The following is a 121896-nucleotide window of genomic DNA, read 5'->3' as shown; positions in this document are numbered from 1 at the left end:
CTATATATTTAATTATATTCACTTACATATAAAATATATGTGCACACACACATATATTTTATATATATTTGTGGGTTTATATCTATAGATATATATCTACACACATACTATATGTGCATATAGATTTATAAATAAATTTATTTCTAGACTTTTAAAAAAAAATATATATACACGTGTGTACAAATATAGCCTAATGTATGTATATAAAATGTGTGTATATATATGTGTGTGTATATATATGTGTGTGTGTATGTATATACATAAAATATATATGTGTGTCTATACATAAAAATATAAAGTATAAAAACAGCACCTGGAGCCTCCAAGGAATTTTATCAGGGGCTTTAAATAACAGGGAGGGCAAGGGCAACCTCACAGTGTTTAATGCTTGGGAGGAAAATTCCAGACCCTGGAGAAGGTCCCAGCATTCCCAAGGCTGCATCCACAGGTACTCCCTACCCTTTGCCAAGGGCTCTTGGTGGCACTGGAAGGTGGCAGGACAGCATTCCATGACAGCAGCAGCAGGAATTCACCGGGAAGCAGGATAACAACCACCGGGAACAGGCCGGAGGCAGGAGCAGCTTTTCCACAGCAAAGACCTTCCACCACTCGGAAGTATTGTGGAATCAACAACCAGGAATTTTTATTGTTACCTTGGAACCCTCTCCTCAGGAAAATTACACCTTCCACTATCCCAGACTGCTCCAACCTGTCCTCGGACACCTCCAGGGATGTGGCAGCCACAGCTTCTCTGGAGAACCTAAACCTGACCCGAAAGCTTTTCCCTCAGAGGACACAAACCCCGGACAAAAAACAAGAATTCCAAGGTAATTCCACATTCAATGTTTATTTCTTTGTCATACAAATAGAAACGTGTGCCCCAAATCTCGCCTGAAAGTTCTACCTGGATTGTTTTTTAAAAAACCCCACAGAACATTCGTTCATCCTGACGGTTAAAAAGCTGCGTGGGAAAGGAACAGAGGGTTCAGGAGCCTTGCCCCAACAAGTGACATTTTCCTGCCGGAGCTTCTGCCACTTCTCCCAAAGTTCTCCAGCCACAACGTCCCCGTACAATCACTCGCTCACCAGCAAAGAGGCTGATGAGAGGAGAAATTCATTTTTTTGTAAAAATCAGTTTTAAGAAGAGATTTTTTTTTCCCACTGGAAGGAGTAAAAACCATGAAAAATCCTCGAGTCCAATTCAGGGAGGCACAGACTCCAACGCTTCTTGGAAAAGCCAGGTTCAAGGAAGACTCTCTTTGGCGGCAGACGGCTCCGTTAGGAAGATACAGCATCTGGAATCCAAGAGTGCAGCTGGACAGACTTTGAGTCAAAAAAAAGGTGCGTGTTGAGCATCGAAACAACAGAACAAAACCCAAGTCCAAAGCAGTTTGAAATGTTGGGACACACACAAACACAAATTCCCTACCCAGTTCCTAGGGATCCATGCATGATGTCTGGATAGGAGCGACGGAGCTACGGAGAAAGAAACGATGATTGCGGTTATTTTCGGTCGGCGTGGAAGTGGCTTTTTGTCCATAGGTTATTCAATACTTACTGGAGCAGCGTCAGTGAAGAGCTTGATAATGGAATTCAGCCCCTCAGAGCTGAATTTCCACCTGCATTTCCTAACAGAGCATCCCTCACGTTTGTAGCTGTAAATTTTTATTTAAAACACAACTTTTAAACCAACATCTTCAGCATGAGCTGAAAGGCATAAAACGCACAGTGAGGTACGAGAGCAACACACCGCTCTGGAGGTGGACACTCCACTTTTAACCCAACTACCACAGAATTCCCAATTTTTCTTTTCCCACCTCACTGCGAGGAGTTTGAAACCCAATTGTGCGAATCGTGTCAGACACGAAACGTTTGACAGGAATTACCTGGGGGATTCTTCTCGTGTCATTTAGAAAACCAAGAGCTAACGAAGGGATTCATTTAATCAAAAACAGAAAAGGACCAAAATCTCAAACATCAGATTCAACTACAGGACAACGATGTGGCTTTTCCCGCCCCCCGCCCTCCACCATCTCCACCCGAGAACTGAGGCCGCAGACAGAATCCAGAGGAACCCAAAACCAAAGGAATGGAGAAAAACAACTTCATGGACATGAGTGTATTCTGCTGTCTGGTGTCGTCCCGGGATAGCACCACCACAAAAAGTTGGACACGGCCTAGTGGAACTGGACAAACTCCTCCAGAGTTCTGGGGATCTGGTTTTGGTAGCTGATGTTGTAGATCCGCACGGCGCGGGCAGCCAGGCACTTGAGACTCAGCTTCATTTGAGTTTTAAGGAGGATTTCGGACACCCCGGTGGTACTTTTATCCAGAGGGGTTTTCTTCTGCTTGTTGGTCATGTCCGTGTGGGCGCCGGCCTCCACCAGGCTGATGATGATGGAGTGCAACGTCAAGAAGTCGCTGATGGGCCGGTGGTACTGCACGATGATGTGCAGAGGGCTGTTCCCCTCGTTGTCCACGGCGTTGACGTCGGCACCGCAGTCCAGCAGGAGCTTGGTGACCAGGGCGTTGGGGAAGCTGCACACGTCGTTGGTGTGGAAGTCGTCCACGGGCGTGCCCGAGTTGACGGCGTGGTGCAGCAGGCTGGAGCCGTCGCGCGTGCGCGGGTCCAGGTGGATCAGGTTGTAGATCTGCTTGTTGATGCGGGACTGGTCGTCCTCGCTGCACTGCGTCTTGGTGGAGATGCACACCAGGTAGAGGAAGGTGAAGATGTTGCACTCGTAGTTGTCCATGGCCGTGTGGATGTCGGCGTCCGGCGTGGTTTTGATGCGCGCCATGCCCTGCTCGATCTCCAGCACGCTGCAGCGCAGGACGCTCTCGATGTCCTTGGCTTTCACGGGCTCGTTCAGGTGGATCATCTGGGAGAAGACCTGAGCGAACCTCAGCAGGTCCTTGTGGGTGTTCCTGTTGCCCTTCTGCCGCAGGTGCAGGGCGTGGAGCCAGAGCTTGATGCACTGCTCGAACTCCATGTTGTCCGCGTAGACCGCGCCCCGGTAAATGATGGGGTGGGAGACGTCGATATTGTCCGAGCCCAGGATTCTCTCCCGCACTATGAGGCCTTCCATGTGAAGGGCATCTCTGTCCTGCCTAATGGACTCTAATTCCTGAGGGGTCCTGCATTCCGACCTGTTTCCGTACGCCTCGATCTGCGGCAGCACCTCCTTCTCGATGACGTTCTCGCTGTCGCGGTACCTCTCCAGCATGGCTAAATATAAATAGTGGTAAGTCTTCAAAATGTCGTAGTTCTCCCTGTCGTTGGCAAAGGAGGCCCCCAGCAGCTCCAGAGCTTCGATCCTGCTCCTCCTGTCGCAGTCGGCGTGGGCCAGCAGCAGCTCCACCACGTCGGCCTTGCAGCTCTCGGCGGCCACCTTGAGCGGCGTCATGCCGTGGCCGTTGACCATCATGGCCGCCTTCCACTTGACCAGCTCCCTGACGATCTCCAGGTGGCCGGCCTCGGCGGCGAAGTGCAGGGCGGTGGCCCCGCAGTGGGCCTTGGCGTTGGGGTCGGCGTGCTGCTCCAGGAGGTAGCGCACCACGTCCGTGTGGCCCTTGTAGGCCGCGATCATCAGGCAGGTGTTGTCGTACTTGTTGGCGATGCTGATGTTGGCGTTGTTCTCCACCAGGTACTTGACGATGTCCAGCCGGCCATCGAAGCAGGCCGCCCGCAGCGGCGTCGAGTTGGTCACCGTGGTGTGGTTGACGTTGGCGCCGTGGCTCACCAGCAGCTTGACCACCTCGAAGTGGCCGGCGCCGGCCGCGCACCACAGCGCGGTGGCGCCGTCGATGACGAAGCTGCGGACGAGAGGACAGGGGATTAGGCTGACGCTCTTCCAAAAGCATCCCACACCCAGCCATCGACGGGGATTTCACAGCCAGCCCATCCCTGGGTTCCAAGGAACTCACCGGGATCACCACGGCCAAGGGAGCACGTGGAGCCTTGGAAGTTGGAGCTTCAAAGCGGCCAAAGGGGTTTGGCCGCCTTGGAGATCCCACTTACAAACTCCAGCCTCAGTTTAGAGAGGTCTGGCAAGAAGAGTTCTAAAATTATCCCTCCAGCGCCACCAAGTAACATAATAAAGACTGAGAAAAACCTTAAAATGGATATTATGACACAAAAAAAAAATCAGATTTAGACACTAGCAACAGCCCTGGCTCCAAAATTTCTGATCACTTCCCCTGCCCCCTCTCCCTGAGCTGCAGTTCCCCAGTGCTTCCCTATTTGAGATCCTGTGCCCTGAAGCAGCCCGGCAGCCTGGTGACACAAATGGAACCTCAGGAAGAAAATAAAACCCAAAAAAGCAGAAGTTCTGAGCTGGGCTGCTCCACAGATCTGTGTCACATGAATAACGGGGAAATGAGGGGACAGGTCCTTCTTTTTAAGCTGTTTTCATTCCCTCAAACCCAGCACACAAAATAAAGGATTTGCCTTTCCCATTCCCTGGCTTTTGAAGGATTTAAATGAAGAAACAGGCAGGATTCACACACCCTCAAGGCACATCCCAAACACACAGGAAGGACAAATACTTCCAAACAGCCACTTTTCCCAAAGTTAAAATATGGCAAGATCAGCTGAAATTTCCTTTTCACAGCGATTTTTAATTATTATAAAGCCCTCGCAGCTCCACAGCAACTGTTTGTAAATCCAACACCTCCAGAGGCTCTTCAAGATCTCAGAGAGAACTCCCAGTGAGAAGTTCCAGATTCTGTAAATAACTCCACGAAAATATTTATGTATTGAAGCAGGAGGAGAGTCGGGAAGGGGGATTTTTTATGAACCCTGTTGGCATTTTGAGGTTCCAAGTGGAAAGCCCAAGGGAGAGGAGCTGCAGAGCCACCTTATCTGAGGAACAACAATCCCTGGGGATCACATGGGCTCTGCTCCTCTCTCTGCATCCATTGTGCCTCCCACAACTCCTCCTTCAATCCGTGCCAGGCACAGCCTCTGGAAAACATCCCCACCCCAGCCAGGCAAAAATCCAGCATCTGCTGTCTGTCAGGAGGTCCTTCCTCCAGGAATTCTCATCCTGGGAATTCTCAACCTGATTCTGACTGGGGAAAAAGAACCAAAAAACAAAAACCACAAAAAAACCCAACCAACCAACCAACCAAAAAACCCCAAACAAACAAAAAAAACCCCCAAAAAACCAACAACAACAACACAAAAAAAAAAACCACACACACCAAAAAAAAACCCCAAACAGAGCTGGACGGGAAAAGGAAGGAATAAAAATCAAAACTACACAGGGAAGTGGTTCTGCATGTGAAAACTGATCAGTGTGAGAACCCTTCCTGATGGCACTGTCACCTGCAGCAGCAAAATTGTCCCAAAAAGGCCACTCTGGCCCAGCAGAAACTCTCTGGGCTGTGAATATTATCCTGGCCACAGCTTCACGTGGGGAATTCCTAAATGGAAAAATCATTTATGGCTCATAAAGCATCAGGTGGGATCTCCAACCAGACAGGCATTTTTACCAGAAAATCACCAAATTGTGACCTCACTGTGGCCTCCAACACCCATGTGATGTTTAGGTGGGGATGTCATGAATTCATTTCTAAAAACAGCAGCAGGGCAGGCCCTGGGCACTGCTGACCTGTCAGGCTGCCCTCTGAGCCTGGGGAAATCAGAGAACAGATCCTCCTGGGAGCCCCACAGAGGGCAGGGAAGGGATCACAGATCACTGCACAGCCTTGGAAGGGACCCACAAGGGCCAGAATGGGATTGGAAGGGGCCTACCAGGGCCACCAGGTCACGGAATCTGATGGTGGAAGGGCCACACAAGGGCCATCAAAGCCCAGAATGCCGAGCTGGAAAGGGCCAACCAGGGCCACAAGGTCACACAATGTCCTGAGCTGGAAGGGAGACACAAGCACCACCAAGTCACAGAATAATGCAAGCTGGGACACACAAGGACCACCAAGTCACAAAACTGAGTTGGAAAGAACCCACAAGGACATCAACAGAATCCTGAGCTGAAGAGACCCACAAGCACCAACAAGTGACAGAATCCTGAGCTGGAAGAGCTCCCCAGACATTCAGTGACAGAATCCTGAGCTGGAAGGGCCCACAAGAATCACCAAGTTATGGAATGGTCTGAGTTGGGACCACAAGGACCACTAAGTCACAGAAGAGCCCAGGTTGAAAAGAATCCACAAGGGCCATCAAGTCACAAAACACAGAACTGGAAGGCCCCCCGCAAAGACCACCAGGTCATGGAACAGCCTGAGCTGGAAGGGCCCCACAAGGACATGGAGTGACACTGAGCTGGAAGGGCTCACAAGGACCACCAAGTCACAGAAGAGCCCAAGCTGAAAAGAGCCCTCAAGGGCCATCAAGTCACAAAACACAGAACTGGAAGGGCCCCACAGGGACCAGGTCCAGGAACAGCCTGAGCTGGAAGGGCTCCACATGTACCACCAAATCACAAAATAGCCCGAGTTGAAAAATACCCACAAGGGCCACCAAGTGACAGAATACTTTGCTGGAAGAGATCCACAAGCACCACCAAGTCACGGAATAATCTGAGCTGGGACCACAAGGACCAGCACGTCACAGAAGAGCCGGGGCTGAACAGAACCCAGCACGGAACCCACGAGGCCCATCGGCTCACGGAACACCCTGCGCTGGAGAAGGCTCCCAAGCCCCGCCAAGCCCCGGGACAGCGGGAGCCGCCCGAGGCCCGCAGGCCCTCCCAGCCCCGCTCTCCCCGCAGCCCAGGCCGCGCCCGGGGCCGGCCGCGCCGGGCCTCACGTACCCGTCGAAGCGGACGGTGCCGGTCTGCTGCGTGTGGACGCGGTAATGCTCGAGCAGCAGCCGCACCACCTTGGCGTGCCCGTTGCGGGCGGCGATGATGAGCGGCGTGGAGCGCTGCCCGCCGTGCTGGCTCACGTAGCCCAGCAGGTACTTGATGTCGCTCTCGGAGCGGTTCAGCAGCAGCGCGGCCAAGGTGAGCACGCGGCCCTCGCTGGCCGCCTTGTACACGTACCCCGCCAGCCCCTCCATGGCCGCCTCCGCCTCCGCGCGGCCCCGCCGCCCGCAACGGCCCCGCTCCGGCCGGCCCGGCTCTGCCCCGGCCCGCTCCGTCCTGGCGCGGCGCCCCGCGGGGCGCACATGCGGCCGCCCCGGGGCCCGCCGCCCCCCGCGCCGCCCCCGGCCCCTGCCCGTGCCCCGGCCCCGGCGGGAGCGCAGCCGCCGCCCGGCAGGCAAGGCGCGGCCCCCCCGCCCGGAGCGCGGGCCCGGCCGGCACCGCCGCGCTCCGCCCCGGAACCGCTCGGCAGCGCCCGCCCGCCGCGGCGGGGCCGGCCGGCAGCGGCCGCCCGGGCAGGCCGTTCCGGGGCCCGGCCGGGAAGGCGCTCCCGGCGCGCAGGCCGAGGCGGCGGTGCCCGAGGGGCTGCCTGGAACTGAGCCGGGCAGAGGCAAAGGATAAAATAGGCGTTTATTAAAGGCCTTCAGAGGATACACCTCGGAAAGGACAAGGGCCTGGCCGTGGCTACACCCGAGATGGACTCCAGGTCACAGATTTGCACACTTTTATAAGTTTTGATCCGTTTCCATTTTGGGGGTAATTGTCCAATTCCAGCTCCAGGTGATGCAGTCCCATCCTCCCAGGTTGCTCTCCTCAATTCGCTGCTGTTTGCACTTTTTGGGCCTGGAGCTGCAGCGGTGTCCTTGGTTCTGGGGCTGGAAAAGGATTGTTCTGTGTGACTGAGCTGTGAGAACTGCTAACGCTCTGTACGAAGTTCAGTTATACACCAATGCGATACAGAATCTGGGAAATAGATAAAGCTCAAACTTAGGGCATCAGTGGCACCACCAGGGCACGGCTGAGTGTCCCCAAAACACAATAAATAACACAGACAACTGCTTGTGTCCACAGCTCAGCTTTTCATCCTCATTTCCACTGCACCACCACTGAGGCTGGAAAACACCTCACCGAGGTCACCGAGTCCCAGCTGTGCCCGGTCCCCACCATGTCACCAGCACCACGGCCAGGAATTCCTTGGACTCCTGCAGGGATGGGGACTCCAAACCCCCCTGGGCAGCCCCTGACCACCCTTTCCATGGGGAAATTCTTCCTGATGTCCATCCTAAACCTCAACTCTGGTGCAGTTTAAGAAAATGCCTTGAAATCCTGTCCCTGTTGCCTGGGAGCTGAGCCTGACCCTCCTGTCAGGGAGTGTGGGGAGCAAGATTGGGTTGGGTTGGCCTGGGTTGGACTGGATTGGGTTGGGTTGGGTTGGACTGGGTTGGACTGGATTGGGTTGGATTAGTTGGACTGGGTTGGTTGGACTGGATTGGATTGGGTTGGGTTGGTTGGACTGGCTTGGGTTGGACTGGTTTGAGTTGGGTTGGGTTAGTTGGACGGGGTTGGGTTGGGCTGGAATTTTTTCATTTGGGCTGGGCTGGGCCAGGTTCAGCTGGACTGGGTTTGGCTGAGCTGGGTTTAGTTGGGCTGGGCTGGTTGAGTTGGGTTAGACTGTACTGACCTCAGTTGGGTCCAGCTGAGCTGGGTTGGGCTGGGTTTGGCTCACTTTGGGGTTTTTAAGCCAGACCCAGCAGCTCCCATCACCTCAGCCATGCCCCCAGCACACACAGCACCCTCACCCGTGGTTTTGGGGACACCATCACTGGCCTTGTCACACGCCTGTCACCTCACCCCCCTGCTGGGCCACCTCCCTGGCTGCTGGTGACACCAGCAGTAAGGGGACACCACCCCGGGCCCATCTGCTGCCCCATTGTCCTGTGGGGGATCCGGTCTCAGCCCCGTAAATTTTTAACTTGGAGTCCTGACACCGGAGCCAGGGCTCTTTGTGGGATGTGCATTATTCATGGAGCAGCAGCCGGAGCCCGGAGAGCCCGGGGGACACGAGGGGACACGAGGGGACACGAGCCAGGCCGTGGCCAGCCCTGTTTAGAGCCACGTAGCCGTGTCAGGCACAGGGTGATAAGCAGGGTCCTGGTAAGATTAAGTGGCTCCCTTATCTCAGTGATCTCCTCCACTTTTCAGGGATATTTCCCAGGTGCCTGTCCCTGTCCTGCAGGGATGACGTGGGGAGGGTCCCCTGCTCCTCCAGAGGGACCAAGATCTCCCTTCTGCTGCCTCTGGGAGCCCCCTCAGCTTTGGTAGGACCAGAATTCCAGGCCGGAATTCCTCACTGGAATATACAGCAGCTCCCAGGGATTGTCCTGTTCCCATCCTGTGTCACATCGTGCACACCCAAGGGAACGGGGACACAGAGTGACACACGGAGCTCCCATCCCAGGGATGATGGAGCCTCTGTGCCCAGACCAAGCCCTCCAGGAGGGGTTTGGTGCCTCAAACGTTCATCCCTGCGAGGGTGGGGAGGCCCTGCCTGTGGCTGCCACAGCCCTAGAAGCGTCCAAGGCCAGGTTGGACAGGGCTGGGAGCAACCTGGGATAATCCTGGCAGGATGCACCTCCTGGTTTAGACCCAAAACTCCAAACCCCAGAGAGTGCAAACTCAGCCCCGAGGGCTGCGAATCCCTCCCTGCCTGGGCGTGACCCCATCTCGATGGATTTATCCAGCCAAAACCGAGAGCAGGCAGGGAACAGAGCGGGGCAACCCCTGCGAACGACCCAGGGAGATGGAAACTCGGGAAAAGCCAGACCCACGGAGAGCTCCAGCTCCTCATTCCCAATGAACCTGGGGCTCGGAGCGATGGATTGGCCCGCAATGCCCGGAGCGTTCCCTGCCAGCCTCTCTGATCCCACTCTGGAGCATTCCGGTGCGCCCATCGCAGCCCGGACCTGCCGGCAAGGAGCCAGGCTGGGCAAGGAGCCGGGCCGGGGAAGGAGCGGGGCCGGGCCGGGCCGGGGAAGGAGCGGGGCCGGGCCGGGGAAGGAGGGCGGCCGGGCCGGGGAAGGAGCCGGGCCGGGCCGGGGAAGGAGCGGGGCCGGGCCGGGGAAGGAGGGCGGCCGGGCCGGGGAAGGAGCGGGGCCGGGCCGGGGAAGGAGGGCGGCCGGGCCGGGGAAGGAGCGAGGAAGGAGCGGGGCCGGGGAAGGAGCGGAGCGCGGCCGGCGCTGCCCCCGCCCCGGCGGGCGGGCCCGGGGCCGCCCCCGCGCAGCCGCCGCTGCTCCGCGGGCCGGGCCGGCAGCGGGATCGGCACCGGCAGCGCCGCAGGAGCGGCAGCGGCTCCGGGAGCGGCGCCGGGAGCCCCGGGCCGGGCGGATGCAGGGCTCGGCGCGGCGCCGGCCGTTCCCGGCCGCGGCCCCGGGCTCGCCCCCGCCCGCCGGGCCGCTCTACCCGGGCAGGTGAGCGCGGCCGGGGCTCGGCGGGGTCGGGAACGGGAAAATCCATCCCGGGTTCACTGGGGATCCTCACCGCATCCCACCCCCCTGGCTCAGTCCGCCCCGAGCCCCCCGGGACAGCCCGGCCTCTTCCCGGGTACCACCCCCGGGTGCTGCGGGGTCTGGGGCATTATTAGGGTCGGGATATCCCGGGGGTCGGGATCCGGGACATCCCGAGGGTCGGGGTCCCGGGTATCCCCAGGGTCGGGGTCCGGAATATCCCCAGGGTCGGGGTCCCGGGTATCCCCAGGGTCGGGGTCCGGGATATCCCCAGGGTCGGGGTCTCCCAAGGTTGCCCCACTCGGCTTTGTCCGGGGCATCCCAGCGTACCTGGGTTATCCCGGCCGATCCAGGGTTTGGCAGACTCTTCCAGGGAGCTGCAGCATTCCCAGTTCATCCAGGGTAGCCCATCCTCACCCTCCAGCTCTCGGGGTTCGTGGAACCGTCCCAGAGTGGTTTGGGGTGGAAGGGACCTTAAAGATCCTGTCGGTCCATGGGCAGGGATACTTCCATGGACTTTGGACCACGGGCAGCACAAGCTCGGGGCTGCTCCAGCTGATCCCGCGCTGGTCTCGGCAGCAGGAGAGGCATTGATCCGCTTTTCCTGCCGGGAGGTGAAGGTCCAGAGGTGCTGGGGGGGCATCTCACGGGAAGGCTCCGTCGGGGTCGGATCCTCGGCAGAGGGTGCTGGGAGCAGGAGCTGCAGGTGACGCTGCATCCCGAGCATCCCGGTGCTGGAATTCCACCGGGCAGCGCCGCATTTTCAGCCCTCGGCTCAACTCCCGGGAGTTGGGATTTTGCTTCATCATGCAAAAGTTAAAAATAGTTGCACTTAATTCAGCACTTTTCACCTTGCTGAAGAGACCAGGAGGAGCCTCCCCACAGGGACGGGTCAGGGACGGCGACAGCTTGGTGCTCTCCTGTCCTGCCTGCTCCTCAGCTTTGTTATCCCGTGGCTCCCAGAGCCAGGGAGGCACAGCTTTGGCGTGGGCTGGCAGCTCTGCCTGCTCCCAGAGCTGCTCCAGGGCTCCGTGTCCCTCTGTCCCCTCCAGGCACGGGGCGGTGAAGGCCGAGGACACCTTCAAGACGTCCCCGTTCCACCTGGACCTGTGGTTCTACTTCACCCTGCAGAACTGGGTGCTGGATTTCGGGCGCCCCATCGCCATGGTGAGTGAGGGGGCACGGCCAGGGGGTCCCCAGGGCTGTCCCCTGCCCCAGGGGGTTGTCCTGGAGGAGCTGGGACCACTGCCCTGCTCTGGTGGCACTGGGGCCAAGCCAGCTCCAGTGTCTGGAGGGCCATTCCCTGTTCTCTGTTTCACACCTGGGAGGTTCCTCCTGCTCTTCCCCATTCCTTGCCTGTATCCCAGAGCTTGGGGCTGCAGTTTCCAGGAGTGGCCACTCCATTTCAATGGAATTTTTTCGAGCTGGAAGCTGGCAGAAGGGTCAGGAAGATCCAGGAATCCCAGATGCCTTCCTTGACCACGCAGCTTGCCAGCAGCGGGCAGGGCTGGGAGTGGGAACTTCCAGAGGGTGATTTTTGGGAAGTTTGCTCCAAGATGAGCCGCCCAGCTTGGACCCTGCCAACCCCCTGAAGCCCAGCTGAGCATTCCCAAGCAATCCCAACGTTTTCCCTCTCCCATGATCGCTGATGTGCTGCTCTTCCCTCTCTCCTCAGATCATCCTCCCTCTGGAATGGTTCCCTCTGAACAAACCCAGTGCTGGAGATTATTTCCACATGGCTTACAACGTTATCACCCCCTTCCTGCTGCTGAAGGTAAGCCTGGCAATGTCCAGGGGTTCCCCATTCCCAATTCTGTAAAGTTTCAGAGGTTTTGAGGGTGTTGGTTATTCCCAAATTCCTGCCAGTAAGGAGGAGTTAAGAGGATTTGTGATGCCACCTGCATTTCCTGCATGTCCAGAGCAAATCCCCCTGGAATTCTGACTCCAGGAGGAGTCAGAGCTGAAGGTAAACCTGGGAATGTTCAGGGGTTTTCCATTCCAGGCTTTGCAAAGGCTCAGAGGATTTTAGGGTGTTGGTTATTCCCAAATTCCTTCCAGCAAGGAAGAGTTTCCCACTCCAGGAGGGATTTGTGGTGCCCCCTTTTAAAGGGCACCTCAATTTCCTGCATATCCAAAGCAAATCACTTCCCCCTGGAGTTCTGGCTCTGGGAGGGGTCAGAGCCCTTTTCCCAAATGATGTTTTTAGGACAACATCCACCCTTGGCTTAGGAGGCAGCTGGAAGCAGAGTGGATTTTCTGGATTGTTCAGAGCTTAATTACACTTGATCTTTGACAGTGGAATTGTGTCTGGAGCTGGAATTTATCTGGCTCCAGCTGCCAACCTCTGGATTCCATAAAGCATTCATGAGGTGAAATCCTGTCAGATCATTAAGAATCTTTTCCCATTAAACACTTCAGGAGAAAGCAATTATAAATCTATTTTAACCTTCATTAGCTGGGAATTGAATTATGGCCTGGGGTGGAAATGATTCCCACTCGGTATTCCGGGAGGATTTCAAGGCTGGGGGCAAAAAGGGAATATCCAGGATGTGGGAGCTGCCCCTTCCCAGGTGATTTCTGCAGGGCTCACCCACAGGAGGACGTGTCCCACCCTCCTGTCCCCTCCAGGACCTTGTGCTCTCCTTGGTCTCCTGTGACGTCCGTGCCGCAGCTTCAGGGGAAGGGAAAGTTAAGCCTCCAAATTAAACCCAAATAAGGTCAAAATTAAACACAAATAAGGAGCTTTTCCCTGCTTGGGGAGGGCTGCAAAGCTGATTTAGGGAGGGGGGGTGGCCCTGGCTGATCCCAGAGCTGACCCAGCCAAAGCTGGAAAACTCCTGGAGCTGGGATCTGCCTCGGGAGCTCTTCCCTGCTGAGTGTGGAGCTGCCTCCCAAACCCCTGCTCCTGTTCCGAGGCTTGAGCCAGCCTCAGGTGCTCGAGATGGGGCAGGGAGAGAGCCCAGCCCTGAAAGTGGTGCCAAAAAATTGCCCCGAGGGGTTTTGTGGCACTCAGCTCCTCCTGGCTGTGGGGTCAGACTTTGGGGGGGATCCTGTTCCATGGGGAAGAAAGGGAACAGAATCCCAGAATGTTCACCTGGGGGATGCTGAAGTGTCCAGACGGGGTGGGAAGCGTGAGGAGCTCTGTGCTGGAGGCTCTGCTGCCACTGGAGGGCACATCCAGCCTCCCAATGCTCTGCAGAGGAGGGAGAACCACGGCCTTCTCATGAGGAAACCCTCGTTAACAGCAAACCAAACCAACTCTTGGGGGTGAAAGCAGCAGAAACCCCTTCAGAGGTTTTCCTCTCCACATTGCCCTAAACCAGGACAGGTTGTTACAGCTTTTAGAATTAGGGATTTGCTGAGTTTATACCTTCAGACCTAAGGCCAGTGTTTAAAACCAGGCCTGTAACACATGATTTGGAGCATCAAATGCTGGCAAAATGACAATATTTGCCTTGGAATATTTAGCTTGGGTTCATTTAAAATTACACAATGCCATTTCTAATTCCTGTCCCAATAAACCAAGGCTATCTGCTGCTGCTATGACATGAAACTCTTGGGATCTGTTTTAGTAGCAGCTTTCAGTGAAAGGCAGAGTGCCTGAAATTCGATTTTGGTGAGATGCAGGTGCCTTACCTGCAGAAAGCAATCCAGCACAGCCTACCTCTATCAGCTCCTGGTGCTGAAAACACAAAACCTGTGCCTTTGACCCCAGTATGAGTTCACTCAGGAGTTGGACTTGATGATTTTTGGGTCCTTTCCAACTCAGGATGTTCTGGGATTTTTGGTGATGAATTTCTGAGCGCTCTGACAAAGCCCCCCCAAACCCAGCGAGGGCAGGAGCTGCCACATCCCTGCTGCTGCTCCTCCTCCTCCTCACATCCTCCCTGTGCCTGCAGCTCATCGAGAGGTCCCCCAAGACCCTGCCCAGGTCCATGGTCTACGTCAGCATCATCACCTTCGTGATGGGCGCCAGCATCCACCTGGTGGGAGACTCGGTGAACCACCGGCTGATCTTCAGCGGGTACCAGCACCACCTGTCCGTCAGGGAGAACCCCATCATCAGGAACCTCAAACCTGAGACCCTGGTGAGGGCTGAGCAGGGTTTGTAAATGGTAAAGGGACCTCAAACCCCAGACCCTGGTGAGGGACTGAGCTGTGATCTGAAATCTGAATTTATAAATGGCAAAGGAACCACAAACCTGGCTCAGCTGGGCTCTGAGTTCATCAATGGTAAAGGAACCTCAAACCCCAGACCCTGGTGAGGGACTGAGCTGGGTTTGTAAATCCTGAATTTGTAAATGGTAAAGGAACCTCAAAGCTGAGATGCTGGTGATGCCTCAGCTGGGATCTGAAATGTGAATTTGTAAATGGTACAGGAACCTCAAAGCTGGCTCAGCTGGGCTCTGAGTTCATAAATGGTAAAGGAACTTCAAACCCCAGACCCTGGTGAGGGCTGAGCTGGGCTCTGAAATCTGAATTTATAAATGGTAAAGGAACCTCGAGCCTGAGACCCTGGTAAGGGGCCAAGCTGGGTTCAAGCATTTCGAAAATCTGAATTTATAAATTATAAAAGAGCCTCAAACCTGAGACCTTGGTTAGGAGCTGAGCTGGGCTCAGGCATTTCTAAAATCTGAATTTCTGAATGAGCTGGGTAGGGGGCTGAGCTGGGCTCAGGCACTTCTGAAACCTGAATTTCTGAATGATGGAGCTGTTTGGGATGGGCTGGTTTGCTGACTGGGATTCTCTCCCCTGTGTCCTGTCACAGATCGATTCCTTCGAGCTGCTCTACTACTACGATGAATATTTGGGGCACTCCATGTGGTGAGTGATTCCCAGCAGGTCCAGAGATTATGGGATGGCACAGGGACAAGGGCAGAGCTTAAAGTGGAAAAGAAAAACCCCGAGCCAGGGCTGGCTGGGGATAATGTTCTGCTGGCCAGGGCTGGATTAGGATTAGGATCGAGATTAGGGTGGATCTGGCAATCGCTGGGAAATCCCCTCTGCTGAGGGATATTTTAGGATTGGAGGGCCAGAGGAACAGCTTGTCCTTCCAGGGGTGCACAGAGGGTTCCTGCTGGTTCCTCCTCCAGCACCCCCAGATGTGCCCCAAGCATCCCAAATACCCCAAACACTCCAAATATCCCAAACACCCCAAACATCCCAAGAGGAAGGCCTGGCTGGGCCTGGATCCACTCCAGGTGATCCTGGGGAAATCTCTCCTGCCTGATTTGGGGTTCCTGGAGTGCTGGGAAGGAGCAAACCCCGTTCTTTGGAGCCCTTTAAAGGGAAGAACCTGCCCAGTCCTCCTGTGCCCTGGGGAGGCAGCAGGAATCCCTGAGCAGGGAATCCCACAGAAGCAGGAATCCCACAGCTGCTCCTTCCCCAGGCTCAGCACAGGAGCAGCTCTGGGTGTGGGGTGGATCTGGGGGAGTTCCAGTCCCTTCCAGGCCCATCCCAGCTCTGGGCACTGTTGGTTTTTCCAGGTACATCCCGTTTTTCCTGATCCTGTTCATTTACTTCACCGGCTGCTTCACGCCCGCGGCGGAGCAGAGCCGGATGCCGCTGGCTGCCCTGCTCCTGGTGGGGCCCAGCAGCCTCTACTACTGGTGAGTGCCTTGGGGTGGGAGGGAATTCCACAGGAATATTCCAGGAATACCCAGGAATACTCCAGGAAGAGCTGCTCCATTCCCCAGGGTGCCCCAGGGCAGCTGTTGCACTGCGGGGCTGGGAATGCTCCCCCTGTGATCCCAGGATCAAAACTGATCCCAGGAAATCTCGGAATGCTCTCCTTGCAATCCCGGGATCAAAACTGATCCCAAAAGGGCTGGGAACGCTCTCTCTGCATTCCAGGATCAAAACTGCTCCCAGAAGAGCTGGGAATGCTCTCCCTGTGATCCCAGGATCAAAACTGATCCCCAAAAAGCTGGGAATGCTCTCCCTGCATTCCAAGATCACCACTGATCCCAGAAGAGCTGGGAGTGCTCCCCCTGTGATCCCAGGATCAAAACTGCTCCCAGAGGAGCTGGGAATGCTCTCCTTGTGATCCCAGGATCAAAACTGATCCCAGAAAAGCTGGGATCGCTCTCCCTGTGATCCCAGGATCCCCACTGCTCCCAGAAGATCTGGGATTGCTCCCCCAGCTCCCCAGGAATTCTCCCCACAGGTACCTGGTGACGGAGGGCCAGATCTTCATCCTCTACATCTTCACCTTCTTCGCCATGATGGCCCTGGTGATGCACCAGAGGCGCAAGGGGCTGGTGCTGGACAGCAACGGGCTCTTCCTCTTCCTCTCCTTCATCATCACCCTGCTCCTGATCGCAGCCTGGGTGGGCTGGCTCTGGAATGACAAAATCCTCCGGAAGAAGTACCCCGGGGTGATTTACATCCCTGAGCCCTGGGCCTTCTACACCCTGCACATGAACAACCTGCACGCGGCCAAGGGCAGTTTCTAAGCTTTTGATATTCTTGAGGGGGGGGGGGAAAGAAGAAATCTAGTTTTTCTAATGTAGATTCATGTGTTTGGAATAAATTCCTGAGTGGTGGTGGCTGTGTGGTGATTACGGCTGGTCAGGGAGGGGATTAATTAAAATTAATTAACTCGCTCTCACTGCTGAGCACAGGGGCAGGAGAGGCCAATTCCCCACAAACAGCCCCAAAATCCCCTGGGCAGGGGTGAACTTACAGGGATCTGTGCATCAGCACCTTCTGCTCTCACAGATGGCAAATTCCCCACAAAACAACCCAAAATCCATCAGGCAGGGGGTGAATTCCAAGATCTCTGCCCCAGCACCTTCAACAACTCAAAATCCATCAGGAAGGGGGAAAATTCCAGGGGTCTCTCCACCAGCACTGCCAGCTCTCACAGATGGCAGATTCCCCACAAACAGCCCCAAAATCCATTGGGCAGGGGGGAATTCCCAGGATCTGTGCATCAGCACCTTCAGCTCTCACCCAGGGGGTGAGAATTCCTCAGAGTTCCCCAAAACCAGCCCCAGAATCCAACAAGAACTCCAAGGATCTCTGCCCCAGCACCTCCTGCTCTCACTCAGGGGGTGAGAATTCCTCAGAATTCCCCAAAACCAGCCCAAATGGGGAGCCAGGGCTGGGCAGCTCTGGGGATGCAGCTCCAGCAGTGGGAGGAGGAAATCTGCTGGTGAAATTCGGGATAAAACCAGACCCCTTCCCTACAAATCTTCCTGCAGATCCAGAAATCCCCCTCACCCTTCTCCAGAGCCCTCAGCCCTTCCTTTTATTTATTTATTTTTTTTTAAAATTTTTGGATTTTTGAGTTTTCTGCGATTTTTTTTTATTTTGGAATTCTTTGGATTTTTAAAATTTATTTTGGAATTTTCTGGATTTTTTTTTTATATTTTGGAATTTTTTTTTAAAACTTTTGGATTTCATTTTTTTTTTAATTTTGGACTTTTTGGATTTATGACTCTTTTTAAATTTTGGCATATTTTTACTTTGGAATTTTTAAATTTTTTGCATTTTCCTCCTCCTCCTCTCCCAGCAGCCCAGCTCAATGCCAGGCGCGCTTCTTTGGGATGATCAAACCCGTGGTTTTGGGGACCCAGAGAGCCGCAAAGCCCCGTCCCGAGGCTGGGAACTCGCTTTTCCCGGCAGGAGCAGGAGCAGGAGCAGGAGCAGGAGCAGGAGCAGGAGGCAGCAGCTCAGCTGCCGTAGCCATGGCAGCGGGTATTTATTACACCTCCGCCCGCCCCGCCGGACTTCGGCCCCGAATAAAGCACAAAAGTGGCAGCAGCCGCCTCCGCTCCCGCCGGGACCCCAAACCCCAGGGACTGTCCCCAAAACCATGGTGAGTGACGCTGCGGCTCGGCCGGGCCCCTCTGCGCCCCCAGATCTCATTTTAAAGCTGCTCTTTGGTTGTTATTTTTGTTTTTGTTTTCTCTCTCTTTGCTCCAGGCAAAGTTTCTGTCCCAGGATCAAATTAACGGTAGGTGCGGGTTCGCCCCGCGTCGGGCGTCAATCAGCGAGATTAAATTGACATTTATATAAAAATGGAGGTTTCGCCCCAAAGTGTCTCAGGCTGGGCTCGCTGTCCCTCAGTCCCGGCTGCCCCGGATCTGCTGCCCGGAAAAACAGGGAAATCCTCCCAGTTCCAGGGGAATTCTGCAGGGCGAGAGCAACGGAGCGGCAGAGGGGAGCAGCCGCTGCCGAGCCCAGGAAGGCAGCCCGGGAATTCCGGGGGCTCAGTCCCGACCTGGGGGATCCGGGGCCGTGGGAGAGGAGGAGGAGGAGGAAGGAGGAGGAGGAAGGAGGAAGGAGGCGGCGCAGGGGATCCAAATTCCCACTGGGAAAGGGGAGCCGCGCCCGGAGCTGGGATTGCTCCGGGAACGGCCGAAGGAGGCTGAAATAAGGATATTAACAAGGGTATTAATGAGAGTATTAATTAGAGTATTAATAGGAGTATTATTGCAAATCTGATCAGCTCCGCCGAGGGATTGGCGAGCGGAGGAGGCGGCCGGGCCAGGGGAGGCCACGGCGCCCACGGGCACCCCGGGGCATCCTTGGGGGTCCCCCAGAGCATCCTCGGGGCACCCCCGGGGCATCCCCAGCAGCGAGGGCTGGGGACAGAGGGGACAAGGACGGGGATGGCACCAACCCCGGCTGGGTTTCTGCAGCGGGAGGGAGCGGGGAGAGCTCCCGGCCGGATCTGGGTCAGCTGCGAGCCGGCGGTGCCGCGGGAGAGCGGGGCGGGAGAGGGGCAGAACTGGGCGGCCTCCACCTCCAAAATATTCCACCAGCAACATCCTCCAGCATCCCCCCTCTCCATCATCCCCCCTCTCCAGCATCTCCCCTCTCCAGCATCCTCTCCTCTCCAGCATCCTCTCCTCTCCCTTCTTCAGTTTCCTTCTTCTTTCTTTTCCTTCCTCTTTTTTCCTTCTCATCCTCCCCCGTCCCTCTCCCACCCCCACCGAGGCAAGAAAAGCACTTTTACCCAAACCCCTCCGGTTTCTCCGCCCTTTTCCCCTCCCAGCCGCGCTTCCCCAGCCTGGAGGGCCCCAATTAGCACTCGGGGTTTTAATTGCCCTTCATTCCCCCGGTGCCACCCCCGTGCCCATCGCCCTGCTGGAAAGGCGGCGCTGCCGGGGCCGACACCGGATCCCGGCTGGAATCCTGCCCGGCCCGGCGCGGGGCTCAATGGGATCCTGCCGGCTGACCCAGCTTTGGTTCTTAATTAGAGTTCAAGGAATGTTTTTCCCTGTACGACAAGAAACAAAAAGGGAAGATCAAAGCCTCGGACCTGCTGGCAGTGATGAGGTGCCTGGGAGCCAGCCCCACGCCGGGAGAGGTGCAGAGACACCTGCAGCTGCACAGGATTGGTGAGCTCCTGCACAGCCACCAAAACCGGGATCAACCGTGGGAAAATCCCGTTTTTCTGGAGCTGGGATGTTCCAGGAGGGAGCAACCACCCAGAGCAGTCTCCAGAAGCTGCTGGGATGTGTTAAATCCAGCCCACGGGTTAAAACAGTGCCATTAAAATCCCTAAAAAAGCAGGAGACAAATATTTAATGTGGACTTGGAGGGTGGGAGGCTGTCCAGGCCGACCAGCAGAGGTGGAAGAGCACAGAAAGAGGTTCAGCTGAAGATCTGTGGGAAAAACAAAGCACAAACCCCAAGGAATTGTGAAATCAGGTTGGGGGGGGATTAAAAATTCAGGATCAGAGTTCAGAGCACAAATTGAACAGAGTTATAAATGGGATTTTAGGAGAAAAAACCCATTTGTGACGTGCCCTAATCCAGCTCAGGAGAGGGAACCGGGGGAGGACCAGGGGGCATTTAGCCCTGGATGCAGCCCCCAGCCAGAGCCATTCCCAAGGGATCTGCCCTTCCTCCCCAGACAGGAACGCAGAGCTGGACTTCTCCACCTTCCTGAACATCATGTACAGGCAGATGAAGCAGGAGGAGCCCGAGGAGGAGATCCTGAGGGCCCTGGCCATGATTGACCGGCAGAAGAGAGGAGTGATCGCCGTGCCCGAGCTGCGCGCCAAGCTCACCCGCCTGGGCGAGAAGCTCTCCGAGGAGGAAGGTGCCTGCAACTCCCACTGCCACCAAACTTCCCTTTCCTTTTCCTTTCCTTGAAATTTCCTTTCCTTTCCTTGAAATTTCATTTCCTTTCCTTGAAATTTCCTTTCCTTTCCTTGAAATTTCCTTTCCTTTCCCTCTCTTTCTTTTCTCTTTTCTCTTTTTTCCCCCCTCTCTTTTCCTTCTCCTCCTCTGCAGCTGCCTCTGGGATAAGGAAGGGTTGTGCCAGCAGGAGACACCAAGGTGAAAACCCCAAACTCCTCCAGTTTATCAGAAATTTGGCTCCAAGGGGCACAATAAACCTAAAAGCCCACCTGGACTAAATTTTGGGGGTTTTTTTTACCCCCTGTGGAACACAAAAAGATGGATATTCCTGCTCCAGAGAATTTCACATGGCATTAAAATCCAGGTGCTGACTGGTGCCAGTTTGAAACTCCCACCTGATCCCAGAAGTGACTGCCAACAAAAATCCCCCAAACCCCAAATCCTGCAGTGCTGCTTTCCTCTGAACACCCCAACACCCCCAAACATCCCATCCCAACGATATCCTCCCATTTTTCAGTGGATGACCTGCTAAAAGAAGCCAAAGTTGGGCCGAATGGAACCATCAAATATGAGGAATTTGTGCGCCTCATTTGCCTTCCCTCGGTCGACTACTGAAACCCAGAGTGGGATTTGCTGACAGCAGCACCTGGGGGGGTTTTATTTCTATTTTTCCCACTTTCTAGTCAGACTCAGGAACCAGCAGTTGCCTTTTGAAACCTGATTCTGCCTTCATTTACTGCTGACACTTCCATAGGTTCCCCCCTGATTCCTGGAAAAACAAGAAATAATATTATTATATATATATGTTATTATAGCAATAATAACTGTTATTGAAATAAACTGAGTGTGACAACACGTGTCAAGGTTTAAAAAAATGATTTTAAAAAGCATTTAAATGTTGGGATTGTGGCAGAGGGAACTCATGGTCGAGGTCTCCTGGTTCTCCAAGAAGTCAACACAGCCCAGCAGGTGTTTGGTGTCTCCACAAAGGAAAACCAGGGAAAAAAGGAAAAACAGGGCCAGGAAAATTCCCCTTTTCCATACCAAGAAAAAACTGCCCAGGAAAATTGCCTTTTTCCACACCAGGAAAAACCTCCCCAAGAAAATTCCCCTTTCCTACATCAGGAAAAAACTCCCCCTCTGATCCCCATTTTCCAGGTTGATGAAACCCCCTCTGATCCTCGTTTTTGTCCCACCTGGATCTCAGAGCCTCCAGCAGGTCCTCAGAGGGCTGTCTGGAATTTTGGGCAGCTCTCCCTGGATTCAGCTGTGAGGTTTCACAGGGATGGTGGCACAGACAGTGACCCGGAAAACTCCCAGATTCCCATAAATCTGCTCTGGCTCCTGCTCCAGGAGCCTCTTCCTCTCCCTCCACCCTTTTTTTTTAAATCCTGAATCTCCTCTTTGCTCCATCAGTGAAATAATCAGGAATTTCATCCTGGCAGCCACAGCAGATCCAAAGGGTTGGGAAGGAATTCCCAGAGCAGCTGTGGCTGCCCTGGATGCCTGGCAGCGTCCAAGGCCAGGCTGGACACTGGGTTTGGAGCAGCCTGGGACAGGGGGAGGTGTCCCTGGCCATGGAATGAGATGGGATTTAAGGTCCTTTCCATCCCAGATCATCCCAGGATTCCGTGGCTCACCCATCCCTCTGGAGCAGCTGGAATGCTCCAAGGCACCACCCAGGAACGTCACACAAAGCTGGGGAGAAATTGGGAAAAACCCCCAAAATCCGAGCAAATCCCAACAATTCCCAACTTCCCACATCCATAGCAGTGTCCCTGTGAGGGCACAGGAGGGATTATCCCCATGGAATATCAAACATGTCAAGCACAGAGAAGGAAATGGGAATTGCTGAGCTCTGCACCAGGCATGGAAGCAGATCCAGGGACTTCAGTCCTGCAGGGAAGGAAAACATCCTGATCCCAGCTCTGATCCCTGTGCTCCCCCAGCAGTCCCAGACTGGGATCCCCACCTTCCAGGCTCTCTGAGCAGCTTCTTTCCAGGAAAGATGAGCTTTGTTCCATGGAAAATGAACTTTGCTCCATGGAAAAGCGGCACGGCCACACCCTTCAACCCTTAATTAGCTCTTCCTACTCCAGAGGTAGGAAATGCTCCAGAAAAACCCGAAAATCGGAGTTACAGAGAGCTCAGCACTGCAGGAAAACCAGGAGCAGCTGGAAAGAGCCAAAGGTGGGATTTCCCTGCTCTGCTCCCAGCCTGTTCATCCCAAAGTTTGGATAAAGCTGGGAATGCCCACGCCGGGGTTTGCTCCTGGATCCCAGAGCTCTCCTGGATCCTGGAGGGGTTTGGTTTGTGCAGCTGATGGGACAAGGAATTTCTTGAGAGTTTGTTCCCAAATTCCAAGGGATCCCATCCATCCCTGGCCTCATCCCTCCCCATTCCTGCAGACACAGCAGCTCCCAATCCATCCCTTGGGATTGCTCCAGGCTAGGAAAACATTCCCGAAGAAAAGCTGCCAGGGAGGAGCCGCCCTTCACACCCACTCCCGGGACAAAGCAGCGCTGTCACAGCACCAAATCATCCCCAAAATCCCATCCCAGCCCCAAAAACCAGCCAGGAAATCCCTCTGCTCCCACTTTTCCCCCTCAGGAAACACAAAATAACCGGATGGTTTTTATTACGTCCAAGGATTTCTACAGGAACAGGGAACATTCAGCGGGTAAACCAGGGTTTAGTTGGGTATTTTTCCTTTTTTTCCAATGCATATAATAAATATTTTCACTCAGTACTTTTATACAAACTGACATTGGGCTACTGTACATTTGTAAATCCATGGATTGGTTTGGCATGCCCTAAGGACAACGAAGAGAAAAGGTTTAAGGCAATGGATGAGAGCTTTCCACTCATGGAATTCACGGTCATTTTCATATTGTCCTTATTTACACTTTTCCCCTTTTGTTAATTCACCGACAGCAGCACTTGTGGGGACCACCAGTGATTTTCCCTTGTTAGAAATCTAAGTTCTCTTTAAAAAAATAAAACAAAATCAACTCACACTGCTAAAACAATTTGTTTTTCCCATTAAAATGTCCTTCAAACCCTGAAATGTTCAACTGCCACAAAGAATGAATTTTCACCACGTTCTCCTCACACTCCTGGGCCCTGCAGCTCCTGGAGAACCCAAGGAACTCTGGGGCCACCCCAGCGGTGCAATCCTCCAGGGAGAGGAGGGAATTGCTGCTCCATCCCTCTGGAGGGGCAGGAGCAGTTCTGGGATGGCTCCGGGGGATTCCAGCTCCTAAAGGAGGGAACAGGGGCTCCACGGCAGCTGCTCCTGCAGCAGGGACACGTGTGCACATCCCAAACGTGTGTGTGACACGTGTGACACGCGTGTGTACACCCCAAATGTGTGTGTGTGCATGTCTGACACGTATGCACATCCCAAATGTGTGTGAATGTCCCATAAACACCTGTGTGCACATCCCAAATGTGTGTGTGTGTGTGTGTGTGACACACGTGTGCACACCCCAGACACGTGTGTGCATGTTCCCCACACAGACATGCCTGTCCCACAGGTCTGGGCACACCCCAGGCACACCTGTGCATGTCCCACAGATGGCTGCACATCCCAGACATGTGTGCACATCCCAGAGAGTGTCACATCCCAACCCCGTGCACATCCCACACACACACACGTGCCCATCCCAGACACGGGTGTGCACATCCCCAGGTGTGTCTGCACATCCCCAGACAGATGTGCACATCCCCAGGTGTGTCTGCACATCCCCAGACAGATGTGCACATCCCAGGCACACCTGCACCCCCCAGGTGTGCACACCCCACACCACGTGCCACGCCCCGAGGACAATCCCACCTGCAATTCCAGGGATCACAGCAGGAGCACAGCCCAGGCCACCACTGCAGGGCTGGACATCACACACCTGGAGTCTGGGCATTTGGGGATTTGGGGATTTAAGAGTCTGGGCATTTGGGAATTTGGGGATTTGGGAATTTGGGAGTGACAGGGAATGGGGAGAAGCAGACTGAGACCTGAACCACAAGGCTCACCTGTGCTTGCAGGCACAGAGGAATTCCAGCCTCGGGAATGCTGGAGCGTGGAACAGGAATGATCCCAGCCCACGGATCCTGCAGGGCCCCTGTCCCTCCTGGCAGGGCACAGGTGACAAATGCCAGCCCTGAGCCTGGAGCCTTCCCCCACTGGGATCACAGGAATGGGAACACCGAGCCAGCTGCCATTCCCAAAGTGCCAAATCCCAGGATACCACCACCACCACATCCCATTTCCCGAGGGATTAACAGGGAGCTCTCCTCCCAGTGGGATCACAGGGAATGGGGAATGCTGCTGCCCCTCCCAATGGGCCAGATCCCAGGACACCATCACATCCCATTTTCCATGGGATTGACAGGGTTCTGGAGCTGGAGCCTTCCCCCAGTGGGGTCACAGGGATGGGAACACCAAGCCGAGCTGCCAAATCCCAGGATACCAACACTGCCAGGTCCTTTTCCCATGGCATTAACGGGGTTTGGATCCTGCTGCTCTTGGGGTCACCCTTCACAGACTCCACAGAAAGGAGGGAAAAGCAGCCATCAGCAATCCCAAATTCCTGCTGGAAGTTCCAGGAGCTGGGACATGCAGGCTCCAGGCAAACCACAGCACTCACACCCCCGATTCCAGGAAAATCCTCCAGCTTATCCATGAAAAATCTTCTCCTAAACTGGGTAAGCGATATTCCTAGCAGAAGCTGAATCACTTCAAAATCAGACTGTTTCAAAAATAAGTCTTTCCCATTTTCTATCCTTTTATTTCTTTTTTTTTCTTTTTTTAACTGACATTTAATAAATTATAAAATCGGTGTATGGTGAAATAGAATATATCAGCCAGATATGTATGAAATACACATGCATGGGAAAAACTATTGAACTCACCTGGAACTCACACACACGGATCTATAAATACATATATACACACACATATACATATAAACACCAACAGTTTCCTTTTTCCAAAATTCAAGTCAACTATTTAGTGGCAGAGGGATGCTGTAAAAACACTAAAAACAATTTTTGATGCCACATCATGTGAACCTTTCAAATAACCATACGACTGATCAGACAGCAATACCTAATGCTACTTGGATTAAAGATTTTTTTTTCCTTTTTTTTCTTGTTTTTTTTTTTAAATTTTTTCCTTTTTTTTTCCTTTTTTTTAATCAATGCAAGATTTATATTTATTTTTTTTTTTGACGACTTCATAGGCAAAAGGTGGCCCTTGTCAATGCTTGAAGCAACTATTTGCAATCGACAGTTTTTTTGGACATGAAAAAATTCAGACAAGAATCTGCTAATTTTAGTATTCCTTAACTCTCTTTTTCCTGATAAACTCAATACCTGCACTTTCAACCAGTTATAAAAATATTTTTCACACCAGAGGAAATATTTACTCTCTCTGACATGGACTTTGGGACACAAGAGAATCACTTCCTTCCCTCCCCCTTTCTCTGACTTTAAAGAATCTCCTGAAAAAAATCTGCATTCCAGCTATTTACACATTCCACTCCTTAAGAAGAACGGATCAGCCCAAATGACCCAAAAAAACAAAAAAAAATTTTTTTTTCCTATGTCATGCACAACTTAAAAACAACGAGAAAAGAAACCAGGAATTAAATACGGCTGAAAAAAATCCTGGGAATCCAAAGCACTCTGAGAGAAAAGTGAATTTTGGAAGCCACTACCCCTAAAAGAGCAGGATGGGGAGGAACAGCCTGGCTTTTCCTGGTGGGTTTGGGGTTCAGGCTGACTCTGAGCAGGAAGATCCGGGGGAGCACTGAGCTCTGAGCAGGCAGGGCGAGCTGGGCACAGCCTCACCTGCAGCAGCTGCTGCACCTGGGCAGGCCTGGCTGCGGGGGTTAGGCTGGGTCTAAACACGAGCAGCTCCACCAGGTGACACTGACACAGGCCAGGGAAGAGCTGAAGTTCCTGAGCAGGACTGAAGTTCTGAGGAACAAAACCCTCCAGCCCAAGTGAGGCTTTGCTCTGGGGCTCCACTCCACAAAGATGGAACATCTCGTCCCAATCAAATCCATTTCTCAAAGAACTCCTCAACAAGCCATTCCTCACCTGGGATTTGATGTTGATTTGGGGCTCTACTCCACAAAAATGGAACACCTTGCCCCCCAGGTCACTGCTCAGCTGGGATTTGATGGGGTCAGGCCTTCAGGAGTAACTGAATCCCAAAAATGTGGAATATTCTGAGTTGGAAGGGACCCAAGAGGATCACAGTCTTTGCACAGGGCATCTCAAAATCCCACCCTGTGCATCCCTGGGAGCTTTGCCCAGCATTCCTGGAGCTCTGGCAGCCTTGGGAATGTCAGCATTCCCTGGGGAGCCTGGGCAGTGCCCCACAGCCTCTGGAGGGGGAATTTTCCCTGAAATCCAACCTAAACCTCCCAGTCAGCTTCGTGTAATTCCCTGGATGAATCTGCACCATTCCTGACTAAAGCATGGAATTCAAAAGGAGAATTTGCCTGGGTAGAGGGACACTGGGAACCAGAAATGCCAAAAAAATCCCAAAAACACAACCCCACTCCTGAAAGGCTCTGGGCTGCAGACAGAGCAGGGTGTGCTCTGCTGCCAGAATTATAAAATCTGCACTAAATATGGGATGGGGGAATTAGATTCCACCAGCCAAGGGAAATTCTCCAAGAGGAGGAAAAACCCCTCTCCCCAAGCTTGAACTTTAGAAGCTCAGCTCCTCTCCTGTTTCTTTAACAGTGGAGAAAATAATGCCATTGGTGTTCAAACTATAGGGGGGAAAAAAGAAAAGGAAAGAAACTCACATGACAAATGCACAGGTGTAAAATCTTCAGCATCCATAAAAATGAACTGAAGCTCCTTGTTTTTCTTAATTTTTTTTTTCTCTTTTGTCTTTTTTTTTCTTATTTTTACCAGCGAGGCCATCTTAGGTTTATATACAAAAGTAAAACTGAAAATAGACTTTTTTTTTTTTTTGTTCTCTGTACACATAAATTTTTTTTCCCCTTTTTTAAAAAAAGGAAAAAAAAAACCACCTTGTCTTAACTTTTTTTTTTTTTTTTCCCCGAACAGAAAGGAAAACCGAGCACGAAGATTTCCTCTGTCCCCAACCCCCCAAAACCCACCCCCCCAAAAAAAAAAAAAAAAAAAATAGAAATAAATCAGTCCAAGGAGATAATATCTGGTATGATACCAAAGATTGAGGCCGTGTCCGTGCTGCTCCTGCTGGCCACGGGGTGCCCGTGGTTGTCCCGCAGGCTGTTGGAGGAGACCAGGCTGCTGTTGCTGCCGCTGCTGCTGCCGTTGGTGGCTGGCAGGGAGCTGCTGCCCCCGGCATTCAGCTGATCCAGGAACATCTGGGACGAGGTGTAGGGGAAAAAGCGGGAGTGTAACAGTTCCTGATCGTCCGAGGCAGACACGGCGGCGGCGGCGGCGGCGAGGAGGGAGGTGTTGTAATGCTGGGGGAGAGAAAAGGGTTAAAATTCAGGTGTTGTAGCAGGAAATAAAGGGGTTCAAATTCAGGTTTTGCAGCAGGAAATATAGGGGCTCAAATCCAGGTTTTGCAGTAGGAAATAATGGGGTTCAAATTCAGGTTCTGTAGCAGGAAATATAGGGGGTTTTGTCAAGGAGAGGTTTTGGCAGTTCTGGGTTTCACAGCAGCTCGGGCAGTGGGACATGAAATGGATTTTTAGCTCTGTGGTCCCCCAGTTTTGAAGCTGAAAAGGATTTGGGGATGTTGGGGTTACAAACCCCACAGAGCAGCAGGGAGGGAATGGGATCAGAGAGCCCAAACCAGGAATAAAGGCTGGCAGGAATGGGATGAGAGAGCCCAAACCAGGAATAAAGGCTGGCAGGAATGGGATCAGAAGCCCAAACCAGGACTAAGGGTGAGCAGCAGCATTTTGGGGGTAGAAGCAGCAGGTTATGTGTCAGATTTGCACTCAAAGCAGCAGAAAAAAGGGGATTTCTGTCAAGGTGAGGTTTTGACAGGTTCTGGGTTTCACAGCAGCTCGGGCAGTGGGACATGAAATGGATTTTTAACTCTGTGGTCCCCCAGTTTTGAAGCCAAAAGGAACTGGGGATGCTGGGGTTACAAACAGCAGGGAGGGAATGGGATCAGAGAGCCCAAACCAGGAAAAGGGCAAGCAGCAGCACTTTTGGGGCTTTCTTTTTTTCTGTTTAGCTGTTCAAAAAATTCCTTGGGGGTGAAATTCCCCCAAATGCATCTTGCCAGCCCCAGAAGTGAGGGTGAGCCCAGCTGAGAGGTGGAGCTGTGCTGATCCCTGCTGGCAGCAAGGCACAATCCTGGGAAATGCATTCAGGGCCAGCTTGGTCCCATGGGCTGTCCCAGGTTCTCCTCTCTGCTGCAGCCCCGAAGGGCAGGAGCTGAGCAGCCAAAATCCCATTTAAACACAACCTCCCTGAGGGGGAACTCTGCTCTCAGTGCTCCTTCCCACCATGACTGAACATCCAGGCTGTCCCAGCCTTGTTCCCAAAGATTTCTCCACAAGCAGAGCAGCATTCCTTGGATCAGAATCATTCTCAGATCCTGGATATTTTCAGCCAGGTTTCCTGACCCAAATTCCCAGTGCAGGCTCTGCTCTCCACGAGGATATCAAAGCATCCCTCAGCTTTCAGGGCAATTTTAGTGCAATTTCCCTCCTTGGGAGGACAGAAAAGGCAGGGATACATCCCAGCTCCCTTATTTTGGAGGAAAAGGCATCAAGCTGCACCTTCATTCCACAATGAAGTGGCTGCTGAGTTTAAAATTTTAAAACTGCCCAAATGTTTATTTTTGCCGTGCCTCATCTCACACCTGTGTTCAGATAATGCTGCTGCTGCTTCCCACACAGCAAATCCTGCTTGGAAAAGTGTTTGCCACAGGATTTGGTTCTCCCTGACTTACCTGATTGTCACCTGACAGGAAAGGGAAGAAATCTAAACCTGTCAAGAGACAAAAAACAAAATTCAGCTTCTCAAAACAGCCCCTGTCCATTTCTTCACCACTTATTTTGAAATAAACCAGCCAAGCACTGATGACACTCCAAATTCTCTTTGCTACCAGAGATATTAACCTCATTATTTTTATTTTATAATTCAATGTGTGCCTGGAGAGCTGTGCAGGTGCAGCCAGAACTCACCTTGCAGGTCATAAGGCATGGGTGTCATATGGAATGGATGCCTGTAGTCCTGGATGAGTGATGTGTTGATGTAGCTGGTGTCCACAGCAGGAAGGCTTGGGGTTCTTGACACAGGAGAAGCTTGGTGGGGTAAATTCAAAATGCTGGAAGGGGGAAAAAAAAGCTTGTTAAAAGCATAAAACACACTCTTGGTTTATTGCTGACCCACCAGGGGATGCTTGCTGGCTTATTTTCAAACTGCACTTCAATTCCAAACACATCCTGAGCTTCCTGGAGGATGTGCAGCCATTGCAAAGCTGCATCACACAGTATTCCATCAGGAACATCCCTTCAGCCCAGCACAGCTGGAATTTAGGAAAGGAAAGGTCAGGCCCAAACAGCAGAAACTGGGAATGCTGCTGGGGTCTCTGGAAATGTGTTACAGGTGTTTCCAACAAGGACAAGACAATCCTGAAGGAATATGGAAGCCAGAACCCCAGAGGGGCTGGAGTGGTCACTGAGTGATTCCCCCTGTGGAGCAGGAACACTTCCCACAGGATCCCTGGCTTCCATCCCAGAATATTTATGCAAACCAGGAGCTACTTCCAGCCTGGCTGCTCAGGTGTGCCCAGGTGCCTGTGGCACTCCCTATTCCCACAGCCCTGCTCCTCCCTGGCTGCTGCTTCCACATTTCCCAATGGAAGAAAAACATTCCCAGATTTGCATTATCCACACTTTTGTGCCTTTTGCATCATTTTACACTCATTTTTTCAAATACAACTGAAATATTTTGTGTTGCACACTCAAAGCTGTGATTCCATTTGCATCAATTCACAAACAGCTGAAATATTTTATTATGTTGCACACTCAAAACTGGGATTCCCCTTGCACATTCCACAAACACAACTGAAACATTTCATGGTGCTCCACATTCAAAGCTGTGATTTCCCTATGCACAATTTCACAAACACAACCACAACACTTTATTGTGGTCCACATTCAAAGCTGTGATCCCCTTTGCACCAACTCACAAACACAACAGAAATATTTCATTCTGTTCCACACTTCAATCTTTGATTCCTCTTTGCAACATTTTGAAAACACAGCTGAAGTATTTCTGTTGCACACTTCAATCTTTGATTCCTCTTTGCAACATTTTGAAGACACAGCTGAAGTATTTCTGTTGCACACTTCAATCTTTGATTCCTCTTTGCCCCATTTCAAACACAGCTGAAGTATTTATGTTGCACACTTCAATCTTTGATTCCTCTTTGCAACATTTCAAAAACACAACTGAAATATTTGTGTTGCACACTTCAATCTTTGATTCCCTGTGCACCATTTCACAAACACAACTGTAATATTTGTGCTGCACACTTCAATCTTTGATTCCCTGAGCACCATTTCACAAACACAACTGTAATATTTGTGCTGCACACTTTCATCTTTGATTCCCTGTGCACCAATTCACAAACACTGAAATATTTCCTTGTGTTCCACACTCAAAGCTGTGATTCCAACCTCAGGCCTCGTGCTGGGAGCAAACCCAGAGCTACCAAATGAGGCTCTAACCCAGTCCCAGAAGCTTCTAGAGCCGAGTTATTCTGGGATGTCTGCATCCCCCTGCAGTGCTGTGTGCTCACCCCTTGCTGTTCATGGGTGATGCTGGGGATATGGAGGGACAGCTCCTCTTGGCTGAAGGCTCCTCCTCCTCCTCGTCTGAGGAGCTGTCGATGGTCAGGTCGATCACTTCCACCTTCTTGTTTTTGTTGGATTGCTGGTGAGAGGACACCTGGTGTTCCAAGGAGGAGCTGATGCATCCTGCACAGAACCAACAGCCAGTTACAACCACAGCTCGTTAAACAGCTCAAAATGCAAATAAAAAATCATCACAGAATGTTGGGAACTTTAAACACTGTCAGCCCTGGGCAGGTGTGACCCAATTAACCGAACATAAATGATTAAAGTATAAATACATGTTTAAAAATGAACATTTTGGGAGCTGAAGGGGATCCCAGAGTGCCCTTCCCAGCCCAGCCATGGCTCACCATCCACTCCATTGTAGGATGCTGTCACCTCCTGCACCTCCTTCTTGGACCTCATGGGAGCCCAGGACCCATCCTCCTTGAACTGGATTTCATCACAATCTGTACAGAACTTCAGGATTTCCATGAACAACCTGTCCATAAAAATATTTCATATCAGTTCTAAAAAAGAGCTTTTTTTCCTTTATTAGTCAGTGTAAGTCTGAATTTGTGGCAATGCTTTTACTGTTCTGCTCTTCTCTCAGTGCCTCCTTGGTAAAAAGGAACCACTGACAAAATTCAAGTATAACCTAAAATAAAAATCTGCAAAAATTATTTAAAAGCACTGAGAATGGAATCCTGCAGAACTCATGACAAAGAACTCTCCACTTCCCAAAACAAAGGAATTCTGTGAACTAGAGCTGATAAAAAAATCCTGACAAAACTTAACTGAGGAAACCTCTCTCAAATCTGAGGATTTAAGGACTTGTGAAACTTCCTACCAAATGCTGAGCATGAGAATCTCAATTTTCAGCCTCTTCTCCCACAGGCACCTCCTAAAATTTTAGGATTCTGGCAGCACATCACTGCCAGTGGGAATTCCAGCTTCTGACCAGGGCCATTCATGTGGTTCTGCAGGGAAGAGCTTGGCTTTAATTAGAGCTTGGCTTTAATTAGCTCCCTCTTTTCCAGACTGGAGCATTTTCCACAAATAACTTTCTCTTTGGGATGCTCCAGTCAGATCAGACCCAACAGCTGCACCTGGCAGCACCAGGAGAAATAAGGAAAATGGGGGGTTTGCATTATTCCTGTTTTTGGCTTTGCTGTTTTAGGCAGAAACCTCAAGCAGGAGCCCCCAGCTCTTTGATCCAAGGCAGATTTATCCCAGGAAATCTGGGGATGCAGGAGTCCAGAACAGCCTGAGTGTCTCTTGCAAGGCTCTAAAGGGACCCTGAGTGACCTCATCCTTCCCTGGCAAAATAAAACACACATTCCCTAAAAAGACTCCTCCTTGATGAGGTGGTTTTTTAAGATTTTGGTGTTTCTTGGGGATTTTCAGCTTTGCTTTTGGGGTTTCTGTGTGTGTGTTTCATCAATTTTTGGGCTTTGTTCTTATATTGAGAGTATTCTCAGAAACCTCTCCTTGTTCTCTCCCTCTATATATAAAAAAAGTAAAATTTCTCTCTTGAAGAAATTAAAATGCAACCCCAGAAATCCACACTCAGCCCAGCCTGAGGTGAGATTTATTTATTTTTTTTTTAGTGTTTTGCAAGCAGGCAGAGGCAGGGAATCAATCTGTGTGTCACTTTCTATAGATAGCAACCCCCCGAGTGTGAAATTGCACACGGAATTGTGCAGGCACTCAGAGGGGGGGCAGCATTGATTTGCTCTGTCTGTTATCAGCCCTGCCACATTTGTACAGCTGCTCCATTAAAAGGAAATACAACACGTGCTGTTTGCACCTAGGAAAGCTCAGGAATTTACTGAGAATTGCTCTCCTTATTATCAAGTTGAGTTTGAAGGAGCAGAACCCTGGAGAAGGAGCTGCTCAGGAATTCCTGACCAGCAGCAGGGAAACTCAAGGTGGGCAGCTCCAAAGGAGGGAAATCCACTCAATTCAGACAGGAACATCCCCTTTGGGGTCTGATTTCAGCTCTACTCACCCATCAATGATGAGATGCTCGTAAGGAGCTTTCTTGTCACACACAGGGCACACCCAGGTGGGTTTTTTCTCATTCATTTGGATATAGAGAGTGGCATCAAAACACTGCAGGTGGGAGCAGGTCAGGGCCCTGCAGGGGATGGTCAGGCGCATCTTGCCAAGCTGGAAGAGAAAAAAACCAGGATTTTATTACCTTGGAGTTAAATTAACCACCAGGGCTCTCCTGCCTGAAAAGAGACAAGAGTTAGGTTGAGTTTTATTCCAGAAAAAACTCTAAGAAATCAGTTGTTTTGTCACATACACAGTTCCCTCCTTCCTGTATGCTTGAAATGGCATAAAAGTGAATAAAAATCATGTTTTGAGTTTCAACTGACCCAGGAAGCTGAAGAATACATCCTGCCATATTCCTGCAACAAAATGCACTGAGCACCTGTAAATAGCAGTGTCCTGGATGGACCAAGAATAGAATTATTATACATTATTCCATGTATTACATGGACCAAAACCAGAATTAGCCTTCATTATCATCAAAGTATCATTACACTGAAAGGATACCAGACAGCGAAAGGAATTTCACTTTAATCTGAAATAAAAATCTCCTCACAAAACCCCAGCAGTTGCTCAAAAAACCCCAAATGTTCTTGCTTGCTACACTATTGTAATTTTTCTACTTTCAAATTTTGCAGCTGTAGTTCTTTTTTCTCTGCTCTTTCTGTTTCTAAGGCTTGTTTTTGCAGCTTTCTGAAAATCTTCTTACCTTTATTTCCTACATTTCCTCCTCTCGTTACAACTAAAAAGAAACTCTTTGAACTTTGTTGTTTATTTGACTACTTGATGTTACATGGCTCTACTGTAATTATGTATTTTTGTTTATTTGAATCACTTCTCTTGTGGAGGGTGCTGGAGGGGCCTGGACTGACCACACCAAAGGTGAGAGCAGCGAGGTCTGAACGGGATTTTCACCACATGAAAACCCAACAGAAAAATAATTTATGGAGGGATCCCTTGGGCTGGGCTGGAGCAGAGGCTGGGCAGAATTCCAGGATAAAGCAGGGATTTATCCAAAGGATCTCCTCCATGGATCCACCTGGGGCAGCAGCAGAGCCCAGCCAGGGCTGCACCCAAGATGAACCAAAATGGCCCCAAAATGCACATGGGGCACGGGGTCTCTCCCTGGGATCAGCTCTGCTCCATTTGCACCTTGCAGTTCATTGTCCCTTCCCAGCTTCAGCCCCTGCAGTCCCACCCTGCTTGTTTTTCTCTCTGCAGCCCACGGGGTTTGTGCTCCTGGGCTGAGATTTGGCTCATTTGTCCTTGGTGCCCAGCTGGAGCAGGAATTGTTTTGTCTCCCTGCTCTGTACACAGAGCTCAGCATCCCCTGATGTGAAGCCCAGACCCACACACTAAAGCAGCACAGAATGGGAAAAACAGAAAATCCAAACCTGAGGCATCAGGATTGTTCACCCTGAGGAGTGAGAAGTTCTGTTTATTTGGCTAAAACATCCCCAAGGCTGCACCTGAGCAGCTCCAGCCGCTCCCAGGGCTGGCAGAGGAATTTCTGGGAGCGTGGCTCAATCCAGCTGATGCTGAGCAGTACAAGGAGGATGCCACAGGATGGCACCAGAATATCCCCAAACCCAAACCCACACCACAAACAAAGGCTCTTCTCACAGGCCACCACTTCCTCCAGCCTGATGGTGAGGGCTTGTTTTTCTTCCCTCTGAACTGAAATCTCGTTTATTTTCCTTCCCCCTGGCCTCAGTCACTGCCACCCTGTCCCCAGTGATGGGAGGGGACACAGAATTCCCTGGGGACACAGAATTCCCACAGGAGATGCTCTGGTGCCAGGTGTTTGGCACCTCCTCCCCCCAAATCCATGACCAAGCACATTATTCCCATCCCAAAAATCACATTATTCCCATCCCAGAATCACACTATTCCCATCCCAAAAGTCACATTATTCCCATCCCAAAACCCCATTATTCCCATCCCAAACCCAACTCCCCCCTGCTCTGTGTGTGTCAGGAATTCTCATCTCCCAGCTGCTGGGGCAGTGGCTCGTTTGATTTTTGGGCACAGTCCCCCAGCTCAGGAGCAGAGGGAAAACCTGGATGCTTCAAAAGGAAAATAAGGAAAGTCAAAGACAGGAAGGACACCAAAACCCCATCTCCTGAGGGGAAAAAGCAGATTAAAAACTAGGAAGATTTTTACCAAGGCTTTGGTAGAAAATCTCTGCCTGTGATGTACCTGAGGAAAAAAACCCCAAATTTAAAAACCAGGAAGATTTTTCTCAAGGTTTTGGTAGAAAATCTCTGCCTGTGACATCCCTGAGGGGGAAAAACGCCAGATTTAAAACCAGGAAGATTTTTTTTTTCCAGGGTTCTGGTAGAAAACCTCCACCAGTGATGGGATTTAACCACGCTCAGAGTTCCCAGGTTGGTGCTTTTTTCCCATTTTTGGCACTGAACCTCCTGGATCAGCTCTGCCACAAAAACCCAAAAAAAGCAGGGATGCATCCCAAGTGTGGAAAAGCTGCATTCCCATCACTGGGACTGACTCCTGCCTGCTGGCAGCCAATAAAACACTGCATTAATTTCTTTTACGGGCACACAAAACATTTCTATTTCCCTGCTAAAAAACAGGAGTTCAGGATTTGTAAACAAAGCTGCAGAACCTCCAGTACACCCCTGGATTTGGGATTTTCTCCAGTTAAATATTTGGTCCTGCTGCAGGGCCTGGGGATTCATTTCTTTGTGTTTTCAGGGGAAAAAATAAACATGAATTTGAGTGGGTTCCTGAAGCCCAGGCTCAGAGCAGCCCCTCTGGATCCTGGAGGCCAAATTCCAAGGAAGCTCTGACAGTCTGGAGGGCAAAGTAAAAATTAAAAACAAAAACAAAAATAAACTTAAAAAGAAAAAAGAAAATTAGAATTATAAAGACTAAACCCACCACCCTCCTTTATTTCCTGGCTATTCCCCTGGAGAATCACAGCCAGCAGAGGGGAGAGCAGCACCCTCCCAGTCCCAGAGTGATGCTGAATTCCTGAATTTTCCATTCTGCTGCTGGAGAGCAAATCAGCATTTTCAGGGTGCACCTTCAGAGCATTCAAACATCAGAAAACAACCACAAAATACAGAAAAAATTCTGCCTGAGCCAAAAGATTCTGGATTAGCAAGTGAAAATACAGGGCTGTAAATGGAATTCCACTCAGAGCTGGATCCAGGTAAAAGCTTGGAAGGTGAAGCCTCATCCCACTGAGCCTGGAGGGATTATTCCCAGAGCTGCAGAGAAATCAGGCAGCACTGGGGGAGGAAAAAGGGAACCCAAAAGCACTGCAGAAGAGTTTGATCAGTGATGGAGGCAACCAGGACAAAGAGAAAATTCCAATCTGTAAAACAACCCCCTGACAAATCCAATAAACAATAAAAATCTGTAATTCCACCAGATGCACCAAGAGTTTTATAAAATAATTAATGAATGCCTCACTGTTCTAACATATGACATGGAAGTTACAGGGTTTTGACATTATCAATTCTGAGTTTTAACTCCACAGATCAGGATTTAATTTGGTAAATGAAATCCCTGGATCTTTCTCACAGATTAATTAATTTTATCTTCCTTATAAATTCCTTATCTTCCCTAGCCAGAATCAACGTTGGTATGGTGAAAGAAATAAAACTGAAGAGTACAATATCACATTTAAAGACTTGCAAGAACATTATATAAACATGTACGTGCACACACACATATAAAATATAAATATAGATTTATATATTTTATGTATTTGTATTTCATTATAAATTTTATTATAATTGTATATAAATATACACACTTTATATAAATATAAAGTAACCACACAGTTAATTGTGCTTCTTATGGGGCAAAGCTTACACCTCTAAAAGTTGATCTCTCTAGAGTCTAAGAACATATTTAATAACTGGAAAAATAAAATAAGCTTCAATTTTGGAGGAATAAATTCAAATTTTCTTGTTTAGACTTTAAAACTGAGAATTTTGTGTCGAGCCTGAGCAGATTGAGACAAAGCAAGAAACAGATTAATTTAATTTGTGGTTAATTTTGGTAAGAATTTGAACAGTTGTGCTGCAATAAAGGGACTCTGTCGATCAATAAAGAATTCAAATATTCTGAAGGTGCCCTGCACCTGAAAGCAGTCCCAGAGATTCAAAGAAGTGCACATCATGTTCAAATGATAAATTATTAATAATTTATCACTGGTAACTAAAATCCAGGTACAAAATAGTGCATCTACTTGGTTAAACACCAGGGAGAACATCAAGATCTCTGCCACTTGCATTTTCACTGGAATTATTTCCTCTCACTTCTTACTGCACCCAAACATTTTGTTTGAACAATTCCAGCACACTGCTTTGGCTTTGAATTCAGATTATTAAATCCAAGGGTGCATTTGCACAGTTCCAGGAGCTGCTGCCTCCTTTGGCTGCTTTGAACATCAGATTCCCCTTTTTGAGAGAGTTTTTATCAATCCAAGCCCAAGCTGCACTCTCAGAGGATCCAGTGACACATTACATGTATGCTTACATATATTTTGAGTAACATTTCCAAGCTAATGGAATATTCATTTTCCCAGGGGAATTTCATAAGCTCTTCAGCACAGAGATAATTTCAGCTGCTCTCTGTCCCCACGAAGGTAAACACGAGGTAATTTCCACCACAACTGCCACATTTCCATCAGAATCACTTTTGAGGGAATAAAAAATCAACTTACTGGACAAAGCAGCGACACTCTTAGGCTGGTTGTTGCTATTTCACTGTCTGGATCAGCAGTTAGTTTCTCTTTAACTGGTATGTGAAAGAAGAAAAGGTTCATTTTAGGTTAATTGAAACATTAATTGGACGATAAAGAAATAAATCTAAAATGGTGTGGGGTAAACTTTGAATTCAAGACCCCTAAAACTTGTTTATCCAGAGATGTCTTCACTCCTTTGCATGCAACTTTGTACCTGACCATTATTTAATATTTAATATCCCATTAATTTCACTTCCAACTCCAAGCTAAACTTGTTAACAACTCTCACATGGACAGGCACCACTATAACCCCCAAAATCCTCCTCAAGTGATTTCAAACTGAAAAGCAAATTGAGCAACAGGCAGTCAGCAGTACCCTGACAAAATCTGAGATTTAAATAACTGCAGTGAAATATTGAAGTCTTTAATTCTTGGAGTTTTTCATGCTCTGCTTTTATTTACAAGGCCTGTTTCATGAGCAGCCATTGGTAAAATGAACAAGTCAGGCTCGTTTTATTCCTGCTCTAAGAACTGGACCTACACCTTCATCCTCACCTTGCTGAGCATCAGCCACCTGCAACTTTGTAGATTTTTGTGCATTTTGTGCATAAATCATCAAACTGCATTAGGACAAATGAATGCCCAGCATTATTATTGAGTGCTGGACTCATTTCTTCCCCTCTGCAGAAGGTACAACACCTGATGTGAGCATTAATTAAAGAGTAATTTTATATGGACCAGGTGTTGGGATTTCCCCCTCTCCCTGAAAACCAAACCCACAGCAGCTTTTGCTGGTTTTATGCCACAAACTTTCATCAATCTGCTGTCAGAGCAGACAGAAAGGCAGCAAGTTGAGTGTGCAGTGAGGAGGGGCTCTGTGCTGGGCTCACCCCACAGCTTCGGGAGCAGAAATCCCCAGCCCCAGCCCCAGCCCCAGGGGAGGCTTCAGCCCCGAGGAGCTCAATGCCCACCTCACTGTAAAACACTGTCCAAACTGTGCCATTCTGCACCATGTTTAAGTGCTGTACTGATTTCTTCCCCTCTGGAGAAGGTACAACCCCTGATGTGAGCATTAATTAAAGAGCAACACCACTATCAGGGGCTGCGATTTCCCCCCTCCCCGAAAACCAAACCCGCAGCAGTTTTTACTGGTTTTATGTCACAAACTTTCACCAATTTGGTGTCAGAGGAGACAAAAAGGCAGCAAGTTCACTCTGGGGTGAGGAGGGGCTCTGTGCTGGGCACTCTCCCGGGCTCACCCCACAGCTCTGGGAACACAAAATGCTCGGTGGAGCTGCTCCTGCCCAGGCCAGGGCGAGGCATTCAGCCCCCTTCACTGTAAAACACACTTGTGCCATTCTGCACTGTTTTTTACTGCTGCACTCATTTTTCCCCTCTGGAGAAGGTAGAACCCCTGATGTGAGCATTAATTAAAGAGCAACACCACTATCAGGAGATGGCATTTTCCCCCCTCCCTGAAAACCAAACCCGCAGCAGTTTGTGCTGGTTTTACGCCACAAACTTCCCCCAGTTCCTTCTCCTGAGGTACTGAATGCCCACTTGACTGCAGAGCACAGTTGTGCCATTCTGCACAAACAAAGCCAGGATGGCTGAGCTGAAAGAGATTCTCTTGCTTTTTTCCCCTCACAGTGTCAACAGGGTTCCTGGACTGGCTCCTAGTGCAAACAAAGGCTCCGAGTCTTTGAATTGGAGCTGAACACAAAGAACACCACTATCACATTCCCAAAGCCCAGAGGGCTGTAGGAAGTCCAAAGCTTGGTTAGCACAGTCCTAATTCCAAATCCCCCCTGACAAAAGTGATTTTTTTTGCTTTTTACAAAAGGCCAGCAGACACATACTCAGTGCTCTGGAGTGATCGGGGTTCCGGATTCCCTTGGCCCGCAACCGCTGCAGGAGCACCGTGGAGGAGAGCTGCTTCACCAGGTACACTGCCATGGAATAGTTCTGGAAAACACCACAAAATGTCAGAGAAAACCCCAAAAACACCAGAGAAAATACCAAAGACAGAGACACCCCTGTCTGCAGTACATAACATTTCGTTATGGGATTGCACGGAGGAGAGCTGCTTCACTAGGTACACTGCCATGGAATAGTTCTGGAAAACACCACAAAATATCAGAGAAAACCCAAAACACCAAAGAAAACCCCAAAAACATCTGAGAACACCCTGTCTGCAGCATGTAACATTTTGTTATGGGATTGCAGGGCACTGCTGAGGAGAGCTGCTTCACCACGTACACTGCCATGGAATAGTTCTGGAAAACACCACAAAATATCAGGGAAAACCCCAAAAACACCAGAGAAAACCCTGTCTGCAGCACATAACAGTTTGTTATGGGATTGCAGGTCACTGTTGAGGAGAGCTGCTTCTAGAAAACCCCAAAAACATCAGGAAAAACCCTGTCTGCAGCAGTAACAGTCTGTTATGGGATTACAGAGCACCATGGAAGAGAGCTACTTCAATTTTATATTATTGATAATATTCAGTACTACACTTGTGCCAGTGCACTGAATTTTACATGGATAATGTCCAGCATTACACTTGTGTCAGTATATTTAATTTTATATTAATAATGTCCAGCACTGCACTGGTGTCAGTATATTTAATTTTATATGAATAATGTCCAGCACTGCACTGGTGTCAGTATATTTAATTTTATATGAATAATGTCCAGCACTGCACTGGTGTCAGTATATTTAATTTTATATGGAAAATGTTCAGCACTGCACTTGTGTCAGTGCATTTAAGGAAAGCTGTCAGGTCAAATACGATCAGAAGTTTTTCCTTCTTTTAATAAAAGCCTATTTTGTTTTCAAAATAGGGAAAGGAGCAGGGATGCCTCTTCCCAAGATGCATCACCTGCAGTATCTGGAAGCACTGGCCATCTTTTTCTTCTCCTCCTGCATTCAATTGTCTCTAAAATGTGAAATTCATCACCAAAGCAGGTCAGAGGCAGAATCCAACTCTGTCAAGTGCCACAACTCAGGTGAACCCTCCCTCATAGAATGAGCTATTCCTGCCATGGAGCCCAAATTCCTGGGATTTCTGGAGCTTTCATTTTTCTTATAATCTCTAAAAAAATCAGGTTATAAATGTCTTTCTAAAAATCTGACTCAGCAGCAACACCTCTCATCCCCCAGAATGGAAAGGACCAAATCCATGTTCTCACATTAGGGTACATCAATTATTTTTTGATTTGAACATTGGCAAAACCTGGAGCTGCATTCTTACAATTTAAATTGAAAAATAAAAGGCTTCCCTCAGCAACTGCCACACGTTTCCACTTAAAAAAAATCCATGCAGTTGTGACATCCCCCATCCTTTATTTAGGATCCGAAGGCAGGATCTCAGTGATATATCTCACCACAAAATCACACCAATTGGAGCAGCATCAGAAACACCACATTTTAAATATTTTATTCTCACAATGAACGCTTCTCACATCGTTAAAAACCACTACTGCCTTAACTTGTTTGTTTAATGCCTCAATTAGGAGAGGAGCTAGAAAAATGCTAATTAACGTTGTGAAATTATTTACCGACAGCTTGAATCTACAAAGGCAGGAACTTGCCCAAGGCATCTTGTACAGAAGGCTCTTGAAACAGATTGTGTAAAAATCACACTGAGGACTCCAGCAAAGGTAGGGAGCACAGTTGGGACCAGAAGTGACTCTTGAGGGAAGGGGTAGAGGGGAACTCAGATTTTGTGCTACACACGCACAGCCAAATATAAAATAATTCTTCACATTTCACTGTCAAAGTCTCAAAGAATCAAATTAGGAAAGGTTGTGTCTTAAAGAATCTATTTAGAAGGATTGTATCTTAAGGAATCAACTTAGGAAGGGTTGTGTTAAAGAATCAGTTTAGGAAGGGTTGTGTCTTAAAGATTCTGTTTAAGAAGGATCATTTTTTACAGAGTTCCAGGATGGTTTGGGTTGGAAAGGATCTTAAATCCCATCCCATCCCACCCCTGCCACGGGCAGGGACACCTTCCCTGTCCCAGGCTGCTCCAACCCTGTCCTACAACTCTGGATCTAATGCTTATTTATGCCAGAAGTTCCCCAAAATTTTCTTTAGAGCTGATTAATCTGTGAAACCTGAGAACCAGCCAGCTCCCAAGGGACTGACTCAAACCTGGGGCACTTCTTGTCCCTAAATCCCGAACTGTGAATCCCTCAGAGCAGCATCTGGGACCCACCCACCTGCAGCTCAGCGTGCAAACCCAAGCAGGCTGATTTGGAACTGCTTCTTTCTGATACCTGCAGCTCTCATTATATGAAAGAGGATTTTTGGGACCAGAATCACTCAGCCATCCTTTATGCCATCATCTGAATGGAGATTGTTTTCTGCTCCACAAGAAATCCACCACGAAATCCCACCCTGGTGTTTCAGAGCTGCCCATTGTCCCTGACTGGAGCGTAAGCATTTTTCCACGCTGGGCTTTGCACGCTGACAAATTCTTGGCCAAAGTTTCACCTCAGGACAATTCTGGGCACTTCTAAAAACAGGATGGGGGCAGTGGCAGCAGCACACGGTGCCTCTGGAATGCCCACCCAGCAGCTTTGGTGCCAGCACTGAAAGCAGCTCAGTAATTCATGGCTGATTTACTGGAGCCACTTTCTGCAGCATGTTCCAGATTTCATCAGCCCGGTGGAACATCAGCGATTTTCTGACACCGGTTGTAACCTTCTCCCCACAGCCACAAAAAAATGACAAAAACATGAGGTTGTAAACGTGAAGGATAAGGAGAGCAGCTGGGAGAAATGTAAAGAAGGTCAGTGCAATCAGCTGGGCTGTGCTGTTTTGTGTCCACACTCACAGCTCTAAAGGCCACTCTGGGCTCGATGGCTCCTTGCAAGTCCAAGCCAACCTTTGTCAAGTCCCTGCAGTCAGGAAGAGCTTCAAAGTCCAAAGCTTGGGCAAATCAACAAACAAAAGGCTTAGAGGATGCCTTGATCTCTTTATCAGGCCCTCCCTGAGTCACAAAGATGAGGAGGGAGAGATCCCACCCCCAAGGTGAGGGGGGGATCGGAGGGAGCACATCCTGGCAGCGCGGAATTCCAGCTGAACGAGGACATCCGTGGCCACCCCAGCAAGGATTCTGTGCCCAGGATTCATTCCCTCTGAAGCAGAGAGCAGAGACCCCAGAGGCACTCACCCTGCCAATCTCTGCAGTCCAGGACACGACGATGGTGTTGGGGACCGTGGTGGACAGGCGGACGAGTGAGGTAATGTTGATTGGTCGGCTGGGGCGCTTTGGTTCAACACCGTTTTTGGTTGGTGGCAGGTAGCCCTGAAAACCAAAATTTCAGCTCTCAGAAAAAAGAATCCCACAGTACTTTTGCCTCCTGCCCCTCCCAATACACCTGGACCAGGCTCTATGGTTAATTCAAAGAGAGAAGGATCAGACAATAAAATATTGAGCATTTTAGAAGCTCTTTCTCCTGATGGAAATTCAAAATCCTAACCCTGCCCACAGAATATAAAAGGGAACTTTGCCACCTCTCCTGTCCCAGCAAAACTAAACAGAAACCGCTGAATTTTGGACCAGAGTTTCTAAAATTCAATCCTTTTTTCTCTGCTCATGTGAGTATTACTAAATAAAAACACCTTTTCAAGATCATATAACTTCCATATGAACTTCTGGATCTGCTGGCTAAAACAAATTACTTGATCTTTTCTGTTCACTCCAATGCTCCAGAATGTGAAAACACTGATTGGGATAAATTTCCAGGCAGGTAATTCCTAATAATGCATCCCAAAATGAGTACTAAAAGGAGATTTTACTTACTGGAAGGCTGCATGGTTTCCCATTGACTTTCACACACAGATTGGGTGGGAAGTGATCTTCTTGGGGACAACTGGTTTCTGATAAACAAAACCTAAAAGCAAAGAGCTGCCATCATCTTTCACTTTTAAAGTGATTTAAAGATCATCTCTTCCCAGAAGGAATCGTTTTTCCACCGAGCTCTGAAATCATGACAGATCTTGCTAAACACAGCCCTCAAATGATGTCACTGAGCAGGAAAACCCCCCAAAATTACAGTGCTTCAAGCAGCCTGGAGGTTCCTCCTCAGATTCCTTGAATTCCTCAGCCTGACTCATCCCACCCCCAATTTCTTCTCTGTCTCTTCTCCAGCCTGACCTCTCCACATATGACCAAGGTGTCACAAATGACATTTCCCCCACCCCAGCTGCAGTTCCAGGCAGTTGCTGCTGTTGGATTTATTTCTTTCCAGCTCCAAGAGGTGTTTTTGCTGCTGGATCCCAGCAGGACACACCCTTCCTGCTGCCAGCAGGACAATGAGCATTCCAAGGAGCAGCAGAACCTTCAGCTGCCCTGGGTTCCTTCCAGGGACCTGCCCATGGATAATCCATGAGGGGTTGGTTCCCCTCATCCCCTCCTCACCCTTGGTCCATCCCACCCCACCAGGCTGAGACAGAAGATTTAATCCATTTGTGACTGATTGAAAACCCCCAAATTTACCAGGCTGATGATGCCCAAAGTGCCTAAAGAAGCAGATCTTGGAATGCCCATGGAACCCATCCCTGCTGAGAAAAACAACCCTCCCTGCTCATGGATTTTCCAGCCCCAGGATATGGAATGACCAAGGTGGAGTTACAGGAAGGATTCACTGACAAGAAAATCAACCAGGATGAGGAAAATCAGCTCTTTTCCCTCCAGGAATTCCTAATCTGCTGGGCAGGACCTGGCTGATAAACCCTTAAAACCAACAGGCAACAAAGCCCTACCTTAGCTGGACCTGTACTGTGAAGTCACATTTGGTCCCAGAAATATCCCTGGAAGAGAAAATGGATTAAAATATCCTGCTGTTCACAAGATCCCTCAGTATTGCCATACAGATTCCTCAAGAGTTTGCTGGAAGTTCAATTTATGGAAAACACTTCATTTTTACACAAAAAAAGGAAAATTCACATTTCAGGTATGTATAATGCACACCAGACTTGCTGCTCCTGCTCAAACCACCACTCTCAAGTGAGGTTAAAAGGAAGAGTTTTTATTTTTTGAGGTAAATAAATAAATTTGTGTCTGACCTCTATTTATGTGGGGGTTTTTGTTTGAGATTTTTTGGGGGTTTTATTTTTTAGGGGTTTTTTTGTTTGGTTTTATTTGTTTGTTTGCTGGGGTTTTTTTGCTGGTTTTTTGGGGGTTGCTTGTTTTGGGGTTTTTTTTGTGTTTTGTGTTTTTTGTTTGCTTTTGTTGGGTTTTTTTTTTTTTTTTTTTTTGGTTGTTGTTGTTGTTGTTTTGGGGGGGTTATATGTTTTATGAGTTGTTTTTGTTGGGTTTTTTTGACTTTTTTTTGGTTTTTTTGTATATTAGAAAGAAAATTCCGATGGGTCCCCAAGAAGTCACAAATTTACAAAGAATTACCAGAGAAACTGGTGGCAAGGAAGAGCTGCAGGAAGCAGAATTCTGGATTTGCAGGGAGCTCACCAGCACAGAAACCCACCCCAACCCATTGGTGGGGCCGAATTCTCTCCTCCCCATACAGTGAGACAAACCAACCCCCCAGAGGAGTTTTCCCCAGCAGGGCTCTGGAAAGCTGGCTGGATTTGGGGTGGATTATTTGATTTTCAGGGCTGCTGGAGCCCACTCACATGGAGCTGCTGATCTGCTGCACTTGCTGCGGCGTCAGCGCGAAGGCAAAGCAGGTTTCTCGAAACCTCTGGCTGTTGTCTGAGGCTGCAAGAGAGCAGAGAGCATCAAAAAGCAGCCAGGACAATCAGGAAATAATTACATCAAGTCAGAACACACGTTTTATTAAACTCCAGCAGCATCAGACACATCTGGCTCTGAAGAGCTTTTGAGGAAGTTGCCATTGGAAGCCTCCTGTAAATAAAAATACAATGAACAAACTTTATGTGCCTATAAAGTGTACATTAAAATAGGGCTGGAGATAACAGCAGAGCTGAGGCAAATCAAGGCTTTTTATCGCTGTAATTTCATGTCAAACGTGCTCTGATATGAAATAAAAATACATCTGAGGATTTCTCATCAATCACTTCTTTATTTCCCTCCATGCACCCGATCACGCTCGGCCCGTCAAAGTTCACAGAGGGGCTGAACACAACACGTGGGACATCTCACATTTCAGTTTGATGGTTTTTGGACTTCAATGCACCAAATATATCCAGACTAAGCCAAGAACTCGTGAGATCTGCAGCCATAAAATCTGATTTTAAAGCCTTCCCACTCTGTGCCACAGCGCTCCAGAACCAAACAGCGCTCAAGAGTAAAATGCTCCTGCTGGAAACTAATGTTAAATATCCCTAAAATAGTGGGTTTAGCTAAAACACAGCCTTTCACAGGGCCACTGCAGCAATGAAAAAGGGTTTTTTAAATAATAAACTGAAAGAAAGCATCATCTCCCCAGAGAATGATTCCACACACTCACCAACACACATTGAATAAAAAGCTGCTGCAAGTTGCACTTCAATCTCATTATTCTTCATAATTTTGTAAGTTCTGAATAAATTTGTAAGTTCTGAATAAATATTATATAATATAATACAAGTATTCTGAATAAAACAATAGAATTATCTGTGCACTAAACACTGGATACATTTCCCATTTTTTGGTTTACTATAATGCATTCTTGACTCATCCCTGAGTGACAGCTGAGTGAGTATTTCAGGGTGAGAATTGAGATTTTGTTCCAAGCAGCGTGTGGTGGGTTGGAACCAACAATAGCTGTGTAAATATTACAGCAGGAACCTCCCAAAATTCCATTTTTGATCTTTCCTGCATCACACTGCTCCAAAATCCTTCACTGATCCCATGATCTGCTGCTGTGCACGAGCAGGAACAGGGACATGAAGCTGCTGTTTGGGATCTTTGAGAAAGAAATTAGTTTTATAAATAACTGGGATTTTGAAATGCATACATTTCCTCCCTGCTAGCACAATGTCTGCAGGAAACAGACACAATGTATACAATTAACAATGAAAATCTGCTTTCACATTTGCTCTTCCATAGAATTTGACACCTATTTTTAGCTATAAATGGCAAGATCACAATTACGAACTCTAATTAACAAAAGCTGAATTAGCCAAGCTCAGGCACTGCAGAGAAATGAGGGAATTCCAGTTGCTATTTCCTGTTTTTCCATGGGTTTTTCTGCTGGGTTGGTTTTGCTCCCAGGTATTATTTCCTTTAGCCTGGAAATTGTCAATTTTGGCTCTATTAGGAAAGTTCTGGAAGGTTTTGGGAACCTTTGGTGTGAACTCCAGCACTTCACTAATTAAAAACTGCTGACTATTTAACTACTGCCACCTTCATTTAAAGCTCAATTATCCAGAGAAGCCAATCAGCAGCTACCAAGATTCCTTGGATTTCCCAAGTTTTCCCTTTTCCCATCTTTTTCACAGCAGCTCCAATTTAGGGAATCCAGCAGGGAAATGGGCAAACAGGAGGAACTGGAATTGTGGGCAGCAGGAAAACTGTGACAAAGTCTGGACCAAAGGTTCTGAAATTCAATCCTTTTTCCTCTTCTCATGTTGCTAAGAGATTTATTTTTGCTAAACAGTGATGAAAAGTGGGGTTTGAACTTCCATACTCATAGAATCACTGAGTTATTAAGGTTGGAAAAGACCTTCACCAGGTTCAACTCCTGACGGAACACCACCTTGGCAATTAAATCAAAATTGGATTTTTGAGCCCTTCCAGGGATGGTGATTCCACACTTCCTGGGAAAGCTGTTTAAATACTTAACCACTTTCCCAGGAAAGAAATATTTCCTAACATCCAACTGTTGTGCTGGTCAAATTAAAGCATTCATACATTTATTTGGGAGAAAATGGGGAAGGACATCCCTGAGTGCTGCCACAGGAGCCATCCCCACTCCAGCTCTCCCCAGGAGCTGTGCCAGGACAGAGAACACCCTCTGCTTGAACCAAAACCTAAATTCAAAAAGGCCTCTGACATTTCTTCTTGAGATTTGAGGGTTTTTTGTATTTCCAGAGTCTTTTGTGCAGTTACTGCGGCAGCCTCAAAGAGGAGACTTGGAGAGGGACTCAGGTCAAGGGGAATGGGGTTAAATGGCCAGGAAGTGGGGTTAGATGGGATTGGGGAAGGAATTCCTCCCAGGGACCACGGGGAGGGGCTGGGATGGAATTCCCAGAAAAGCTCCCTGGATCCCTGGAATGTCCAAGAGAAGGTTTGGAACACAAGAGAAGGCTTAGTGGGAGGTGCGGGGATGGGATGGGGATGGGATCCATGGGATGAGATCCATGGGATGGGATGGGATGCATGAGATCCATGGGATGGGATGGGATGCATGAGATCCATGGGATGGGATGGGATGGGATGGGATGGGATCCATGGGATGAGACGGAATTCATGGGATGGGATGGGATCCATGGGATGGGATCCATGGGATGGGATGGGATCCATGGGATGGGATGGGATCCATGGGATGGGATCTATGAGATGGGATGGAATCCATGGGATGGGATCCATGGGATGGGATCTATGGGATGGGATCCATGGGATGGGATCTATGAGATGGGATGGAATCCATGGGATGGGATCCATGGGATGGGATCCATGGGATGGGATCCATGGGATGGGATGGGATCCATGGGATGGGATGGGATGGCATCCATGGGATGGGATGGGATGGGATCCATGGGATGGGATGGGATCCATGGGACGGGATGGGATTTCAGCTCCCCTCCAACCCAAGCCCTGCTGGAATTCTGTGCTCGCTGACCGTGTCCCAGTGGCCTGATCCCTGCTGGATGCCCGGTCCCAGAGCTGCAGCATTCCCTGGAGAGCAGCTCTGCCTCCCCTGCTCCCCAGCCCTGCTCTGCCTGCAGCCCTCGCTGTGACTGCCACGGGAGCACGGCCAGATTGCAAAGAGGGAAGGGAAAAAAAACCTGTTAATGAGGCAAGGATGCTCCAAAAGGCAATCAAAATATTTCCAAACTCCTGACAGACGGAGCAGAGCAGGCACAGGGAGGCAGGCAAGGAGCTCCCTGAAACTACAACTGACTTATGGTCAGGCTCCTCAGCTACTCCCAGGGTACTACTCTGCCCCTTGCATGCGCAGCTGCATCTAGAAAAGAGACAAAATCTGATTTTTCTTTGTGGTTTTCTCTAATCTTCTCCCTTACCATCTCTCTGTGCCCACATCTAGTCCGTTCCAGATCTGCTTACCCTGCAAATGGTGCGTGAAGATCCCACCAAACCACATTAAACATTGAGCAGCTGTTCCCCTAAAAACCAAATTCCTGTGATTATCTCTGCCTCCAACTCCTCTATTCTCAAAGATCTGAGATTCTCCGAGGCAGGAACGCTGGGAATTTGGAATTTCAGGGTGCAGAAAAGCCGACAGATTTCTGTTAATTCATCTGGTGTCTCTGCTGTGTTTAAAACACCAAACAGATCCTGGCAAATCAAGCACATAATTTACTTTTAGAAGTTCTGGAGGATGACTCAACTAGAAAAATAGAGTTTTAGACAAAAAAAAAAAATCATTCTGATGGCTACAAACACAACTGTGCCCTGCAAACAACGATTATTATTTAACAAAAGAAAGGTAAAAATAGATCTGCAATTGAAAACCAAGAGGATGGAAATAGAATTTATAATCCAATAAAGCTGGAATCAAGCCAGGACAACAGAGTTAATATGGACATTCTTCAGAAAGATGCCAGGAATGTTTTTGGGGGGTTGGGTTTGTTGTTTCTTTTCCAGAACTATGATTTATTAAATATTAAAACATTTTCTTTTGCACTGTGAAAGCAACAGAGCTTGGAAAAGTCAAAATGCCCAAAAAGTTACAGAGTTTCTTCTCCCAAACTTTTCTTTTCCTAATTTCAATAGAATTTCCTGAATTATTCCAGGTTTATCTCACTCCAGGAATGATCCAGGATTGGTACAGATTAGCTGAGGGACAAAATTATGCCCTGCTGGTTGTGGATTTCCTTAAAACACTTCACTGAGGTAAGAAGTTCTCAGAATTTGAAGGAAAACTCTTTTAAGAGATGGAATTCACAACGTCAAACCACTTAAAATAGTATAGGAACAAAAATATAAATATAAATATAAATATAAATATAAATATAAATATAAATATAAATATATATATAAATATAAATATAAATGCACTGCATATGTGCATATATAAAAATATATATGTATATCCATCGATCACCTATTTAATAAATAAAAATGGTACAGAAAAGCCATTTTCTACTAATTCTGCTCTTTATTTTGGAAAACCCCTCCAGCACCAGTGTGAAAAAAGAACCCAGCTTGAGTGGCTGCATTTTCTACAGCTCTAAAAATATTCTGTTCCACCTCACCAGTACCCAGGGCTAAAAATAGCCACACAATCTTTCTGCAGTAAAATACTTCTTGCTGTCTTGAGAAAAAGCCACTCTGAATTTCCACTCAGGCACAGACACCTTCAAATCTTTCAGGAATTTTTTGGGATCAAGGAGTTGTGGTGGTGATGCTTCCTGCAGAGCAATAAACTGAGGTTCATCCTCCCATCAGCATCACCAATGATTAAATACTGAAGGGAATGTATTAAAGAAAGGCTTGGACTAAAATTAAACTTGCACTTTACACAAGAATTATCTAAGATACCATTACATGGGCCTGTTATTCCCAATGATTCCCAATAATTGTGTTTATTTCCAAACAGCTCAAAAAGAGCTGTATGGAAGAGGATGAGGAGCAGAGGAAGTTTTTGTTGCATGCTGTAAGAAAAACAAGAGATAGCTAATTGGTTATTCACTAACTAATGGTCTGGATTAGCTAAATTTCTCCAAATATTAACCAGAAATGTGGAATTTCCTGGCACTTCCATAATTCCTCATGGAATTTCCAGCTTCCTCAAGTGCCCAGGGGCTGGGGAGAAGCTGGGTCTGGGGTTTGGGATGGGAATCAGGACAAGGGTTTTCACCTGAGGCTGGGGGGACTGGGACAGCTCCCCAGGGAATGGGCACATTCCCAACAACTCCAGGAATATTTGGGTAATGCTCTCAGGGATGCACAGGGTGGGATTTTGGGTGAATCCTTCCCAGCACAGGACACTCCCCAATTCTCCTTTTCCCTCCCCAGACAGGTGAGGTGCCTCATTCTGCTTTTCCTTTAAACAACAGAAGGCATTGTTATCAATTTATGTCCAATCCTCTATCAAACACCACTGCTGAAAATTTCACCTCTGCCTCCCAACCAGACCAGAACTGTGCTCGGATGAGGACACAGCAAACAAGGGAGCTTTGAATGTGAGAATTCAGAGAGGTTTCAGTGCAAAGCCTGCTGCAGGGCAGGAAATCCAGGACACCCCAGGCGTGGGGAGCCCCTGGGATCCCCCTGCCCAGGGCTCCCTTCCCCAGCTGCCCCTGGAGCAGCAGCCAGGGCTGTGCTGGAGCTGTGGAGATGCACAATCCAAGGGGGTTTGGGGGAGCAAAATGCTGAGAGGATCCACCTTGATCAGGGAGCTCATCTTGATGCCTTGGGAAAACTGACCTGGAGCAGAGGCTGGGCAGAGCTCCAGAACAAAGCAGGGATTTATCCAAAGGATCTCCTCCATGGATCCACCTGGGGCAGCACCAGAGCCCAGCCAGGGCGGCACCCAAGATGACCCAAAATGGCCCCAAAATGCACATGGGGCACGGGGTCTCTCCCTGGGATCAGCTCTGCTCCATTTGCACCTTGCAGTTCATTGTCCCATCCCAGCTTCAGCCCCTGCAGTCCCACCCTGCTTGTTTGTCTCTCTGCAGCCCACGGGGTTTGTGCTCCTGGCCTGAGATTTGGCTCATTTGTCCTTGGTGCCCAGCTGGAGCAGGAATTGTTTTGTGTCCCTGCTCTGTGCACAGAGCTCAGCATCCCCTGAAGCCCAGACCCACCCACTACAGCAGCACAGAACCTGAAAAATATAAAATCCAAACCTGAGGCATCAATCTCAGGATAGCCCTTCAAGCCACCCCAAATTCTGGAGTTTCCCAGTAACCCAGTGTTTATTTATACATCAACACTTCCTGCCTCTCAGCCACAACCTCTGAGTCCCCAGCTCTGTCATCTTCTGGAAGCAGCAGCACTTCCAGCCCACACCCACCATTCCTGCATTTCCTGCTGCATTAAATGCAGCTGGAGCAGCCAGATCCTCTCCCTGGGAAAGCCTCTCAGTCACCTCTAAATCCAGCCCAGCCCATGCCAAAGCAGGGCTCTGCACCCCAAAATCCAACAGCTGACACCCCTCAGCCATGCCCTACACAAGCTGTGGGATTCAGGAGATCTGAGCTCCCGAGCCAAGAGAAATCCCAGATTCCCACTGCTTTTTGTCCCACCCTGGCCGTTCTGCTTCATTCCAGCTATCACAATGGGTGCTGCACCTTTCCAAACACTTCAAACCCACTTGAGGGGAAGCATTTTAGTGAACAGCCAAATCCTCCTTCCCCTGATGAGCCCTCCTGGCACCCCCATGGGTCACAGCTGTGCCCACAAACACCCTGAGGAAAGGGAAGCGCCAGGGCCACGTTCTCCACCTTGGAACAGGTGAAAAGCTGAACCCTGGCTCTGGTCAGCTGCTGCATTCATCCCTTCAAATCCATTTTAGATTCTGTTCAACTCACAGTTAATCCTCAGGAGGAACAGGCAGAGCCACCCTGGGGGTGGGAAAGGGAGGGAGTAAAGAGATGCGAAGGAGCTTATTTGAAATTGTGCCTAAAGATATATATGAAAATAGCCTGGAAATACTCCAAGGGCTACAATTAATCCATAAATATTATGGATTTTATAACTCTTTCTGATATGTTGTATAAACAGAAGACAGAAGAGATCAGCTGGAAATTATGTGCAATTGGACAGACATTTATGCGTGATTATTCATTCTTTAAATCACTCATGGGCTGGAGTATTACAGAAAACCTGCAGGAAGATCAGGGGACACTTCCATGCCAATATTCCATGGCCAAACTCTTCACTCTCCCAACCACCTCTGTGGATGGATCCCAGCTCTCCTCTCCTGTACCCCTGGATCTCACCTGACCCAGCAGTTTTCCAGAGGGAAGGAACATCACAGGATCCTCCTTACTCAAATTCAGCCCCTTGATTCCTTCAGACACCTGAATTATGTCTCACAACTCCAATGCTGCTTTCAGGCTTCGATATTTTAACTTCTATTGCTAAAAGCACCAAGTCAGCCACTTCAAAGGTGCAGCACAAAGGCAGCACTGCCACATCCCTGCTGGATCCTGGCTCTGGAGAAGTCTTCCTCTCAACAAGAAAAGTTTTTTCCTAAGGCATAAAATGGGATTGTTGGGCCAGGGAGATGGGTTTTGTCCCTTGTTTGTCCTAACTCAGGATATTTTATATTTTCTGTGATTCTCTGGAAGCCAAATGCCTTCCCAGCTCCATTCCAGCCGTGTCTGGAAACATCCATGTCCTGTGGGGGCCTGGAACCTCGGGACATCCATGGCCTGGAACCCTGGGACATCCATGGCCTGGAACCCTGGGACATCCATGGCCTGGAACCCTGGGACATCCATCCATGGCCTGGAACCCTGGGACATCCATCCATGGCCTGGAACCCTGGGACATCCATGCCCTGGAACCCTGGGACATCCATCCATGCCCTGGAACCCTGGGACATCCATCCATGGCCTGGAACCTCACTGACCTCAGCTCCACGCACGAGAAGACTGATCAATCAGCTGAAGAAAACCTGAATAAATCCTTTTTTTAGGAGTTACCCAGTTGCTTAAAACTCTGTCAAAAGAAACTCTCAACTGTGGAAAGCTCAACCTGAGGCCCAGCAGATGCAAATGCAAATAAAGAACCCCAAATGTGCTGTAATTCCAGCTCAGCCCCAGCACAGAGCCAATATTTCACCCCGTTCTTGCACAATTAAAAGCTGCAGGGCCGGAAGTCAGAGAACTCAAAGCTGAGTTGAGAATTTAGTGTTTTGTTGAACTTCCTCCCACAAAGTACATTTCAAAAAAATAATAAACACAGCAGACAGTAAAAGCGTGACTTTCATATAAACCATAATAGCAATTGCACAGAGCACGAGATCAGCTCGCTGATAGAGAAAAAGGAGAAATTCTTGCCAAACAAAACTTTCGTGGGTTCCAGCCCAGCCTTCTCGTGCACTGAATTGTTTAATTGTTTAATGGCTGTACCTTGAACTACAGGCACCCTCACGATTTTAGGCAGCTCAGCTGCGAGATCTGGCTCCACGTCTGAGGCACCAGGATCGCTCACAGCCACAGGAAAACCCACGGGAAGGGCAAGGCAGGAGCACAAATGCAGGGTGGGAATCAACCCCTGAGGGGGAAATTCTGCTGCTAGCAGAAATCCTGGTAGCAGAGCACAGAAATGAAGGAATTAAGCTGAGCCCTCCATCAAGAGTGCCTCACTGGAAGCTCTGATGGAGCTGGAATTCTGCTGCCTCTGAGGGATAATGACTGATCTGTGCCTCTTCCTTCCAGGAGGCTGCAGGTAAAAATTCTCATTTCTCTGGCTCAGATCCAACTTCCAGCGCTGTGTTTGTATCACTGAGAGCTGAAGCCCAGCAAATAAACTGCAGGAGGATGATCCTTGTGCCATTTGGACTGATTTTAAACAGGAGGAGAGCTTTAATCCTTTCAATTGGAAAAAAAAAAATAAAACAGCTTCATTTCCCTTACAGGTAAGTAAAGACCCCTAAGCCAGTTAAAATGTTTTTTGGAACAACTACACAGCTCCTGCAATTAGGAATGACATTTGCTGTAACAAGAGGCATTTTTAGGATGCTGCTTAACTATCTCATGTCCCTTCCACAATAATCTGGCAAATTCTGGGCCTTGCTACACACAGTAAACACATTTCAGCACACAAAAGAGATCTTATCTGTGTGTTAGGAGTTACTTTTAGAAAATGCGCTTAAAAAACAACCAATTAGCAATGTCTGTGCTCTGGGGGCTGGAAATGGGGGAATTAAGAGAGAGCTGCAGCTTCACTTGACAAACAACCTCAATTCTCCTCTTTAGATCCTATTAGGAGAACAACAGAGAAGCACAGGAATAAGGCAGACATTCCATCAAAGGCAGAGTGGACAAAAAAGCCTTATGAAAAAATTAAAAATCCCTGAAAATTGTGGCTAAGCAGGGGCAGAGAGCTGCAAGCACACATTTGCAGAGCGAGGAGCTTTCCTGGCTGGCTGGGACACAAACCCATCCCATCCCCATGCTTTCTGCACTTGGCAGGGAGGGTGACTAATAAATGTGGATCAAATTCAACAGCTCCACTGCAAAGGAACAAATGGCTCTTTGTCTCAGCCCAGCAGTGTCCAAGGAGCACTGGACGTGGCACCCAGGGCCTGGGCTGGGGACAAGGTGATGATCAAAGGCTGGACTCTGATCCTGGAGGTCTTTTCCAGCCTCAGGGATTCCGGGATTCGGCCCAGAATCCCAGGTTGCTGGTGAGAAGGGCAGGGATGGAGAAATCCCTGCATTCCATGAACTCAGCCCAGCACATCCCTCTGAATCCCAGGCTGGAGCTGCAGTCAAATATAAGAATTTCTATTTCCTCCTTTTGTTCCTGACGGTACAAATAAGAACTAGCAGATTTCATTTCCTTATCTGTTCCTCACATTAGCTGTGTGCTACCCACCCACACAAAATATTTGGGTACAGAATGCCTGCTCAAGTGCCCTGCTGGGCAACTCCCTGCCCGGAGGCTCGCTCAAATTATTGCTTCTTCAACCAAGCATCACTTCTCAAAGGGACAGAAAACTGGAGCAAACCTTCCCAGCTGTGCCACCTGCACCTGGGAACAACCACGGGCAATCCCAGCACCCAAGGATGTGCTTTGCCCAGTTTTATGGCATTTCAGGAGGGTGTGAAGTTGGAATTACACAAATTCTCTCTCTCACACACATTTTCTTTCCCTTCTGTTTCAAGCAGGCAGAGAATTATTCCAAACCCCACATCGGGTCATCAGTTCATCCTTGTGGGGGAGGGAACCAGAGTCAATTCAAAAGTCCTTTATCCCTATCCCATGAGTAATCTGATGGGAAAAAGCAAGCAGGAGATGCTGAAACACTGGCTAAATTCCAAGTTCTGAGTGGCTGCAGTAATATCTGCCAGTGGAAAACAAACCAGGGAACCCACACATGGGACACTTGAGGAAACCCACACTGCTGACAGCACACAGGAGGATGCCCAGACCATCTGGGGCAAACGTTCTACAAATCATTTCAGATTTTGCAGTCAAAGTATCAGTAAATGCATAAATGGAGAAAATGAATCTGAGTCTGAAGAGGCTGGGGAGGAGCTGGGATGAATTCCCAGAGGAGCTGGGGCTGCCCCTGGATCCCTGCAGTGTCCAAAGCCAGGGACAGTGGAAGGTGTGGGGATGGGCTTTAAGGTCCTTCCCAACCCAAACCATTCCAGAATTTTATGATGGATACTGAAGTTCTCCCCCCAAGCTCTCAACTCAAAGGCTTCTTAATAGGATTCCTTGAGACAAAGAGAATCCCCACACAAAACAAGCCCCAAACATTCCTGAAGTTACCAGAAAGGACAGGGATTGCTTCCAAAGATATCTGCTTGGAACTGCACTTCCATTTTCTTACCCTGACACTCCACAAAGGGGAGAAATATCCCATTGTCCATCAGCTCCTGCAGCCTGAGACCTGGCAGGGAGTGAATGATGATCCCTGCATTTGGGGTGCTCTGTCCCTCTCAGAGCTGACAGCAAAGGGCTCTTCCCACATCCAGGAATAAATAAATGAATGCACACCATCACTCCTGCACTGGAATGTCTTGTGGAAATTACAGCCTTATTCTGAAGTATTTCTGATGTAAAAGTGATGAGACACATACTGAGCACCTCATTAGCTCCCAGCACCAGCACTGCCTGGAATGGTTATTCAGCAATTAGGGCTTAGATTAGAGCTAAACAGATACAGTGCACCTCTGCAAAGAACACCTGAACCGGAAGATCAAATTACCAAAATCTCTCCCCTTTTCCCTCAATTACAGCAGCTAAAGCAAAAAAAAATATGCAAAATACTGTGCCAGATCCTTCAGAAATGCACAGACAACCTCAGCACTCACACATCAGGCCTCCCACATCCCCCAGCCCTCCAGACTGTCACTGGAAAGTACCTGCTCAGCTTTGTTTACAAGGGATTTCTTCTGCAGAGGACTTTTTTTTTTCTCACTCACCCACCCTCTCTCCCCAGATCTCCTCTCACCAATCTGCTCCTCCTACCAGCAGGGAATCTTTCCCGGGGTGGAACCAGCAGAAGGTTCCACCACACAGAAATCACCAGGCCTGGTGCATATAGGCAATATTGAGGAGTATTAGAAGTTAACCGTGCTGCGAAGGGCTCCGTGGAGCCCAGAAAATCACACATTACATAATGCTCTGGGAGCAGCAGACTCTCCTCAGCAGCTCCACCACTGATTTATACCTTCCCACAAAAATCAGCTGCAAGGAAAGTAGCCACAACTGCAAAAGAGCCCTAAATTCAGATGCTCGGGCTGTAATGGATTCAGCAAATTTCCAGCCTGGCACTCCTTCCCAGCATGGAATAGAACATTCTAGAAGCCTGATGGATTTGGGGGTAGTTCCGTTTACTTTGGGGTTTTTTTAAAATAATGAAACTCTGTGGTTTATAAGAACTACTGAAAGCAGACTGGTTTTTTTTTTTTCCCCTTTTTTTTCCTAAGATTTAGTTTGTTTTTTCTCAAAGCCCCCCCTTAAAAATAACGGATGTTTAAACCATATTTAGAGGCTCAGCTAAAGCAACTAATGAGTGTTAGGTAAGATGTCTCTCCATGTAGAACAATCTGTTCCAAAAGTTACCAAAAATAGCAATTCTCTAAACACTGCTGTGATGCAATATTTAACCCCTTGCTGCAGCAGCAGCAGCCGCTGAATTTGACCATTTTCCCCCAAACCCTGCAGGAGCTGTCCTTACCTAGGCTGGTCGGTTTGATCAGCTCATCCAACAAGTCATAAAAGGGGAGTTTCTGCAGCTTGATGTCGGGGTGCACGGGGTGCAGGGCCGAGGTGAGGTGGGGCAGTTCCAGTTCGTGTTTGGGTCCCAGCAGCGACACGGGGAGCAGGGGGGACGTGGCGGGGTGGCCGTCGTAGCCCAGCTGTGGAATGGTGGAAGGCGACAGCGTGGCCGGCATGGAGCTCGAGTGCACGCTGGGGATGGACAGGTCTGCTGGGGTCATGATTTTCTGGGGGAACCTTCTCCTATAGAGTTCTTTGATTTTCATCTGGACGGCGGGGCTGCAGCCAGCCTTGAGCAGGTGCAGGGCTTTGGTCAGCAGTTCGTGTTTGCGGCCGTGCTTGTTCCTGCCCGCGTAGCCCAGCAGCACCTGCAGCTCCGAAACTCGAAGGCTCATAACCATTTGCTTCAAAGAAACAAAACAAAGGGTTAACAGGTGAATTCAGCACCCTCACCAGAAACAAACCAAACGATTAACAGTGAATTCAGCACCCTCACCAAGGTTCAGAACCATTTGCTTCAAAGAAACAAAGCAAAGGGTTAACAGGTGAATTCAATACCCTCACCAGAAACAAACCAAAGGGTTAACATGTGACTTCAGTATCCTCACCAGTAACAAAACAAAGGGTTAACAGTGAATCCAGCACCCTCACCAAGGCTCAGAACCATTTGCTTCAGAGAAACAAACCAAATAGTTAACAGGTGAATTCAGCATCCTCACCCAAGGCTTATAACCATTTGTTTCAAAGAAAAAGACGGAAGGGTTAACAGGTGAATTCCAGAATCCTCACCAGAAACAAAACAAAGAATTAACAGGTGACTTCAGCATCCACACGACACTAGAAAGCAAACCCATCAAGCATGAAGTTGTCAAGGCTCTGTGCCACTGCTCTGCCCCCTTTCACAATGCTCACGGATTTAATACAATGCTCACTATTTATTACAATGCTCAGTGTTTATTTTCAAGCCTGCAATGAGAGATTTTTAAAGGCATTTCCATTCTGTGGGCAAAAAGCTGAGAAAAGGACTCGGTGCAAAATAAAAGTTGTAACTCTTATTATTTTTTAATCGCTTGCTAGAATCTCTGATGGTACGAATTTTTTCTTGCTCTAGCTGGATGTAAAAGCAGTTGTACACTGACAATATCCAAGGTGTGCCAACCCTCAACTCCAAGCAGCACTTCCACCAGCCTCCCTTGGTTTCTGCCATGCAGCAGAACTGATCCACACAGGCTCAAAGAGAGGAGATCAGTGACATTAAAAGGAGAGTGAATATAATCCCATTTGAGCCCTGACACCACTCCTGGGTTAAAGGAAACTTCCTCCCCTTCCACCTCTGCTCTTCTCCCACCAGAGCCGTGGGCCCTGTTTGGATGGGAAGCTGGGCTTTGCCCTCTGTTAATTAGCATCTTCATTAGCACAGCCATTTAAGTGCCTCCCAACAGGATCTAATGAATCACACTGGTACAACTTGTCACCTGCTTCACTTCTCCCGGAACTGAGAAAAACACTTCCCAAACCAGTGAAACCAGTAATCACCAGTGTGCATCAACTGGGCAGGCAGGAGCCAGAAAATCAACTTCAGGGCCTGGTTTTTATTGAAAAATACATTTCAGTGCTTGACAGGGGCTTGCTCATCATCAGAAGGCCCGAGACACCAGCTGGAAGGATGATATTCCTGCAAAAGTTTGGATTCCCAAGGAATCATAAAGAAATACAATGCCTAAAACCCATCGATGTGACAGGCATCTTCTGCAGGAAAGCATGAAACACCCTGAATATTCTGTCCCAAAAGATCTGATTCCAAACAACACTTGATGGATGGATTTGGGACCAAAGCAGCTACAGCAGCACATGAGGGAGGGTTCTGCAATTTCCCAGCCACTGAAGGATGAAGAGCCAAACCAGAATTTGCATTTGACATCTCTGAATTTTACTACAAATTCTCCCATCCTCTCTGGTCCTTCGAGATGTGCAAACTCTGTCTCAAACACTGCTCTGATTTTTTCCACATTAATTCTCAAACCTGAAGTGCCAAGATTAGAAAGGTGCTAGCCCTGGCTTTAACAAAACCAGCCCAAAACTCCCATCATCTCCTCAGAGCTCCAGCTCCACCTCCAGCAAGAGATCTTCACTGCCCAGGTGTCCACAGGAGGTTTTCCCTCCACTGAAACTGCTCCTGGTACTTAAAAGCCCTAAATGAGATGATTCATGTCTTTAATGAGGTTTGCAGCAGCCACACTGAAGTCGAGTTTGCCACAAGATTTCTGCTCTGCTGAACCACAGCTCAGGAACCTCGCTGCAAATCCTTGCTGCAGCCTTCCACAAACCCTTTGGATAGAACTGGAGCTGTTTTATTTCCCTGAATACCCCAAGAACCTTCTTCACACTTAACTCTGAGACTGTCACAGAGCCACTAATGAGAACAAACGAGGTACTTGGTAAGAAATGAAGATGTCTTAAAAGAATAAGGCATTTCAGCTCCAATCTGAAGTGTTGACAGCTGAAAGGAAAGTGAAACAAATAGATTTGAAACATGGAAAAACACTATTTATAATGCTATACAAACACTTCTTCAGTAGAATGAGTAGTTACAGCTGAAGGGTTTAATGCCATCACCATTAAAAGTCACTTCCTGAACAGGCAGAACCTCTCAGAGCTTCACTCTGTTCTTGTTTTGTGATAAACTCCCGGGCTCAGCTCGCCAAGAGCACAAGAGGATTAAGAAATAACTGAGGCAAGGGAGAAGCTCCTGCTCCACGCTGGATAATTTCCATTTTGAAGGTAAAGGCGAGCTGGAATGAGCACACAGAGAGCAGGGGCCATGCTGGAGCCAGCCTCAGAGCCCAAAACAAACAAAATCCCCACATCTTCCCCACCCGGCGCATTCCTCGCACAGGAGGACAAGAACAATTTTGTTTGCAGTGTTCAGGGCACTGACAGATCTGTCCTTAAAAGCAGCAATAAAGCCTGGTGGGTTTGTTATACTTTCATAATTTATAGATAAACCTTCTAGCCACATCACAGAGAGGCAATGCCTCAAACCGTGCCCACCTTGCGCAGGGCACTGCCAGGGGATGGTGGCCCTGGGAAGCTGAGCTGGGAAAAGTCTCCCACAACATGAACAGGAGAATTCCTGTCCCTCCTCCTACCCAGCTGGGGTTTACAGGACCCAACCTGTGGGAAATGGATTTGTAAGAGATAAGAAATGCTGACTTAGAAATGCCATGGGATAGGACAGACATTGCTGAGAGAGAAATGGAACTGGAAACAAGTTTCAAAGGTTGGCCTTACAAATAAGACTAGATATTTTAGAGAAATAAAACTCTGAAAAAACGCATTGTGGTAGGACCCATGAGAGGCAGTTTTAGATGACTGGCTTTAAGGTATTTACACCATGGTGTGGCTGAAGCTCATAGGCCAAGAAACACTTACACTGCATTGTAATTAGGAAATAGTTGGCTTCTGATTGTGATGCTGTGAATTGTAATATCTGTATTGGCTCACTCTTCTCATGAAACTGAAAATGGAATAAAAGTTTTTAAACACCTCTCAGTTGCCCCATCTCTGGGTCAGAAAAGGGCATAATCTGACACCAACCCAGCTCCACAGCAGAAACCCAAGGTATCCTGACCCTGGGACAGGCAGGATAACACAGCAGGGAAACAGCCCAAGTGCTGCCAAACACACCAGGAAAATCCAGGAAAAAGCCTCAATTTCTCCCATTTTCTCTGTCACATCTCACCTCATCTCAACTCCAAGCCCTTGCTGGCTCAGCTGCAGCAGCAGAGCTGAAGGGCAAAGACACACAGGGTTTTGCTGCAGGAAATGTTGCTTTTCTTTCCTGTTGCCTGCAGCAGTGGAGCACAAAGATCACTGGCACCTGCCAGGTACAAACCCCAGCACAAAGACTGCCCCCACCCCTGGCTGCTGAGCAGAACTGCCAAGATGTTGGGATTTCTCTATCCTAACAAGAAATAAAGTAACAAAACAACAACAAAGAGCTGAACTGCAGAGAAATGAAAGGAGGCACAGCTCGAAAGGACTGGCTGCAATTCCAGGTGTTCAGTTGTGGGAATATTCATCCCTGCAAACAGCACTGCAGTGCACAAGGAATTGATGTTCTTTAGCTCTAAAAAGGTCGAGGTTTTGGCACTCGGCTTCCAACTGGTTTCCAACAAATCCCAGCATCAAGCACACACTGGTATTGTGCATTCTGGTACTGAGGGGAACACTCAATGTTCAAAAAGAGGATGAGGATGGTGAGAAACATTTTTCAGAGAGTGAAAGTCAGAAGAAGCTTTCCAGAAATCCAACTTAGTTGGGGGTTGTGGCACATTTCTGCTCTGACTACCTGTGAAGACCTTCCTGGAGTGAGGAAGGGATCTCTGAACACACCTCTGACATTTCCTGCTCCACAACCCAACCCAACCCAACCCAACCACGTGTTCCCGCACCAAAACTGCATCACTCATGGATTCCTTATCCCTGCATCCCAACTCCAGCACCACAGCCTTCCCAAATCCCTCAGGGCACTTGCTGCCATCCAACCAGCCCCACAACTGTCTGTGTGAGGTGGGAAAGAGGCCAGGCTGTGTTCCCACCTCCCTGTTTTCACCATGTCCAACCTGGGCCATTTTTCTGACTGTGTCATCCCAAGCGTTTGATGCCATTCCTGCTGCTGCAGGAGCATCCCAAATTTCTGTGTGTTGAGGAAATATTCTGAAAGAACCCATCTGGAAACAAGGAGCATTCCCACCAAGGAGATTTGGAAAAAAAATAATTGAAATATATGGGAGTAATCCATGGGCAGCACTGATGTCATTCCCCACGGGCTCTCGGGTGATTATCCACAGGGAAGGGACCTCCTACCTACAGCTCTTTCCCAAAATAATCAGGACATTTTTTAAAAAGCTATTAGAGATGAAAACTGGTGAAGGTAAGAATCATTTACTTGGATTTTCTCTGCAAGAGTAACAGCAGAGATGAAATTTGGCTTTCCACACAAAGCCAGTTGTTCCAGCCAAGGAAAGATTCCCAAACTGAGCTCCAAGAATTCCAGCCCTCAGCACAGCTTAGCAGCTCAGAGCATTTTCAGGAGTTGCATCTTGTCTCCATGACCTATGGAAACTGGGAATTAAGCTTAAAAATAAATAAAATCCAAGTGTTGGTACCTCTGGATAAGACATTCCCTGGATAACCTCTGGCTGGTCTCACGGGCACTGATTATCCAGGGAAATAATGTGTGAACCTGTATTATTCTCCCCACTTTTAGAAGGGAGGGACTTGTCTGAGAGGTAAAACCCAGGTAGAAACCAATATTTATTTATATTTTTAATAAACTAAGCAGCATCCACAGAGTGATGGACAAAGCTGAGCATTTTTCACCCATCCAGCAGCACCAAAACTGTCCTCAAAGCAAAATATTCAAATGCAAGTTTGATCCATGTTTTTTTTTAAAGGATATTTCTCCAGTTATCAACCCTAGGATCTATCAGGAGAATCCAATGAGTTATTCCTGGATGTTTATGATAAGTAGAAGCAGGGAATAAGCTCCAAAACCTATTCAAATTATTTGCCAGAACAGCAAGAAGCATTTGGCTTGGGCCCACACCACATTCTGTGCCTAAAGCAATCCAGCAGGTCCTCCCCAGTCCTCCCAGCATTAACCTGAAAGATAAGGGGGGGAAAAATAGGAATAAAAAAAAAAATCACCTCAAAACCCAGTGAAAAGATGGAAGAGAATGAGTAAAAAGAGGGGAAAAAAGAAATGGGAGATCAATTTGTAAACAGCAATTCCAGGCAGTGATAGTAAATTCGTTATTAAAAACACAGTGATTAGCTTTAGTGATCTTTAGTAATTAAGAGTCATTATGACAGAGGAGAGCAAGCTCTGCAGCAAATTCCTTCAAAGGTGAAGAACAACACAAATGGAAATTTCCCCTTTATCAAAAAGGAATTCTGTAATCACTTCCAAAAGACAGGTAAAAATAAATTGAAATAGATCTTTTTTTCTCAAACAAAAGCAACAAGAAAATGTCAGATGAGTATGGAAATGGTTCTGAATGAATCCCAGTAAACTCCAGGCCCCAGCTGTAAAAATACAGCTCCTGCAAGCCCTGAGCAGCCTCCTTAACCCCTGAGAGGAATGTTCTGGAAAAGCGACACTCACACAGAACTCTTGGCTTCTGGCATATTTCAGATCTGTGAACCTGGCCAATCCCAAAGGTTAAAACATCCCCATTTTTAATACCCCACATCCCCTAACCCTAAATCCCACCTGCAAGGCTCACCCAAGGAAACTCTCAAGGCTGAACTATAAAAATTGAGCTCTTTCTCCCAAAAATCTGCAGGAGGGAGTGAAGCAAACCCCGGGAAGCTGCAGTGACAGCCTGGGACTTCCTGCCTTTGTCCCAGCAACCAAAACAGCCACAGGTTGGAGCCCCTGCAATTCAAAGCAGAGCAGAGGCAAAGGCACAGGAGAACAATCATAAATATGCAACATCCTCCTGGCTTTAAGGAGGGTTTCATCAGGAAAAACGCTTTTTTGGCTGCAGTGGCACCTGCAAGGTTTTGGGAATGAAGGCAGAACTAGAGGAGTAAAGGAAGCAGGCAGTAGCAGGTATAAATATGATTTTGTTGCACATACAAGACGATTGAGGATTTCTTATCAGAGAAAACTCTGTTTACACAGGTATCAGCGCTCAGAAAGGCCAGGTTGTAATTGTAGGAGCAAACTGAACAGCTAACAAGAAAAACAGGCTTGAAACATAAAAATCAGTCAACAAAACAATGCTGGAAATGGCCAAACAGCCTGGGCAGAGCTGCTGATGGCACCTCCAGAGATCTGGGCTTCCTTAAGCCCAACCTGCACTCCTGATTTCCCCAGTAATGCATTCCCTGCCAGAGCTGCAGCCAGCAGGTGTTATTTACCTTTGCAGGCTCACAAACAGGAGATTTCCTTGTCAATTCAATGGCTGCAAACCTATTTATAGAAACATTCTGACCCTTGAACCAGCCTTTTCAGCCTTAACCATTCTGTGATTGTGTCATCTTAAGCTCAGGTTCTACAACTTTAAGCTCAGTGCTAACATTAAGAAGCTGGCAGGGAGGAGATCATAAAAACTGCAGCACTTGAGGTGGAAGCTTCTGGGCAGGATCTCCCACCAAAATCCTTCTGTACCTGCCCATGGAAGCACAGAACTCAGAACTCCACAGATAATTAGTCCAAGGAATATTCCCCTGGCACACACTTCTTCTAGTTTATTATGTTGGTAAAACCTCACTATCCCCAAATTCAGTGAGTTTTAGGAAGCTCAGTGATGCTGTTTCATACCTGAACACCAATAAATTGATAGTCCAGCCTGTAAATTCCAGCCAGAGCTCCCCACCCCAGTTGTCACGAGTTCTTTGAGACGTCTGTCATTGCCTGGATCCCAAAAATCCACGGTGATAAAAGTCCCAAAACTCAGTGACCGGTGACAGGATATTGGAAAAGCAGAGGCAGCTCCAGCCCCCTGAACTGCTGCTGGGCAAAGGCAGAATTTGGAATTTTTAACATAATCCCCACCTCTCAAAGGTTGTCCTGTGCTTTTGGCAAGATCCCACAGATGCCTGTGGAATTTTGCTGTGCTCTGGGAGATGGGAAATACCTAAACCTGGCACTTGAGTGCCCTTCTAGACCCCAAATCCAGCCCTTTTCCTACAGTTTTTTTCCTCTGAGAGGGAGATCTGGCCAAACTGCGCGACCACACACCCCAAATTCAGAGTTTTCCCACTGAGCCCTGTGGGGTTTTGTGAGACCCAGCCAAAGGGTGTGACCAGAGCCCCCAAATTCAGTTTTCCCACTGAGCCCTGTGGGGTTTTTGTGTGGTGACAATGAGGACACACCAACCATGCTGGGCAGAGCTGCTGGGGCAGGGATTTGCTCCAGCTGTGAGAGAGATTTGTTAGGAGAAGTCTGCCAAGACTTAAGTCATGTCTGAAGCAGGTTTGATTTAAAGCAAGCCCCATTTTATCTTAATCCGTAACGAAAGTTTTACCAGGCCCAGGAGAATTTCCCTGCTAGGTGAAGGATATTATTACTTTTGGTATTAAATAAGGTTGCTGACACAGTGGTAATCTCCATTTTCTTGGAGACTCCAGGTTCTTTTCAGCCATGCTTAAACTTAATTGTCCCTGGTGTTGTTTCTCTTAGCAGCTGGGAATGATTTCCACACCAAGCAAAGGCAGAAATTCCAGTTTAGGAATTCCTGGATCTGACACAGGAGCCTCTCTGCAAACACACCTGAGGCTAAGGGTGAAGACAATTATTTGGGAGAGGGTCACTGCCAGACAAATTGACTTTTTATGAAGAATATTCTTCACCAAAGCCTTGCTGGCTGACAGAGGAGCCAGCTCCTACGGGATGAGGCACAGTGGAGCCCCAGGCAGATGCAGACAGATGTGCAAAGAGCTTCCTAAACCCAGAGTTCTCTCAGGATCACAGCTTCCAATCAAAATAAAACAACTGTCAGAGCACTCAGGAATAGTCTGAAATGCTGTCTGTTTGTGTAGAAAAAGACAGGACCAAGAAGCCACATGGGAGGTCACAAATTCACATTGATTTCCCCTCCCTCTGTGGTTTAAAACAATAAAATTTAAAACAATAAAATATCCACTTTAGAATCCACAATTAACAGAAAAGAAATGGTCCCACCAACTCGTGGAGTGATTTGGGATTTCCAGACAGGATTTTCCTGCCAGATTCCCTTCCAGCCACCCTTTCCCAACCAGATATGAGCTCTGCTCACTTCCGAAATATCTCAAATACCTTCGTGAAGCACAGGGAGCTTTTGTAAGTCAATTTGGAGGGAAAGCTGGAGAAGAATGCACCTGGAATTCCATGAATGTGCTCCAGGAGCAGCTCCCCGAGCCTGTCAGCAGCAGGACACACTCACCAAGACCAACATCCCCACACCCAGGGGGATGTTTGCTTGTAAAACTTTGTAAATCTCTGCTGCACCAACAGCCAGCACTGCACGGCTTGTGTTTGTCAACTCCAACTTGATTAAAATAAATTACTGACAAAAGAGATGCAGATTTGCCTCCAAGTTTTGAAAATACAATCTTATTTCTGTACCTTGCAAAGTGATTTATTCCCCACATGGCCTAAGTGAAAAATTAGTTATCCACTAAAACTTTGCTATTAATTAGCTCCAAATGAGCTAACACTTCAAGAGATGAGATTATGCACTCAAATATATCCAAACTATCCCCTTTTTTCTCCTCATTTGTCCCATTTTCTAGGATGCAGCACAGGAGACAGACGACATCATCCCTGACTATTATTCTGGTATCTCAAGAAGGTTTAATTAAGAATCATATTAAATTTGGATACTGAATTGCAAAGTGCTGAACAGCAGGGTGAAGGCAGTACATAATTGAATCTCATTTCCCTGAAAAGTAACCAATGGCTCTGCTAATGCCCCAAGAGAGGGAAAACTGCAAAACCGGAGTGATCAGCTCACAATTCACACTGGAAAAAGGAAAAAAATCATCAAAGCCAAACTGGAACATGACAAAATTCATGTTTTCTTTTGGAATTTGAGGCACAACTCCCTTCAAGAAATGAATTCCCAAGGCTGGAGCTCAGGCTTTGTCAGTGGGCACCAAGGACCGGGACCACCCTGGTCACAGGAGGCTTGTTGGGATTTCCTGTGGAACACAGAAAAACCTCCACTAACAGCTCCAAAACAGCTTTAAATGGGGGAGAAAAAAAGGGGAGAAACGGAAGGGAAAAAGGGAAAAAAAAGGGGAAGGGGGGGGGGGAAAGGGGGGAAAAAAAGGGGGAAAGGGGGGGGGGAAAAGGGGAAAAGAGGGAAAAAAGGGGAAAGGGGGAAAAAAGGGGGGGAAAGGACTATGACATAAGCTAAAACGTCCATTATGGGAAATGATAATTTATCCCTAAAAGACTCCCCTTCCCAAAGGAAATAAATCTGCTGACAACAAATCCCTCTGAAATGCGCTGGCCAAACAGCCTGTGCCCCTCGAACAGCACTGAAATAATAATTGATTACTACCACCAATTAGCCTGAATGTGATCACAGAAATGAGCCCTGGAGTTCCCACTGCAAAAACCAGCTGAGAACAAGGATTCCACCGAGCAACCACCCTGGCACCTGCATGGAAAAAGGCAAATTTCAAAGAAAATTCCACATTTCTTCATTTCCTAAGCAATTACCTCAGGCAGCCAAAGTACACAGGTTTTTTTTTTAGGTAGTCATATGGCAGTAAGTCGTCAAGATTAATTAAGTGCTTGAAGGATCCTGAGAAATTGTCTTTTTACATTTGGTTTTTATGATATTTAAATAAAAGATTTGCACCTTTGAAATGTTTTTCCACTGTATTAGTTAAGAATTGTACTGTTATATTAGAATTGCTGCCCCTTTCTATTTCATAGAAGCATCAACTTGTGGATCCACAGGGTCAGGTTTGTAGGTACCTGCACCAAGAAACTTGTGTTCCCATGAGTCTGGAATGGTTTACTAATGGCAATTTATTTATTATATGGCACAGAATTTTGTACATCCCATACTGACACAGATTAAGCACTAAAATGTATTTTATTATTAAAGAAATCAGAAAAAAGAAATTTCTGTGATGTGAATCCAAGCCTAGGTGAAAATCCTGGCAGGGAGTTCTTCAGCTCCCATTGAAAATCTTCTGTCCTGACAGAATTGCAATTTATTTATTACAGATAATAAATAAATAAATAAATAAATAAATAAATAAATAAATAAATGCTGAATTCTATATTATATTTACATCACATACTGACACAGATTAAAGTGCTAAAATGTATTTTATGATTAGAGAAATCAGCAAAAGAAGTTCTATGATGTGAATTCAAGCCCAGGTGAAAATCCTGGCAGGGAGAAGTTCAGCTCCCATTGAAAACCTCCCATCCTGACAGAATTTCAATTTATTGATTTATTTATTATAAATAAATCAATAAATTAAATAAATTAAATAAATAAATTCTATATTCTACATGGCAGCAGCACGTGCCAAGGCCTGAATGCAGATCCCAGGGCTGGAGCCCAAAGAGCCCCGGGCACACAGAAAGGGAGAGGGGGAGCAGGAAATTCAGTTTTTCATATCAGCCCCCAGGCAGGGCTTCTCCCCACTGTGCAAAATGCACAGAGATGGCAGAAGAATGGCAGAGGAAGCAGATCTTCCTGCTTTTCTTCAGCCCTCAATGAGGAGAAAGAAAACAGTTTGGAATGAAAACACAGCCAAAGATGCATCTTAGGCAAGGCCTGAACTGCTGGCAAAGCTGATCCCGACCCCACAATCCTGTTTCAGCCCTCAAAATCTGGGATATTCTGTCCTTCCAGCTTCCAGAGCTGTCCATGCCAGAAGACTGCATTTTTATGTGCATTACCAGAGTGTTACCTATAGGCTCAAGCACGCAGTGAGTTAGGAAATTCTATATATTCTGCATGCAATATTTTCCTGGCCCACACAGAGCTCAGCAGGGCCTTTAGGAACATTTTCCCAGCACTCTGGCACATGCTAAGGACATTGCTTGGTGGGAAGAGGGAGATTTCATTCCCCCCAGCCTACCACCTCATCCTCCAGACACCTTTCCTCACAATCAGACTGAATCCAATTAATCTATTCCCACAATAACCCCTACCCTGCACAGAAACAAACCCCTTGATGGAACGAGGGGATTTCTAGAAGCCAAGTTTCAGCCACATCTAGGATTTCAAATCCATGAAAACCACTGCAAGTGAACTCCAACAGGATCCTGCATTCACAGGGAATAAACCAGCATCCAAAGAGAAAACTCTGATAGCAAAATCATCAAAATCCCAACCAAATGAGAGAGACAGAGCTGCAGGTTCTGATTCAACATTCCCTCACTTTTCCAAGCCTTCCTCCCCCCATTCCCATCCCACTCTGGGGGCAGAGGGAGGAGGATGTTCCATCACTGCTCCTTTTCATCCTGACTGACCAAACCTCTGCCCCACCTCATTAACCACCTCATCCAAATCCCACCCTGAATAGGAATTTGCATATAGACAAGGCTGTTGCAGCTCATTAATGGCCTCTGAATAACTCTCACAGGTTCATGAATTTATACCCAGCCTGTCCCTTTTACACACACAGGATTATTTAGGGTCTGGTGACAAAACAAGGCATTTTCTGGGTTTCAGCAGAGATTTTTAGTATGAATTGCCTTCACCTCTGTGCCTCCTGATCCACTCACTAGGTAACAACCTACAGCTCCTCCTCCCAGGTAAGGGTATTTTAACTGCTTCACAGTACTGCTCAGCCTCTATACCAAAAGGAAAAATAAAGACATCAAGACATCATCGTGTGGGCCCAAGCAATGGAGTCCATGCAGTTAATTAATTATTAATTAGCTCAAGCCTTTTACCAAACTGTGTGAATGTCCTCTAGAAAACAGAGGCACATTCTACCAAACTTTTGGAGTGAACTGAACATGGGAAACAAGTTTCAACACATCTCAGCTTCCCCTCCACACAGCCTGGCACCACCCCAGAGTCCTCTGTGTGTTTAAAAACAACAGAACAGCACAGGTCAAAGGAAACGATGAAAATCCAGCCTGCACACACGAGCTGAGTATTCCCCCAGCATCAGTAACTCCTTTAAGAAAGTGAAGCCAGGCCCTGGATCCTCAGCTGCTATTCAAAGTTCTTCTGTTACCATCGGGCTGAGCTGCTCCAGGAGCAAACAATAGGGGAAGGTCATGCATGGAGTCCTGCACTGGCTTAACCTGTTCCTGAACAGCCAGAAAAGCCCAGATCAGCGGGGTCTGAAGGATGGAGCAGCAGTGGTAGAGCCCAGTTTAATGTCCAGAACGTGTGGGAAAAGCAGAGCAGCCAGCCCAGAGTTTGCAGAGTGACCTTTGCCACTGCTGGGCCCAAGATAAACACAGGTATGAGAACATCAGCTCAGCTGTGAGCACACAAATCACTGGGAGAAATGGTTGGGGGGGAGCAGAGAGCAAAAAGAAAAATCTTTCTAAATTATATAAATTCTTGCTTCACCCAAAGGTCCAAGTGTGGGTGGGTTCGGTGGTCTCATCATAAAAAACACATTAAATAATTATATATACATATATACACATAGATGAGAAGTGGAAATGTCAGAGGATGGCAGAAGTCCAGCATGACTTCCCTAATGAAAAAATAATAAAAGCTCAGAGTTTTAAACCTAAAAATAGAGGACCTGGGGACAGCTGTGATCCAGTCTAGAAACCATGAGCAGCACACAGAGATGGACAAGGAGGAGCTGTTTGTCCTCCTCCATCACAACACCCAGGGATGGAACCAGGCTCCAAACAACACAGGCAGGCTCAGAAATCCCTCCCAAAATGCTGGGAACAAAATCAGGTTAGAAAGGTTCAAGGAAACCTGGAAAGGCACCTACAAATAGATTTATTATGGCCCATGCACCCCACTGGATGCAGAGGGCTGAGCTGCAAGTGCCTGCAGATGGAGGAATATTGCGGGAGGGGATTTCTCCCACTTTGCCCTGTTGTTGCTTTTCCTCACTCACACATTTCCAGAAGCTGCAGGAGACACCACCAGGCTGGATGGACCCTTGGTCTGAACCACCACAGCCACTTTTCCATCCCTAAGAATCCGTTTCTAACACGTTTATTTTCAGCCATTTCCTCTAAAAGCAAGTGACATTGTCGAGGGCCTCAAATAAAAATGCCACTGCACAACAGAAAGAGACACATTTTACCAGCAAAGAGGCAAAAGTAGGAATTAACTGAATGAAAAACTGGGTGGACACCCTTTAGAAAAATATTATTTCAAATCCTTGTGATTCAAACCAACAACAGTTCTGATACTTGAAATAAAAAAAAATTCTGAAGCCCTGCCATGGAGTGGCCTCAGCAGATTCACAGATGAGAGGCTGTTAAATCAACACAGAACCTACCAAAAAGAACAGCTTTGTTTGTGTCCCACGTTCCTGGTGCTGTGCATTTCTAGGTGCACTCACAGCTCCATCCAGAGCCTGAGCAGAGCTGCCTCCAACAGCTTTTCCAAGAAGCTGAAAATCTCCACAAATACTTGGACTGCTTCAAAGGCTCTTATTTTGCACCAGGGAAACGAGATACAACATCTGCACAGAAGTGAGATCATTTTGTCAAGGGAGTCTCAAGAAAGGAGATGAGGAATGAATGTATCAAAAACATTCTCATCCACACAACTCTTCACAGGACTCTCCTGCAGCTCAGATCACAGATTTTACCTGATCCAAATTATCCCTACTGCATTTGGCTTCTGCTTTTTACAAAAAAAAAGAATAGGGAGCTGCACCTAAGCTAAATTGCCAAGGCAAACTCACTTTGCTGCTATTTTCATCCTATATTCTATTTTGCACACTAACTAATCATTTCTCAGTTGGATATCTCGTATAAACCATCCTGTATAACCCATTTTCAGTTTAATGTCTTGTGTAAGCCCAGCATAGAAAAGCCAGGCCTCTAAGCCCTGCCCAGCACAAATTTCTGAGAACATTTCTCACGTGTTTGCACACTCCACTGACTGTGACCACAAAAGATGTAACTTCAGGTGTTGCAGCCAAGCAAGGAGGAGACTGAGCTCAGTTTTCCACATGCTTTAGAGCCATGGATTTAGCAGGAGAAGGGGAAGGAGAGCTTCCAAATGGACAATAATTTCATGGAGCCTCCTGGTGAAGAGCTGTGTGTCACCTTCTCCCCTCTGAAGGTTCACTGCTTATGAAATTCTAATTTTTTGGGAGCAATTCCCACCTTTCCCTTTGTATCAGCGGACAGTCTCAGGAACTACTTTGCACACTGCTGAGGATGTGCACAAACAGAAATGCTCAGGAGTAAAAACTCCTCAAGAACGACATTGTGGCATGGAATCACCTGCCCAAACCCCATTCCCAGAAATTCTGTGTCAAAGAAGTGAGGTCCTGGCAGGAGGTTTGGGAACAGGGCTCCTTCAGCCTGGTGGAGAGAAGGCTTTGGAGCAACCTCCTGGCAACCTTCCAACGTGTCCAGGAGGTCACCACGGAAACAGCCATGATCCTCCCACTGGAACACAGCACGAGCTGAAGGAGGAGGCTCAGGATGGAGATCAAAAAAGCCAAAGTAACCCTGTTTTCACCATGAAAACAGCTAAGCCAGGGAAGAGGTGGTCCACAGAGGTGGTGCCATCTCCATCCCTGGCGGTGTCTCAGACCAGACTGGACCAAGCCCTGAGTGACCTGTTCTGACCCCACAGCTGATCCTGCCTGGGCTGGAGATTGCCCACAGTCCCTCCCAACCAGAATCATGAATGATCTGTGCTCAGGATCAAGGAGCAAGCAAGAAGGTGTCAAACGGAAAGAAACACCATGAAAAACCAACAGGAGAGCCCTGCTGAACTCTGGTTTAAAGAATTCAGCACAACAATTTATACTGGGGCTGGAAACTGGGAAAAAGCACTCAGGATACACCACAAACAGATAAGGGACAGGGAAGGAAGTCCCTACAGAGATAAAGGGATGCTCCACCATTTGTGCAGGAGGAGTTGCTGGCTGTGTGAGCAGGGCAGAGATAGGAGCTGCCCCTGCTCCCTGTCCTGCAGTCGGGCGTCCTTCCCGGATGGAAAGTGGCCACTGGAGCATTTCCTGCAGCCCAGGCAGGGCCCATCCATGTTTACTCCCATGTGTCCAGCCAGCTCATTCCCATTTCCTAACCCAAACACGGGAAGTTCACTGCAGAGCATCTGCAGTGCAGCCCATGAGGTGACAGCACTTATCTCTGTCCCCTAAATAAACTTCCACGTGGCCACGGAGTCCCTGCTCTGCTGCAGGGCCCAGGGCTCCCTTCTCCCCAAGCACAGCCTGTAGGAGGCTCCTCTTCCTTCCCATTAATTATCCTGCCACTTCCCATATAAATCTCTTGTATATCATCTCCCATAGACGTGAAGGTCAAGCTCAGGCTGACCTCTGGTCTAATTGTACCCTGGCTTTTCATTTCTTTGTTTCCCATATTCCAGACAAGCCCATAATACCCTCCCACTCCTCCCTAGCCTTGGAATCCAATCTGCAGAGGGCTCTGAAGGGACACAACAGACCAGCAGGGACATCCACAGCCAGCCCCAATCCCAAAGGGAAAACAAGATGAAGCAAATTGCTGAGCAGCTCCAGGATCAATGCAGCTGCAGCAGCCACGGGAGCCTCAGCCAAAGAGGGAGAAGAAAATGTTTGAAGGGACAATAATATCCTGTTCACCTGGTTCCACAAAATTTTGCCTGAAAACCTGCAAGATCAGAGCAAAACTACCATCTCCTGGTCCCATCCTCAGCTCCATCTATTCACAAAGCTTTAATACTTCTAGTTCGTCTTGTAGCCCCCAAGCTTTTAATTTACTTTGAAATAGCCACATTTTATGGCAGTGGCTACGTTTGAAATAGCTTTGATAGCGTTGAGTAAAATTACAGAAATAAGCAGTCTTTTGTAAGCTCCTTTCTCCTCCTCATCCCCCTTCCCTAGAAAAAGATTTTTGACTATCTGCTGCTCTCTCTACTCACACTACTTCTAAGAAAGGCATTTGTTTCCATGAACAGACTGCTACTGAAGGTACTACATGCAATTTCTGCATCATAAAATCCAATCATCTCCACTTTAAAAAGCCCAAACCAACACTCTCAGCACTTACTGGTCTGCACAGAGCTGAAGCAGTGACAGAGCACAATCAATACCTGAGCTTCAGCAAGAGGAGCCCAAAATCCAGCTGCCCCAGCAGTCACTCCAGATGGGCATTTCCCCTGCTCAAGAACAGGACAAACATTTATTTGTGATTCTTGCAGGCACAATTCTGTTAATCAGAGGTGAAGGGGGGCAGCACAGACTGAGGCACATAAGGTATTTACAGAGAAGTTTTTCACGTAAAAGCCATGTTTGCATTCTTCCCTGAAATCTGGGGTTTTCAAAAGGCTTTTACTACTTTTTATGGAGGGTGATAAAGCCAAGTTTTCCATTAGAAGGGCACCTGTAAAGCAAAAGTATCTACACTGGAAACACAGCAGCAAGAACAAAGAGACATTTCTGACACAACTTCAGCTCTGGAGGTGAAATTCTCTCCTCATAGAGCTAAAAGCCAAACATCCCATGTAAGAGAAAAGCCCCAAGAGAAAAAATCCATTCTCCAGCCACAAATCCTCTGAGACACTGAGAGGTCCAAAAATTAACCCTCTCAAAATGCTGATTCCCAAGCAACCAAGGGACTATGGCTTCAAATTCCATCGTTTCAGCAGAGCCCAATGCCACAGGGATGGAGAGCACCAGTTCAACTCACCCCAAGCTTTAGGACAAACAAGAATTCCAGGAGATGATCCAGAGGGTCAGCCCCCAACTCACCCCAAGCTTTAGGACAAACAATTCCAGGAGATGCTCTAAGGGGTCAGCCCCCAACTCACCCCAAGCTTTAGGACAAACAATTCCAGAGGAGGCTCTAAGGGGTCAGCCCCCAACTCCCCCTAAGCTTTAGGACAAACAGGAATTCCATGAGAGGATCCAGAAGGTCAGACCCTACCTCACCCCAAGCTTTAGGGCAAATAAGAATTCCAGCAGATGATCCAGAGGGTCAGCCCTCACCTCACCCTAAGCTTTAAAGACAAACAAGGTTTCCAGGAGAAGCTCCAGAGAGAGGACAGGGCTCAGGGTATCTCAGAACAATTACAGGGAGCACTCGAGCCTCAAGTGCCTGAAGCTCTGGTTTGGTTTTCACTCTAATGGCACTGAAGAGAACTGATGAGAGGCTGATTTCCCTGAGAAGAGATTCCAGGAACTCCATCCCACCGTGCCAAACACATTAGGGACAAGTCTGCCCTCCCTGGGCTCTGCTGGATGCAGGGCAGGCTATAAACCACAGCACTCAGGCTCCATCCCTATAAATAACTCCAGTATCAGAGGTACCCGAGCTCCCCACTCCCGGCTCCATGGGATGTTGTTAACTATTTCTCTTGTGTGCCTGATCCATGAATAGTCTTACCAAAGGCCAGGCAGTCCTGAGCACTTCTCCTCCCTGCAGGAACATTCTTCTCGTGCAATAAAGTGAATAAGGTGCATCTCCTACCTGCTTCTAACTGGGATTCCTAAATACATTTATAACCAAAAGAAAATCATCTGTAAATCCATTAAAAATGACTACTAAAAAATGCTGGTGCTTCCTCCTCAAGTGAATTTGACTTGCACAGACCCAGAGATCCTCCCAGGACAGGGAAGGTTTACCCCAGGTTCTCTGGCACTTCCCTGGACAGGGAAGGTTTACCCAAAGTTCTCTGGCACAGTATTTATGTGCACGCAACAATCTGGGGTTTCTTGGCAATAAAAAAGGGTTATGGATTGAGGTTTGGACAGTTCAGCTGCCAATTTTATCCCTCTGATATCTGCAACCCCAGCACTGATGACCTAAAGCTCATAAAAAAGATATCCAGCCCAAAAATCAGTGAAAAATACAATTGTGCTGGCACACACCAAATTAGAGCATGAGCAAACATAATCCATGGGCTCAGATAACAATGAAAAGTAGATTATATTTACTTTAATCTCAGCAACACACAACCTCAGCAACTTATAAAAGGATTAAGCAGGAAGAGCTCGTAATGCAGAAGAGTAAAATTCTAATTGAACACTGAAACAGGTAGATTATGTTTATTAAAATTAGGCATGCAATTCCACAGGTCCATTTGTCACTGTTATCCCAAAAGTGCCTCCCTGGATTTCAGGGAGGGGTATTTCCCAACTGAGAATATTTCTAAGTGGTTTGTGTTCCTCACCATTGTGTGGAAATGCTGTGATGAATTTTCATTCAAACTCTTGGCTCACTTTTTTTTTTTTTAAAGTATAAATTATGTCTAACAAGAAACACACCAGGGATCTCTTCAATCCCCAAAGGCACTTTCTTAAAAGGAGAGAGAACAAAGGAGAAAACCTCCCAGCATGTGCTTTCCAAACCAGCTTCTTAGGACAGTATCAAGAATGACAATACTTGAACATAAGCTTTTCTTTTTCATTCTTTGATCCGTGGTTAATTGAATTGATTATTGCAAACTGTGTAATGATTTCCAAAATGCTGGAGTGGAAGACAAAGATCACAACAATCTAATAACCAATTTAAAGAGATGTAAGAAATATTGAAGGAAAGATTTAATCACTCAAGTATACTCCTTCCAATTAGAAAGAGCTTTAAATAGCTTACCTTGAGATAAATTAGAGTCTGGGTGCAATTAGACAGGAATAGTAATTAAGATCAGGAAAATTCACATATGCCTCAGCCTATGGAGTGAGGGAGAACTCTGCAGAAGAACAAACTTTGCAGTTACCTTATTTCAGGAGCAGAAAGGAAAACATACTGCTTCAATTTACCCCAGCCTTCCTGAGTACCAGGAATTCAGGAACCTCGCAAGGCTGGGATCTGCAAAGTTGTGTTTCATCTTATCTGATTATTTTTTTTCCCCACAGAACAAACAATCCCAAATGGGGGCAAAAAAGGCTGAAAGGCTCTTGCTTGTGGTAAGAAAATACATTACGGGAAAGGCAATTTCATGATTAAAACTCCATGAAAAATTGTGGCAAGTAAGACTGACCACTGTTTTTCTGGAGGGAGCAAGAACTTTAATTTTCCTTTGGCAATAGCACCCATCATATCACATTCCCTAATTTCCACATGCTCCCCACACATAGCCCCAGGGTTCTTTGCACAGGAAGGCAACAAAGTTTTAGAAACTTGAGTAAGTTTTTCTGACAAACTTTTTCTGGCCAGGCAAAAGAGTCCCTGCCCAAGAATTACAGTTGATTTTCGTTTTTAAAGGTCACTAAACCCGAAATCAATCCCATTTGCTAATTAATCAGAGGAGAACCGTACAAGGCTTTACCTAAGAAAATAATTAAAGGAATTCACTGGTCATTCTTCAAAGAGCAGAGTCGTAATCACAAACCCTCCCTTAGCTACCTTTCAACTCCCAAAAAAAGAACTTAAAAGCACGTTTTCTGGGGATTTACTCCTGCTTAGAAAATAGCCAGCGTCCCCAGCCACGATGTCAGAGCTCTCCAAGAGGCACACATTTCTGAGGAGCACTCGGCTCCTGCAGCACCTGAGAGCCTGGAGAGCTGCAGGGTGACAGCTCCAAGCCAAGCAGGAGATTCTGTGCCCCTCTCCTTCCCGACAGAGCAGGACCCACCCACGCACCTTTTTAATTCTGTACAGTCTAAAGACAAAAGAAATCAGAATGTCCTGAGGTCTTCCAAGTATGAATTTATGAAGTAATTACTTTTTTTGTTAAGCAAACTGCCAAGCTCCTGTCGCTACAGAAAAAAGCCCAACTTTCCACAGAGTGCCATCCTCCAATCCCTGCCTGCAAGGACCACTCCAATCATAACCTGAGCAGAAAACTGACACTGACAATAAAATAGTAACTTTGCCATTTACCCTCCACATCCCTGAGGCAGCAGCGGCACTTTAGGAAACATAAATTTAAAAAAAACTCTGATTTTTCTCTACTGGTTCTCAAGAAGGAGATTTCTAACAGCAATCAATGAAGGGCTCGGAATGACTTTTTTCCCTATCTCCCATCTCTTTGAACTCCTTTTGAGTCCCTCTTGCTAATAAAGGCATCACATAAAGCCAAGCTGGCTGCTGTGCACCATGAAACCCTCGCAGTTACTTACCAAAACACACTATTCCATTTGCCACGCTAAAATTAACAAAAAGTTGAGCATTGGAATCACATCTTAACCCTTTGATCTCGTTATGTGGGAAGGAGAGTTTGAAAAGAAAAAAGGCTTAAGGACTACACAGCTCAAGCAATACAATGTGGTCTGAAGATACCCAGAAAAACGAAGGCCAGAGAAGGGTTTAAAGGAGGATCTGAAGGCTCCTGACCCACGCAAGCCAGAACACACCCAAGATTTAATATTTCTTCACCTGCTGACAGCTTCTTAAGCATCTAAAAACGAAAGTGCACGATACCTTTGATACACAGAAAACCGAGATCTAGCAAACCTCAAGGGAAAGACAAAATACCTCCTTAGTCATACTTGACATATTCCGTAGTTGATGCTACACATTTAACACGCCTGTGCCCGTACACATTTCATATCCACCTGATTCGTGCCGCTCACTCTGCAAACTTTAAGAGGCAGGAGCCCTCCTGGTGAATAACGACCCTGTGACAACTGCGAGGAAACTCTGCAACTTTTAGCACCCTGCAGGGTGTGCGGGGCACAGTCTGCGCCCGCAAAGTTTCGGGGGGTCCTTTCCTGGGATTGCGGGGCGGATGCTTACCACCCTGCATCCTGCGGCTGCTCTTCCTCAAAACTGCTCATTCTTCTGCGCGCTAGGAAACCCCAAGTTCCGCGTTCGGCAGAGCTCCTCCCGCTCCTGTCCCCCGGGTGGGCGCCCAAAACCCCCCCAAAAATCCTCCAAAAACGCCCCAACCGCGGCGACCCCGGCCCGGGCAGCGCCGGCCCGGCTGCGGGGCGGCTCGGAGCGCCCCGTTTCCACGCGTTCCGCAGGATGACAGGGACGGCCGCCAGCTCAACACCGCGGAACTCCTCCACATCTGCTTGTGACGTTCTTTATTTACCGGAGGGGCGGCGAGCCGGCCTGCCCGGCGCGCTCCCCCCGCTGTCAGCGCGGGCACCGCCGCTGCCGGGGGTCGCTCCCGCCGGACTCCCCTGCAAACTTCGCGGGGCGCCCGGGGCTCCGTCCCCCGCCCCGGCAGCGGCCGCGCCGCCCCCCGCGGGGGCTCCCCCGGCCGCCGCCCTCAGCCCGCGGCGGCGCGGCCCGACCCGGCGGGCGCGGAGCGGAGCCGCCCGCGCTGCCCCGGCTGCCGGCGGGGCCGCCCGGCAGAGCGCGGCCGGCGAGGGGGGGCGGCGAGGGGAGGCAGCTCCGCGCTCCGCTCCCCACCCACCCCGCCCCTCAGCCCTCGCCACCCGCGGAGCTCCGCCGCGGCCGCCCCGGCGGGGCTCGTCTTGCCCCGGGCCGGTCTCGGCCGCGGCCCCGGCGGCGCCGCGGGGGGACCCGGAGCTGCGCTTTACCTTTAGTTCCGCACTGTCCGCCATCTTGCGACTCTGCGCGCAGGCGCAGTGAACCCCGCCGGGACACCGCCCCCCCCCCCCACCGCCCCGCCCGCCCGCAGCGCGCAGCGTTTGAATCGCGGCGCCATTTTGTGCCTCCTCGGCCGGGCCGTCCACGCCGCTCCGAGCCCTCGGCCCGCGGCCGCCGCACCCGCCGGGCTCTCCCTGCGGGTCCCGAGCCGCCCCGGGACGCCGTGTGGCCGCCGCCCTGCCCGTAAAGTTTCGCCGTGCGCGGCGCGGCCCGCGCGGCGCTGCCGGCCCCGCTGCGCGCTCCGTGAGGGGCGCGGGTCCCTCCGGGCGCCCCGGCTCCCCTCAGCCCCGTGGGCGCGCTGCGGATCGCCACAGGGGGATCGGTGGATGCGCCGTCCCGCAGTAATAAATAAATTTATTAAAACGGGATTTTGGAATTCCGTTTCCTCCTACTCAGCCCGCCGGTTTAAGGTCTTTAGGCGTGGAACGGGATGGGGCCGGGGTACCTCGGCGGGCGCCGGCGGAACCTCCGGCTCCCGGTCTGTACCAAGCGGGAAATGATGAGTTTTATTTCGGGGAGTTACAGGTTTTATTTCGGGGAATTATAATTTTTATTTCCCTGGGCCAGTGCGGAGAAGTTCAGGAATCACTGTGAGCTCGGCCGGGTTTTCCTGTCACCGAGGAACAGCAGTACAGGTGTTTTAGGAGTCCCAAAGAGCAGAGAGCTGGCATCCAAATACGTCCATTTCGTGTCAATTTTGAGTGAAATGTGTGTTCTTCCAACAGCAAGCCGGATAGCACAGAGGGGAAAATACCTACCAAAATTTCTGCCTGGCAAGATGACAGCATCAGTTGTGAATTTGGATGGATCAAATATTAATATTTAAGTCACTATAGCTTGTTTCACCTTCTTTCTTACCTGTGTGCTATTCTGTAAATATAGATCACCATGACAATTTCTCTCCTTGGCCTTCACCTTAATGTACAGAATAGAAGGAAGAAGACAAAATTTCCTACTTTTCCACAGCTGCCATAAAATCCCTCATCCTACATTCAGAAAACACTTTGATTATGGGCCCTGAATAAAATAAAATAAAGCTTTAATATCTCAGCTCTGCAGATTCAAACAGGGCATGCAGGGAACCTGAGGTAAGATAACCACGAGTGGTAATTACAGAATTTAGATTTAAAACATTTGATTCAGAGGGTTACCTAGGATTTAAAATTACATAGTTTGTGTTGAGGGAAGAATGGGAGAGAGGTGTCAAGTGTGTTTAAGGAGCTTTTTGATACAATGCTGTTAATTGCTAAGAATGTTTATATGAAGTCCTGAGGAAAACAACTCCTAGTAAATAGGGATGACGACGGAATGGTATCAGGATGTGCCACATTCCATCAATCCAGGACAAAACTATGGATTTTGACCAAGGTGGACAGGTCACATACACCTAACCTGGAAAAGGAACGTACATAAATTATATGAACATATATATAAATAATATGCGTTCCATAAGCAGGCTTTTGATGGCATCCTGCCTATGGTAAGGATATAACGAAGTCAGATACTCTGAGCAAAGTGCACAACTCCTATCTCCTTCCAAACTTTTCATTTCCAAGCGTTTCACCCAGAAATACTCTCCAGCCTGGCAGGAAAGCAGGGGAGCTCTGGCTGACACCCCTCTCTCTCCATCCCTCATCCCAATTCCACGGATGGCCGCCGTTCTCCCGGAGTTCTGCCGCGTCCCGACGAAGCGCTCGGAAAACGAGCAGCAATTAGAGGAGGCTGATGGGCAGCACCCCGAGAATCCTGCGTGTGATGAAGATTCCTGATGGGCAGCACCCCGAGAATCCTGCGTGTGATGAAGGTTCCTCTCGCTGCCTGAAAGGCTGGTTTGGGGAGGGGGCAGGGTGCTTGCTGAGATTGCTAAAAAAAATAAAAGTCAGATGACTCCAGCACGCCCACGGCTCCCATAATTAGCCTGTCTATTTCAGTGGTCTGAGGCAGCCCAGTGCAGAACCCTTTCATTTGAAATTATTAAACACATGTCATAATCGTGATCTAATATGATCAATGAGCTCACATCAAGTTGAAAGAATTTGGCTTTAAAGCTCTGTAATTGTGTGGAGACGAATCCTTGGTTTATTTCAATTACTTTTGTGTTTTTTTCCCCTGAATGAGGCTGCTGCACAGCCAAACAGCTTTTCCTCTGCTTCTTCACTTCCTACCAAATTCAGTGGGATGTGGACATGTGCTTCAAGTGTTTTGCTAAATCATGGCACAACACTATCAAACTTGACACGTGGCCATAAACCACAGCGTCCTCTCTCAAAACTCCCTTTAAATAAAACAGCCCCAGAATGGCTTCGGCTGCATTAAAATAAGGAAGAGAACTAAAAAAGGGGATACAGAAAATCAGGTTTAAAATGGTCCTGCCAGTGTTTTATACAGCCAAACCTCACCCATGCTCTTCATTTTTTTTTTCACTTGAGGCTTTTTGATAGTCACTCCCTTTTCAGTGCAGAATATACTGGAGGATGGAGAAGGAGCTTAATGAGAAAAACAATCTGCGCTTCTATTTTTAGGCCATTATTTACATGTAGTGAAATTTTGTTCCTCTCTGCTCCCGAGGCTCAGATGATGGTTTATTGCCAAAAAAAGCCTTTGTCAACACGCAGTCATTTCCAGAGGTGCTCCCAGTGGCTCCAGCTGTGGCAGTGATGGCAGCACTCAGATCTGTCAGAAAATTAAATCTTTCATTTTCTCTCCATTTCCAAAAGAAAAAGCTGGGAGGCAACTGGAGTAGCAGAGAACAGCCCCAAAACAATCCTCCAGTTGTCCTCCTTCTGATGTGCTACGATATTTTTTTTATTTTTAACCTCTGTGGGGAGAGAAAGTGGAAGATCAAGATCTCCCTCAACCCTCCAAAATTCTGTTATTTTCAATTCCCAATTTTCCAAAGGTACATTTCCCCCTTTTGGCCGTATCACAGTAAAATAATTGACTTGAAAATTTGTCTCCTACCCCCCTCCTTTTCTTTTATTTTCCTCTTCTGTAACTTCCCCAAAAATGTATCGTGTCACATAACTCACATGCTCAAAGCCGTGTTCAGACACAATAATATTTTTTAAAGATATGCATTTTTTCTGTGAACATATTGTTTTCATTAGTCCCAGTATCCAAGAGTTTTCCCTTTTTGCCTAATAATCCAAATTTACTCTTTGCTTTAAAGTAATATAAGGGCATTTCTGAGCCTGAATAAAACTGATTTAATGAGAGACTCTCAGTTACTATTTCTTGATAGAAAACACAACCAAGCCCTTAAAATCCCTTTATTGCCGAGGTTGTTGCAGGCATGAAATGTGTGAAATACCCTTTTCTGAGGGACAGAAAGAGGAATATTTTAGTGAAAATTACTTGGCTGCACGAGAAGACAATAGAATAGCCAATATCTGATTTTAAAACCCATTTTTTTTTACTTTATAACAACACACGTGGCTCCTTGTGCTGAGCAGGAAGTTGATGTGGAGCGGGCTGGCACAAACATCTCCCCAAAACCCACATCCAAGAGCAATATCAGACCAAATTATATCAGATTGTGTTTCCATCCTCTCCCAGACTGGGCCCAAACCAGGGCTGCTGCTCAGAAAAGAAACTTTCAACTTTCCTGTGGGGGAAGCTCCCAGAGGGGGGTTCAGACCTGAATTTAGGGAGCGATCCGGGAGCGTTTGGGAATGTCACCCCAGCAGTGGCACTATGGAAAGCACATGCAAATGAGTTGGTGTCACTGTGAGCAGTGTCAGGGGGTGACACATCCCTCCTTGCCCTGCGCCCTGGCTCTTCCCTCCCCTGACACCCCGGCTCTGCTCACTCCACTGCCGTTCACACCCCGCCACAAACTCTGCCCCGCTGCCATTCCTGCAAACATTTACAAAAATTTACATTTCTCACCTCATTGTGGGACTGCCCTGCAGACCCAGGTTGTATTCCTGGCCTGGAATGACAGAATTCCCAGCCCAGAATGACAGAATTCCTACCTGTATTCCCAGCCTGGAATGACAGAATTCCCAGCCCATATTCCCAGCCTGAAATGACAGAATTCCCAGCCCAGAATGACAGAATTCCCCCCTGTATTCCCAGCCTGGAGTGACAGAATTCCCAGCCCATATTCCCAGCCTGGAATGACAGAATTCCCAGCCCAGAATGACAGAATTCCCACCTGTATTCCCAGCCCAGAGTGACAGAATTCCCAGTCCTTATTCCCAGCCCAGAGTGACAGAATTTCCAACCCTTATTCCCAGCCCAGAGTGACAGAATTCCCACCTGTATTCCTGGCCTGGAGTGACAGAATTCCCAGCCCAGACTGGCAGAATTCCCAGCCCAGAGTGACAGAATTCCCAACCTAGAGTGACAGAATTCCCAGCCCAGAGTGACAGAATTCCCAGCCCATATTCCCAGCCCAGAATGACAGAATTCCCAGCCCAGACTGGCAGAATTCCCAGCCCAGAGTGACAGAATTCCCAGCCCATATTCCCAGCCCAGAATGACAGAATTCCCAGCCCAGACTGGCAGAATTCCCAGCCCAGAGTGACAGAATTCCCAGCCCAGAATTCCCAGCCCAGAATTCCCAGCCCAGAATTCCCAGCCCAGCCCCTGTCCCTCCCCAGCCCCACCAGACCCTGCAGCTGCAGGACAATGGCCATGGCCACAACACTCAGCCCCTTCTTGCCCAGGATTTGCATTCTTGGGATGATCTTGGGCTGGGAGAGGCTCCCAGTAGGTCCCAGTATCCCCCAGTCCCCCATCCATGTCTGCACTGGTCGGGGCCAGCTGCCTGCAGATTTGGGGGGGCACCTGGGGACAGGGTTGGGGACACCTGGACAGGGTTTGGGGACACCTGGGGACCTTGGGAGCAGATTTGGGGACAGCTGGAGGAGGAGGAGAGCTTTGAGGCGCCTTCCAAGCTGAAGCATTCCAGGATTCTGGCAGCTGCTGGTCTGTACTGGGATGAGGTGTGGCCAGCCCAGGGCAGGTGACAGCGTTTCCTGCCCAGCATCCTCCTCACCTTCATTTCGCTCACCTAAAATTCACTTTTGGGGCTTCTTTGCCTGGAAAAACTGCCCCTTTTGGGTGGATCTGCTTGCTTTTCTCCAGGCTTTTATTTGAATTATTCTTTTTTTTTTTTTTCTGAAATTAAAACTGGAATAGTTCTGTCTCTGAGAAGAAATGGTCATTCCTGAGATATTCATCTCCAGTTGGAAAAGCATTTCCTTTGGCCAAGTTAAATCCCCCTTTTTTTGTCAACAAAATTCCATTTCCATGAATCACAATTGGGATTTTTTTTTTTTTTAGGTCATTAGCACCCATTTTCATAATTTGTGGATGCAGCACAAGAAAAAAGAGTAAAAAAAAGAGTAAAAAGCAACCACAGCAGGTCCTGGGGAGCTGAGAAATTCAAAGACAGGCAAAACTTAAAACATCAGATCCTCCAGAAGCTTCAAATTGGCCAAAAAACTATTCAAACATGAGGGGGGAAACTCCAGAAAGCTGCATTTATTTCCCAAATATTATCACAGAGGTGAGGGAGGCTTTTAATTGCACTCTCCAGACTTCCAGCATCAACAAACCCAGGGTTTCACTGGGAGGAACTCTCTCCTTCCAATTAAAAGGGATTTTTTAAGGCCCCAGTGCTTAAGTCAGAAGTTGTTTCTAGAGATAGCAAATGATTCTTAATAAGCAAAGCCTGTGGCAATAAAACAAAGAAATGAAAATAATTCACATTTTCCAGAACTTGGAGAGTGAGTCCTTAGGATGTTCCCCCATCCCTCCACTCACACAGTGCATGTAAAATGCTGATATTTTCATATAATCTGAATTTATCATCATTTTTTCCCAGATAGTGATCTAGAAAAAAGCCTGTTCCCATTTGAGTCTCTTTCCTGTCCTATAATTCCCATTATGGACCACACATGGAATTCCTATGGAGTAGACTTTGCTCCAAATTTTCTCTTTTTTTTTTTTGCCTAAAAAGCAGGATGAACTCAGGATAAAGCAGCAGTAGCCAGGCTGTGCCCCAAGATGGGCTCAGCCAGGGAAAAAAATCTCCATTTTTCACCCAATCCCTCCTCTTCCAGCATCCCCTGAGTCATGGGAACGCTGCAAATAAAGCTGAGCTCCAGCAGCAAGCAGAGCTCATTTCAGATGGCTCATGTGAAAACAACCCAGCTAATTATGCTGCAGTAATTACCTGAAAATTATATGTATGTTGTTTTTCCACCAGTCAATAGTGCTATTTTTGAACTTCTCATTGTTCTCATGGCCTGCTGGAGTCACGTTGTCTCGAAATCCTCTTTTTTTGGCTCATCACTCACTCACCTCTGGACTGGGGAGGGTTTTTCAGGAGAAGTTTCACCTGCAGCATTTGCTCTGCAGCTCAGATCCTCACCTGTGCTGCATTTCAGAAAATATTTCCAGTTTAGTCATCTTTTAAATAAGAATTATGAGATTCTGATCCAACATTCCGTCAAGATTTCCTCCTGAAAAATCAAAAATCCTGAAAATTGGCAGATTCCTGGCTGTGGTGATTGTGATTTTGACAAATTTCATTTCCTTCAGCTCAGATCCTCACCTCTGCTGCATTTCAGAAAATTTTTCCATTTTAAGGGTTTTTCCAATCAGGATTACGAGATTCTGACTCATCATCCCATCAAGATTTCCTCCTGAAAAAACAAAAAAATCAAACATCAAAAATCCTGAAAAATGGTGGATTCCTGATTGGGATCATCCTGATTTGGAAGAGTTTCATTTCCTTCAGCTCAGATCTTCACCTCTGCTGCATTTCAGAAAATATTTCCATTTTAATCGTCTCTTAAATAGGAATTATGAGATTTTACTCAACACCCCGTCAAGATTTCCTCCTGAAAAATCAAAAAATAAAACATTAAAATCCTGCAAATTGGTGGATCCCTTACTGGGATCATCCTGATTTCTTGGAAGAGTTCCATTTCCTTCAGCTCAGATCTTCACCTGAGAAACTATTTCCATTTTAATGGTCTTGCAAATAAGAATTACAAGACTCTGAGTCAACATCCCATCAAGATTTCCTCCTGCAGATCGAAAATCCTGAAAAATTACTGGATTCCTGATTGGGATCATCCTGATTTGGAAGAGTTTAGTTTCCTTCAGATCTTCCCCTGTGCTGCATTTCAGAAAATATTTCCATTTTAATCATCTTTTAAGCAAGAATTACAAGACTCTGACTCAACATCCCATCAAGATTTCCTCCTGCAGATGGAAAATCCTGAAAATTCCTGGATTCCTGGCTGGGATCACCCTGATCTGGGAGAGTTCCATTTCCTCCCCTGCCCTGGGTGTGATCCTTGTCTGTTTTTATTTCTTTCAAGGGCCACCAATAAAAGCAGCTGAGTGTCACACCCCACTCCCAGGAAGGGAATGCTGTCAGGCAGCAGGGCTGGGAAAACGGGAGGCAGGAATTCTTGGATCAATCCCAAAAAACTCCTGCCATATTCCCTGAGTTTGGCCAAATCCCTGGGGTAAAGTGCACTCGGAAGGGCTCCTTGGGGAAGGGAAGATGCTGCTGATAAAAAGTGTCTCCCTGGACTGCTGAGAGGAAATTAATTAACATTTGGAAAAGCACTTTGAGATTCTTGCATGAAAGATGTTGGGGCTGGAATGCTGGCAACATTCGAGTAAGTTGGAATAACGTTAATATTTATTGCACGGAGCCCTTTCATCTTCAAAGCTCTTTACCAACATCAATGAGTTAACAAAGAAAATATTAATAAAGATTATATTTACCCATTAAATTACCCTCCCCAAATCACAGATAAATAGAGCTGCCTCCAGATAAAAAATAGTATTTTAAAAAAAGCTGAGCCCCAGCTCCAGTGTCAGGCACTAAATCCCTGGTGGGGCTGTCCATGGAAAACCAACTTGGAACAAAGAATTCTTAGTTTATATTCTGAATGAGGCACTATTCATTTATATTTTTAATGAGGAATTATTAGTGTAATAATTTTGACTTCTAATGAGGTTGATTGGACCCTAGGCCTAATCCACCACAAGCAGGGTGGAAAATCAGGATGGCAAAGGGGGAAGGAAGAGCAGTGCTTGGAAAAAGGCTCTGGTTGGTGAGCAGGAATTCCAGAATCCCAGAGGTTGGAAAAGCCCTCCAAGGTGATCAAGTCCCAAAAATTACCCTCCAAAATTACCCTCCAGATAAAAATAGTATTTAAAAAAAGCTGAGCCCCAACTCCAGTATCAGGCACTAAATCCCTGGTGGGGCTGTCCATGGAAAACCGACTCGGAACAAGGAACTACTAGTTTATATTTTTAATGAGGAATTATTATTTTATACTTTTAATGGAGCTAATTGAACCCTAGGCCTAATCCAGCTGTTCTGGGAATGTATCATCCACTGCCAGGGTGGAAAATCAGGATGGCAAAGGGAGAAGGAAGAGCAGTGCTTGGAAAAAGGCTCTGGTTGGTGAGCAGGAATTCCAGAATCCCTGAGGCTGGAAAAGCCCTCCAAGGTCATCGAGTCCCGGCTGTGCCCTGTCCCCACCTTGTCACCTGAGTGCCACATCCAGAATTCCTTGGACACCTGGGACAACGAGGAGAGCTGTGAGGTGCCTGCCAAACCAAACCATTCCAGGATTCTGGAAGCTCAGCATCCGGGGCTGGGGACTCCGTGCCTCCCTGAGCTGACGCCTCCAGGAGGAGGAGGAGGAGGAGGATGTTTGGGTTTGTTGTGTCTTTGGGATAAACTCCAGGGAAGGGAGGAACGCTCTGTTCCACAGGAAGGAGAGGTGGAACCCCGGGGGAGCTCCCAGACTAAACCATCCCAAGGAATTGCACTCTCCTCTTTTATTTGGAAGCCAATCCTTGCTGGCACAGGCACAGCTCTGCCATTATCCCTGGGAAGCTGTGCCCAGCAATTTACAGAAAACCAGTAAAGGAGAGAGCCCTTCTGAGTGCATTATCTGCATTGATTGCAAACGCTCGCAGGCCAGCCAGGCCCCCTCCCTTTGGGGCTCACCCCCCCTCCCCAGCTGCAAAGATAAAGAAATCAAGATGAATAAATCAAGGTGAATAAATGAAACAGGGGGAAGCATTCTGTTGTGATTTCCTCCCCCCCAGCCCTGATTTATCCCGAATCCCCCCCGTTTCCATCGTCTCCCTGGTGCTGCTGCACTCAGATGCATTCCAGCACATGGATGGATTTTTGAGAACTCCAGGGCGCTCTGCTCGGGCCCTGGAGGTCATTTTGGGCAGCCCATCGATGCTCAGCACAGACATTTCTGGTGAGCTCTGTGCACGCCGCTCCGGGCTCTGCCCTGGCCAGATGTGCGTGCCACAAACACAAACCCCTGCCCTGGCTTCTTCCAGGCTTGCTGTGAAAAGCACCACATTATCTGGGCAGTGTTTTGTGGCTCAGGGCTGGGGCAGTTCCTCCAGAGCTGGCTGAAGGCCTCACAAACTCAGCCACACATTCAAGTGCCCCAGTTAATCTCCTATACAACCCCAACCAGGCAGAGCTTCAAATATGTTTCGTTTTGGAGAGAAATCAAATGTTACCTTTGGGAAATACGCTTATTATTAGCATTAGACACGGCTTTTGGGCTCCTTCCAGGAGCTTTGCTGAGTTACAGGCGTTTTGTTACCGCTTCCCTTTGTGTCCTGGATTTATGGACAGCCGGCGGGGTGAGCCTTGCTGCTGCCATCCCCGGGTCTGCAAACCCTGACTCTTGTGCTGTGCCTCCGGGCTGGCCGGGAGCCAGCGAGGAGCAGATCCCCCTGCCGAGGAAAACAGCTCGTGCTAGATGTTACAGCCTGACTTTGGATGTTATAATTGTGTTAGGGACTAAGGCTTTTTACTTAATTATGTTGTGGTGTCTGAATGTATTGTATTTTAATTCATAATATAGATTTTATATGTTTACATTTATATTTACCAAAGTAATATATAATATTATTATCATATATAATAATTATATAATATTATTTTCTATACTAGATAATATTTGTATAATTATATTGATAATATTTTCATATTATAGGTATAATATATTTCTTATATAGCAACATCAGTGTAAATATATTTATAATACAATTCCTATATATTAGATAATATCTATTATATTTATAATTTTTTCTAATATTTTATATTTATATATTCATAACATATAATATTTATAGAATTACTTATATTTATACTATATAATATTTCTGTAGTATTGTATTTTAATTTTTCCTTTATTTTTGTAGTTATTTAATTTTTTAATATTTTAATGTTTTAATTGTAATCTTTTAATTTAGTTTAATGTGCTTTTATTTTAAATTATAGATGTGGGTTTTTTTTATTTTAAGTCACAGATTTATATTTTAAATATTAAAGTTTAGAAGGCTTTTTTGAGGTTTTATATTAAATTTTTGTTTAAGTTTTAGCTTATAGGTTTAAAGTTTTAGGAGGTTTTGTATTTTAGATTTTAATTTTTTTTAATATATCTTGAATTTAAGCAAAGTGCTTTAACGAAGGGCCAGACCGACAGCCAGACAAACAGCCAAGGTCTTTTCCTCTCCATGTGATCTCTCCATAATCCTCTGTTTCTCCCCTAGATCAACAGGTTCCTCTTTATTTGTCATTGTCAGCGCTGGGCACAAAGAGCCTTTTGTCCGCAGCTCTGACCCGACCCTCCGGAGCCTTTCCTGCCCTTCCCGGCCTGTGCTCCCTCTCTCCCTCTCTCACTGATGTGCTCGGCACAGCCTTGACCCCGCCAGGGCAGACGGGACACGGCAGCATCCTCGTCCCGACAGCAGCGTCCCCGTCCCGACAGCAGCATCCCCGTCCCGACAGCAGCACCAACCACCAGCCAGCGAAAAACCAACTCCTGAGCCTGTCCTGCTGCAGAGCTCCTGCCTGGACCCTGGCTGGAGTCACCAGAGCTCCCAGCACCCCTGAGCCAGGCAGGAGCTGCCTCTGCCCCTCCTCCTGATGCCTCAGGTTTGGATTTTATATTTTTCACATTCTGTGCTGCTGTAGTGGGTGGGTCTGGGCTCACATCAGGGGATGCTGAGCTCTGTGCACAGAGCAGGGAGACAAAACAATTCCTGCTCCAGCTGGGCACCAAGGACAAATGAGCCAAATCTCAGGCCAGGAGCACAAACCCCGTGGGCTGGAGAGAGAAAAACAAGCAGGGTGGGACTGCAGGGGCTGAAGCTGGGATGGGACAATGAACTGCAAGGTGCAAATGGAGCAGAGCTGATCCCAGGGAGAGACCCCGTGCCCCATGTGCATTTTGGGGCCATTTTGGTTCATCTTGGGTGCAGCCCTGGCTGGGCTCTGCTGCTGCCCCAGGTGGGTGCATGGAGGAGATCCTTTGGATAAATCCCTGCTTTATTCTGGAACTCTGCCCAGCCTCTGCTCCAGGTCAGCCCAAGGCATCACTCTTGTATTTCATGATCAGTGTGGCGCATTCCCACAGCTCCTCCAAACATCCCAGCAGGATTCCCGCCCCTGCTGAATCCATGGATGCTCCCTGGGAATGCCTCACTGAGGGACAGACACCTGGCAGCGAGGAGAAGTCATTGATTTGGCCTGAAATTCTCCCAATTCCCTGGGATTTGTCACCACCTTGCTGTCAGGCTGCCTGATTAGGAGAGGTGGGAAAAGCTTGGTGGGACCTTGTGAGGAGCATCCTGCAGCTCCCAGGGGCTGGGGAGAGCTCAGAGCCCGGAGCTGGCACTTGTTCTGCACTGTCACAGAAACCCTTTTGTTTTGCCACAAAAACAGCTCTGGAGCCAAATTCCTACCTGTCTCCTGCAGGGTGTGTCTGCCACATCACAGAGCTCCAGGTTTCGCTCCAGGTAACCCTGCCCTGGAACCTCAAGGGTGCCTTAGGGCTGCTGAGGAGAGGAACCAACTCTTTTTTGGTTATTATTTCACTTCTCTCACCAAAGATTTGCGCTGCCAAATGTTTTTCCCAGAGCCTGGGAGGGGGTGGGACTGGTTTCACTTTCCTGGGTGTTTGTGGGGCTGTGAAAGCTCAGGCTCACCGTTTGCTGCTGCTCCAGAAGAGGGAGGAGAAGGGCAGGAACTCCTTATCTGCCCCTGGAGCCCTTATCTGAGCCGGCCAGCTGGGTGAATTGGGGACAGCAGGAGGGACAGGCCGAGGGGAGGACAGACAGCATCTGCAAGGAAATAAAACTGTGAGAGAAAAGGGGGTTTCTGCACCCAAAACTACTCTTGTGGCAGCCAAAACCCCTCTTGTGCCACCCAAAATGCCCCCTGGGACACCCAAAACCTCCCCCATGATGCCCAAAATGCTCCAGAACCAAACCAGCCGTCATTCCACTTGTAACACATTTAAAAAAGAAAAAAAAAAACCAAAAACCAGGCAGAAATGTGATGACAGAATTTCCTCCAGAACCTCTGCTACATGAAAATGAACACTAAAGCTTTTAATTTAGCTGAGATTTCACTCGGAAGAGAAAGACGTACAATTTGTTCGGGATGAGTTGACAGATGGGAAAATTAAGTCCTCCCTTATTGTTCCATTTGCTGGATGCAAAAAAAAATACTTAACACTTGCAGAGGACTTGGAGGACGGGGAGAGCTCAGGAATATCAACTGTCTGGGCAAAAATCAGAGACAGCAGTGGCTGGGGCCGATCCTGGGAGCTGCCACGTGCTCCCAGCCTCTCAAAAATCAGCTTTTCCCTGAGCACTCCTCAGCCATCCCCCTGTGGGAAGGCCAAGGAACAGAGGGGTGAATTTAGCCTGAGTCCAAGAAAGCAGAATTACACAAGATCCTTTCTGTTTGATGTCTCCACCCAGTGAACTCTTTCAAAACAGTAACTTCTCTCTTTCAGTTGAATTTTTCTTTTTTTTTCCAAGTTGGAAGCCTTTAGCTAAAATATCTTTCTTTTCTCTGCTAATAAAGACAGACTGTTAGCACTGCTTTTCCCCTTCCCATTGAAGATGTCCTGCAGTTTTCTCCCATCTGGGGACCCAAAATTCTTTCAAATGATACCAAGAAATAATTGGCACCTCTTGGCCAAAATTGCTGTGGAGTGGCTGCTCCTGTGCTCACATCTGGGCTCTCCCAACCAATAAATTATGGATTAATGGCACATCCTGGAGCAGACTGGAGGCCAAATTCCCCTCTGGGAAGCGGGGTTATGATGGACCTGCTGTACCAGGGATGCTCCCATATGTCCAAGTAAAAAAATCAGCTGTAAAGTGATGGCTAGGAAAGGGGTTTAAAACAAAAAAAAAATGGGTTAAAACCAAAAAACCACCCAAGCCCCAGCAATATCCCATTGCTGCCGTGGTTTAAAGGGCTGGGTCTGGTTTGAGGGGCTCAGGACACCGTGTCCCATGGCAAACAGAGGGGTTTGGTGGTGGCAAATTGAGTTTCTTCCTCTTTATCAGCAGGCAGGCACAGCCCCTCCCTTCTGCTCTGCTCCCCTGGGGTAGAATCCACACTGCTGCTTCCAGCCTCTCCGAGGAGCTGCAGAGCCAGCCCACCCTAGAAAACCCCAGGAAAACTTGGATACGGCCACAGGTGTCCCAGGAAAACTTGGATACAGCCACAGGTGTTCCCTGCTGTGGTCCAGCTCAGCCCAAACCTGCAGGTGTTGCACAAGGGACCGTGGAATCTTCAGGCTGGAAAATCCCTCCAGGAATGGTCCAGGCACCAACCCAGGCACATCCCCAGGTGCCTGTCCTGGTTGGAAAGGACAGGTGTCTGCTGAGGAGGGCAGGAGCCTCCCCTGAAATGGAAAATGCAAACCCCCTCCCTCTGAATTATGATTTTGAAATTAAGGGGCTCTCAGGCAAAGAGATGGGAGCAGGAATAACAGTTCTTCATTAAGAAAAATTAAAAATAAAATAAAATACAAAAATTAAAAATAAAAATGCACTGCCAGAGTGAGAGCAGTCCCTGTCCCCTGTGTGTCAGGGTGGGGGCACAGCCCCATCCCATGGGGGCTCAGCCCTCCTGCAGTGCCAGCTGTGGCTCTGCTGCAGCAGGATCCTGCACAAGGGGGGAGTTTTCCTCTGCAGCTGCAGGGCTGCTGGAGATGGGCCTGCTCTCCCTCTGGGAATGCAGGGCAGGAGAAAGCTGCTCCTCTGGGAATGCAGGGGGCAAAGGCTGCCGTGCTGCTCCAGGGCAGATTGGATCCAGGTAGGAATGCAGAGCATCTCCCCATGGGATGGTGGAATTGGATCAGCCCTGCAGGGACACTCCCTGGCCATGGACAGAAGATAATTAATAATTAATGTCCCATGGACAGAAGAGATCCCAGAAAGGGGGATTGGTTGTGGAAGAGATAAAGAAAACTGCCCCATGAGCAGAGACAACTGCCCCAGCTCTGACAGACTGAGCACACACCCCCAGCCACATCCTGCATTTCCAACCCCAGGCAGTGCCACATTTCCATGGGAATGTCCCAGAAGGACAGTTGCTCCTGGGGACACGGGATTACCTCCTTCCCTTGGGATCCATCCCAGGAATCAGCAGCCTCAGAGGGAAAGTCTCACTGCAGGCACCAAGGGGCTCTCCAAGGCTCAACCCTCCTCCCCATCTCAGCTCCCTTCAGGCAAATCCCCATCTGCACTTTTAGCCTTTTCCCCTTCTTCCAACCATTTCATTGCCCAGGGAGGTTTTCTTGGAGAAAAAAACCCAAAAAACCAAAGCAATTTCAATCCAGGCTATTGTTCTCACAAAACCGAGCTGCAGCGAGCTCTCAGAACGTGGTTGTGATTTGCCACATCTGTTATTTTTACACGCTGTTTTCCTGCCAAGAGCTCCATAAAAGGTGTTCTGTAACCCCCTGGTGCCACAGAACCCAGTGTGCTGCCACAGCTGGGAGCCCACAGGAGCATTTCAGCCCGGGGTTTTCCTTTCTGAACCTCTTCAGACACGGGGATCGAGCGTGGTGTGGATCCTCCTTTCACAGCCAGACCTGATGGACAAGCTCATGGAATTCTGGAATCATCCTCCTCCATGGGCAGGGACTCCTCCCACTGTCCCAGGTGCTCCAAGCCCTGTCCAGCCTGGCCTTGGGAACATCCAGGGGCAGCCCCAGCTTCCCTGGGAATTCCATCCCAGCCCCTCCCCACCCTCCCAGGGAACAATTCCTCCCCAAAATACCACCCAAATTTCCCATTCTCCAACTTGAAGCCATTCCCTGGGTCCTATCCCTCCATCCTTCATCCCCAGTGCCTCTCCAGCTCTCCTGGAGCCCCTTCAGGCCCTGGAAGGGGCTCTGAGGTGTTCCAGAACCTTCTCTTCTCCAGGCTGGACAATGCCAGCTCTCCTGAAGAGCCCTGCAGAGGAGCCTCACCCGCCTGGGGGCAGGAATTGGGTTGTGGCAGAGCTTTGCTGTGCCAGGAGCAGATTTCCTGGGACACTCCACAGCTCTGCCACGGCTGAGACGCCGAGAGTTTGGAAATTTCCAGGCTGGCACAGCTCTGAATGCAAAGCTCCATCTCCTTCTCCCGGGTCAGAGATCCTGTGTGCAGTTTCTCATTTGGACCACGGCTCTGGAAAACTTGATTAGAGCTGTGAAAACGGAATTTTTATTGGGGAGAACGGAGCTCTTGCCAAGGTTTATTTTTTCAAGGGAGTAAGACCTAATCCTCCAAGTGGTTCCAGGGCTGTGTTAGTCTGGATGCCCTTGCAATGGTTTATGGCAACCACGCAGCCAAAGCTGGCTGGGCTGGTGGTGTTTGCTTTGGCCACGTGCTGCAGATGGTAACCAGCTCCAAATGTGCTCCTCAGCCTGGTGCACACATCACTAAAATCCATTTTCTCCCAGGTTTCTCCTTTTTTTCCCCCCCTTTCTCTTTCATTTTTGCACAATTAGCACGTTCCCAAATCCATCCTACCTGAAAACAAGGATGCCTTTAAAGCAGGCAGCAGAGTAACAACCCCAGCTTCAGACAGGATCACCAGAGACACGTCTCCTGCCAGCTTCCAAAGCCCAATTCCCACAAAATCCAGCCTAAACCCCCTGTTCAGGTAGAAATCTTCCAGGGAATAGCACACCAGCTTCCTCCAGGGAGCCCACAGAGGTTGTGGTGTGGAGTGACCCTCTGGAGGGAGCTTTCCACGCAGGCTGAGCACAGCCATAAATCCAGGAATGCTTGGGAAAGGAGCAAATTAAGACGTGCTAGACTTGGCAGGGCTCTGTGAGCACGGGGCTGGGGAGGGTGACATTAATGAGCCCCACTCCAGAGCCAGGGCAGCTCCAAAGGATTCCCAAAAAGTGCTCCTGGCCTCTTCCAAAGGGTTTTTCCTTCGGGGCAGGATTTCTGCAGCACTTCCCAGCCGTGCCAGGGGAGGGAATCCTGCCCCACTCAGCCCTGACCTGCTGGAGTGTCCAAGAGTCCTGGGGCAGGAGGGACAGGGAGCTCCTGGAGCAGCCCAGGGGGTGCCTGCAAAGGTGGGGGGACTGAGGCACCCCCCTTGGAGGACAGGAGATCTCCAAAATAACATCAAATGAGACACAAATAAGATTTTATGATTGCATCTTAAGGTGCAAGATCTCCAAAACGATCCCTGCAAAAGGAGCAGATCCCACAGTTTCATTAAGAGTCAGAGAGGAGATCAAAGGGAGGGGCTGTCAGCTTTTGAGGGGCAAAAAAAAACCCAGGAAAATGTGGTTTAAGTTTCCAGGAGAATCGCAGGGTTCGCTTTGCTGTGTGAAAATAAAAGTGGTTCTCTAAACAAGGCAGGGCTGCTCTGCTCACTCCCTTCTCACAACAGAGCAACACACCAAAAGCCGTGTTAGCACCCAAAATTCAATCCATTTAATTAAACCCACCTCTCCTCACATGTGGACACCCCTGTTTATGCACTGCTCCTTGCTGTCCCGTTCACACCCACCCCTAAAATGCTGAATTTCAACCCAAAGGACGCCAGCCAGACACATCACTGCTCAAATTAGATGAGTTTTACAAAAGAAGTGAAGATAAGGCAAGAGGAACCTCCAGCCAGGCAAGAACTAAACATCACCTTATCCTCAGCCAGACCCTGGGACAGCTGGGATTTTTCCCCAAGAAAAACCTTTTTGGATTTGCAGGCAGCCAACAGCTCCCGGGATCACTTTGGTCACACCTGACCCCTCCAGGTCCTGCTCAGATCCTGGACAATCACACCCATGGTGGGCAGGACCCTGCCAGCATCCCCGTGGGGCCCGGGATCATCCCCGAAGGGTCACAGCAGCGCTGGGCTGGGAAAAGGCCCCTGGGGCTCGCAGCTTTGCTCTGGGAGAGGAGGAGGAGGAGGATGCCGAGGACACCCGGGGAGGTGATGGAGCAGATCCTGCTGGGATGCATTCCCAGGGGAGCGCTGGGAACAGCCGGTGCAGCCTCTGAGGCACCCGGGGATGGAGGAAGGGACATCAGGGTTTATTTACCCTGGCTCTGGCAGGGCTGTGGCACAGCGACCGCGGGGTCCTCGTGGCCGGAGCGCTGATTTGGGGACTGGACAAGGGAAGGAGCAGCACAAGAGGCCGGGCTGTGTCCGGCACAGAGCTCGGCTGGCACCGGGGGCAGCGCTGTCCTTATCTGCCACCCTGGTGAGGGGACAGCGAGCTGGGAGCGGCGGGCAGTGCTGGGACATCCCCAGAGACGGGGACAGGGGCCTCGGGAGGGCGGGGGTCGCGTCCTGCCCGGGCTGGGACCCGCCTGTGCCTCCCCAGGGGCAGCAGCACAAAAGCTCCGCTCGAAGGCGGCTGCGGAGGGGAGCGCTGGGCTGAGCCGCCACCTCCTGGCGCCTTCCTGGAATCGGGGATTGGGGTGGGAATGAGCTCAGAGCCCATCCGGTGCCACCCCTGCCATGGCAGGGACACCTGCCACCATCCCAGGGTGCTCCAGCCCGGCTTGGCACGGTCAGGGATCCAGGGGCAGCCTCAGCTGCTCTGGGAATTCCATCCCAGCCCTGCCCACCCTGCCAGGGAGCAATCCCATCCTGATATCCCATCTCAAACTCATCCCCACGGGGAGCAGCAGAGGTTTGGGACACGCTCGGTGCCCAGCGGCACATTCCCATCCAATCCCATCCATTCCCAGCCCCTGCCCAAACCCGGCACTTGGCATCGCTGCTGGAGACCCTCCCGAGGGCATCCCCGGCCCCGGAATCGCTCCCGCCAGGAAAAGCCCCTGGAATTCAACCCCAGCCCCCGCGCGATGGCTCCCAGCGCTTCCCGAAGGAGGGATCCCCGCGGGGGTTTACCCGGGGGTCTCCGCTCCCGGCACCCCCGAGGCGGGCGCTGCCCCGCGCAGGAGCCCCAGCTCGGGCCGTGGGCAGCGGGAGCCGCTCGGTCCCCGGGAGCCCCCGGGGCTGGCAGCGGGGCCGGGGAGCGGCAGATGGGGCCGGGGCTGGGCCAGGCTGAGCAGCTCTCGGGTCTGCCCCGCCAGCGGCCCGAAAGAGCAGCTCCATCCGCTGCGGCCAGCAGACCTTCTGCTTCCCCCGTTCCCGATTCCTCACGCACAGGCACTCCAGGCTCCTTCCTGCTTTAATTATTTAAAAATCCTGACGCTGGCTGTTTATTTTCAGGAGCTGTTATCGCATTCAACTATTTTGAGACTAAACAACAACAACAAAAAACCAACAAAAACCATAAAAAATTTGAAGCCTTTCCCTCATTCTGCCAGTGAAGTTTAATTCACTCTAATTATTTCATATTACTTAGACTGTAATAGTTTCATAATTTCTAGTATATTAAGCACTTAATACGTTGTGTCATTTCAAGCCGCATATTAAATTCTGCAAAGCACATTTTAATGAGCACTAAGTAGTGGGGCAATATTAATACAACCTAATGGCTCATTTCTGTGCCTGTGTTGGGAGGCACCGCTGGGGCAGGTGGGCACAGCGGGGCCTGGGTGAAATTATGGGCTGGAGAGACACCCCGGGCACCTCCTCTGTGGGGTCACCCCGTGCCGCTTCTGGGGGTGGCACCAACGACCCAGAGAGGCACAAAATGCAAAGGGAAAGGTCCTGCTGCCCCTCTCCAAAACGGTCCAAATGTTTCATCCCATCCAGCGAGGGCCTCTCAGCCCAACTCAGACCTTAATTCCCCTCGCTGGGCCGCGCGTCCCCTCCGTGTCCGGCAGGGCGATCCCCCCGCACTCACCTGCCTGGGGGTGCCACCACTGCTCTGCTCAGGGGCTCCTGTCCCACTCGGGATGGCCTGTGCAGGGGGGCTGTGACCAGAGGAAGAATCTCAGAACGGCTGGGAAGAGACCTTAAAGCTCATCTCGTTCCAGCCCCTGCCACGAGCAGGGAACCTCCCGCTGCCCCGGGCTGCTCCAAGCCCCGTCCCGCCCGGCCTGGGACACCCCCCGGATGCGGCAGAGAAGCCTTGAGAAGGTTCTCCAAGACCCAGACAGACAAAACCCCAAAAACCTCATGGGGGCTCCCGCCCCAAGGGCTTTTAGCCTTCATCCCACCCGGCCGTGCCCACCTGCGTTACTGGGAGCGCCTCCTCGCCCTCAGGGGTGGGCGGGCGATGCTGCTCTGGCTCAGCGGATCCCGAGGTGGGAATTCGGGGGAGAATCGAGGAGCTGCATCTCCGGCTGCGCCCACGCGGTGGCGGCCCAGGCCGCGGAACGGCCTAATGAGCCCCGGCGCTAATTAACAGCGGCTCCTTCTCCGCCGAGCTCCCGGGGCCGGCTGGCAGCGCGGCGACCCCGCCATGGGCAGCCCCGGCGCCTCCGCTGCCACCCTCGGCCCCGATCCCCGGGATGCTCCGGGCCCGCATCCTTTCCCCCGGTCCCGCAGAGGGCCCGCGGAGCCCGCTGCATCCCCCTCCGAGCCCCGGAGCTCCCCCGGTGCCGCCTCGCCCCGGCCCGCCGCCGGTGCCGCTCCCCATCCCGACCCCACTGAGGTGCCAGGTTATTTCCGGGCTAAAAACGGCTATTCCGGGCTGCTAGGTGTGCGCGCACCTCCGCGCCCGCTCTCCGAGCTCATTAATGCGATACCTTCATGTGTGAAACGAGCATATAAATGGGCATTAATGAGCTCCGGCTGCGCGGGGAGGAGCGGGGAGCCCGGCGGGGCAGCGGGCGGCGCCCCCGGCCCGTCCCCGGCACCGGGGCGGCCCCTCCCGCCGCCTGCCCGGCCGGGGACCCCCGAGCCCCGGGCCAGCCCCACGCACCAGGCGGCTTCTTCAAGTGTGTTTTTATTAAAGAACCAAAATCACGTACAGAGGGGGCTGTCCCCAGAGCGGGCGAGCGTTGTTGTGCCTCGGGAGTCGCGGGCCGCCCGTTAAAGTGCCGTTACATCCAGAATTGACAGGGATGGGGGGAAGGAGGGGAGGGGGAGATAAATATACATCATAAATAAATAAAAATCCGACAAATACTGTACCAAGAGAATCACAGTACATTTATATCCATTGCACATAGCCACTTTTGTTTCCAGTCTGGACGAGGGTGGAAGAAGCGGACACACGGGGAGGGAGGGGGAGGCGGAGCGGGGGCCGCCCCCCGCCCTAGCGCCAGTCCGAGCAAAGCCGGGCTCCGAGTCCTCTATGTACAGGTGGCTCCTCGTGGGAATGGCTTGTGTGGGCTCTGCCCGCATGGCTTCGGCGTGGGGGCCCGGGGGGCTCACTGGGGCAGCAGCGGCGGCTTGAAGGAGCAGTTCCCGGTGCAGTGCCGCGGGGTCAGCATCTTGCAGGAGAAGTGGTGCAGCGCGTCGTGAGCCTCTGCAAGGGACCGAGCCGTCACCCCCGGAGCCCCCCGGGCGGGGAGGGCCCCCCCGAGACCTCCGAGACCCCCCCGGTACCTTTCAACTTCTGCTGGATGGCGTAGCGCGCTTTCCGCTCCTGGTCCAGCTCGTTGCACAGCGTGTCTGCCATGGGGGAGCGGCGCTGAGCGCCCCGCGGGGCTGAGCCCGCCCCGAGGGCACCCAGGACGGGGGGACGGGGGCGCAGAGCCGGGCACGGCTTTCCCGGCTCGCCAGGTCAGTCGTTTTGCGGCTCGGATTTTTAATTTAGCCCGGGTGGAAGGGATTGCGGGAGGGAAGGTTCGTTCGCTGCCGTGTGAACGATGCCTCGCAGCCGTTTGCGGGGCAGCTCGGAATCGCGAGAGGAGTTGGAGGGCAAGAAAAGGTACAGAATAAAACAAAACAAAACAAAAAAACCCAAACAAAAGCAACAACAAACACGAAAAAAACCCTCAAAACCAAAAAAACTCCGAACAAACAAAAACCAACCAACCAAACAAAAAAAAAATAAACTGAAAACCGCTCACCCAAACAAACAAAAAGCAGAAATAAATAAAATGAAAAAAAATTTAAAGGAAATAAAATAAATAAAACAAAAATAAAAGTACTAATGGGCTCGGCCTTACCTCGCACGATCTGCAGCTGCTGCACCATCTCCTCCCGGTACGCCAGCTCCCGCTTCATCTGGTCCTGGAAGTTATCTGTGGGGCCGGGGGTCAGCACCGCGCCCGGGCGGGAGCCGCTGCCCGGCCGGGGCGTGGGCAGGGGACGGGGCACCGGTACCTTTCAGGCTCTGGAAGTCCCTCTCCAGCTTTTTCCTCAGCTCCATTTGCTCCAGGACCAGTTTTTGTAACTCATCTGTTTAAAAATACACGGCGGGGTTGAGGGGAGCCCGCACTTTTCCATCTGGAGGCGGCTCAGCGCGGCGCTAATCGCATTACGTTACATTAATCACAGGAGTTAATCACTCCTGCACAAAACACAAATACCTCGAGCCGCGGGGAGAGGCCGGGGGGTGCCGCGACCCCCGCCCCGCACCCCGAGCCCCGCTCGGGGCCGCGGCCCCGCCTCACCTCGGGCCAAGTTCTCGATGTCCTTCTCCACCAGCTGCGTCCCGGTGACATCCATGGCGAGCCCTTCCTCGCCTGCGGGGGCCAGAGCGGCGTCAGCCCCGCCGGGGGGGCCCCGCGGAGGGGCCGCGCATCGCCCCGCGGAGCGGTGCTTACCTCTGTCGGTATTTACAGGGCTGGGATGAGAGACATTCCTTTGGTCCTGATAGGATTTTCTGCTCTCTAAATCCTCCGCCGCGGAGTGATTGTCTTCTTTATCTTGCTCTTAAAGTTAATAAACCGATTTTCAACCGTAAGCAATGAAAGTATGGTCCTGATATATCCTTAATTACATAATTACGGACAAAGCCCTCGTTAAAACCTTCTTAGCGGACATCCTAATCGCTTTGCCGTTGGAAAGTAGCTTGCGGGCAGGAGCTTGGCCCCGCCGGCCCATCCCCGCCGCACCGGCCGCGGCCCCGGCGGCATCCCCGGGCCCGGGGGGGGCCCGGCCCCGTTCCCCGCCCGGATCCCGTTTGTTTCGCTTCTCTCCCGAAAGCCCCCAAACGAAAGCGGCCCTTCGGCGGCCCCCCGGGGGCTGAGCCCTCGCTGCGCAGCCCGGCCCGCGTTACCCTTGGCCTCGGGGGTGCAGAGGAAGGCGGCGGGGGCTCCCAGGGAGGCTGCGGGCTTCAGCGGCTGCAGGAGCTCCCCCCTCTCGGGCGCGAACACCTACAAAAGAGCGAGTCAGGAGCGCGGCCCGGCCCCGCGGGGACCCCCGAGGGCAGATCCCCCCCGGCCCCGCACCTCGTAGGCGCCGCTGCTGCCGCTGCGCTCGGGGCTGCCGTCGGGGGCCTGGCCGCCCTCCTGCGCGCTCGCCTCGCCCGTCTTCTCCTCGGGCCCCTCGGCCCCGGCGGGCGGCGGCGGCTCCTCGGGCCCGGCCAGCAGCCGCGGCGGCGGCGGCTCCCGGCCCTCGGCGGGGGCCGCGGCGGGCACGGCGGCGGCTTCCTCCTCCTCGTCCTCCGGGAAGCGGTTGGACTCCACGTCCACCTCGGGCTCCTCGGCCGTGTCGCCGCCGGGGGACAGCGAGCGGTAGCTGGAGCTGCCTTCGCTGAGGAAGTCCGGCGAGAGGTAGCCGGGGCCGCGGGGGCCCGCGCCGCCGAACGCCTCGCGGGTGCCGTAGAGCTTGGCGATGCTCTCGGCGTCCTTCACCACCGGGCGGAAGGCGGACAGGTAGCTGCCCTTCCTGGGCAGCGGCAGCGGGGCGAGCAGCGCCTCGTCCCCGGAGCGCTCCTCCTCGCCCGCCGCCCGCGACAGGGCGCTGGGGCAGCGCTCGCCCTCGGCGCCCGCGCCCTCCTGGGGGGTGGCGCTGCTCCGGCCGCTGCCCGAGGGCTCCGAGCCCTCCAGCTCCCCGTGCCGCCCCGCCAGCCCCGCCGGCTCGGCCGCCGCCGCCGCCGCCGCCGCCGCCGCCGCCACCACCACGGCGGTGGCGGCCGCCTTGGCCGGGCTCTGCGCGGGGTAGGGCGGCACGGGCAGGCTGCCGGCGGCCGGCCAGAACACGGGGAACGAGGGGTACACGCCGGTGTCCTTGGCGGCGCCGGGCTGGTGCGGCGGCTGGGCCGGCTGGTGCGGGTGGGGGTGCGGGGGTCCCCAGAACATGCCGGGGGGCAGCGCGCCGCCCTTGCCCGCCTCGCCGCCCCCCGCGCCGCCCAGCGCCTCCTCCTGCTTCTTGGGGCACAGTCCGAACGCGGCGGCGGGGAAGCCGTAGGGGTGCGGGAAGAGCGGCGGCGGCAGCTTCTGCAGCATCCCGAAGCCCTTGCTGGGCACCGGGATCACCGGGTAGCTGCGCACCGCGCCCGCCCCGCCGTGCGCGCCCGCGGCCCCGCCGTGCGCCGCCGCCGCCAGCCCCAGCGCGCCGCGCTCGCCCGCCGCCTCCTGCCCGCTGCACCGGAGGCTCTTGTGCGCCGGGGCCAGCTCGGGGCCGGCGGGCGGCGGCGGGTGCAGGGCGGCCTTGGCGGCGGGGGAGCCGGCCCCGGGCCCGCCGGCGGCCGCCCCTTGCAGGGAGAAGGTCCGCTTGCGGGTGCCGCCGTTGAACATGGCCTTGACATCCTCCCAGGCGTGCGACAGCTCCTCCGTGGCCGTCTTGTCGCTGAGCTTGAGGTGGCGGCGCCAGGAGTTGAAGTTGGCGGCGTCGGGCTGGGTGTACTTGGAGTCCGGGGTGCGGTGGGAGTGGAAGATGAACTTGTTGGGCGAGAAGTACATGCTGCAGTAGCTGCACTTGATGCACTTGGCGCGGGAGCTGTTGTAGCGCGCCGGGATGAAGCTGCCCCGGGAGCCCCAGGCGCACTCGTGCACCACGTCGAAGGCGAAGTTCTCGGGCAGCTTGGGCGGCTTGTGCTCGCCCAGGAAGGACTTGCAGAGCCGCTCCGCCTCCCTCTTGGTGATCATGCCGCAGCGGCGGGAGGAGATGGGCATGGCCCCGGCCCGCCGCAGGATCTCCAGCTGCACCGGCGTGCACTGCACGCAGGTGATGCCCAGGGCCACGCGCCGGTTGTGGATCTCATTGTAGCTGTAGTTCTTGAGCAGCGTGTTGGAGATCTGCGCCAGGCACAGCCGCTCCTGCCCGTCGATGACCAGGGACACGATGGGCACGCCGTACAGGGAGGTCTCACCCACTTGGTTGGGCTTGAGGGTATTGGAGCCCTGGTACGGCTGCAGCTCTTGCTTTGAATTTGGGGAGGAGCTTGCATCTCTCCCATTTCCCATCTGACTGGCGATCGCCTCCATTCCCCCCCAAAACGCCCCTGCAAAACGAAATCGGGGAAAGGCGCAGGTTAGAGGCGCACCCGGGGCCCCGCCGCCGCTCCCGGCCCGCCGCTCCCGGGGCCCCGCGCTCCGCGGCCCGCCCGATCCCCGCTGCTCGGCCCAGCCGCTCCTCGCTCGGCACTGCCGGCCCCGACCCGGAGCCCCTCGGGCGCTGCCGCAGGACCCTCCCCGACCGGCGGGGTCCGGCGAGGCCGGTGCGCATCCCCCGCGCCGCGGCCGCCGGTAGCGAGCGCCGCCGCATCCGCCCGCCGGGCGCGGCCCCGCGGCTGAGCGGCCCCGGGAGCCCGGGGCAAGGGCACCCCGGGGGGGTCACCACCTCCGCTTCCTCCCTCGCCGAGTCCCCGGGAGATGCCGCGTCCCTTCTCTTTGTGCCGGCTCGCCGGGCCGTGCCGTGCCGGTTTGCGGCGGGCTCCGGGAGGGCTCCAACGAAACGCGCCGGAGGATGCGGCTGGCGCGTCCCGGGGGCCCGAGCCCCGGGCCGGAGCGGGCGGGCCCAAACTTGGCGCTCGGTGCCCGCGGGCGGAGCGCGGCGGCGGGCGCGGCGGCCCGGAGCCCCTTTGTCGTGTCCCCGGCAGGCGATTAGGCGCGGGCGGATTAGGGGCCGGGGCGGGCAGCGCCCGCTGCACGTAGCAGAAGGGCAGCAGCGAGCCAGGCAAATTGGCTTAGCGGGGAGGGCTCCCGGTGCTTAAGCCGCTTCCGTGGTAATTACACAAAATAACGGGGAGCGAGTCCCGAAAACGCGCCCCGCTTTGCGCCCCCCCCATCCCGGTGCCCACCCCTCCATCCGCCGCCCGCTCGCACTCACCGCGCCGCGGAGCCCGGCTGGACGTGCAGGCTCTGCTCGGGACTAGGGGCCGCAGCCCGGAGCCGGGGCCGCCATCGGCCGGGGGGGCCCGTCCGCAGCGAGCCCGTTCCCGGGGCAGCCGGAGCTGCGGGGCGCGGGGCGGGCGGGCAGCGGGCGCGCCCTTCACCGACGCCTCGGGGCCGCCGCCCGCCCCGCTGCCGCCGCGTCCGCCCGGGCGAGATGCAACAAGAGCGAGTGACCAGCCGCGCCACCGAGGGAGGATCCGGATCCGTACTTGGAGACGCTGCACATTGATCCGGTGACAGCTAAAATAACGGGAAGACACACCCACTTAGCACCAGCATATTTACATTAACGGCCTCCGGGACCCCGCCGCCGTCAATCACCGATGCGCTCCAGTCAATCACGGCGCGGCTTTAAGGCACGGCGGAACGGGGAGGGAGCGGGAGGGGGGGGGGAGGGCGTGGGGGGCCGCCACCGAGCGGGGACCCGCCCGGGCAGCCCGAGGTAAGAGCGGGGATCAGCCCCGCGCCGCACCTGCGTGGGGCTCCGCGCCCCCGTGTCCCCCCCCGCGCCCGCCTCCCGCGGTGCCGCCATCCCGGGGGGAGCGATGCTCGTTGAAAGTTTGCGCGGGGAGCGGGCGGTAACGAAAAGAGGAGCCCGGGGAGAGCGGCGGAGGGACCCCATCGAAATCGGGGATGCGCTGCTACCGCGCATCCCTCTCGCAGCCGGGATGGCCGCTCCGGTGCGGGGCGCGCGTGCGGGAGCGGTACCGGAGCCGAGGGGGGGACATCGGGCGGCAACGAAATCGCCGGGGGGAGGGGGCAGAGAGGGGCGAGCTCGTGTTTTTCGTTCCCCAATGGGGCTCACGCCACACCGGCAGTATCGGCCGACAGGACCGGCGGAGCGGTTTAGGGGACCCGGCGCTCCGGTGTCCGCCGGCCGTGCCGGCTTGGCGGGGGCCTCTCGCCGCATCCCTGCCCGGGTTGGGTTCCCGCATGCGGCGCTCGTCACGGCCACGTTAATTAAACTGTAATTAATCATCGCGTCCGGCCGCGATCGGCGCAATTACAGCGATCAAACAGAAGTTAATAACGGCGCGGATCGCCCCCAGCTATCACTTTTGTGTGTGCCCCCGCGCCTTCCTTCCCCGCCATCACCGGCGGCACCGGGAGGATGCGGCGGAGCCGCCGCGGAGCGAAAGGCGAGTGCGGAGCCGCGTTCCTCCTCCGCGGCCGAGCCGAGCTCCGGCCGCGCTCCCACGCGGGACAGCGGCCGCGGCTCCCCCCGGGACGCCCCGTCGGGGAGGACGCGGACCGGGCGCTGCCGGCCGGGCCTTGCGGCGCGGCCTTCCCGCAATGATCGCAACCCGAGCCGGTAATTATTCCTCGCCTTTTAATTATTTATCCTCCCCAGCCCCCCCCCTCCTCCAGCCATACGGAGGCAGGAGCGCGGTGAGACGCTCCCGCGCTGGTCGAGCCCCGCCGCCCCGCTCGGCGCCGCGTTTCGGGTGATCCCGCCGCGCTCGACACCCGCGGGAGCCACGCCGGGCTGCGAGGCACCGGGAGCGGGCGGCGGCGCGGACCGAGCCGGTATCCCTGGGGCCGGGTCCGCTCCGGTGGTGCCGGGAGGAGGAGGGGGGGGCTCCGGGAGGACACGGCTCTGCCCCGGTTCCCTCCGCCGTGCCCTTGCCCGGGCCGTGCCTCCGCCCGGTGCCCGCGGAGCTCGGTCGGAGCCCGGAGCGGCGGAGGCGGCCCCCGGCTCGCCCCGACGGCGGCGCGGAGCCCCGGGGAGGGGAGCGGCCCCGGGCCCGACCCCGGCCCCGCCGCCCCGGCCGCGCTCCCCGCTCCTCGCAATCGCCGTATCTTTTAACAGTTGAATTGACTGCAGTTTTTGTCAGTTAATTAGGTTTAATTTACATAATTAGTACAGTATAAAGAGTATTGGGGATAATCAGGAGGTACGTCTCGCTTACTGTGTAAACACGGATTCGGAATTAAAAATCAGATGTAATTAAGGCGTGTGCGCGCGGCTTTTAATTGTAATGAATTTCTAATTAACGCTCAACGATCGCCGCACGCGAGAGCCGGGACGTTTGCGGGCTCCGCCGCCCCCCAAACCGGGGACCCCCCCCGGGGACACCCCCGGGGCCGGGGGGCGCGGAGGGGCCGCGGCCGGCGGGGAGGGCGCAGCGCCCCGACGGGACCCCCCATCCTTCCCCGTTCCCCGGGCCGGTGCCGCTGGCAGACGAAGCCGCTGGATAATTTAGGTTAAAACTTAGGGAGCCGTGTCACGGGTGTATAAATAAATAATCACGCGTGGCGGGCGCGGAAGGCCCCGCGCTCCTGGAGGGCTGAGCCGAGATTGCCACATAAATCACGGCGGTCTAATTCAGTGGAAGTTTAATAAACGCCTCCTATTGGAAATGAATGTTCCCCATTTAACAGTTGTATCAGCACCATATAAAACCATGACCCCAATAAATTTAATTTTAGAGGCCGATCAATCCGGGCTTCTCTCCATCGATCCGCGGCGGCTCTGCACCTCCGCAGCCTCTTCCGCGGCCCTTCCCGCCGAGGCGGGGGAAGGAGCGTTTCGATTAGACTCTTTATTAGCAAAAGATTGCTCCGAGAGGCCTGAAAATTAAACGGTGACATTTTAATTACTGGACATTGACAAAGGGAGCGGGCGGCGGCTCTCTGCAGGCCGGGCACACTCCGCCTGACCCGGCTGCTGAGCCCCCGCGGGCCGGGGGGAGCAGCGGGAGCCGTGCGGGGCTCCGGGGAGCCGGGGGCTTCCTCTGGGTGCGCCCCGGGATCCCCTCCCAGGGCTGGGCACACCTGACCCCCACCCCGCTGCACCTTCTCTGCGCATCCCGGCTCTCCCAGCGCGCATCCCCAGTCTGTGCACCCCCTTTTTCTATGCCCCCCATCATTCCCCCCATGACACCCCACACACCCTCCATCCTCGCAACACAGCCCACGGCTCTCCCCGGCGTGCCCCAGGCCCAACCCCGCAGCTGCTGTCCCCTTGTCCCCCTCCCCTCACCTCTGTGGCCCCCCAAGCCCTCCCTGCTCCTCGGAACCTCCCCGGGTTTCCTGGGCCGGAGCGGCTGCGGAGGAGCGCGGGATCGATAGGCACGGGATAGGCGCGGCTTTATTGATCGGGTGGAGCCGAGCACGGGGCAGGGATGGAGCGGGACGAGGGGAGGGCAGCGCTTCAGTCCCGGCCGTGCCGCGCCGTGCCGTGCCCGCTCCGGTTGGAGCCGCACTCACCTGCGCGGGGCTGGCGGCTCTGCTCGGCTGCGGGGAAGTTTTCCTCCTCCTGCTGCCCATAAAAGCCCCAGACATCCATTGCCATTAAACACCTCCCGGGCTCTCCGGCTCTGACAAACCTTGAACTTGCGCCGCGGGCCCGGCGCCGGGAGCAGCCGCAGCGGGGAAGGCTCAATCCATAAATCCTGTCCTGGGCGCGCAGGGTGCTTTATGGACAGAGCCTCTGCTGAAGGTAACGCAGCCCCGGGTCAGCGCAGCTCCTGCAGCTCCGGCTGCCGCTTCCCGACGGGAAAGGCGCAGGATCACAGGCTCGCTGTGGCTGCTTTGAGTTAGGAGAGACCTTAAAGCTCCTCTCGTTCCAACCCCACCTCCATGGGCAGGGACACCTTCCTCTAGAGCAGCTTGCACAACCTTTTTTTTTTTTTATTCGGTGTGACCAAATACTGCAATAGGAGATTTTTAAATTTCTCTTTTCCCCCCGTTAGGTTTTCCCAGTCCAGGCTGGCCAGTGCTGGTGAGCTGGGGGAGCAGGAGGAGGCCAAAAAGTTTAGAGGACAGCCCCCAAATTCTGGGTGCCTGTGAGGCCCCCCGGGAATGCTGAAGATGAGTTATCCCAGACCGCCGGTTACAGCTCAGGACCTCACCATCGTTCAGTGGGCTCCAGCTCCTCCCCTGGAGAGCCCCTGTGCCCCCAGGCCTGGCTGTCCCCACGGGGACATCGCGCCCACCCAGCTGCAGCATTTGGAGCTGGGACTACTCCCTGCCTGGCTCCCCGGGCAGACGCACCATAAATGCCCTGCCCTGGGTGCTGAGGGGGCACAGCTGGATCCTCTGAGGCTCTCGGGTGACTGGGGGCACCTGGGATGTGTTTGTGCCCTGATGGGCCGGCCCGTGGCAGCTGGCAAGGCCGGCTCCCCGGGGGCGTCCCCGGCTTTCTCTGTGTTTATCTCTGCGGTGTCACATCCCAACGGGAGAGGGACGAAGAGCACGGAGATGTGTCCGAGGAGCTGAGCAGCCCGGGGCCCTGGAGCATCCTGGAGACGGGATTGGCCGCTCCTGTTCGCTGCCCGAAGGGGCTCTGTGTGTGTGCCCTGCCCCCGGGCAGAGCGGAGCCGCGACCCGGGACGGTCCCTGCCCCTCCTGCCCCTGCCCAGCCCAGCTGCAGCTCCAGGGGGTTCCCGAGCAGCTCCCAGATTGTCCTGCCCGGATTGTCCTGTCCGGGAGGATTGTCCTGGTGGCTCCCGGACTGTCCTGCCCGGGGCAGCGCTGGGCACGGGGCACAGCGGGGGCCGCAGAGCCGGGCGAGGCCAGTGCCCGCTCCTCGCCCCCTCTGTCACCGCCGAGCCGCTTCTCCCGCAGCTCTCGCTCTCCACCAGTGGATTTGGCTCCCTGCAGGAGTTTTTATTTCCCCAGCAAAACCCCAAATTCCCAGGTTTTGCCCGCACACTCCCGCCGTCCATCCCTTTCCCACGGATGCCTCCAGGTGAACTTTCCCTGCCGGACCGGGAGGCCGGGAAGCACGCACGCCACTCCCAGCTCCAACCCTCCCGCTGGCTTTTCCTCTCGGGTATCCAGGGATCAAATGAAGCTCCCGAGAGCTGTTCCCGGCGATGGCTCAGTTATTAACGCCACCACACTGCCGGCGTGGAGCCGAGGGACAGCGACAGGTAAAGGACGCCTGGCAGCCCCGCCTCCCCTCCCGGCTGTTCAGGCAGCTCTTCGGAAAACAAAGACGGGCGCTTTGCCTTTGGAATGCTGACAGCGGGCTGGATTTGGCCACGGGATACGAGAAACAAAATATTTTCTAATTCTGTGCCGATTTAAAGGCGATCTTCCAGGGGCTCTTCTCACGGGAGCTTTGTCGGGCAGTGGGAAAGGGAGATGTGGAAAATATTGGAAGTTTTAGCACAGATGGGACATACTCAGTTTTTCCCACATCTACACTCCCGTGGGAATCATCATCCCTGAGGTTATAGGAGGGGAGACAGAGAGGTGTGGGGCTGCTGGCAGAGCCCTAAATGAGCTGCTGGGGTGAGCAGTGGGACTGGGGGGTCACTCTGCATCTGTGGGATCCTCTGCTGAATTAATTGCACACCCCTGATGCCATCCTCTGAGCAGGACTCAGCTGCTTTTCCTGCAACCTTTCCAGCCAAGAAATGCCACAATTCAAACCCTAAAAAATTGCAGCAGGGCAGAGGAGAAAGGGCAAAACCATCCTTGGGCAGGGCCAGGTCTGGGTCAGCTCCTGCCTGCGGGGAGAGCAGCACTGCTGAGCCCTTCCCAGCACCCAGCCCTTCCAGGAAAACCTCCCTGGAGCTTCATTCCCATCATTCCCATTTTGGGAACAGGGTGACATGTTTCGTGTCCTGGCCACCTCCAAGTCACGTTTGAGTGCCCTGAGGCAGGATTTGCTCAGCCCCAAAGCAGCCCGGCGGTGCTGCGTGCTTGGGGGTCCCTTGGGGCAGGTTTGGGGGTTCCTGCACTGCTGGGGTGCCCCACGCCAGGCTCACCTGCATCCCACAGGGCACAGACATGGACTGGGATGTTCTTGCTGCCGGGAGAGGAGCCTGGGCCGGGTTCACAATGTGGGCGAGCTCAATCCTGGCCGAATTTCCAGCATTCCCCCTCCCCCTCAGCTGTGCCCCTCGATGCTGATGGGTGGTGGCAGGAATTGGGGTCCACGTGGGGACAAACCAGCCCCAGGCCCCCTATCCAGGCAGGAGAGGGAGCTTTGGGAAGGTCTCAGCTGGGAAGGCCAGCAAGGCTGAGAGGAGCTGCTCACTCCCAAACTTCCCTCCTCTGTTCTCACATCCAGCCCCACTCCCTAGATTCTGCTGGGAAGGGGCAGATGAGCAGGTCCCTGGCTGCACTGAATCCCAGGATTTGGGAGAGGAAAGGGATGGAGCCCAAATTCCCCCGGACTCATCCCACTGATGACCCACGTGAATTGTAATTCTCTCCCTGCTTTAACCAAGAGGTTTTTTCCCAGCTCCATCCCACACGGATTTTCAGGGCGAGTCCTCCCCTCCCAACCTCCCTGGCAGGAAAAGCAGCAGGAAAAACCCTGGGATTGCTGAGTTTTAAACCAAAGCCGAGAGAGAGAGGGAGAGAGAGCCCTTTTATCCAGGGAAAGCCGCTGGAACTGTTAGGGATAAATAAATGGCAGCGCTGCCGCTGCCCTGCCTGGCTCACAGGGAGGGAATTTGTCTCACTTTAGCAAAAGGACCTGGAGGAACGGGGGCTGCTGCCTCATTCATTGCCTGTTATCTGCCAGCGAGGTTGTGACATCAGAGCAATTAAGACAAACTTTAGTCTGTAAGTTCATGCCTGCAACCTCTACACTTCAAAAGAAGACAAACGATCCCTCCAAGGAAGGAAAGCAAAGTCTTTTCCAGGCTGCTTCCAGAATAACATTTAGGATTTGCAGTGGTTTGGGAGGAATAATTCACTGGATTGTGGGGGGGTTGAAGCTGCTGGTAGAAAATAAACCACCTGAGTCTTTTTTTATTTTTTAGCAAAAGTTTATTTCTAATGCAAAGACAAGCAAACAAACCCCAACCTCCTCCCACCCAACTCACTCACCCCAAACCTGCCTCTCACATCCATGGTTTATTTTTTTTTTTCCTTTTAATAAGCATTTTTACACCAGGACTGATTCAACCTGTGTTGGTCTGTTGTGGAAACGTCCCCAGGAACTGCAAGAGCCAGGAACACCCAGCAGAGGAGACATTGCAGCCATTCCTTTCTCCTGGAACACCAGACCTGGAGCCTGTGCTTGACCTGGCTGAACCCAGCTGTGCCAGGGCCTCCCCACCCTCCCAGGGAAGGATTATTCCCATATCCCATCCATCCCTGCCCTCTGGCAGTGGGAGCCATTCCCTGTGTCCTGTCCCTCCGTCCCTTGTCCCCAGTCTCTCTCCGGCTCTCCTGGAGCCCCTTCAGGCCCTGGAAGGGCTCTGAGGATTCCTGGATCGTTCCCTTCTCCAGGGGAACGTTCCCAGCTCTCCCAGCCTGGCTCCAGAGCAGAGTCCTGTTCTCTTTCACCTCCCCTTTTCCACCTCAGCAAACCCTCTCTGCTTCAGGGATCAGCCTGCAGAGCCTGACCACAGCTGCTCCTCATGTCCCAGCAGCTGGCACTGGGAGCAGACAGGGCATTCCCAGCCACTCACTGGTGTGATGCTGACCCTCCTGGCACCCCTCACCTCCTCACAGGGTGGGCAAGCCCAGGTATTTCTCTTTTTTTGTCTGTTTGCTTTTGTTTTACCTTAAACCCAGTATTTAGTGGCTGCCTGCACTCAGAGACAGCCACCAACTCGTCAGGAAATCCTCTGGACACTTGGATAGGAGCAACAATTAAAAAATACTCTGGAGTCAGGAAACAGAACATTCAGTAACCCAAAAATAGAGATATAAAATACTTGCTTTAAGGCTGTGTACAGTATAACTGAAGATAAACCTGGAGATTGCTCAGCAACAAAAGAAACAATTAAGAAAATTCCTTAATGTGGCGGTGAGGAAAAGGCAGCCAACAAACACCCTGATTTTGTTGATGCTTCTAGGAAATAGTTGGAGTAAAATACTGGATCTGGATAAACTGAGAGTCCAAAGGTGGAGATCCTGGTGTGGGAAGAGCCCCTGGGGGGCTGCAGAGCTCACTGGGGTCCCTGGGCTCGCCGCTCCTCCAGCATCCTGCACACCCACATGGACACCACCTCGGCGTTGCCGTCGTTGTACTGCACCACGAAGGGGTGGCCCTGCAAGGGGACAGCCAGGGTCAGCCAGGACAGACACACACAGCCCTTCTGCAGCACAAACCCCCCTGCAGCAGCCACAGCAGGGCCATAAGGCACTGACTCAGAGCAGTGGGTCCGTTCTGAGCAGGGCGGGCAGCCCAGCCTCCTTGGAAATGCTCTTTTTGTTTTTGTTGATATTCCATTTGCTTGTTGTGTTCTGAGCCAGCCCCTTTCCAGGACAGCTGAGCAGCTGCTGAATGGTGTTTGGGTGAAATGCTATCCCAAAAAAACCCTGTTAATCTGCTCCTCTGCTTGTAAATGTGTGTCATGTCCTAAAATTCCTCTCTTTAACAACTCCCCGCGCACCCTTCACGCGCCCTGACCTTCCAGAGCCTAAAGGGAGAGCAGGAGAGGGACTCTGCACAAGGCAGGGAGTGACAGGATGAGGTGTCCTGCCCAGCACTGGGGTGGGTTTGGGTGGAAAAGTGCAGGAATAAGATAAATGCTTTTATCTCCAACACAGCCTGGAAGCAGCTGTTTCACCTCTTCAACAGAACAGCCAAGGACACCAGAGAGAAGCAGCAGAGAACAACCAGGAGGCACAGACAGGGCAGAGCAGATGCTCCAGGGCAATCAAATCCAAATATTCCAGCCAGTCCCTTCCCCTTTAGGATGGAGAGACCCTGCAGGCAAAGCCCCCTCACCCCCAGGGTGTCCCTGCATTTAGGCTGGGCTTAAATATTCCCGCAGGGATTTAGTGCAAGGGAACACTGAGAAAAGGTAAATGTGTGGAAACTTGAAATGCATTTTCTGTTGCAGGGACCGGTTCCAACTCTGGTGAGGTTTCCCTGCCCGCTGTGGCATGCACAGCTTTATTTTTGGGGACACACGATCCCATCCCTGTGTATCTCAGACTTCCTCAGACTCCTATGCACGTTCACAACTACACAATAACCACCCCCTTCCCAATTTTTAAATACTGAGCCTTAGAAACGCCTGGAAATAGCACAGCCAGAGGGAAACAGGTTGAAAATCCAGCACCAAACTGGTTTTTCTTATTGTGCAATAACCACCTCCTTCCCAATCTTTCAATGCTCAGCCTTAAAAGTACCTAGAACTCAGGACAGCCAGAGGGAAACAGGTTTTTAAACACTCAGCCTTAAAAAATACCTGGAACTCAGCACAGCCAGCAGGAGAGAGGTTAAAAATCCAGCACCCAATGGTTTTTCTTACTGGCCTGGTACTGGTGTGCTGTGCCCTGGCTCAGTGGGATGCACTGGGAATCCTGCAGGGAGTGGGAAGTGGCTGCTGCAGAGCCTGGAGCTGGAAAGGTCAGGCAGGACAGGGCCAGGGCTGGCCCCCAGTGAGTGTCAGGCAGCCTAATTTTGTGTGTCAACCCCGAAAATGAGATAAACAATGACAAACCAGGCTTTTTAAATGAACTTGTCTCTTCTGGTTCTCTTGATAAAGGGTACATTTCTCGACTTGCAGTGTCCCACCAGACAGGTTTAACTCTTTCACAGGGGAGCTCCTGGCAGAGGGGGAGGTGAAGGATTTAAATACCTGACAGGAAATTAAAAGGGCAGTGCCCCCCTGCACACAGAGCCCTGGTAATTCCAACTCAGTGCTCACCAACCATCAATCATTTAGCCCAGTCAATTAAATCCCCATTATTCAAGAGTAAAAGTTCCATCATTTTATCTACCCCTAAAATTCAGCCATTTGCTTTCATGGCCTTCTCCTCTGGCCTAGAAAAAAAATTTAGTTTCTGCTAATAACCCACCTCTGAGCTTATTGCCACAGAGCTTGCATGGCATCCTGGGCAGGGCTGCAGGTCCGTGGGCCTTTTCCAGCTCCAAGTGCCCACCTGGAGAGTGCAGCTCTGCTCCAGGTGGATGAAATTCCCTCTGGGATACAAAAGCATCACCCACAGCCCCAAATCCCTTCGGCTCTTCAGTCTAAAGCACAGGTAACAACTTCCATTGTCCCTCACACACGAATCCAGGGAGGAGCAGAGCTTCAGGAGAGCCTCTCCCACAAACAGGACCCTCTGGCCATAAAATGTTTGTGTTTGGAGAGCACCAGGGAGGCTCAGACCAATGCCAAAGGACAGGCAGACCACAAACAATGCCCCTCATGCAATGCCTGGGATTTCAGGCACAAAAGGTGTCAGTGTTTACGTCAGACTGCTCTAAAGGTCCACAGAACAGGCAGCTACCAGCCTGGAATGGTGACAAAGCAGTGTGAAATGCCAGTCAGACACAGATTTCCTTGGAAATCACCAAAAATGAGAGACTTTCCTCCCCAGGGTGGTGCTCCCTGGGGCACAGAACACGGCAGGAACCTGAATCCCAAATGGTGGGAGAACACGAGATCTAACCCACTCCAGCACCTCCTTATATTTTTTTCCCCTGGCACAGTGAGAGGCTGATTGGGGAGGGCAGCCAATTAAAAATGATAATTCCTCATGCCTATGCAAGGAAGGTTGGGAAATGAGTGGCACTGCACCGGTTGCAGTGGTGCCACCCTTTTAACATTTATTTTTCCAGGAACCCTCCCAGCCTGAAATCCATTTATCACCAAGCAGCACAGACAAGCCATGCCTTCCGTTTGAAAAATTCTGAATTCAACACCACAAAAAAACCACAATAAAAAAGATCCCAACTGTTGCAGCCACAGCCTATCAAGACAATGGCCGTGCCCTCAGACAGCATTTCAAATACAGTTTATTAGTGTGTGATATGAAAAGGGTATTTTTATTGCATGATATAATGCAATGGGACCTTGGGCGCTCTGCAGAAGGACCTTGCACTCAGAAGTGTAATGAACCCATAGTCCAAAAAACATTATACTGTACATTAACCTATCATTAATGGCACATTAGGGCTGGGGGCATTGCACGCTCGCTGGGCAGGGCTCCATCAGGACAGTGTGCAGGAAACCACAGCCTTCCCAGGCTTAAAACAAATAGAGAAAATAAATATTACTGCTGGCTGCAGGCTGCTCTGAGGGAAGCTCACTCGCTGCTTAACTTGCAGCTTTTTAAAGGGGGGGTGAGGAAGATGCAGCAGTTTATTGGGTGGTGTTGGCATGCCCCGAATGCATCAGATGCAGCTTTTCCTGCCCAAAACACAGCTCCTGATAAGAACAGAGGGCAGGCTGCAAGCCTGCTCCCCTTCCCTGCCATTCCCTAATTCCTCCCTGGCAGCAGGAGGTGGGAATGGAAAGAGCACCCTCTGACCCAGCTCTCTGTTGGACACCTGGGAGCTGTTTTGCTCCTGCACCTGTTTCACCTCAGCAGAATTCCAGCCCCTCAGCAGAATTCCAGCCCTGCCAGCACCAACTCCAGTGAAACATGAGCAAACCATCAAATCCCTGCTGCTCCCAGAGCAGGTGGGATGTTCCAGGCCTTCCGCCACTCCCGGTGCTCTGTTCAATGTTAAATCAGGAAAGCCTGGCTGGCAGCTCATCCCTCCAACGCCAAAAAATTCCAACCTGGCTGTCCAACAGCACATCCCAGTTGGTTCTCCCATTGCTCCTGAGGTGCCTGTGCTGTGCACAGCTCATGCATGAACTCAGGGCATGGATCTGAGGGGAAATCCTGTCCATCCTCACGTTTAATGGGAGACAAGTCCCACCTCCAACAGGACAAACACAAAGCTCAGCTCTGGAGCTGCACCAGCTTCCCAGGACTCCTGGAAACACCAAATGCTGAGGAACCCAAAGAGCTTCCCAGAATTCCTGGAAACACAAAGTGCTGAGTAACCCAAACCACCCTGAACTGCCCGGGTCCCCCTGCAGTGCCCTCAGCACGTGTCAGGATTTCATCACTCCAGCCCTGCCTCCAGTGCTGGAGGATTTTCCATCTCGAGCTGCTGCCTCCAAGGACAAGCCACACTAAAAGCTGTTCTAATTATCTGTGCCAGCTATCCACAGTATCCAACTGCGGCTCCCACAGCCAGGAATAGCAGCGAGGAATCCTCAGGCCAATTCTCTCACTGCAGACTCCCAAAACATGGTTAACTCACAGGCACAGGAGGTGGCAGGGCATCCTCAGGGGATGCTCCACGCAGCTTCTGAGGCCTGAGTGGGGTAAGAACTCTGAAGGCTGAGCACACCTGAATCCACAGAGACACAGAAATACCCACGGGGGAAAGGGCCCTGCAGGACACTACTCAAGTGGGATCCAGCTGCTCCATCTCTTGTTTTCCTTTTGAAATTTTGGGATTTTTTAAAAACCCTTTTAAGGGAAGTGTGAGCACCTGAAGTGCTCGGAGCAGCAGGGACTGGGAGGCTCAGTCTGTGTGTCTGCCAAGAGTGTCCCAAAGCTGCAGCAAGGTTAGCTGCAGCCTCCTTGTCTCTTCCAAAGGGGATTGCAGATCACAGATTGAGCTTAACCCTAAACCTGCAGCTCCTCCTTGGGACTGTGCCTGATCTGGGAGCGAGGCTTGCTGGCCCAGTTCTCTCTCACTGTTCTGTCCTCAGACTATTGAGGGCAAGGACTGCGCTTGCTGAGCCAGAGAGGCTCCAGCACCCCCAGAGCTGTGCTCAGCTGGGTGCTGGAGACAGAGCCCCAGAGCAGGGGGTGAAACCATGGCATCACAGAATCACGGCTGGAAGGACCTGAAAACCCACCCAGTCCTCCCCCTTCCACACCTTCCACCACCCCAGGCTGCTCCAATCCAACCCTGAGCACTCCCAGCATGGACCAGTGGCGTTGTCTGACTGGAGATGAGGCAGGAACAAGAACACATCCACAGGGAAAACCAAGGCTGGTTATTTTTTCCTGGAAGTTTCTGCTCCTTTCTCTCTCCTCAGCTGAGAGCAGAGCCCAGCCTGCTGAGCAACTCCACTCGGGAAGTGGGGAGTTTTGTTTGTTGCATGGCCTCCCTAACATACACTGTAATTAAAATGTTGATTACTAAACAGTTTAAATATATGACAGACAATGCAGTTAAAGCCTACAGTTAGGTCAATATGTGATTTAGATTTGCCATTTAAAAACTCTCATTTAAATTTTGCATACATTAATCACTACCATACTTCAATGTTCTGATATCCACCTGACTACACTATTAAAATAAAACTTGCTGCCCCAGGGAAATCCTACTTATTCTTAATTGTTTCGAGGCTTTGATGGGCTTTTAATCTAAGATTAATTTATGCAATTTTAAATAACTCTTCTTATGATTAATAAGCTTGAAAATTAAAAGGAGTCTAAAGCAATTATAATGAGCATTTGGTCATAACCTCATTAGGAGAAGGAGTGAAGGATACAGCTCTGGAATTCTTACAAGACTACAATTTAAGGTTACTTTCAGAGGAGTCAAACATAGTTCTTGAAATTGCAAAGGCAGATTAGCCTAGGTCAGCCTTAGAACTATGGCTACCTAGATTAGCACACTAATGATTTTATCCCTCTGATGATATGTGAGACAGTGAAAAGATGATGCAAAGCAAAGATAAATGGATGACACAACTAAGCACTGAAGCCTTGGGGTTATATTTGGGTTATATTTCTTCCTTACCTTTTTTTTGAGAGGTACTTCTGTCCCCTATTATTTGTTTGTAGATTGACTTTCACCAATGCATATTTCCTTTTTATAGGATAAAGTTAATTGCAAGCGATTTTCAGCTGGTTTAGTTTTGTTGAGGCACCAAAACTCTCCTGCAATTTACAGAAATTGTCTTCAAATAACAACAGTCCCCAGGCCTGATGGATGGACCAAGAGGAAGAACACCTTAACTTTGACCTCAACACCTTAACCTGAACAGCAACTGTCTATCCACCTCACCTGAATTTCCATTTTTAAACAGCAATACAGATTCTTCATTATGATTAAAGTATTATTTCCCCAAGCTTTAGACAGCTGGTGACCCCAAAGCAGACCTCAGAGACCCCTCGTGCACTTGACTGATGTGTCCAAGCTGGCAACTCATCACCAGACAGAGGGTCAAGAGGAAATTTTTCAGGTGAGAACAGCAGGAATCGGAGCAGCTCCACCCCCCAGCTGGCCCTGAGTTCAAACTCCTCACCCCCTCCTCCTGCAGGACCCTGGGTCTGCTGTCTGCTCCCTTCCTGTGGCAAAAACTGGTCTGAAATTTACTACAGGGTTTGGGGCTTGGCTGTGGCACAGAGGAATCTATTTGCCCATCTGCAGATCGTTCTTTCCACAGCAGCTTTGCTGTTGATATTTGTTGTTAAAGCAGTAACTGTCCTTGGCACTCCTCGCGCTGCTCGCCTGAAAACGAGCCAGCTCCCAGCAAAGGTATTTCACTTTTTGCGTTATGACTCTTAAAAACTCTTAAAACAAACTGAAGCGACCGAAATCTAATTGGAGTTTACTTCTGCAAGTGCTGCTGAGGTTAAGGAGAGCTGCAGAGGAGGAATGGGGAGAGTGGCCCAAGGCTGATGGAGTCTGTCAACATTAGCAAGCTGTCGACAGCAGAAGCAGCTCTGCTGAGTGAAACGCTCGGCGCAGCATTTTGGGGATGGAAGAGGTTTGACTTTTGCCCAGCTCTGGTCTGGTTCGTGGCCTGAGTGCCCATTAGTAGCTGGAGCTCATTAGGTGTGTGCCTGGAGCACATCTTCTGGTGGGGCCTCGTTTGAATCGTGAGCTTCAAGACCTGGCTGTGATGAGAATGAGAGAGTGGGGGCTCAGAAGGAGCAGAGATTCTCACCAGAAAGGCACACCCGACCTGGACTCTGCTGGAGCTGCACCTGCAGAAGGGTCCTCAGCTCCTGCTCAGGACAGGGATGGTCCCAGTGACACCAAACAGAGCTGGTCAGGAATTCAGGGCTGATACAGAATTTCCTTCAAACAAGGACTGAGTGTTCCCCTAGACTCAGGGGGAAGGGTGAAGAAAACTGTTTTCCCCAAGTTTTTCTACTGGGGGGAAAAAAAAAAAATTGCTAAGCAAATTACTAAGCTGAAGTAAACTGAAACAATCTCCTAAATGTTTTTCACCCAAACCTTGGAGAAGAAAATGCTGTGCGCACACACGCACAAATAACAACAATTAACAAAAGCAAAAAAAAAAACCTGAAAATGATGTGGCTGGAAGCAAAAAGGGAGAATGGAACAGCTCGTACTTCGTTAGCATTTTTGTGATGAAGTTTCTGCAAATGAACAAGTTGTTTTTAGAAGTACCACTACGATCATCCTGCATTCCATGGCTGCACGCTGCCTGCACGGAGTGCAAAATGACATCCCCGTGTTTGGCAGGCTCTGTGAAGGGCCTCAATAAAGTATTAAATGACAGAGGGGCAGGCGCTGCCAAACCCCCTTGTCTGAAGAGCAGGGAAAGCTCAGGTATGAAACAACGCTGCAATAAACACACTGAAATAAACCCTGCTGAAAACACAGAGAGAACAAAATATACCCCTACTAGTTGGCTTGGGGAAAAAAAAATATCAATTCCTTTGAATCCCTCCCAAGGTCACTGAGCAAGGACCGAGGCCGCAGCACCATTTCCACGCTCGGAGCTGTATTTTAATCCGGGGGAGCCTCTCCCTGTGGAAACCTGGCTCTCCCCAGCCCAGCAGGCACAGGCTGATCCCGATTTACACCAGCCCAGCGCTTCCCCAACATCTCCCACAAAACCCCAGCAGGCAGATGCTCACGGACGGGACCCTGAACTTCTCCAGGGCTGTATTTTGGGCTCTCAGCCCGAATAAAGCCACGTGCTCCCAGCTCTGCCCCGGCTGGAAGCGCCGGCAGCCGGCTCCGGAGGGGAGGCCGCGGTTTAAAAAGAAGGAAAATAAATAAAAAAGAAATCATGTTTAATTTAAAAATTAGAAACTGGAGCAGGCTGTGAGCACAGAGGTTGATTGAAACAAAATTTAAATTCCTGTCAAGCCCATTTAAACACAGGGGCCCTTCATAGGCAATTAGCTGCTCCCTGTGAAGGCTGAGCGAGGCCGGGCCTGGTCACTGTGAGGAGCCGAGAAAAATTAACTAAAATCAGGCGCTATGAAATATTTAGCCTCCCAGTTTATCACCGGGGTTTGGAAGTGTAAACAAGACAAAAATCGATTCCTCGGTGCCCTCCAATCAATCCCCCAAAATGGCGAGGGCATCTGTTTCTGCTCAATTTTGTTTACTCTGGCAGATTTGCCTTAATTGCGGTTGTTTATCTCCCGTTGTCCCCGGGGCCCTAATCTCCCGATTACTAATACTTAACACTCATTTCACATCTAAAGCTACTTCTAATCCTCAACAGGTTTCTGGAGCTCTTAAAATGATGGGGGCCGGGGAGATTTCTCTTTGTGAGAGGAGCATTTTGCGACCCGCAACCAGCTGGGCCCAATCGTCACCAGGGATGGCGGCAACAAAGGTGCTAA

General features: G+C 50.4%; 6 protein-coding genes across 6 annotated transcripts in view; 2 read left to right on the top strand and 4 right to left on the bottom strand.

Moving 5' to 3' along the window:
- Positions 1-839: 839 nt before the first annotated feature.
- FEM1B (fem-1 homolog B) lies at positions 840-7147 on the bottom strand. Its single transcript, XM_084213937.1, has 2 exons — positions 6774-7147; positions 840-3813 (listed from the first exon to the last, which is right to left on the bottom strand). Exons 1-2 carry the CDS (start codon positions 7019-7021, stop codon positions 2178-2180), a joined length of 1884 nt encoding a protein of 627 aa, XP_084070063.1. The 5' UTR covers positions 7022-7147; the 3' UTR covers positions 840-2177.
- A 2970-nt stretch (positions 7148-10117) lies between these two features.
- CLN6 (CLN6 transmembrane ER protein) lies at positions 10118-16805 on the top strand. The gene is made up of 7 exons (XM_084213939.1): positions 10118-10291; positions 11380-11494; positions 12003-12101; positions 14227-14415; positions 15096-15151; positions 15814-15936; positions 16494-16805. The coding sequence occupies exons 1-7, from the start codon at positions 10209-10211 to the stop codon at positions 16780-16782; spliced, it is 954 nt and encodes a 317-aa protein (XP_084070065.1). The 5' UTR covers positions 10118-10208; the 3' UTR covers positions 16783-16805.
- A 669-nt stretch (positions 16806-17474) lies between these two features.
- On the top strand, positions 17475-21040 carry CALML4 (calmodulin like 4; the record flags this gene model as incomplete). Its single annotated transcript, XM_084213513.1, has 5 exons — positions 17475-18149; positions 18257-18287; positions 19537-19677; positions 20196-20384; positions 20943-21040. Exons 1-5 carry the CDS (start codon positions 17856-17858, stop codon positions 21038-21040), a joined length of 753 nt encoding a protein of 250 aa, XP_084069639.1. The 5' UTR covers positions 17475-17855.
- Positions 21041-24947: 3907 nt separating this feature from the next.
- Positions 24948-80230, bottom strand: PIAS1 (protein inhibitor of activated STAT 1; the record flags this gene model as incomplete). Its single annotated transcript, XM_084213973.1, is given in 15 exon segments — positions 24948-27897; positions 29346-29383; positions 29581-29723; positions 31203-31380; positions 31608-31738; positions 33248-33408; positions 37994-38067; positions 39874-39979; positions 43194-43328; positions 43827-43917; positions 44789-44836; positions 45656-45740; positions 57982-58426; positions 80103-80189; positions 80192-80230. Coding segments are annotated over 15 exon segments (2058 nt in total). The 3' UTR covers positions 24948-27600.
- Positions 80231-100749: 20519 nt separating this feature from the next.
- SKOR1 (SKI family transcriptional corepressor 1) lies at positions 100750-104700 on the bottom strand (the record flags this gene model as incomplete). The annotated part of the gene is made up of 8 exons (XM_084213385.1): positions 100750-100847; positions 100928-100993; positions 101494-101568; positions 101651-101725; positions 101941-102012; positions 102094-102201; positions 102549-102645; positions 102721-104700. 8 exons carry the CDS (start codon positions 104698-104700, stop codon positions 100750-100752), a joined length of 2571 nt encoding a protein of 856 aa, XP_084069511.1.
- An 8414-nt stretch (positions 104701-113114) lies between these two features.
- The window catches only part of MAP2K5 (mitogen-activated protein kinase kinase 5), a 116716-nt gene continuing 107934 nt past the window's right edge, over positions 113115-121896 (bottom strand). The window contains exon 22 of the mRNA XM_084213457.1: positions 113115-113573. Within this exon, the coding sequence (XP_084069583.1) occupies positions 113472-113573 (102 nt within the window). The 3' untranslated portion in view covers positions 113115-113471. The remainder of the gene's footprint in view (positions 113574-121896) is intronic.

This window comes from Fringilla coelebs (genome assembly GCF_963513975.1).
Source record: "Fringilla coelebs genome assembly, chromosome: 12".
Lineage (NCBI taxonomy): Eukaryota > Metazoa > Chordata > Aves > Passeriformes > Fringillidae > Fringilla > Fringilla coelebs.
The sequence above is the reverse complement of the archived record's forward strand: the minus strand, read 5'-3'. Positions and strand labels throughout refer to the sequence as shown.

Bases quoted from the DNA above. Each gene is read 5' to 3' on its own strand.
- FEM1B (XM_084213937.1), bottom strand. From the start codon at position 7,021: ATGGAGGGGCTGGCGGGGTACGTGTACAAGGCGGCCAGCGAGGGCCGC. The intron at 3,814-6,773 runs GTACGTGAGGCC...TCTCGTCCGCAG, and splicing joins GGCACCGTCCGCTTCGACGG to CTTCGTCATCGACGGCGCCA.
- CLN6 (XM_084213939.1), top strand. From the start codon at position 10,209: ATGCAGGGCTCGGCGCGGCGCCGGCCGTTCCCGGCCGCGGCCCCGGGC. The intron at 10,292-11,379 runs GTGAGCGCGGCC...TGTCCCCTCCAG, and splicing joins GGGCCGCTCTACCCGGGCAG to GCACGGGGCGGTGAAGGCCG. The intron at 12,102-14,226 runs GTAAGCCTGGCA...CTGTGCCTGCAG, and splicing joins CCCCCTTCCTGCTGCTGAAG to CTCATCGAGAGGTCCCCCAA.